The following is a 135,101-nucleotide window of genomic DNA, read 5'->3' as shown; positions in this document are numbered from 1 at the left end:
CCTGACCCTGCAGCACTGCACATCCAGGGTGGAGGAGCCCCCCTACGGCAGCAAGGACAGGAGTCAGAGACACAGTCTGGGAAAAAACCTATGAATCCACATGGGAGCACGTGGATGTGCCTGGCCATGAACCCATCTCCGTGCCTTGGCCACCGCGTTGGTGGGAGGCTGGGACCTGAGCACAGGGCGCTCCACAGAGGTTGGTTCCTTGCAAAGCAGGGACTTCTGATTTGTTTTTAATGACACTGTTTACTGCTAGCAAAATCTCCCGGAGCCAAAACTTGTCTTTCCTAATAATAAACAAGCAAATAACAATGAGAGGGAGAAGGAAACACATTTTTAAGGCATCAGGGTTTGATTTGATCGATCCTGGTAATAAACCCCAGGAAAAAGGCACTGTTAAGCTGGAACAGTGGTTGTAGATCTCCATCAATAATTTAAGTAGGGAAACAGGAATGACAACACTGCATTTGGGCACGTAAAAGCCCCACCAGACTCAATGCTGAGACAAGGCTAAAAAACACAGAAAGGCCGAAGTGAAGGTTTCTTTGGTGCTGGGGAGCCTACAAGCTGGGAAGATACTTGGGAGGTCACAGCACTAGATGCCACCATGTCCCAGTCCCAATTAAGAGGATGGGGCATGACCAGAGGCCAAAAGCTTTTTCTGCACAAGATACTGGCAGTGTCTGGTCATCCTGCTCTGCCAACATTTCCTATTTTCATTTCCCCATTTCCTTCCAGAGTCAGGGATGAGAGATCTTCCTCCCACCAGCCCCACCCCGCCTGTGCATCCCCCAGCCCACACACAACCAAGACGGCAGAGGAGGGACTGCAGAACAAACCCTGGTGCAAGATCTCCAGGCATGGCACCAAGGATGCACCATCCTCAGAGCCTTCTTTGCATGTGCAGGAGGGAGAAGGGACACGGGGAGGGAGAAGCCTGCCCTTGCTCTCGCCTGTTCATCTTTCCACAAGGGATCTTTCATGCAAACAGCACTTTATAAACAGGGGATGCAAGAGGCAGAGCTGCTCTTTACAAACCGCAGGGAAAGAGGCAAGATGAAAGCTTAATCCTTTAAATGCTGCCTGGGTAACAGGGAAGCCGATAGACTGTGCTGGGAACACTCTATCAGGCTGATTCTTATTTAAAATAGCAAATGGAAGGCACTTCTGCTACTGTAGGATTTAAAGGCAATAAGGCGTGACTAATACCCCCTTGCTGAGTTCAAGCAACAGCACTTCACCAGCCATGCAGATTGGAGATGCTGTAAGTGGCTCTTTAATATTTTTCCCCCCAAAGAAATGACGTTTCATGGACTTGGAGAAGACACAGTCCTAGCCTCACGTTGCTGGTGAGGGGGACTCACAACCTGAGCCATGGACCAAGACAGACCCCTACCTTCCTGCTCTCCCACCTCCATGCAAGCAGCTCACGACACCCAGAGCTTGTTGGCCCACCTCCGTTTCCCCCTGAAAGCACAAGACTGCTCGAGGGCTGGTTGCTGCAGAGCACATGTGAACTTGCTGTGGGACATCCTCCACAGAGCCCTTAGGAGGAGCCCCTGGGGCTGGTGCACTCCATCTACATGTGGCCACCTTAGAGCACATCGTAGCATCTTTGAGGCAGGTTTCAGTATGACAGGACCATGGGATGATGGCGAACAGGGGCTACCAGCCTGTCCTCTGCTCAGGTGAGCTGTTTGTAAAAGCAGGAAGTCACACATGGCCTGCCCATCCGTCAGGGCACGGTCCAGGCTGTGCACACACGCACAGGTCCCTGCATGGCCAAGGAGATGTTGGGTGCAAAGGGCAGACCATGGGCTACCCAAGCTTTTCCTCTTGTCCCGCCCCTCTGTAGGACTGCAGCCATGATACCTGGCTCCTACAAGCTGCTGCAAGGCTAACCCCTCTGGGAAAAAGTTGGTTTATAAACTTTTTTAAAACATCCAACACCCTCCAAGATCCAGCAAGAGTCCTTCCTCGTTGAGAGAGCTGACAGCAAGCCATGCTTGCACCAGTGAGAAAGGGAGATGAGAGGAGAAGGAGAAACGTCCTGCATTGACTGCTGCTTCCATTAAAGCACCACAGGCCCTGAGCAAGCATCCTTGGCCACAGGAGCATGCAATTCGTATGCCTCCCTGGAGCAGTGGGGAAATACATGCCGTGAGGCACGCTCGGCACGCTCAGGCAGCCCTGTGCCTGCCTTCCCATCTCCCACAGCTGCCGAGCCAGAGGGATGGTTTGAAAATCAGTGTCACTGTAAAACATGCTGATGTCTTCAAGCCATGGAGCAAATCAAATGTACAATGTGGCAGCCATCACTTGATGGATTTCCACTGTCTTCACTTCTTGCAAATTGCCTGGAAAAAAAAAAAAGCAGTATTTCCCCAACAGTTTCTTTATTTGGAATCAGCCGGCGCTGAGGCTCAGGTGTTCACAAGCACTTCGCTGCAGATGTCCAACATGCCAAGATCCCCGGGAGAGTTTTCCAAAAGCCAGGCTGACACCCAGGCCTGAGCTCCCAGGCGCAGGGAGCAGAGGATATTTTTACTGAAAGGCACCTTAAACCTTTGGGAATTTGCTGGCTATTCAGAGGGTGCATCGTCACTTCGTGGGGTACACACATTCACACATAGTCTCTCCTGCTCTCCGCCCTTGCACACCTCCATCACCCGTTTGTCTTGCTGCACCAGACCGGTGAGGGGTGAGCTCCCACGTGGGGATACATTGCTCTCTAGGGCCCAGACTGGAGCTCAAATTTTTGCAAACAGCTTGGAAGAGTGGTTGAATGAGTGTGGGAAATAACTCCCCACATCCTCCCTGGTGTGCACCTACCTTGAGTGGCCCCTCCTTAAGTCTCACCTGGGAGACAAGGACCAAGAATCTCCTCTCCTTCGGCCAGAGGCAGGAAGGAAGCTGGGAGCTCCCTGTCTGACAGGGAAATGAGATCAGCGTGGACCCATCTGCCAGACAGCAGTGAACACCAGGTCCCCAGACCCCATCTTATATGCCTGTCCCATCGATGACACAGCCACCCTGCATGATTTCCCACCCCTAGTGATGAAACTTCACCTACTAGTTGTAAGACCCCCAGACCCCATGAACTGTCTCCAGCGTGGGAGGCTTCAGTCTCTCTTCTTCTTCCACAAGTGCTATGAAAACTTCTGGCAAGTGGCCCAGGGCTTTCTCCATGCCTACAAACGACTGGCTGCTCTTCATCTGCAAGCAATGTAGATTGTGGGAACATGCCCTCCCCACTCCTATCACATTAGGAACCAGGGTGAACATGGGAGAGAAATTAAAGGAGAAAAAGTTTGTACTGGCTGCGACCGCCCTGCCAGGATTTGGGCACTGCCAGCAGGAGCAGCCTGGGCTGCAGCTGGGCAATGCAGGGAGAAGAAGAGACCTCGTCCTCGACCAGGGCTTTTTGGCCCCATGTGGCTGCAAGCTGGATGCCTCCAGGGACACTCCATTCCCCGCCAGCTCTGCAAGAACTACGCATTTAGTTGCATTACCAATCCCTGGCCTTGGAGAGGGGCATACAGTGTCCAGCCTCCCCTTCCTCCCAGCACAGACAAGAGCTTGAACATTGTGCAAAGCCCTGGGATGGCAATCACCAGGGCAAGGGACAGTGTGCGGTGATGTGTGTCCCTGCTCCGGAGCTGCAGCGGGAGCCCAGCCCATGGAAATCGAAATTCAGAGCCACTCTGCTTTCCAGGAACAGCTGTATCTCTGTCACCAGTATGAATTATGGCTAATGATAAGTTATGCTTATTAAGTATGTCAATAATTTACCCACTTACAGACAGGAAGGACGTGTTTTATCTCTGGCTTGGAGGCTGCTTCAAGTCCAATAAAACGGAGCGTAAGTCAGCCAAAAGCAGTGCGGTCCCTGAGGCAGGCTGTGGAGCAAAACGCCTCCATGGTGCAAAGCAAGCTCCCCCAGAGAGATGCAGCATATTCCCTCTGTTCCTGCCCCAGCCCAGCCCCCAGCCCCCCCTCTCCCTGGGGACCCACCAGCCCCTGTGCGAAGCCATTCCCCGACAGCGAGCAAGGCGAGAGGGGCATGCAGAGACTGTCCTCAGCAGCAGAAAGATGAATCATGGAGCTTTAAAAATACATTTTCTGGGTGGTTATGGGTCACACACTGGCTCCCTGCATCCTAAGGACGTGTTGCACGAGCTTTGCCATGGGCAGCGTGGCCTTGCATAGCTGCTGAAGGGGCAGCTTCACCGAGGTCTTGAGGGACCGTGACCACAAATACAAGGTGCTCAGAGGAGGGGACATGCCCAGTGTGCAAATGCACCCCAAAGCCCAGCTTAGGAAGGCTTACGTTAATGACCCTGATGCAAGTCAGTGTGGGGAGACATGTCCAGGTCTCTCCCAGCCTCTCTTTTATCCGCTTTCCTCATTGACAAGCTTTTTTCTTCTTTGATTGCAGGGTGGTGACTGGAAATTTGCCACTGCCAATTTTTTCAATCAAAAACCAGAGGGTTTGATTACATGCAAATATCTGCCCAAAACATCTGCTTTTCTCTGACACGTTTGATCACTCACTCTGAGAAAAATATTCCCATTTCCCCTTCTGCTGCTCTGGGTAGAAAATGTCCTTCCCTTCCATTTTGTTGAAGGATTCAGTCTAAAATGGCAGCTCTGTCCTCACCCCCACCTCCCTCTGTCTCTTCAAGGTCCAGTTTCATACCAGTTTCCTTTTCCTCACCACTGGAGGGGATGAAGGCTTTTTCTTCCGACACACACGTCCACAAACATTTCTTACATCTTGCTGGCCACACAAATGTGTTTTCTACTAACTCAAGACCAAAGGGATGGACTTGGAGGGAAATAAAAGGAACTGTTTCTTCTCCACTTTCTTGTCTTTTAAAACACGTTTCTCCAAGAAAGATGTCGTGGCTGTTTGTGGAGATGTTTGGTGACAGCAGCTATCTCCTTCTCCGGCCCTTCTCCATCCTGTAGCTGCAAGTTTTTGAATGATTTCACTTTGTTTTCCTTGCATCAAACTTCTGATTTAAAAATCAACTTTCCTGTCTTAAAACTTTTGTTTTATGCTTTCCTGCGCTCAGATGATTTTTTTTCCAAAGCAAGAGGAGCCCTTTCTCACTCGCCACCCCCAGTTTTCCAAGTTCTCCACCCAGAGACGCCACTATGGCTCCGTTGCTGGGGGGAAGCCAGCTGGCCACTTGCTGACAGCCCCACACCCCTTGTGGCCTCCAGAACCAGACCTTTTCAAGTGCTACCTGAATTTTAATCAGGAACCGTCTGGATGCAATTAAAAGCAGGCAGCTCCCGTTTCTCCTGCGGGCTGGGATAGCACCAGTGAGGCTGATTTAGAGACCTCAGGTTACACAGTTGTTCCTTCCTGCCTTGCGGGTCAATAAGAACAAACTACACACAGCACCATTGCAGGTCATTAACACTAGATTGATCCTCCCAGGCTTTGTGCTTTTTTAATTAAACACTTTTAAAGGTTTATTGAAGTCTCATAGGATCTGACTTCATTTCAGAAAGAATCATGTTCCGCTCTAGTGAAAAATCTGTGGCTACTCCAGTTTATGTGCAAACAGGGTTTGCCAGTCCTCTGGGTCAGAGGGGTGTGCAGAAGTCAGAGCTGTGGACCATCCCTTACCCCAGGGATTGCTCCAGCCAAGCAACACAGGGTAGGGAATGAGCTTTACGAGACCCTGGAGCTCCAACCCCAAGCCTGGCCCCAGACCCCATCTCCTGGCTGGGCTGCCTTCAGCATCCCTACCGCAGTTCACACCCGAGCTGTTGTGGAGGTTTTCTTGGCAAGCAGGGACAGCATGAGACCTGGCAGATAATAAAGGGTGGAACGTAATTGATTTTACAAGGAAAACAGAGTTTCCAGAACATCCACTCTACAACAAAGAGATGCAAGGGTAGTAATTGGGAGGAAGGTACAGTCACGACTCACAGTATTATTAAATCACAAGCAAACACATTCCCAGCACTCAAACACAGCCCATATGCTCAGCTCCAGAACCAGCTAGATCTGCATTCATTTCCAAACACCAAAACCACAGTGTTTTATTTACTAGGGACAGTTGGGTGAAACTACTCAGGAAAGCTCCGTAACGGGGAAATTTCAGTGCTCTGAATGCACAGACCTGCTGGAGATGGTGTAAATACTCGTCCTGGCCTCCAAGGGGAAATACGGGCTGGAAACGACTATGTTACTATCCGTATTTTTATTGGAGTGGCTGGATGCCCCAGGTGCTGGCAAACACATCAGGAATGAAAGCCAGTGCACCAGATAGTCTTTCTTTTAGCTGATAGGAGAAACAGGAGAGAGGGAGACATCATGGTTTGCAGGGAGGGAGAGCATCCTCTAGGATACCTACTGATGGAGCTCGAGAAAAAGAGCAGCTCTTGGGCACAGAGACAACTCATGATGCCCTTCCTGGCCACAGTGGGCTTGCACTGAGAAATGAGGGGAGAGACTTACCTCCATGGGAATAAAGTCTGTCTCCGAAACGGTTCCAATCACTCTATAAATCCATGTACTTATTTGGAATGCTGAGAGTGGCTTGGGTCTCCCATCTCAGAGTACAGCAGGACTGGAAAAGGTTCGGTGCATGATAATGGGGGCGAGCAAAGGCTTGGCACAGATTCCGGATGAGAAGTGGTCAAGTAGACAAAGCCAGTCCAAAATGAAAAGATTACCAAAAAGAAGATATGGTACATCAAACCCCTAATGGCATAGAAAAAGGGAACAGAAAGTAATTGTTCTGTCTGTTCTGAGGCAAAAATATGGGAAAAAAGCGAACTAGCAAAAACTGGCTTGCTGTAGACAAGGTAGTTTTCATACCAAGCCTGCGGTGCACCTTGCTGCAAGATGTGCGACTTCAAAAAGTGATGAAAATTTTCAAGAGAAAAAGCCATTAAAAAAAAACCCAAACCCCAAAAAAACCAAATGCAAAGCGAACAGGTCTGTCCTGGAAAGCATCTGAGCTACAAACAGGTGGGGCTGGGAAAGCATTTTGGGAGAGCATCACGGCTCGCTCTCCAATTCTTACATACTTCCTAACATGTTAAGATTCCCCGGCTGGTCCAGGCGTCCGTTTGGACTGAGCAGGTCAGGCTGTCCCTAGGTCACGTCCCAGCCCCTCGCCCCATCCACCTCCTCACGTACCTTCATGTAGCACCCCTCAGTTAACAACACATCCTACCTGCCAAGGAACCGAGGAACCGCTCCAGGTAACTCACTGCCTTTAGTTTCCTTAAGCAGCAGAGATTAAAGAGGGCAGCTCTTTAAATGTGACGTTCAGGTGAAAGCAAGCGGTGGAGCATGATGGAGCAGATGGTCCCCGGTGCTGGGGAAAGGGAGAGGGTTTTGAGGTCCCAGAGGTCTGCGCAGCACCCAACCACATCCACAAAGGCCGGAGTCTCCAGGGTGCAGGTATCTGGGGATCCTGGTCTCGGGTAAGTCATTGAGGGGGATGCTGAGTGGATCCAAGGTCCTGGATCTCAGCCCCAAATTTGTTTCAGCTTCTCTCCAACCTGAATTAGAGCAGTGCTGGTGTCCCACCACCACCCAAGGGTGCAAGATGAAGTACACAGAGGGCAGGGGAGCAGGGGCCGTGGAATTATCATGGGTACGCTGGCACGTGAATGTGCAAAACAATGATTTAGCTCTAAACTCATTAAGCTTTCTCACTGAACAGAGGCGACGACGGTTATTACCTGCAAAAGATCGTAGCAGAAGAGCAATCATGAAGCTTGAAATAGATAAAATCCCAAGTCATTATATTAGCAAATTATCTGTTTGGGTCTGTTTCCTATTGACAGTATTAAGCCTATTCTCATTAATATTTCACTCTTCAGGGAAATTAAACTTTAATGAAAGTATGGCACTTACAATGCCAGCCTGATGATTCAGAAGGGAAAAAACCAGCAAGGCCACGGCTGTCTGAATTATCCCTTGCAAATAAGTCATCTAGGAAGCGGAGTCCTTATTTATCTGAAAATTACTCACAAGCCCAGACCCAGCTTCTCGGAAGAGGCAGGATATCTACCAGTATTTGCTGAGTATTTACTGCATCAGGCTCTGCGTGTCATGATGTGATGGCCTCAGATAGGACAATATGGGGCAATACACAGTGGCTGTGGTCCCTCTCGGGGTTATCCCCCACTAAGCCATGCTGTTCTGGGTCCATTTGGGCAGAATTTGCTTCAGGTGTGCACTTTGCTCCCTGTGTCCTTCATCTCTTAAGCTTCCTACCCAAAATACAGCAAGGGTGGGCAGCAGACATCCGTGACACCCCACCCCTGCATCTGGAGCAAACAAGTGAGCTCTGAGCCGAACCTACTGCTGTCTGCGTTACAGTGATGTATAGTGCAACACATCACATATGAAGCCTCATTTGGAGTCCAAATTAATCTTGTGTGGTCCCAGCTGCCTCGGTCCCAGCTTTCCCCATTACCTCCAGAGCCCAGCACTTCAGAAACCCAGTTACTGCTCAGCATTAAGAGAGTATTTTTCTCTGTCTCCACTTGACATTTCATTTTTGCTAAGACAAAGTAACTACCACTGTAACTTAGGGGGGAGCTGCCGCTGCAAAATGGCAATGCTCCCCTCCAGACTGTGTTTGCTGGCACTGTGGATGCTGATGAGAGAAAATTAATTAACTTCTTGGAATGTTTCCTGGGCACCCAACAGCACCAGCGAAAGAAACCTTCTTTACATGCTTTACAAAGAGAGCATGTGGCAATCTCAGCTCTGCCCTTTACCTCTCCCCCCAGCACCCCTCTCCCAGCAGCAATGACTTCCAAGCAAGCTGTTCCACCACCCAGCTCTTCATGGTAGCTAGAGGAGGATTTTTTCATCACACTTTGCAGCTCCAGGTCCCTGGGTGACTGGCTTTGCCAGAGTGAGCCCAGCAGTAAGCCTTTGCCCTGCTAAAATGAAGGGAGCATCATGACTGCTTGAACACAGCTTTGCGCTGGGTCATGCAAAGCACTGGTAACACTGAGAGGTCTCCGCTTCCAGCACCACTGAAAGCTGCAGCTGTCCCAAAGCCTGAAAATACTTGCAGCCATCAGCAGACAACCCACATGCTCCTTCACTTCTCAACCAGGATTTGCTCCAGCCACCAGCAAGTAGAACGCAGCCCCTGCAAGCACCCATCTTGCCCTTGGGAAGGGCCTGCATCCATCCATCATCCAAGGGGACCTGTAGCAGCTGAGCTCCTCAGTTAAATACCATCACTATGTGCCTCCATTTAATCCAGGATTTAATCTAATTGTTTCTCTGCTCCCCTGGAGTTGAAGACAGACAAGTATATTAATCCACCTCCACCATGCCAAGTCCAGCTATAGACTCCCTGGCCCAGGAACCCTCTCCCAGCCCCAAGAACAGACCGCTCTCTGTCTGGGGCCACAGAGGTGCCAGCAGCCCAGAGTTACTCACCCACGCCCTGGGCTGATCCCCTTCTTGTGGACCTTGGGGCCGCACTGAGGCACCCAGAGCCCCTGCGCCGTGTAGGGCTCCCATGGAGCTGGATGGAGGGGATGGAGACAGCATGGTGGGAAGAGCGTGGGCTGACGGTCCCCTGTCTTCAGGTGCCCATCAGTTCCTCCAGTGATGTCTGCTGAAGTCCAGGGACTTCAAGGGAAAGGGTATTTTGTCTGAAAAAAATATAGAAAAGCTCACTTCCTTGAAATCAAGCTTTTTGCAAGGGCACAGAAATCTCAGTTCAGGAAAAAAGCTGGGAGCTGATGTTGAGCTGAAAGTCAGAGCCGGAGAGGAAGCTTCCCAAAAGCTACCAGCCCTGTGGTTACAGCCCATGGCTGGGAAGGAAGGGTCCAAAACTGTCTTCCAGTGATTTTCTATTTTTATAAGGATCAAGCATGAAGAGACACTGCCAACTGAGTAAGCATGGACTGGTCACCAGTGCCCACAGGTGACATTTCACCCCAAGGATGCCAACAAGCTCCACATCCCCATGTTACTTCTCTCCTTCATGAAAAAAGTCTAAAATAAATAAAACCTTGAAAAAAAAAATTAATTCCCCTTTTTCTCCATTGTGGAGAACGCGTTTTACAAATAGCCAGAAATATGGCTTTTCCAACCCTCCGTGTTCATCATCAATTAGCAATTACACCATTAAAGCTTTATTTAGAGTTTGGCTTGCTTTTAAAACCAGCCAGAGTGCATTTTCTCTTCTCTTATTTTGATTAGTAAATAAATACCCCAGGCCCAGGAGCTGTTAGCGATGACATTTGATGTAACCCTGAGCGATTTACCTGTCAAGAGCCACACGGCTTGTTTGGACATGCTTGGGCTCGGCCATCACCATCGCGGCGTGGACAGGGCTGTTTGCTTTCTGAAGGCATTTTTAGCTGAGTAAATGGATGGCGGCTGCCTCACACCATGCAATTTGAAATCATTAACTGCAGATGTACACACTGCTATCACGCTGAGAGGGGATTACAAGGAACATCCCAGGTCAATGGAAAATTGGGGAAAAGTTGACCAAATTGCACAAATTGTGCTCCATTTCTAGAGGAAAACTGGGGGAAAATTCTCCCCATTTTTCTGTAATAACAAATATCGTGCACGATAATGGCTATTTTGCAGCTCCCAGGACTTACCTTGGAGGAAACTTGAAGCACCCTCCTGCTTCTCATCTTCACTTATTCTTTTCTGCCTCCACTCTATATCCTTTCCTGCTGATACAGCCAAACCTTGGAGAAGTAAAGTCCTCCAAGCAGCAAAGCTACTTTCCCCTTCATCTTGCTGTTTTCCAATAGCATGGGAATAAAAGAATGATTTGGAAGAATTTATGTTTTTGATATTTTCAGATTTTTCTTGTGCTTGAGAACTAGTTATTTTTCACCTCAGGCTTCCAGTGCTGTCCCTTTCCTCGCTGGACGGTGTCAGCAGGACTTGCAGATGCTGGGATGGGACCAGGTCGCTCATTAATTCAACGGCAGCAGAGGAGGATCAAGAACCTGCTGCAAAGTTCTCCAATTCAATAAAACTTGTTGCGAACAGGAATTGGCTGTTTCTGTGCAATCCTGTTCTTGCAGGTCACAGTGCCTGCGTAAGGCACCAAACACAGCTTTCTGCCCTGTCTGACAGGTTAAACTGGGCAGAGATGGAGGATAAAATCTGTAACTGGCCTGGGCTCAAATCCTTAAAAGACATTAGATACCATCACTATTATTCAGGTACCCAGCACAACCAATTCAACTGTTTAACCCCTAAATATTACCAAGACCTGCTCCCCCACAAACCAGTATTTACATCTGGTTTGGGGTTGGAGATGGTTTCTCGCGAGTTTTGGCATGGGCAGGACCACTGGTCCTTTGTTTTTCAACAAGGGAAGAAACGCTGGCAGCCTTTGCCTTCTCACTCAGCCATACCTTGTCGAGCCCCAGATTAAGAAGGTATTTGTGCATTTTCAGCTTTGCCGCTGTTCTCCCAGAGACCAGCTGTCACACATACAACCTGTCACTTCGGGGGAAAAATAAAGTTTTAAGCTTTGTTACAAAAAGGGTGTGAGGCACATTTTTGGTGAATAAAACAATGTACCCCCAAAACGCTGCCAGGTCTGCCTGGAAATCCACCAGTGCGTGCAGGCACCCCTCCCTCTAGTGGCTAAACCCTGGATGTACAATTACTCCTTTGCTTTAGAGACATTCTCCTCCCAAAGCCGAAATTAAAGATGTGACAATCCCCACCGTGCCCAGGGACTCACGGCACAGGGGGCGAATGCAGATGAGGGAGCTGTGGCAGGTTCCCACCGGGGGAGGAGGTGGGGATGCTGCAGAAACACGCCACGAGGACTCCTCCGCTTCCCTGGGCTGATATTGCTCATGTACCACCTTACTTCTACCCCCAGATTATTTTTATTTTATTTTATTTTTTAAGAGGACATAGCCCTGTTGCAGAGCTACTCTAGATATTTGCAGAGCAACCAATAGCCAGGACTGTGGTGGGACAGGAGCGTGTCCTGGCTGGTGGGACCAGTTGAAGGGACATGGTGGATGGGTACTTGGAGCAGAGGGATTGTGAGCTCTTGGTCCCAGTCCTCATGTTGGATCCCCAGACCCAGATTAATGGCTCCTAGTCCCCAGCCCCATCCTCACCTGGGGACCAAAATACATGCTTTCACCATAGATCCTCCATTTGAACAGCTTCAGTCGCACAGCAAAGACATCCAGGACAAGGAACGGCAGCTTTTGCCCAACGCTTCTCTCTCCACATCTCCCTGCCCCTCCTGGAGCCCAAGCAGAGCTGGAGATTGGGTGGAAAATTAAACCCTGCTGCATCCTGCTGCAGACAGCCCCGAGCATCTGCAACCAGGCTGCTCCATCTGAGCTATGAGCCTCCAAGGAAGGGGCCAGGGAGGGAAGCATCGATGCAACCATCATCCGTGGCACAAAACTTGCTGCCATCACACCCTGACCTTTGAGAACTGCCAGCCCAGCCTTGGCCAAACTCTGCCTTCGTTGCCCATCAGACACAGACCCAGGTTTCCTCAGACAGCACTCCCGTGCAATAAAAATGAACAGGTTTAACACATCACGCCCCTTCTCTGCAGGCACCCGTCTCAGAGACTCCCAGTGCAGTGCAGAGCTGCTCAGGCACTGCCATAAGATTCAGGGCAAATGTTGAACTGAATGTTGATACACAGCTTATTATAAAGCAAGTGTTTGGTGCAACCCCTCAAAAGCCGCCCTTGCCAGAGCTCAGGAAAACACCAGGGATGGTATAAAGCAAAACAGCCCTGCATGGGGGGATTTATGCATGGGCAGAGGTTAATCTCTAGAATTAAATCTGATATCTCATCTTAAGCTTTGGACTAATATTCCAGGTCACTGGTGAGTCAGGGAGAAGAGAAAAGGTTACAGCACGGGAAGGGTGAGGGTCGACCACACATCCTCATTGTTTGCTATAGAGAGATTTGGTCATGGAGACAGGTTTTTACTAAATCTTTTTATTAGTTTAGTTCTTCCCCTCCTTTCCATGGGTAAGGGGCTCTAAGCCCTGCAGCAAAGCAAAATTGAGTTGTGAAGCTCTCAGGGCAGCTCAGGAGCTCAGTCCCTGGGGCAGATGCTGATGTCCAAAATACTTTGCTTAACCTCCTTCCAATGGACAGCAACGATGCTGCTCACACCCGCTGCTCTGAGAACTGGCAGGGTTTGGGGGTGACTTGCCCTCAGTCCTGGGTGATGGGGGACACTTGTCATCAGCCAGGACGTGTCCAAGGTTTCTGGAGCTTGTCGCCCAGCTTAAAGCACCCAAGAGCTTGGACCCCCCGTGCAGAAAAGCTGCTCGCTGGGATCAGCTCTGGTCCCTTTGAGAAATCCCCAGTTAAATGCTTTGCAGTCCAAATTTCACAAAAACTCTGAAGTCACATGCCAAAAACTTTCCCCAGGGTAAAAAAACATGTTTTGGTCCAGCGGCGTGTTTCACACAGAGGTTTCTGCTCCCTGGGGGAGGTATTGATTTGGGCTGTAAGAGAGAGAACCACATGGAGAGCCCTCGGCACAAAGCTTTGTGTCGGAAATGTCGGCAGCGGGTCTTGTGTGAGCTGCAGTCCTCCTTTGGGTCAGACAAGGCTGTATCTGTCACAGGGTGGTGGGGTGGCAACGATACCATGGGAGGTGCCGCATGGGCAGAGGAACAGCTCGGCCACAGCAGCAGCTGCCTGGGGAAGCTTCTCCCTGACTCCAGGCACAGCAGAACCCCCCAACTGCTTATTTTTAAAGTTTCAGGTAAAACAACACCAACCCCCCAAAGTTTATTTTTAAAATAATCTATTTTTCCCATTACTGCTCGCTGACCAAGCTAACTTGGAGAACTCCAGACAGGGAAGAAAAATTGACAAGGAAACCTAAGTGCAACTGGGGGCTGTCAGAGGAGCTTTCACGTGGGTGCCTCTACCTGAAATGAATGAAACGGAGCTGTAACTCACACTTGAGCTGCTGTCGGAGGCGTGTGGGTGTTAACTGTGCACACCTTGCTGCAATGTGTGCTGCTTCAGAGAGGCAAACCTCCCTCCGCCTGTGCAAACGGATCGACCCTCTTGGTTGTTTGCCTGGGATGCTGCAGCTGGTGGAGCAGGACTGGGCTCGGGATGGGGCTTTGAATCCTGCTGTGCCTCTCCGGGGAGGGGAAGAGCAGCTGCGAACTCCTCCCACGGGTGATCATCAGGACAGAAAAGGCCAAGGTCCCTCTTGAGCATGGGGCATTAGTTTTATAACTGCTCAGCTTAGGGACAAATAAACAGATTTCTACATGCCTTGAGTCCCAGTTTCATCTACCTTATTTACCACAGCTGAAGCCTTCCTGGAGCTCTCTACACAGAGACGAGCAATTTAGAAAATTGGGGTAAAACCGTATTGAAACAGGGCACTTCAAGTACCAAGTCTCCAAAGATGACAGGCATCATGTTTTTAAGGGCTCAGCTCTGAGGTGAATGAGTTGAGGACCCAACATGGGAACATACAGCCCTGAGCAGCTTTTCTAGCTCCTAAAACCATCTTCCACCTGGGGAACCCAAACAAATTCTCACCAGCAAAGAAAGTGCCTTTCCAGCAGCTAGATGAGACCTTATGGAAACAGCAGCCACCCTCTATCGTTGCACTTGGTGTAGCTAATTAGTCATGTTTTGTGGGGAAGAACAGGTCAATATTTTAGTTTTCTATGACCAGCTTGACACCACCAAGACAACTTTACGGCTCTGACAAGATTTCCATCTGCCTTGGGAGGAATTTGCCGTCGGAGCAGAGCTCTCCATTCGCCATCTGTGGCGGGGAGGACGGAAAGGCTTTCATCCATTAAACATGAGGGCAGATCAGGAGAAGGCTGTGAAGGAAAGCTAATGCTGGGGCCAACCAAGAGCATCAGGGAGGAGAGAGAGGCATCACATAGAAAATCAACCTCCATCACTTGGTGGAGCTGGTTTGTTCGACCATCTGGGACAAAAAAATAAAAACCTCCTGAGCTTTGCTGAGGAGCCCCATGGGCCCCAGAGCAGGTGCATGGTTGGGGTACACTGCGATCGCTTTCACTCTGGGAGGCTGTACCTGTTTGGCATCCCAGCCCTGCTCCTGGGGCCAGGGTGGCCGCTTTGTGCTGGCCGCATGCACCACAGATCTGCAAAGGGGCAAGAAATAGTCCCTCTGCAAACATCTAATAGAAAAGAGCATCTCAGCCCACAGTCTCTGCATCCAGATGTCATCAGTGACACTGATGGCATGGGCACAGCTCTGCCAAGCCAGGTACCAGTGGCCTCAGCTCCCCGCTCCAGTCCCACATCACCTCCTCATCCACCCCAGTGCAGCATCTTGGCTTGGTCACACCCCTACTACATAACCCAGGCACGGGTAATAAACTTCACCCCTCCTAACCCCAAGGTAGCATCACAGCATTTGCCATCACCTATGTTAAACCAGTAACTTGTGTTAACTCTACCACTCCCAGCAGAGGTTTGTTACAGACCATAATCACCTCAAAGCAATGCCACACAGGCTTAAATAATGATATAACATGAATTATTTAAGAATGTGTAATGGGCTGGGAAGTGTAAATATGGAGAAGTTGTTACCCATGACTATTACTGGCCATAAAAATGTTTATGCTGTTTCATATCATATTAGTGGCTATATGGTAATTTGCTAAAAGTAAAAGCCGATCAACATTTGGAAGTACTGTTTAAACAGAAGATCTAACGTCAAGGGGACTGGGGCTGTCACAACAAGCAGCTCAAATGAGGCGGCTCTGCTAAAGGGCATCTCAAATGCCGTTGTCATCCCAAGGAGGGGCAATGTAGGCAACTGCATCCAGGGAGGAAGAGAAAATAAAAGCAGAAAGAATGATAAGACACCCAAGGCTGATTTGTTTTAGCAGTAGGTGATGTTAGCCCACTGTGCTGCTTGGCTCCCCTAACCCAGAAGGGAGCGTGCATGCAGCATGATGCAAAAGCACCTAAAATCCCTGAACTTGACCCACTGAGACCTGAATATGGCCCAAGCATGGCCATGGCAGGGTGCTGAGCCTGCCACATGGCCTGTGCCACATGGACCCACAAGCTCTGGTCCCCAAATGCTGGGGGCACCCGCACCAGCTTGAGAGCACAGGCAGCTGCTCTGCTCCACGCACAGATCCAGCCCAGCTCAGGCCTCCGCTCTCCCAGTGGACCATTTCATTAGGAGCCTGCAAGAGGCTGCCAAGCCCGGGGTGCAACACCACATGCATGTAGCAGACCAGATTTTTGGGCAAAAAAAAGGTATTTCAGGGAGCTTTGAGACAAGATGTGGTCCCAAGAAACTGCTAGGAAATCCGCTTGTTCCAGGCAGCACATGCACACTGACCTTTCCTGCTGCCACAGCAAAGTTACAGACCTCCTCCTCCCCCAGGACTAATGATTGCACACAATTAAAAAAGGATGGATCCATCACTTCTTTCCAAGTGACTGGAGAGCAACGCTTTAAATGATGTTCAGGCTTGGATTTTTTTCTTTCCATAGCATAACTTATTATCTAGAATTTTTAGGGAACTCATTTCAATTTGAGAAGCGTGTTGGATGTTTGTTTATTCCCCTCTACCTCCAAGCAATCAGTCTTTCTAATGGTCATGCATTTATGTGCCGTGTCACACCCAAGTGGGTCCGACAGCACTTTACAAGTCTGCACTCCATCCCATGTACAACCCTCTGCCCAGTGCTGAAACGCAGCCAAAGGAACAAATGAGGGGGGGAACCCATCCACGCACTTCTCAAATGATGGAAAAAGCCGCTACTTGCTCCTATTTTCATCTGATTAAGGACAGAGCGCTTTGTTTCCCACACAAGCAGATATGAATCTCCTGTCTCCAAATTGTCCAACATCACGAGCTGCAAAATGACTCCGTGTTCGAAGAGGCTAATGCTGAACAAGCCAATAATGGACAAACTTTATCACTCAGCGATGCTGGCAGGTTGCATTAGCATGCGGCAGCACTTGCTCGCCGCGACCCGCATGTGATGGAGGAAGCTCAGAGCAGCTCAGGAGCTAATGGATCAGCATAATTCTGCCATCAGCGTTATTGTACATCACACTTCAAATGCAATCTGCCTCCATCACCTGCAATTCAGCAACAGGGAGGCGTGGGCAAGCGGCGTTTGCCCCCTGGCCGCGTCACCTCCCTCCACAGGGTCCCCTCATGACACACCGACTCCGTGGGTTGTGCTGAGTTCAGAAGCTGGCGTTTCTGCGGGGATAGAAATCAATGGCTCTTGTTTATAAATAAGATTAGCCCAGTATGTTAATAAAGTTATCTCTGCTGGCCTGGAAAGTCTTTGCAGCCAGAAGAGGTGATGCTGCAAAGAGCTAGTGAAAACCAAGAGGTTTCCCTGTGCCCCAAAGGAGAGAGGAGCTGCTCTTTCCAGGGATAAAACCCACTAAAAGCCTACCAATTTTCCTGAAGTAATAAAACCCTGCAGGTTTCCCACTTCCGCCTGATACATTGACGGTCAGCACAATTTACAGGGGAAGCAGTAAATGAAATAAGATGATCTGCAGAGTTTATTTGCTATTGCTTTTCCCATAAAACACAGCTTAAATTTCATTTCTCCTGTGTTCTTGCTTAAATGAAGCCACATCTTCAGCTCCAATCTGCCTAACAACCCTTTTCCCACTTATTCTTTTACTACCTTAAACACTTCTCTCACCTTCATTTATGTGATGCCAGTAAAAATGCTGGAGAAGCACCTTCAGGGAAGACTTTTCTCCACTGAAACAGGTTGATAGGAATCAACCAGAAGCTGTGGGCATTTCTGCAGGAGCTCATCTGCACCCCACCTCTGCTGGAGCCCCATCAGGGGAAGATTTAATCCAACACTTACTCAAAAAACACTCCCATTTGATGGATGAGGTCTCAAACTCCTGTGCACAGGTGATCATGAGCAGGGCTGGGTTGCACCCAGCAGAGGATGGGCAGGAAACAAACCCAGTGTCCCAGGAACCACAACTCCAGCATTTTATTGCTGGAAACAACCAGGTGAAATGGGGTTTTATTCCCCAAGGCCATGACCTGGTTCCCAGTTTGCAGCATTGTCATGGTTTTAGCTGGGACAGTTAGTTTTCTTCATCGTAGCTGGCCCAGTGCCATGCTTTGGACTTAGTATGAGAACAACGTTGATACCCCGATGTTTTGGCTGTTGCTGGGCAGTGCTTGTGCTAGGCAAGGGCTTTTCCAGCTTCCCCTGCTCGGCCGGGGGCACAGGCAGCCGGGAGGGGAGGGGGCACAGCCGAGAGGGCGGATTCACACTGGCCAAAGGGATATTCCGTATCATGTAACGTCATGCCCAGTGTGTTACCTGGGGGGAGCTGGCCAGGGGGGGAGGCAGCAATCGCGGCTCAGGGACCGGCAGTATCAGTTGGCGGGTGGTGAGTGGTTGTATCGCTTGTGTTTCTGGGTTTTGGGTTTTTTTTTTCTTTTCCATTTTATTATATCATTATTGTTATTATTATCATAATCATTATTATTATAATCATTATTTTTATTGTAAATATTAAACTGTGCTTATCTCAACCCACAAGTTCTTTTGCTCGTCCGATTCTCTCCCCCATCCCACAGGGGTGGGGGGAGTGAGCAAGCGGCTGCGGGGTGTTCAGTTGCCGACTGAGGCTGAACCATGACAAACATGCACTAAGCAAATCCGCTTCTGACTCGAAAGCCCCAAAACCCTTTACTTGGGCTCCCCCTCTTTGCTTTTATGGCCACTTACACCACTACAGGTTGGCTCAGCCTTATCCTTCCGGTGGGACCATCTTTCGCACACCACCGCTCCACTAATGATCTTACAGGTGTACTGCTGGCTGCAGAGAGCCGTTAGCTAGCTACAGAAAAATCCCAGCAGCAGCCAAAGCAAGGCAGGCAGGGCACGCTCCAAAGGCAGCCAAGCTTTTGCAAGCAAGAGGCTACAACCAGGATTACGTTTATTCCCAAGCACGGGCTGGCAGCATGCAGCACTCTGGGGAAAACTGCTCTTTGCCGGGGAAAGGAGGAAAGAAAATTTGTTGCTGCAGAGGAACAGCTCCCTGGGGCTTTGGAGGGTCAAGCCTGGCACCACCTTCCTCGGCTTGCATGGATGACAGAAGCAGCTGCTCCCATCACCAAAATCCCTTCCCCATTAGAAATCCCACCTTCTCCCCTAGTCACTGCCCCAGCTGCCCCTCAGTTCCCCATGGTCACCCACCTCATCACCCTCTCCCTACATAACCATCCCCCCTTAACACCCCGCTTTCCTCCAAGCCTCACCTGCACCATGCCTGGATTTATAGATTTATTGCATTTTTCACCTCCTGCTTGCAAACTTCAGCCCAAACTTTAAGCTGACCCAAGCAAGACCCTAAGGCAGTGGTGCTGTGCCTATTGTTATTATCATCTGTGGTGTTTCTTTGCTTTATGGCAACACAAATAAAGCCTCTTCTCTCATTCGCAGCTATACTGGTACCCTGATGCAGAGCCAGCCCTGCCTGGAGCATGCATACCTGCCTCGGAATAATCTTCATCTCTTTTTTGACAAATGTACATATTTCATTTGCTCTGTATCACTCTCCCATCTGTTGTTTGATGGGGACTTGTGGGTTAAGAGCTTAGAGCTCTGTGCTTGCAGGTGCAAACAGATGCACCTCCATGCAAGCAAGCACGAGCAGGACAGTGTACAGGCACACCTAGGTCCATGTCCTTCACGCCAGTTCTCACATACCCTCCTCCAGCCCTTGAGGAATTGCTCTAAGAGAGCGTCATCACTGCCATCCCCTGCCCAGGTAGGGCACCATGCCTGAGTCACAAATCAGCATTAAATATTTCCTTGCTAGGAGCTTGGAGTAGCACCAAAACCCCTTGGGAAATGTTTCCTCCCCTGAAAGCCCACCAGCCCCAGATGGTGCCCATTCCTGGGATGTTGTCATGGTTTTGCATTTTTTATTAATTTTAAAGGTAATCACAAAAAGTCAGGTAGAATACACTTTTTATACTCAAAAAGTCACAGTCATCTTCAGAAAGCCAGGTTTTCCAGGAAAAAAAAAGATCTTCAGGAACTCCACACAGCCCTGACCCCAAGCTCTTGTTGGTTTTCTCTACTCCAAGGGCCACATAAACATAGAGTCACAGAATGCCATGAGCTGGGAGGGACCCACAAGGACCATCGAGCCCAGTTCCTGTCCCTGCACAGGACACCCCAAATTCACACCGTGTCTCTGAGGGCCGTGTCCAAGTGCTTCTGGAACATCGCCTGGCTGGTGCCGTGATGCCTCCCTGGGGAGCCTGTGCCAGGGCTCCACCACCCTCTGGGGGAAGAGCCTTTCCCTAATGCCCAGCCTAACCCTGCCCTGGCACATCTCCCTGCCATTCCCTCAGGGCCTGGCGTTGGTCACCAGAGAGCAGAGACCAGCCCTGCCCCTCCTCCTCCCCTTGGGAGGGAGCTGCAGAGCGCCATGGGGCTGCCCTCGGCCTCCTCTGCTCCAGCTGAACAAACCCAGGGACTCCAGCCGCTCCTCGTACGGTTTCCCCTCTAAACCCTTCCCCAACTCCGCGGCCCTCTGGGACGCTCTCCAGTAGCTTTGTACCCTCAATGTCCTGCGGCGCCCAACGCTGCCCACAGCGCTCGGGGTGAGGCCGCCCCAGCGCGGGGCAGAGCGGGACAATCCCCCCCCTCGCCCAGCTGCGATGCAGGGCTCGGTGCCCCCCGGGGCACGGCTGGCCCTCGGGGCTGCCAGGGCACGCTGGGGGCTCGTGTTCAGCCTGCCGTCGGCCAGAGCCCCCAGGTCCCTCCCTGGGGAGCTGCTCCCCAGCCCCTCGCTCCCCAGGCTGTCTGTGCAGGGCTGCCGCGCCCCAGGGGCAAAATCTGGCGCTTGCCCTTGTTCAACTCCATAGGGTTGGAGACTGCCCGGCTCCCCAGCCTGTCCAGAGCCCTCTGCAGGGCCTCTCTGCCCTCGGGAGCGTCAACAGCTCCTCCCAGTTTTGTGTCATCAGCAAACTTAATTAGCAGTCCTTCCAGTATTTACAAAGAGATTAAAGAGTACCGGCCCACGATGGATCCCTGCGGAACCCCACTAGTGACTGGCCACCAGCCCCATGTAACCCCAGGTACTACGACCCCTTGAGCCCGACCCATCGGCCCATTGCTCACCCCCTGCATTAGGTGTTGATCCAGCTGTGTGCTGAGCATTTTGTGCAGGGGGAGACTGAAATCCAAACAGATCACATCAACTGGCTTTCCTTGGTCAGCCAGGTGGGTGACTTGTCTTTCCTTGAGCCAGAACCCAGTCTTTCCTGAGCCAGATGAGATATCACCTTGCTTAACCTGTTGTTGCCATGGCCAATAATCAATAGCTGCATAAAACAACCTTTTTCAGAAAGCTCTTCCCATCTCCTTGTGCTAGAAAAACTTGAATTTTCTGGCCCACGTTTATTCATCTACTGCACAAATAAATCTTGGATTTTCATAAAGTCAGCATCCTGCAACAAATGAATGTCCTAAACTCCAAGGTTTGTTCTCAAAGGCCTAGAAACAAAATGCATCAGTGAGCTGGCCTTGCTGGAAACATCTGCATTATTCGGAAAGCCTTGGAAAAAGTTACTGAGATGCTACAGTAGAATCCACAATACCAGGTGAATTTACTGCCCCTCAGTCTCAATATAAAGAGAAGCACCTGGATTTACACTTCCAGTTATGACAAGTCATCTAAAGAACCAGCTTCTGATGTTTTAGTAGTCTGGAACTTTTCAGTTTTCCAGCAAAACATCAAACAGATATTTTCTAGGGGGGAAAAAATCATATAACAGAAATTGGGGCTTTTCATTAAGAAATGTTCAGTGGAAGTTCTGCCTGCTTTAACTGGCAACCAGGTAACATGAGCTTCAGCTGAAGCCCCATGCCCCAGCAAATTCTTCCTTTTGAAAATATTCACTGTGTGACTTGTATCTAATACCACACCAATGCACATTTCATTACCGCCTTCTCCACAAAGGAGGTTATTTCAACCACTAGGTGGAAGCACTGTAAACACCTGATGAATTTTTACTTACCTCCAGGAACTCAGACAAGGCTCCTTTCATAATATTTCTATCCCTTTATTTTCCTTCTTTTTATTTGCATGGTAGGAAAAAATAGACAGCTGAGCTGTATCATTTCTGGTTACCAAACAAGACATTCAGTCTATGCATTTGTATCACTACTTTTTTAATCAAGTTAACCCCAAGAGGTAGAAAACCTGCTGGCAGCCTGCCTTGGGTTCAGTCAGCATAGATTTGTTCAAGACAAAAGGAAGATTAACATGACAAAAGTAGGGGTGTTTTTTCTAAAAAATCATGGGTTGAGCAAGAAATGCAGGGATTGGAGCGACGCACGCAGTCCCCAAACAGAAAATCTCAGACAGAACAGGGTTGTTTTAAACAATTTGCTTCATTTTGTCTTTTTTTATGAGAAAGAAGAAAAAAAGCATCTGCTTCATTCAAAGACCCTATGACACAGGGCAAGCCATAATTGCACCTCCACTGCTAATCCCATGCCCAGACTGTCAAAATGCTTCAAGATCCAAAGTTATGCCTCCAACATGTACTACAAGGCAAATTATTCCAGGAAATTCAGCCGCTCCCTATTTATTCCTCAGTGCGTGCTCTGCTCGAGGCCGTGGCATGTTTTCAGTGCAGAAGAATAAGGAAAGGACCAAAGGGTAGTCTGCATTCGTGGGATGCAGCTGAACCTTGGGAAATGTTTTACCGTACTTTCACCCACCAATTCAGCTCTTAATAACAGGCTTCTCTTTCAATCAGTCTTGCTTAACAGCGTTGCTGAAGTCAGATGTACAGAGCCCTGGAGAGCTTATAGGGAGCTGTAATATTAAATGACTATGGGAGAAATCAGAGCAGCTGCAGATAAATCTCCCACCAGCCCAAACGAAGGGTTTGCATGGCAGTCTGTGACGGATGAACCCCGGGGCCACAGGAACAAGACAGTGTAATGACTGCTCTGCTCTCTGCAGGGACAGGCACAAGTGCAGTGCGTCCATCCAAAGCTTCTGGGGAGGGGAAGAAAGAGCTGGAGAAAGAATTGAAGTGTTTGAGGATGGTTCCCTAAGTTTTACTTGTAATGGAGGAGAGCGGACTGAGGGAAAAACAGAAAAGGAGTTTGTAAAAGATTTAAGAGAAAGCCAGACCTGTGAATACAGATTTTACAAGGCTCTTTATTAAAGACCAGAATGCCTGGAGATGTAGCAGTAAAAAAACCCACACAACCTTCAAGCAGTTTCTTGGGGAGATGATTATGGTGCCAGGAAAAGTAATGTGTATATGCCAAGGGCTAAAAATCCGAGGGAAAAAAAAAAAAACAAAACAAAACAAATAAAAGCCTCAAAGAAAGCCCCAGGGATATTTTATGAGCTGAAAAGAAGCAGAGCTTTGGTTCATCCACACCCAGCTGTGAATTCAGACACTGGACGCTTGCAGTTGCCCATGCCCTGAAGAGGAAGCCCAGGGCAGAGTTTGGGGCACCCCTGGACACCCCCACACCACAGCCTGCTTCATCATCCAGGCACCTACCCCCAACATTGGCATGGGACCTCTTCCTCCACCCGGCAGGGGTCAAGCCCATGGGGCTCTTCTCTGAAGAGAGTATTTCAGGGGTGGTGGGAGATGTGTCTCTCTGCCGCTGCTCCACTTTGCTGAAAGCCTTTACGCATCCCCTTGAACAGAGAGCAATCCTTGCCCTGCCTCCCCAAGGAGCTTCCTCACCGCCACAAACACGTGCACCATTTCTCACCCCTCTTGTCCACATCGAGCCAAGGAGACCCACTTAGAGAAAACCTCCACCCATCGAAAGCCCAAAGACCAACCCCACCAAGCAGAGACCACCCAGCCCAAAGCTTAGATACCTTTTGGGGAGTGACCAAAAAGGACCGGGCTCACTGGAGCATTGATCAGTGCTGGTCCTTGGGCAGCCTGAGAGCACCTCCCCAGTCGAGGCCACACAGCCCAAAGGCAGAGGGAAAGTTTCATGCGAATCCTTTGCTCTGGCTGTGCCATGACTGTGCTTGAGCTCAGACCTCCTGCAGGACCTTGCATCCCCTGACTCCCAAACGGAAACTGAAAAGTTTCTCTTCTGCCCAAAATAATTAATTCCTTTCAGCCAGGGAAAAAGAAACAAATGCACCCTCATTTGGATTCAACCAGATATTTTTTCTCCCAATATTTTAGTTAGAAAAGCAATTGTTCTTGCAGAACAATGTAATTGTTTATGGCATCCAGCCAAGGCAGCAAGGGGGAACAGCAGAGCTAAAGGACCAAGGGGGGGGGGGGGTGTGACAGAAATAAACGTGTTGCAGGACAGCAGCAGACAGCATCAAGTCAGCAGGTGCCTGGCTTTCAGACAAACATTCAGAAGCTCTCATTAAACCCAACATTGGGAGGAAAATCTGACAGTGTTCATATCAAGAGCAGGAAAGGTTTCTCTGAGTGGCCGGGAAGAGCTGTTTCTCCCTTCAGGAATGGCTTATAGAAGCTGCAGAGATTGTGTAACCACGTGCACCCTGATGGCTTAGATGGAGTCTGTCTGGTACCGCTGAGCCTCAGGTAAAGACACAAACTGCCAGGGAGTGATGAGAAATGATGGAAAAGTGGTAGGAGGATGGGCATGAATACCAAGGATCAAGGGAAGTGGGAACACAAGAGCTGTGGCCACACAAAGAAGTGAAAAATCAGCCTTGTCAACCATACAGCCCCAGCTGGATGGGATGTTGTCTCCGGACAGCAGCAGAGGAGCTGGGCACCTTGGCGTGCTCAAGAAGCTTAAACCCTCTCTGAATTCACAGGAGATGGACACCTTCTGGATGAACATGACATTGCCCCCCAAAAGAGCATAGGAGGGAGACCAGCTCTCCCTTCAAGGGACTAGAAAGTCCAAGATCTTGGTTTCATCGTCAATGACACAAGTCAGTTCCACCAAGAATTGGGATCACAAACATATTTCAGGGCACAGGTCGGGAAAAAAACCTAGTGAACAGAGTGTAAGGCTCCCTTCAAGGTACCTGAGAGCCTGGAGAGATGAGCAAAGGGAGAACAGACAAGCAGGATAAAAACAATTCACAAAATTATCTCATTATTAATATGGAGAGTCACTGGTACTGATGTGGACATGCAGGGATTGCTGTCCGTCTGCAAGAAACAGAGGAGCAATTTAGAGATATCATGCTTTATTAAGGCAATCTCAGAATAAGGGTAAGGACTGGGTTTGTTCTTTTTAATCAGCAGTATTTCATTTGTGCTCTGAAGTCCTTTGGGACATGCAAACCTTGATACCCATCTCCATCACCAGGAAGCCAAGCGCGCAGTAGAAGACAAAGTCTTTGACAGCTAAATAGGCAGAAGCCACCTAATGCACAGTCCAGCAGAGATACTGGGGGCTGCTTCGGACCCAGTCTGTAATATTTATCTTGATTCAGGCATTTTTCATGTCTGTCCAACCCTTCGTTGCTCCATTACAATAGCAAAACTATTGGACCCTTTGCTAGAGTAACAGCTTATACCCTCCTCCTTGTGAGATGGGGAGGATCCTGCTACTCTGCTGTGCATCAGGCATCCATCGGACCAGCCCAGCAGCCACCTCCCACCCTCCCAGGCCGCTCTGAGCACTGCCAGCCAGCAGTTTTGCTCCCAAAGCATGCTCCCAGGTGGAAAGCAGCACGTATATCCGCACAGACACCACTCACCCACATCCTGAGATGGAGCACAAGGCCCTCGCCCCGTGGGGGATGCTCAGCCTCCCAAACTCCTTTGTTTCCTGCTTTTGGCGATTTCAGAAGTGAACAGAATTGGAGGCAGCTCCGTTCACCTCAGCTGGTAACCCCAGGGAAGAGAAGTGCTGCTGACTGGATGCATTGATGCTGGATATCAATTGATGGCCTGCCAGGTTCATTTACTCCTCTATCAAGTGATTTATCAAGTGACTAAGGGACAGTTCAGACAAAGTGAATGGATTTCATTAGCATGGTGTTAACGATTTGGCACTTTAATAGAAAGAAAGGAGTATAGGAAAATACAAGCCGTGAGTTCCCCATGAAGCTTTCATCCCACCTGCCCACAGGGCTGACACAGCGCAGAGAATAATCAGACTTTGCTATGAAAGGCTGTGTCTTAAGGCTTTCATTTTTAAGAGAGCTGTTAACACGTGAAAAGACTTGAAATTTTGGTTAATTCCCTTGTTTGCAAGAGCTTATGGTTCTCAGAGGACCCTAAAGGACATAATAAAGAGAAGATGTCTTTACTTCTAGAGTTGTCCAGAAAGTTTGGGAAGGGCCCAGCAGAGATACCGGGACTTATATAAGAACAGATGCTCCTGATGGGCCCTGGGATAATCCCACCTACAGCTTCATACTCACAAAGTGCAGAGCCAGAAGGGGACAACAGATACAGCCTGAAACCAAGAAAAACACTGTAAGCCAGCCGGGGTTACCACCACCTTCCTTCCCTGAAAGAGGTGGCAATTACTGGAGCCGGGCTGCATGGGACCGTGGTCCACAGGGAGGTGGACCAACCTTTCCTGGAGATCTCCTTGGCCATATTTTGCTGTTGTGATGGTAAGCTGAAAGCCTCAGTAACCTTCTTCACTGGTAGATGAACCTTGATAAAGCTCGTCTGAAAGGGCTGGGTCATGGCCAAGCTGGGACTTGGTGGTGCAGAGGTGTCCAATGGACTGGCAAAGCCTACCCTCCTAAATCCACTGTAATAAAATCTTTTACTTGGATGCATCGTGCAAGTGTAGGTGGATCTGTCCCATCTGGAGTCCCAAGGAGAAGGGAAATGGGAACTTGGAAGGGAAGTTTCTGCTTCCTCAGGCCCTCCTGTAGAAAGTGCCACACTCGTGGCTCTGGGCTGATGAACTGCACGGGGGCATTTGAACAAGTCTCTTAGTTATTTAAGAAAAGTCTTTAAAAAGGAGCTAATTGGGCTAAGTGAGCAGTGGGGTATTGCAGTGGGAAAGGGCAGCTTGGATCTGGAGGGCTCTGTGGGGTCCTTCTGCTCCTGCAGTGTCTGGGTAGAGTGAGCTCTGTCCTTCTCCCACCGCACTTAGCCCCACAAGGCATTGCCTCTCCTAAGCCTGCCTCTCTCAAACCTCTGAGAACATCCACCCAGTCTGGAACTATTTTTAATTGCAAAAACTCAAGAAAAGGGTGACTAAAAAACTTGCATTATGTTTAATAAGGATTGTCTGCAAGATTTACATAGCTAAGGGAAATATAAAGGACTATTCCTAGTGCAATTTAAGTGATGCCTCAGCAGCAGAGGCAATGGCACTTTTGTGGCCAGGAACAAGGAAAAAATCGTTGGAAAGTTCATAATGCCAGTGGTAAAGTGAGAGCAGCCAGGATCCAAGACTTCCCAAGCAATGAGGACATGGGTGAGACCCAGAGATGCCTTGGCAGCTCAGTGCAAAGGGATTTAGAAAGGCAGAATGAGGAAAATTGCCCTAGTGAGACCACATTTGGAGTACTTTGTCCAGTTCTCAGCCCCCCAGTTTAAGAAGGGCAGGGAACTGCTTGAGCAAGTCCAGCGCAGAGCTGCCAAGGGGATCAGGGGCTGGAGCATCTCCCTTGTGAGGAAAGGCTGAGAGACCTGGGTTTGTTCAGCCTGGAGAAGAGAAGCCTGAGGGGGGATCTCATCAGTGCCTATAAATATCTGAAGGGCGGGTGTCAGGGGGATGGGGCCAGACTCTTTTCAGCGGTGCCCAACGCCAGGCCAAGGGGCAACGGGCACAAGCTGGAACACGGGAAGCTCCACCTGAACATGAGGACAAACCCCTTCCCTGTGCGGGTGCCAGAGCAGGGGCACAGGCTGCCCAGAGAGGCTGTGGGGTCCCTTCCCTGGAGACATTCACCCCCCGCCTGGACGCGGCCCTGTGCCCCTGCTCTGGGGGTGCCTGCTCCAGCAGGGGTGGGACGGGGTGAGCTCCAGAGGGCCCTTCCAACCCCTGCTGTTCTGTGAGTCTGGGATTCTGTGAAAAGAGAGGATGGGCTATGCCTTGTTCCCCATCTCTGCACACTCCTGCACTTGCTCTGTCCTCATGGCCATGGATGCATCTCCAAGAGGCTGCCAGGGTTGTTAAATTTTGCTCAGCCAACTTAGCTTGGCATGAGCTCAGCCCCCAAATCAGCATCATAGGGACCAAAAGGTAGGTTAGATGACCCTCACCTACAGCGTGCAGGGCTGGCCAAAGTAGGGGAAGTAGAAAGAAATGTGTGCACATGTGTGCCTGCATGTGATAAAGGAGAAATGTTTCTCTGGAGTACTTTAGTCAGTGCAAACATCTTTAAATTGCAGCCCAGCTGACCACGGCTGTGCAGCCTCTCAGCAGCCTGACGCCCTCGCACCATTAACACAGCCTTCCCTCCCCTGCTGTAAGGATGCTTGCGGCAGCTCTCCGCTGTCCTTTTATCTCCAGCAGCAGAGACAGGAGAGGGCACGGTCCTGCCCTGCTCCCAGCAGGCTGTGACTGATGTTTCGGCTTTCCTTTGCTGCAGGGTGTTGGTCCCCGCCGGAGAGGTTAGGACACTCATAAGCAAGAGGAGGAGAGCTGCTTGTTCCCGTGTACTGCCAAACCCTCCGCCGGTTTCCCCATCACTCCATGGCAGGGATGGAAGAATAATATTGATGTGTTCAACCTCCCCCTCTCCCTGCTGTTTTCACCTTGCTGCTGTGGTGGGGAGCTTGTTAGTTTAAAGGGACTTGGCTGAGGAAGTGTGAAGGACAGGAGAGATCCTGTGAAATGTATTCCCAACAGATTATAATAAATGTAGAGAAATAAATGCTTAAACCTCCCCCCACCCAGTCTCCCGAGCTTGCAGACTGGATCCATTCTGGCTTTGAAGGCTGAGCTGGTCCATGCCTTGTTCAGCATAGGAGTGTGAAGGGCTCTTGCATAGGTCTTCTCCCTTTAGCCCCCACCAATTAACAAATAATCACCAGAGCTAACAATGATTACCTCAGGAGTGAAGCCTGCCAAGTCCTGGTACTCTCCACAGGATTCTCCAAGCCCTTCTCTCATTTATCCCTGCAGTGATAAATTCACCACACTGGCACATCTGATCCTCTGCAAAGCCTGTTCAATAGCGCTATCGGGAGATCCAGAGCAATAGCAAAGTCTTGGCTGTGATTGCTTGCTGTGTTCCATCTGGAAGAGCCAGCTAATGGCCTCCTCCAGGGACCGGTCACTATAAGAGACTGTCCTCATTCACGGACAGGTTTCAGCCATGAATTGCACCTCAGCACAGAGACAAGAAGAAACAGAAGAGAAAACCAAGGCCAGGCTCTTAACCTGCTGCAACAGGGAGCAGGTAAACCCAGGTTTCCCCAGAGAAACCTTGGAAGGGCAGCAATGGCCCTGAAGATGTGCAGTTTGAGGACAAAGCCTGCTCCTGCAGTGATTTAGTGCTGGCTCAATAGGAGTAGCTTTGTGTTCCAGTAAATCCAAAGTTTAATTGTTTTCTGTTGTCTCCCAAAAGAAATCGTTGCTTTTCTGTTATGACCTACCTACCAGCCCTCTGCGCTAAAGGTCAGTCATTTCTGTTGTTTTCTCATCCCAGTGAGTATCTTCACATCCTCATGTGAGGTACGAATTCCTCAGAAGAGCTGACTCGGGTCACAGATTAGTTTCATTATTATGCATTTTATCAAATAAGGTTTATTGTGGATGGAAACTCAGTCACTGGGGAGTTTTCATGCAATTAACTGGTTTTGCTGAGAAATTAGTTTTGCTGCATAAACAGACTCCTGAGGTTAAACTTGTCCAGCTGGATCTGCCAGCACTTAGGAGAGCTCTTTGGAGGCCTTCAGGGGATTAGCGATTCATTTTCATTTATATACCACCTTTCAAGCCCAAATGGTCCTAAAACACTTTGCAAACTCCTTTCCTTAGTTGGTGGCCCAAAGCAATCAAACTTCTGTTTGGCTGAGCTCCTCTGAAGGCGCTGTAGTCCAGGGGATGCTCCTCCAGTCACAGAGGCATCTCTGATGGTGCCTTCAGGCTTCCTTCCTGCCCCCGCCGTGGTTCTCTGTGTGGATGGTGTCTCCTCAGTGGGAATACCTGCACCGTGATGTTCTGGCTCCAGCTGCAGCCAGATGTGATGTTCTGGCTGATGCTACTCAAGACACAGAGGTGATGGTCTTCACCTGCCCCCTGATCAGCTGGTAGATCCAAAAGCTGTTAGATAATGTAACAAAATTTCCTCCTTATATCCCTGGGGACAGACATGCCCATCCCTGAAGGATGTGCATGAAACCACCAGAAGACAGAGCTGTGATCCCACCTCTGCAAAGCCACGCTGTGACTGACCCATGATATCTCGGTCTGCGAAAAAGCCATGTCCAGTTATATGTCTCATTTGTTGGATTAACTTCATGCAGATTTCCAGCAAAGATGCAGTAATCATGATGAATATCAGGGAAATTCAGTAAAGAAACACTTCATAAATCAAGACAATTTAAAAAACATTAGCATTCGAAGCAGATATAACCCTGATTTTACACCACGCTACATTTTTTTGGTTGTTAGTTTGCATGCACCCTGAAGGCAACAGCTATGCACCAAAGACATTAATTTTCATTATAAAGCTCCAGGCAGTGAATCAATTTTACCTGGGTTACATTCAGCTACAAAAAAAAAAACGAGCAGTGGAGTGAAATCTAACTGCTGCACGGGCAGGTGGCACAGATCTACCCAGCTCTCTGCCATCATGTTACGAAGCCCCTCACCGTAAATGCTTTTCTCCCCTCAAAGGACACCCATTTACTCTGCAAGAAGCTGCTCTCAGCTGTTTAGAGGCTTAAACCCCTGTTTTACAAAGACCTTTTCCCTCTTTGGCACTGGTTGCTAGTGTAAATCCAGCCGTGCGAGGTGAGATTGCGTCGTGCAGGACAGCTCGAGAGGCGTTGGTGGCTTTGGCCGGAGCACGCTGAGCTGGGAAGAGCCTGTGCCTTTTGCATCTGTTTGACCTGTCCCTTTACCCAGAGTTCAACCCTGTGAACAGCAGAGGACTGATAACACCCAAAGGTAAATCAGAAATAAACCAACTCATGTATCCTAAGATATGAAAGGCAAGAGCAGAGGTGGGCTGGGGATGTCTAGGCATGACCGTGTTTGAGGATGGACAAAATCATCACAACAATGGATAAAACGATGGTATTCTGGAGAAGAAAGGGAGGGAAAAACCTGTATGAGGTTGCACCAAAAGCTTGTGGTTTTGCCCCATTTCCAGGGCACCCATTACTTTCTTGGGATTCTGGTGAGCAGTGACCTGTTTTGGAAAATCCCATGGTAGTAATTCTATTTAATTGTGCCACTAAGGAGAGGAAACCCCACCGAATGTCTGGCCTGGCACTGGAGCTGAACCCATCCCTCCCACGGGGCTGCTGGTTCACAGCTTTGACACCAGTCTCAGGAAACAAGGCTGTTTCTTGCAACCCCAATTCCCACGATTGCATCATTTCATGGGAATGTCAGCACTCATTTTTACTTTAAGTAGATTCCCAGCTTTCCTGGAGTCACACAAAAAGTCCACCTTGAAACAGCACTCAAAGCCTTAGATCTAATGAAGGAATAAAAGACCTGACATCCCTTTTTGAAAAATCCCATGCTTTGCAAGTACGTGTCCTGATCCAGGGGTCTGAGCTCCCGATCCCTGTGTGGCCATGAGCTCAGGGGTTGTGGCAGTGGAGCAACCCCGAGAGAACCACGATGGAGCTACTCCTGCCGCCCATGGTGGATGGAGGCTATGCTTATTCCCAAGCACCAACACTATTCCCCTCTCTTGGCACAGAAGGAAAAAAAAATTCAATGACTGCATTTCCCTTCCTGGGAATTAAACCTCTTTTCAAAGGCGCCCAGCTCATGGCCTCAGTAATACAGCATAAACATGCAAATCCCAGGAAAAGCCTCCCCATGTGGCATGCAAAGCTTTCGTTCCCTCTCAAACCCGTCTGCCTTTTTAAGGAAAGCTCTGCTAAAGCACCCGCATCTATTGAACCCAGGGAACCACCACTCCAGGTGATCAAATGCGTCTCCTGGCTGGGACCAAAGCAAGTCACACTGAACAAGTGCAGATGGCAGCTTTCTAATGAAGCTGATGTGCCTACGATAAAACAGCGGGGGCACATCGAGGGGCATTCAACAAGCCCCAGGGACGGTTCCCAAGCTTGCAGCCTCTTGGGGTAGCTGCTGAACTATGGAAGGGATGTTGCTGTCACCATGCTCTTGGTGAAGCTGGTGGCAATATTCTTCATCCCAAAGCATGGTCTGACTGCAGGGAAATGGCTTTTTCCATTTTTGTCTGATCCAGGCCAGGCAAAGTGATGATATCTTTCACAAGATTTTTGCTGGCACAGAAGTATCCCAAAAGCATGGTGCTACGGGAAGATGCTGCTCTTGCCCCCACAGTGCAGATTTGGTGGCTTGACCCCATCTGCTGCTCCGCTGGCAGACCCGCCTGGGTGTACAACACCGAAGCAAGGGCAGGGGTGCTTTGTTGTAGGTAGGAAGAGATGAGGGAGGTGGGCAGGAGATGGCAAAGCCCGAATTATACCATCTAATTGAGAAGGATGTCCTCTGATATCATCCCAGCTTGCCTATGCAACCCCGCTGCCATGAGCCCTGTTTTCTGCTTCGCTCCAACATAAGTGACCTGAGATGAGCTTGAAGCAGTGGAAAATCAACATATAAAGCTGATGACTTATTCCATCGACGTTTGAACGGATTACTAGGGACAAAGGGGAAGAAAAACCAGAGCTGGGATTATGGTCTTAATAAGGGTGAGCGCTTACTGCGGTATATCTTATTCTCTTTGTAACAGTCATGCAGGTGGAGCTCTTACAGAATTATACCGATATTAGCATTACAGCATTTTCCCCCATAGCAGCATTAGCAGTCCCAGTGGCTGTATTAAGTGAAAATCTCTCCTGCTGATGGCAGAGCTTGACCACGTGCTGATCTCTGACTGCAGCAAGCTGCTCAGGCATGGGGTGAGGAGAAAAACCAAGTCTGCTGCCAGCAAGGCACTGCATCCTTATTAATATCCACCCAGATCTTCCTCTGCTTGCAGCCGATGGTGCTGGAGGAAGAGAAACTCCAGAGAGCTGCAGCAGGTCCTGGAGCTGCCAAGCATTGCAGCCATCAATCCACCAAGCCGCAATGCAGCCCTTGCATTTTTAGCCAGCTCGTGGCCCTCTTAGGGACAGGATACATGTTCAGGCTCTGCAGATTTAGGGCAAATTAGGGTGGCAGAAGATGGAGCTGCTGGGATGGCTTTGCCTTCCTCCGGCTCTGCCGCCCCACTCCAGCATCACCATGCCCAGCATCCCCTCCTCCATGCAAGCAGACCCACACCCGCTGGCACACCACATCTGGGGGCTTGTGACCCACCTGTGGGTCAAAGGAGAAGCCTCAGGACAGCCCAGCTCACCCAGGCATCTCAGCACCAGGACAAAGGCGCAGCTGCCAGTGGGCTGCAATGCACCCATCCCCTTTCACCCGCGTGGTCCTGCAGTGATCCCACTCTTCCCATGACAATAGCCAACTCCCTGCCAGTTTATATGACGTGTTGTAGCGATACACACTTGGCCGAGTTGAACGCTTTAGTAAAAATCAAGATATATGAATGTCTATTGCCTTCGCTTCACCCCCTAATTTAGCAATTCTATCAAAAATGTAATTAAGTTTGTCTAGCATGATTTGTTCTTAATAAACCTGAGCTGCTCACAGTTCTGCTATCCTCTTGGCGTTTGTAGCTATTAATATTTGCCCAGCAAATTTGCTGGGATTTGAAATGAGATTCATATAAACTTGTATATATTGTCTAATTAATAAACAATACTAATACACAAGTAGCAGCAAATGAGCAGTGCCCAGCGCTCAGACTTTGCTAGCTAATTAATTCTGCCACCGCTCCCCTCGGCAGGAGCAGGCATCAGCTCCTCGGCACAGCCATGCGGATGCCACAGGGAGGCTCCGACATGGTCCTCAGGCCAAGAAGGGATGAAGAGTCAGAGGACATCAGAGCCGCTTTCATGCCTCGGACCAAAGCCCTCATGTCCCCTTCGATCGTGGCAGCAGACGATGTCCCCAGCAATCTTCCTCCTGACTCCGTCTGTCACCCTGAGGCTGTCAGTGGTTCGGGGACTTCCCGAGCCACAGGCTACCTCCACACCATCACATCTGGTAGCCTCGTCCTCCCCACCTCCTGCTCTGAGATAGCACCTCTTGTTGAGACTATGAGCATTGCCGGCCCTGCTCTTCTCACCCCTTAATGCTCGTGTTTCCCCTGTGAAGATAAACAAGCACCACAAGGAAATTATTTCAGATCCTCTTTTTGTTTGAGACACCAAGCAGCCTTTGCCCCAGGCACCGTTAGGAAGCTGGTTTCCTATGGATGTGCATGTTTTCTGTCCCATACCCCACACAGGGACATGACCCCATATCCATGGCTCCTGGGTCTTCTCCTGCACCACTGGATGCCTGCAACATAGGGTCCCTCCATCTGCTGCTATGCAAAAAAGGTCTACTTGAGCATCTTTGGAGCTGCAGCAGCCAGCAGAAGGTCACTGGCTCCTTTAGAGATGTATTTCTGAAGAAATCAAACACATTGACGGCTAAAAGGTTTCTGCCTATACAAATCAGTAGCTCAATAATACTTTGAAATAAATGTCAGTCTTAGGTCACTGCATATCGTGAGGGGAGATGAAACAAGCCGTTTGCCCCCATCACCCCTGCATGACTCTTATCACAACCTTTAAATACCACCAGGGAAGAGTTTAAAAGAAAGGCAGGAACAGCTGGAAAATTTAAATCAAACAGTGCTTTTTTTTTGACGGGAAGTTGGCATTGCAGTAGGATGAAAACACACACAGAAAACAAAGAAAAAAAAATATCTGACAACAAATTACAGAAGGTCTTGGTTTCTCAGAAGTTCTTTTTTTTTTCTTTTCCTGTTAAAAGTCCACATTTTCTGCAGACTCCCGCCACATCCAGCCTGGTGCTTGCTGGAGGCTTCAGACGTGCCCAGCCTGGGATGGAGAAGGGGATGCTGAGACCAAGCCTAGAGGCAGTGGGTGACTCCAGTTGCAGCTGAGCAAGGGACGAAGCCCAGAGTCAAGCTTCAAGGACAAGATGCAGGAGCAGGATTACTTCTCTGCACCGAAAAACCAAGAGCATCCATGTCTGTGAGCTTCTCCATCAACAGAGCAAAATGCGCACATTTTGGTGACCCCCACAAAGCTGGTCCGCAGCCCCCTTCCCCATCACCTGGAGCTGGTGACAGAGGACCCTCATCCCTGCTCTCCTCCTGGCAGCCACTTTGTGCCATTCCCCACCCTGATGCATTTAAAGGTGCATTTATAGCACAAAGTAGATGTTTACAATTTATAATGGTGTTCCAATTATGGGCTGGAAAAGCGCCTGGAATTGAGCCTGTCTCTGTTATTTATGGGCAGTGTAATCCTAACCCAATAGATACCTCTCACAAAGAAAGCTAACATTTTTCACTGAAGCACTGAAAGCAATACTTCATGCTAACAGAGTCTGTTATCAGAGGGAAATAAGCCTGCGCAACCAGCTCGCCAGCTCCCCAGAGAAGAGTATCTTAGAGCACAGGGATCCAGACGTCTTGGTCAAAAAGCAACAGGCTGCTAAAAATGGAGAACCTGCTTTTGGGACACACCCAAAAAGCAAAGATGACAGGACTGGGAGGAGGAGCAGGGACGTCCACCTCCCATCAGGTGCAGGGGTGGAGATGGAGGAAAATAGGGCAAGATCCCCATCCTTCCCATGCTAACAGCACCGTGCCTCTCCCCTTGTGCCCCACGGGGCGCAGTCGGCAGTATCTGCATTCGGAGATTGTTTCACACCTCCATGACACCCCAGTTTTATCCAGAGCTTGCAACCTGTTTCTCCAAGAGGAGCTAGCCCTCATGCAGGAGGGACAAGGGATGTTCAGTCCAGGAGAACCAGGACGCGGTGCCAGGTGGTTCCGGGGACACTTAGGACATCTGAAATGTGAGACACTGCCTGGTAGCCTGTTCCCGGCAGAAGGTCACTGCTCCTCACCTATACGGGAGGACTTTCCTGCTGGATGGTGACACCAGGTCTCACAACACTTCTTGCAGACTGGCAGGAGAGGAGCTCAGGTCTCAGCCACGTGTCGGGTGTAGCAAACCATGCCTTGGCCTGTGTCTGCACAGGCCGGTCCGTGACAGATTGCTCTAAGCATCCTTATCCAGGGTGCACAGGCTGATGGGCCACCAGCACCGGGAATAATGTATGTACGAAATACAGTTTCAGCTCATTAAGATCCACTAGGAGCTAGACGCTTGAATAAACCCCCTCCACTTTCCTCAAATACTGCCCCGCTTCCCCCAAGGGTACGTGCTCTGCTGTGAAAATAGCAGTGCTAGTGGGGCAGTCGTCTTCATCTCAATCTTGATGACCTTGATTTTGCATGACAAGCTGCATACTTAATTAATTAAAGAAAAACCCCTCCATTCCTTCTAAAAGGCCATTATTTAAATTTTTGACAGGTAATTACAAGAGAAGAAATGATAAATCTTCCTGAACACTGTTTGTCTTAAGCAGAGGCATTAATTATCGACGTTTTAAAGCTGAGGCTGGATGTAGCTGAAGACATGTCAGTGGATGAAGAAGTGCTCGAGACCACCTTGAGCATGACTTCCTGGTGGGCAGCTCCATCACTGCATTTCTTCCCACACCGTAGGAAGGACTGTGCTCTTCTGAAGCTCCATAGCAGGAGCAAGGGATTGAAACAGCTAAATAAAATTCACTAGAGAAACTCATAACAGCATGACACACTTGGCCTCTGAAACTGATTGCCATCATATATCATCTGGCAGCATTTAAAAAGAGATCACAGTTTTATGCAGATAATAAGAAAATCCAGAGTTATATCAAAGAAAAAAAAAAAGAGAACCAAGATATTCTGTGAACAGCGGAAAGAAGAGAGCCTGATTTCTCATGCATTCATGTGCTCAGTCCCTTAAATGTGCCTCCTACAGTAACATCAGCTCCCCGCCCATGACTTCCAGAGGAAAAGGAGACCACCACCTTGCTGGCTGGCCAACCAGCTACTTCCAAACTCACCATCTAATGGCCAAGTGCTGCCCGCCTTCCTCTTGGACAGGCATTTATTTGGGTCCCTTCTCTCTGTTCAGCCAACAATCTCCACAAAAGCTATAAGATCTCCATCAGCCCTCAGACCATGCTGTGGACAGAGACGAGACACTGCTGCCCTTTGCCCCCATGCCCCAAGGGCTGCCAAAATGCTGGCATGCCAGCAGAGATGGTGCTTTTTTAAGCTGCCGTGGCTGAGTTATTATTTGCTTATCACATCATCCGCTGAAGGTCTAGAAGGCGATTCATTTTGGTACGTGATAAACCCAAGTCATCAAACCACCAGAGTCAGCCAGAAAAGCACTTTCACTCAGACCTCGCATGGAAATAGCAGCTCTGATGAGCCCAGGTTGGCCTTGCTTCTGGTCACGAGCCAAACCAGCCGCTAACACGCAGGTAACATGGAGGGGTCCAATTAAACAATCATTAGCCTTTTCTGAGGCGTGAAAGCCATTTACATCCCCCAGCCCAGGAGCTCCACGCACGGCCGCTGCGCTGCTGGCGGACAGGACGTGGCGCGGGGCGCTGGCTGCTGCGATGGGGCTGGGGGAGGATGCAAAGGGGCTCGGCTCCACCAGAAACGCAGGTGGCTCAGAAGGCATCCTCCCCTACCACAGCCCCTTCCTGGCAAAATATTAAATTGGTAGAGACCACATTCCCTCTCCCTGGTTTCTATTTCAGCTTTGCAATTATCACACCACAGAAAATGGGCTCATCCCCTCCGCATGTTGCTCCAAGGAGCATCCCTGTGCCGGGACTTCCCGGGAGGAAAGTCCATGCTTTGCTCCTTCTCCATGGGGAGACCATGTCCTTCATCCGAGCCCAGCAAGGAGGTACGGGACAGAGCAGCAGCTGGTGGGACAGACCCTCAGAGAAGGGGTCCAGCTGAGCAGTTGCCAAGGAGATGATGCTCTCCCATCCCACTCTTGCTCCTGACCTTTCGGCTTTAAACGCTTTCTTGCCTGGCTCTACGAATAAGCAAAGGCATTTAGTACATCTGTAACCATCATTAGCAGGGTAATTTGCACACACTGTAGTAGTAACCGTCATTAAGAGGACGATTTGCAAAGAACAGCAATAAGTCAATTAGAGTTAATGTGATATTGAAACCAGTGCCCATCCACAGAGGGGAGCTGACAGGTGGGTCAGACCCCCACTGGTGGCTACCTCCTGCTTTTTCCTATCTGCCCATAGAGTCCAGATTCAACAGAAGGATTTAGGTTGTGTCCAGCTACCCAAGCTGGCAACTGCTCCAGTAATTAGTCAGTGCTAGACTAAAGCATGCGGTGAGGCCCTGGGTGCTCCCGGGAGCGTTGGCAAGGGGATAAAGGCCCCAGCAGCATCCCATTTCCATTGAAGAACTGAGAGGGGTTTGCCTGGGGGCATCTGGCGGACCACACATGGGCAGGAGCCCTGGGCACACTGCTAGGGCACATCTACACCAGCATTTGCCATAGCTATGCTTCAGGGGAGGATTTATCTCATCCTGGAAAAAGCTGGATTCAGCTGAGAGAGAATCCAGCTTTTGCAGGCTGACAACACATTCGGGTGCAGCTCCGGGCCAATTGGGGCTGATGGAAGGTGCAATGTGGCACCACAACATGGTGCTCACACGTCTTCGAGACCCTTCCCTGAGCTTTACTCTCAGCCCCTCTGTAGTATCATGCAGCTGCCTTCATATCCCATTGCCACAGAGGGGTTTTTCACCTGGTTACAAGTGCTGAAGTCTCATTTTTAGTGGAGCTGAGCTCCCCATCACCTCAGAGGGAAGGCCGCTGCCCTCCAGCCCCACACCAGCCTCCCTGCCCCTCCGCATGCTCTGCTCTGCAGCAGTGCAGGTTTCCACAATTTTCTTTCCATGCTTTCCTTGCCAAAGGGCAGACACAACATTAAGACATCACAGGAAGCCCCAGAAGGCTGGGCTGGAGCCAGGCTCCCACATTAAACACAAACCCTGTCAATGAATAGCCTATGAGGTACGAAAGGCTCCATTGCCCAGCTGCCAGGCACATGCATCTCTTTTGCATTTGACTTAACCCAAAGGAAAATCCAAAATTCACTGCAAACCACCGTGAAGGTTTTACACGTGCCCAAGATGAGCCTCCCCCAAGATGGGGAGGCGTCCTGCCCTCACAGATATTGTCACACCGACGGGCACGCTGCCAAGGGAAGCATCCCTGGACATTTATACTAAGCCTTAATCACACTGGAGTCACTTTATTGTTCTTTGAACAGCCTTGGACAGAATCAAAGAATAAATCCATATTATTAAACCCCTTAATCACTTCTTGTCACCAGGCTCAGAGAGGAGGGACGAGGTGGTAAGCACCATCAGTGGTGGAGCCAGACAAGAAACCCTGCTATGGGGCTGAGGAAGGGTGAAGAGGAGCAACCAGCGATGGTTATTTGTCCAACACCTGGGTGACCACACCAAGCCTTTGAGGCTTTCAGGGGCTTTTTGATCCCCACCTCACTTGAGCTTTTCATCCTAGTGTCTGCCTCCACCACGAGTATCGTGGGGACAATAGTGCTCCTCTCCTGCACAGCGACGTTACAAGGATAAATGTGCTGAAGACTGTGAGATGGTGAGATACATTGCTATGGTAACAGGAGTACCACATACCTGAGACAGACCTGGAGGAGAAGGCCTCGATAAAAAGAGCAGAGAGGTGCAGAAGAATGGGAGACTTACCCTAATCCCTGCCAGCTGGCAGCAGGCACCGTGCCACCACCCAGGCTGATGAGTGACCCAGGCTGATGAGTGATCCAGGCTGACACTCAAGAGGAGATAAAGCAGGTGAGATGGGAGAGGCAGATCAGCTCTGCTGGGAGCCTCCTCCCTGCTCAGGAGGGTCAGACGGACACAGGACCACCTGCAGCACCCCAGTGTGACTTCACTGGGTGGGAAACCAGCAGGAAACCCAACAGTTGGCCAACACTTAAGGGGATGATGTCCCCAAGCTCATCTACCGCAGAGCACATTAAACTAGCCTGGGCATCATGTCTAGGGCAGGAAAGAAGGATAAGGCAACGGTGTGGTGAGGGAAGGATGGTTTGAGACCCATGGGTACCCTGGAGGGTCTGGGGAAGATAAGGCTTGTCCCTCGCTTGGGGACACCTGCAGGCACATCCCATGGCTTTGAAGTCTCCTATTCCCCACCTTACTCCTCATTCCCCCTGCCACAGATTCACAGGCATATACAATGTTCAATCATCAAGACCAACATTCTCAGCACCACAGACCACATCAAAAACCCCAATTCCCCAATAACTCACGTGGCAATGAAGCATCTCTCAGAGCATCCAGTCTCCGCAGGAAAACCCACCTCTTCCCTAAGAGGTTTGCTCACATGCTTAACCACCCCTCCTGCCTGAAGCATGAGCCTCATTTCTCATCCAGTTCCCTCCCAGCCAGCGCTTCGCTCTTGTACCTTTATTCCACTGGATGCTTTGCTCTTCCAGAGAGTCACACACTCAATAAAGACACCTGACAGTCTTCTCTTTGAGGAGCTAAATAGCACAAACTCTTTTTTTGCCCTATCAGACACTTTCTCCTCTTCACCCATCCCTGAAAAAAGCAGTGTAAAGGACCTATTCTGCACCCCGTCCTAAAGTGCAATGCTTAATAAGTTGATTTTGTTCACCTCACCTGCATAAAAATTGCTCACAGAGGTGTTTCAGGGCTTGCAACAGGGGCATTTTTATAATTTAGTCATTGAAGGTCTTCAAATCCCTTAATTATATGCAATTCATAGCAGTTTGAAGAAGACGAACAGCATCAGCAACTTCTGTATCAATCGACACAAAAGCATCTTCCAAGTGTCTCTTTTATGTGGTTTTGCCCATAATCATGACAGAGAGATAAAGTTCTGTAATTTATTTCCACTAATATAGTCAGGCAGCAATTGATGTTTTTTATGAGGGTGAATATGTCTGTGGGATGTACTAATGTTTATAGGCTGGTAAATTTGATTTATATGGAATTGTCAGTGTTGCTATTGGTAAAGGCCCAGTGTTTCTAGGAGAGCTAATATGATTTGCATTGATGAGATTAATATCAATTAAGCGCTCCCAGGTTTGCAGAGCACAGCTGACTGGTCACCTAAAACAGGTGATTTCCACCTGCTTTAACCAGAGCAGGTGAAGGGGCTGGGGTTTTTGCAGACAGTAAGTGGGTGTTTGACCCCAACAAATGCAAAACCCAAGGGATTTTGTTGCTCTTGTTGGTCCCAGCCCCAGAAACAACAGGTTTGCTCATGCAGGAGGAGGTGCTGGCTCCCCTTGGCTCTTGCTCCCCTCATTTAAGATGATGTGGCAATGCGAATGGCACTGCATGGACATGCACGCCACGGTGTAGGGCAGGAGCAGCCTCTGGATGTGTCTGCTCACCCCTCCGTGTACAGTGACCCTGCCAAGCCAGGCGAAAGGTGCAGAAGGGACTTTATGGCTCCAGCAGCTCTGTCTGTGCTCAGAAACTGTCCGATCACAGTGGTGTTTCAGTGCCCTCTTGTGCCCAAGCACAGAGGGTTTATGGAGGGGCTGATCCTGGAGAGGTGCTGGGGCAAAGGTCTCCCCGGTGGTTTTGGGAGGAGGGGAGAAGGTTTTCCACCACGATCAATCCCCTTAGCATGATCCTGACCTAACGCATGACACCTACGAAGGGATAAGGCCAACAAAAATTAGGCTTAATGCTTTTAAATACCAGGTGCCTTGAATTACGAGGCAGGTCACCCATAGCAGGGAAGGCAGGGGGGATTTGGGGTGACTCCCTGTGAAGATGGCATGGTGGGGCAGCCCGTCGCTGCCAGAGAAGCACAGGAGGAAGCAATGGGGCTGGGAACGATGCTGGGGATCTGCCAGGAGACCCAGCTCACCTGCCGGCGTGGGTGCAGCTTCCCGGCACGGTGTATCCCAGATTTTCAGCATAAAGAGGCTGTCTTAAGCTGCTCCCTTCCCCCTCAAAGCATCTTGGCTCAGCTGAAAAGCACAGGCTTCATCTCAGCTCTGTCCTGGTGTACCAAATGCCACAGAAATAACCCGCACTCCAAGCCCAGGCTTTGCCACCTGACCCATGGGAATGGAGGGGACCAAGAAGGGTTGCTGCCAGCCTCCAGGCAACACAACCCATCCCATCCCAAGCCCATCGCACAACCTTTTAGCGGTGGATGGAGTTTGACAGGCTCCAGAGACAGCCTAAAAGCTTACAGCTGCCGGATGAGAACAGTGAGGTGAGATGACAAACTCATTACAGCTTGGAGAAGGTTAAACAGCCCCCATCTTCCCAGTATGGCTTTAAGTCCCCCTGACAGGGAAACCTTCCCTGCAGAGGTAAATAGTTTAAAATCTGAGTTATCTGGCTGATAACTGAAAGCTTAATCATGTGCCTTATGCGAGGTGTCAGGCAGAGCTGTGTCATGGGTTGCACCCAGATGGAGTTGGGAAGGACTGAGGTAGGCATGGGCTTGCAAGGACTTGTGCTTGGATGAAGATTTTGCAATAGCCAGCCTAAAGATTACATAAAAAGCAGCGACTGACCTTCCAAAATGAGCAACACGTCTGCCCAGGTGAAGAGAGTGATGTCCTCTGACCAGCATCCACACTGCTGGGAGACTTCCACCAGCAACGAGCTCAAGCTGTGGAGCCCTGAGATGTTATTGGGCACCACAAAGCCAGTGGTCCTGCAGCTGGGATGTGAAATCACCCCTAGAGATGTTGCTCTGCCAGCAAGGGAAAAACAGGGGCTGTCCATGGATTACTGGGCTGAGGCTGCAGCTCTCCTGGAAGCAACGGCGTGATGGATGGCCAAGAGGCAGAGCGGGCTCACACCCAACACATCTGCAAGATGCAACGTGCTCACAGCCGGAGGCTGTTGGCGGGATGGAGCACTGCAGGGTTGTGTCTGGTGGCGGTACGGTCCCATGCGCGGTGAGAGTAGGCTTGATATATTGAGCTCTTTGCTGTGAAATGTCCTTGCCACCCAGGCTTCTGCACCAGTCATGAACCAAAGCCCTCTCTGACCCAACGTCTCCAACAACTTGGTTTTTTAATGCTTTCCTGGGCTCTTGGTAACCTCTGGTGCCTGGGAAGGGGTTTAACCCACGGAGAGCATGTTCACAGCTCCCACCAGACCAACTACTTCAGTCTCCCAAGAAATAAATCCCGCCAATGATGGAATTTGCAAAATCCAGGTTTTGGTTGGTGGTTCTCTACTGGTTCCCCTCAATCCTTCCTCAGGAGCACAGCTTTTTTTTGGAGATGTCTGCAGCTGTCTTGGCCTGGGGACTCTGTGCCTTTCCTTGACACTATCGAGGCTACTCATCAAGCAATATTGGCCACTGCTGCCTTCCTCTGCCAACTGTGACTGTCCATCTGGGAGATATTTCCATCTCCCAGGAGTGTTACTGTGATAAGCTAAATGTCTGCCTTCCACCCCAAAAGTGTGAATTGGCCGCCGGCATGGATTTGCAATTTATATGTTAATTGTATCTGCCTCCAGGGACCGCGCTGACCTCCAGAAAGGGAGGTTTAATTGAAAAATATGCAAAGGATGCTCCTGACTTTTCATCCAGAGAGGAGGTTCCCCTGGTCTGTGCAGACAGCTGAGAACAGGCAGCCTTTCCAGAGAGGCACCGAGCCTCACCTATGCTGACGAACAGGGTCTCACGAATTTGGCATCAGACTGTGCCACATAATGGGAAAAGAAGCCAGAGTAATCACGTTTGCTCCTAGGTGACAAAGAGAAGGTCCTTTAATCACCATTGTCTGGGCTTTGACCTCCTGTTAATGATCTGGCACCTGGTGGGATGCTGGAAAAGTTCAAAATTTTAAGAGGAACTTCAGCAAAGTAATTGTTGGGGTCTCCACACCACTGAAAAGTGACACAAGAGGAGATTTAAAACAACATCTGAGTAAGTGGAAAACACGGTATGGTGCCTAGCATTCCTGAGAGCTCCAGAATTTCTGCATTAAGGGAAAAAGGAAAGTAGGATTTTTCCCAAGCACTTGCTGATGACCAGAGACAGACTGAAACAGAGAGGTACTGCTAAAGCTGCCAAAGCTCTCAGGCAAAAAAACGATTGCAAAGATGTGCCCACTAGACACTGGAAGCACCCAGGGAGATGGTCCCCCATAGCCTGCTCTGCTTTCCTGCTGGGAAACTGGTGCCGGGATTTACTGGCCACCTCTGCCCCATGCAGGGAAATCTCCTGGCAGCAGCAGTGGGACCAGGCGGGTTGGGATGGAGGATTTACCTCTGCAGCAGGGGAGGGAAAATTGGGGAGAAGGGAAAAGAAGCAACTTGCTGAAGGTCATTCAGCCAACCTGGGACAGGAGGAGGACCTTGCATCCCAGCTGCTGGCCTGTGCTCGTCCCCAAGCCCTGGGGATTTCTGTGCGCTCACGGTAAGACGACAGGAACAAAAACAAGAGCTGAAAAAGCAATAAAGCCCTAATCCTCACAATCCTTGCCTTCTTTCCCTGAAAGCCCATTGCTTCTGCAAGGGCCCTGCGGCATCGCAGCAGGATGCCTTGTACCTACCGACTGCATTGCAGAGCACACATGCAGGCAAATTAAATCGCTGTTGTGCTGGCATTTCTTAATCTTAAGCCTTTTGTTTATCTACCTTATTTCCAGAAGTTTATTTGGGTTTAGGAACATCTCTTACATTTCAGCAAAAGAAAAAAAAAGTAGTGAGGATTCTCTGGTTTCGATCTCATTCCTACCTATGAGTACGAAGAGCACCTCTGCACCCTGGAGAATGGTTTTCCTGTGGGAAAAGAAACTGGTGCCCAGCACAGCCCAGTCTGAAACAAAGCAGGAAAATAATCTCAGTGATTGCACAGATGAACAGCAGAGCCACGTGAGTCCTTCACGGGAATGAACACCCACCGTCGCTGCCATCCCATGGAGCTGAGAAACCAGCAGAAATGAGACTGGGGCAAAGTCCAGCTGGGAAATTAAGCCCTATGAGAGGGAAAGGGCTAAAAGGAGCCTTTTCTGACCCATTTATATGTAGTTAGTCTGCTCAGGGGAAGGTCTTCGGTGACAACCGCCATGCGAAGAGGCTTCACTATCACCTTCAGATGGATTTAGCCCATGCCCAGGGCCTGGGACACTCCAGTGAAGCCGCTGGAGGGGAAAGACATCATCACTTTTACCACCCATCCTGGTGCCTTCACTGGACAGAGAGGGACTACGCAACATCCAGATTTCCCCAAAAATCCTAGCAACCTCCCCAAAACCACTAGCAGGCTTGCTGGGATGGCAGCCAGCAACTAAATATGCAGCAAGGTTAGGATGCCAGCCCAGAGATTGATTCATCAGGCGAGTAACTCCCAGGCACGGCGCGCGGTCCCCAAGGATGGCTCGCTGCCCTGTGCCACCACCGAGCAACTCCCACGCTGGTATTTCAGCCTTTCGTGGGATTTCATTAAGGGTTATTAGCAGCTCTGTAATCGCCACCAGAGCAGGGTTTCATGTTCTGCTTAATGAAGTGTCAGTGCTTCTGAAGAGAAGATACGTGTTTTAATGATGGTTTAAGGCTGCGGTGGAAGCACGCAGGCGGGGGGAGAGAGGTGAACGGTTTGGAAACAGGCAAGAGCACTGCCTGGCACCAACTGCCCCAAAACCTCGTTGCATCCAGGCATAGGGATCCACCACCGGGACTCAGTCAAACAACAGGGATGCAGGAGATGAAATTTAACAGGAAAATTCACTGTTTTGGTGCCTTGCTCCACCTAGTGCCAAGAGCGAGGCTCAAAGGGGACACGGGTGTTGGTGGTCACCTTTTGAGAACCTGCCCCTGGGGAAGCCACCTCATCCCATAGACCTGCTCCTCCAGCACTGTGCCCCCCTGCTCTCCGTGGGGAGCAGCCCTGGCTTGTCCCAGCCTCTGGGGAGGAATGACCCTGCTCCCAGCCCCACAGGATGAATAATAAACCAAAAATAGGCCTAGATGTGCCAGTTCTACATCGCCAGCACAGGGGATCAGCAGCCGTGGAGGACAAGTCAACAAGATACATGGTGGCTTGGGGATGCAGCAGCCTCCTCCAGAGAGCCCTGTGCACCCCAGTTCAGGGCCAGTACCTGCATCCCCATGCCAAGGGATGCCCCAGGTACCTCTGCCCCTACCCCTGCTCATTGGGTTTGATCTCCCACGGATGCAGCCCCCCGTCACTGAGGGGCTGCAGGATTTTTAGGCCACCCTGTAATCAGCCATGGGGTCCCCCACATCCGAGTGGGGCTGGGAGCTGCAGGAAGACCCCATCCCCCTTGGGGTGCCCATTTTCACTTGCGACTTCAGCTGAAGAGCTGCAAAACTTCTACTTTATTACTTCTAATTGAATGCCAGAAGATAAAAAAGTCTCCTTTGCATGCCTATCTGCGGGATGGCGTGGGCATCACCTTCCCCATCACAGCACATCCCCCAAAAAACATGAGCTCAGAAAACATGAGCTCAGACGGCAGGATGCAGGGGTGCTCCACAGTCCGGCCCCTGTCTGGCACCCAGCACGCATGGGTGGGGATGGGAACCCCCCCACAGCACCACATATTTCCTGCAAGCAGCTTGCTGGTAGAAGGCAGAGCTTTGCTCTTGACCTGGTCCCCACACGGGCAGCCAGACTGGTTGAACTGGGCCCAGGCAGGCACCCTGCCGCCCCAGGGCTGGCTGGGGCATGTCACTGGGGGACGGCGCTGAGCGCTGGTGTCCTGCCCAACTAAAAAGCGGTGGTGACAAAGAGAGAAGGGGGGGATGCATCTGCCTAGTCAAGAGCATCAGTGGCCACAAGATGACTATTCTGATGATAGAAATGGAGCAGCAAAGGGAGGGGGAAGGAGAGAAAAAGGATGCAAGGAGCTAGAAAAGAGAGTGGGTCAGCTGCAGCTGAGGGTCTTGTAGCCAGAGGTGGGGGGAAAGGAAAAGAGAGAGGCCAAGCTGAGCCCCAGAGGGGCAGCAAACCTTGTCCCACCTTAGGTGGGCTCTACCTGACCAGGTAGGAGCAGAGAAAGCCCCCGGGGCAGAGTGGTGGCACTCGGCTGCAAGGACTGGGGGACCACCTGAGGCAGGGGGTACGGGGACCACGACAGGTCCAGGGCCGTGCCACCCAGCTCCAGGCCATGCCCCCGGTCAGGGTGGGGGACGGAGGGGTGCCGAGGTCCATGGCTGGTGGCGGGTGAGGTGTGAGCGGTGGCTGAAGCCCTTGGTGCAGAGCGGGCAGTAGAAGGGCCGCTGGCCGGTGTGCAGGTGCTGGTGGATGACTAGCTCGGAGCGCTGGATGAAGGCTTTGCCGCAGCTGGCGCAGGGGAAGGGACGTTGGCCCAGGCAGGCTCAGCGATGCTTGGCCAGGTTGGAGCTGCCGCTGAAGTGGCACCTGCACTTGGGGCCGTCGTAGGGCTGCTCGCCCGTGTGCCGGCGCTGGTGCACGGTGAGGTCGGAGCGTTGCAGGAACCGCCAGCCACAGTCCCCGCGCTGGTGCGGCCGCTCGCTCGAGTGATGCGCCGGTGCCTGCTCAGGGCTGGGCGCTGCGTGAAGCCTTTGCCGCGCTTGGCACACAGGCAGTACCGGCAGCTCCCAGCAGGCAGAGGGGAAACCACAGCCACCGGCTGCTTGCGAGCCTGTGGGCATCTCAGCCAGGCGGCCCCAGCGGCTGCCGTGCCATCCGCAAGCCACGCAGGAGCCCTGGGGCTGGGAACCCTCAGTGGTCCCTGGGTGCTTGGCCAGGCTGGTGCTGAGGCGGACATGGCACTCACAGGGCGTTCTCTGCTGGGGGACAACGGGGGACACCGGCCCCACACACCTCCTGCAAGCTGGGCAGTCACCCAGGCTCCCCATGGGTCGGGGCTGGGGGGCCAGCTCTGCCCATGGCAGGAGAGGTCTGGCAGCCTCCGCACCAAGCAGAGAGGTCTTGGCAAGGCAGAGAGTTCTTCAGCATCCAGGCAGCCGTGGGGTGTCTCCTCCAGGACCCCGACAGCTTTGGGGGGGCCATCACCCTGCCTGCTGCAGCCCTCCTTGCGCCCAGCCCGGAGGCCTCAGCCCAGCTCCTCCACCCAGGGTTTCGTAGGGGCTGGGATGTCTCTGGCTGTCCTGACGGCCTCCCCACAACCCCCACGAACCGGGGGTGGGGGGGGGTGTCCTGCTGAGGGGCTCCCCAGTGCTGGCAAGCCCAGGCTGGGTCCTGCTCCAAGCCCTGGGGGGCATTTCCCCTGGGCAGCCCTGAGAAGATGCCCCATCACCCGCCATCACTGCGCTGCCGACCTGAGGAGGCATCTCTTCTGCCACCGTCCCAGTCCCACTGCCCACTGGAACAGAGAGAGACACACGGCTCGGGGGAAGGAGGGACAAGAGGAAATCCACGGCAGCCTGCTGCCATGTCCAGGGGTCCCTGCTCCGCCAGCCCTTACCTCTGCCTCTGCGGCCCTTTCCAGCCCTCCACCATTGCCAGACTCTTCCTTCCTGCTTCTGCTCCTTCACCAGCTCCTGCAGCATCTTCTTCACCTGGGTCTGGCAGGGTTTGCAGGGTGGCCTTCAGCTGCTCCCAGAGATGGCCCCAGGCATGAGGAGGTTGTTGCCAGACCATGCGGTGGCTCCTGGTGCCCCCGGGGAGGCTCCGTGTCTGCATCTGCAAAGCAACGGAGGGGATGATGATGGGAGAGAGATGCTAACGCAGAGCTTCTGCCGCTCCCCAGATGGGTCACCCCTCCACGGGGCTGTCACCTCCCTGTCCCCAGCCACCGGCACCTCTGAGACCACCGGGCTCAGAGTACACCAGTGACAACGGGACCGTGCACAAGGCAATGACAGCAAACAGAGAAAGGTCTTAATAGAATCACTAAGGTTGGAAAAGACCTCTAAGTTGAAGTCCAACCATCAACCCACCACCACCCATGCCTCCATGTCGTGAAGTGCCATGTCTACATGTTTTTGAACACCAAATTTTGGTCAAAACCAGTTTTGAACAGCAGTTTTGCCTTGCTGATCCTCACTGCGGAAGGGACACACGACACGCGCTGGGACACCTCTGCGGTGGCTGGACGGACCTGGCCCGGCCAGATGGGGGGTCGTGGTGACAAGGAGGGGGTTTTACACCCCAGCCCTGCCCCAAGGCCCAGGAAGGGATGTGACAGTCACCACCATGGTCTGAAAGCACAGAGCCACACCAGCGCCCTTTGCTCGAGGGGCTCCGGCCGGACGGGCAGGGCTGTGGGGCCGAAGCCCGGCTGGTGCCACCCCATGGGGTCCTCACCCAGGGGGGTGACGGGCTCGTGGCTGTCCCGCGGCGCTGCGGGGCTTGCGGGGCCCCGCTCCTCGCCTCCCTGTGCCTGCGAGGGAAGGCATTGCGATTCAAACCAGCACATCCCGCAGCAGGCTGCTGCGCCCTGACCCACGCCAGGCCCTGCGTGTCCAACCGTCACCCAACACCCCCACACCTCCTAAACCATGGCCCCAGGTGCCACGTTTTTGAACCCCCCAAGGGATGGTGACTCCCCCACCACTCCGGGCAGCCTGTTCCAACGCCTGACCGCTCTGTCAGTACAGAAATTGTTCCAAATATCTAACGTAAGCCCTGCCCCAGGCCCGGTCCTGCCTCCCACCCGCCGCCCCACGTATGTGCTCGCTTGCACACGCGTGCGCCAGCACCTGCCACGCCTGCACACCACCCCCCACGAACACGGACCCGCCCAGGCCCTCCCACCTACCCACCCACCCGCACACGCGTGTACATGCAAACGCTTCACGTACGAACGTGCATGCCCAAACACCTGCGTCCCAGAGAACACGTGGGGCTCTGCACCCACGCCTGCACACGCACGTGCTGCTCGTGCGAACGTGCAGGCCTTCGTGCCGGCAGACGCACACATCGACGTGCACGCATGCGGGCACACGCACACGCCTGCAGGCACACATGTGCCTTCACACTCGTGTCTGAAAACACACGTGCCTTCACACACACGCCTGCACACACGAGCACACCTTCACACCTGCGCACCCACGGACACGTGCATTCCCACCCACGTGCACGGACACCTGCACGCCTGCACAGACAGACACACAGACACGCACACACTCGCTCAGATACACAGACAGTCAGACACACACAGAGACAGACACACAGACACACACACGGACAGTCACGCCCACTCCGCCCCGGGGAGGCCGGGCCGGGCTGGGCGGTGGCATCTCCGCCGGGAGGGCGTGGCCTCTAGCGTGGGCGGGGCCACCTCTCGGGGGCGGGGCCACCTCTCGGGGGCGGGGCCACCTCTCGGGGGCGGGGCCCGCGGGCGCCGCGCGCTGACTCGGTGTCCGGGCGCCGCCGCCGCCGCCGTTTCCGAGCGCGCACCGCGGGCGGGGGCCGCCCCCCCCCCCCGTCCCGTCCCGTCCCCCCGCCATGGCCGGTCGCGGCGCCTTCCCGCTCAGCCCGCTGCCCCCCACCGCCGCCCCGCCGCCCCCGGGGCCCGGCCCCGCCATCCTGCGGGGACCCAGCCCGGCTCCCAACGCCGCCGCCGCCGCCCCGGGCTACCGCCCCATGGGCCCGGCCGCCGCGCAGTACCAGGTGAGGCGGCCTCGGGGGTCGGGGGGTGCGGCGTGAGGGGCGCTGTGAGGGGCGGGGGGTGGCGGGGCTCCCCCCCGGGGCCGCCGGCGAGCGGAGGGCGCCGCGCCGGCCGTTGGGGCCTTACCCGGGCCTCGGGCAGGGCCCGCGGCGCGCCGGGGCAGCGGCTCGGGGCCTCCGCCCGCTGCCGGGGTCACCCGGGGGGGGGTCCCTCACCCCGGAGCCCAGCCCGCGCCGGCACCCCCGCCTCAAATCCCGAGTAACGCTATTTTCCTGCCGGTTTTAGTCAGGACACCTCCCCGCGCTCCGGCTTCCCACCCGCTCCACAGGCCAAGGTAACGGCGGCGCCGCCGAGCGCGGCCCCTCCGCAGCGAAGGCCGGCGCCCGCCGGGCCTGACCCCGGTACCCGTGAGGTGCCGCCGGGGCCCCCGGGCGGAGGAGGCGTGAGCCGTGTGCCCGGCTCCGCAGCCATTTCCCACAGCGCGGAGCGGCCCGCAAACCTGTTTATCTGCGTCTCCGGCAGAGGTGGAGGTAACCGTGGGGCGCCGCGGGTGGATGTCTCCTGGGAGGAGCTCGGGAGGTGGTTCAGCGGTGGGTGAGGAGAGCAGGCGCTTGCTAATATTGGGGGAGCAGCCCTCAAAAAGCAACAGAAATCCCTCATTTCTCTTCTAAGAAGTATATTCTGACCTACACCCAAGTTTCCGCCTCCCCGGTGCCCCAGCAGCTAGGCGCACGGTGATTATTTTGCTTATGAGGTTTCTGGTGTGAAGCGCGATCTTCCAGACAGGCTTGAAATGGAGGAGCCCAGTTGTGCAACACGTTCTCATCCGCCGCCGATCGCCTCCTGCAGAGCTGCCGCCTTATTTGCATGAATTAAAACTTGAGAAATAAATCAAGAAGAGGGAATTTCCAGCTCGTAAGCTTCATTAATACAAAATGGGGAAACAACTTCCCCCTTTAGCCCTAAAAATGCTGAAAAGCCCAGCACTGAAAACTGAGATGGCGCAGCCGAGGCCGGTCTGAGCGTGAATCGACGGTAGCTCGACTCAGAGGCGTTTCAGGCTGAGTGGGCGCTCGATCGTTCGCCCTGACCTTCCGTGTGGCAGGTTGCAAAATCCAGCCGGGAAGCTGGAGCCTGACGGGAACAGCCACGAGCCGCTCGCTGCTGTGGGTAAATAGGCTAACATATGCTTGCTTTCCCCCCCCCGTTGCTGGCCGTAATGCCGTGATGGTAGCAGGTGTCGGGAGCGCGCGGCTGGCGCAGGGTGATGTACACCGAGGGTACATCACCGCGGTATCTGGCACCGGCAAGCCAGTGCGGGAGTTGGCTGGGTCGGCGGGGTCGGTCGAGCCCGGGGGCTGGCGGTGAGCGCTGTGCCTTGCGTCTGGCTGCGAGCTGCATCTGGCTGGCGACTCGCTGGCAGGGCTGCCTGCATGTGGGATGGAGAGCGGGTATGATCCAGAGGGTCTGCCCTTTGTTTTGCAATTCCCAGGCTGAGGAAAGCAGCCCGTCCCCTCCCAGTGGCCGCCCCTGCTGTACCTGGAGGACTTGTCTGCTCTGTTAGGCCCCGGCTTAATGAAGAACATTATCTGGGCACTAGGAGACACAACAGCCCTCATCCATGCCAGCAAGTGCTTAGGGGCTCTTTAATCACTGAAATATTAAACATATGCTTGTCCTTTTGACATCCTTCCACGTCTGCTGGTTATTTACTGCTGGCTCAAGCAGGGAATTCAAGATGACAGTTGCCTTTGGGAATCCCTTTTGGGACCGATTTGACACCCTTGTGGGAGCTGGTATTTCCAGAGCAGCCGGGCAGTGGTGCAGTGCTCAGAGCAGGAAGGAGAGGTTTTTTTCAAGGAGGAGGATGATCAGCTGAGCTATCAGACTGCTTGGTGGTGGTGGGGTCTATGGGCAGACCCTGTGCTGGTGGCAGCACAGATCCCGAGGCTGAGTCCCAGCCCCCAGCATCCCGGTTATGCTGGCTGGTGTAAACTCAGTGAGAAGGAGCCTTTTTTCTGTTTATTCAGGTGCTAGTTTTGGCCTTAGGAGAGTTTTTCCTGAGTTATCAGATTGACACTGTGGCAGGGAACGGGCTTGGCTCTGTGTGGTGGAGTTGGGACTGGGCAGAGCAGTGCCCCGGCCTCAGAGTTACCCCATGCTGATGCTTCACTGGTGCACAGAGGTGGCAAAAAGCAGCGTTCCTTAGGTGCCCTGTTAAAAGGGTTTCATTGGCACTTGCTGGCAGGAAGGAGCCTGGATTCCGTGGGACAGGAGGACTGCTGCAGTCCAAGCAACTCCTAACCCTGAAAGCAGCTGCGGCTCAGCGATCCTTTCCCTGGGCAGGCAGCAGTGTGAAGGAAAACAGTCATGCTTCGTGGAGAAACCCAGGCAGGCAGCTGGGATGGAGGAGCTGGAGAAGTGTGGGTTGCTGGTATGGAGCCAGGAGAAAGATGGGGTGGCCTGGACACGTTGGAGAGGGTGTAGTGCTGCATGGGAGAGATCCTTCCAATCTTCTTTGGGAGCCAGGAAAACAGTGTTCCTGCTCCTCAGGCGATAGGGATTGGCTTGAAGGGGGCCTGGGGACAACAGCCAGGGCTCGAGCTGTACCAGACAGCTGCCCAGAAAGCTGTGATGCTGCTTGGGCTGGGTGACTCCACCCTTCCCAAGGGAGGTGGTTTCCAGGGCAGGTTTCATCATAGACTGAGCCTCGAGTTAGTTTAAATGATGATACAAAGCAGATGAACGCTGTCCTCTTGGATCAAGAGGGAGGAAGGCAACAACAGAGACCACAGGACCCTTTGTTTCTCCTGGAGAAACGTGACAGTGAAGTTTTGCTAGGTGGAAAACATCTCCAGACCTTGCTGTTGAAGGCCCTCACTCCACCTTCCTCCGTAGGACCTTCTCAGGAGCTCTCAGCGCCATTCTCTGGGCAGTTTAGCACTGCAGCAGCACCAAAGGCAGTGTTTTATACCAGGCACCTACCTCCGCTCTTCCTATGCGTGCCTCCACCACTGCATTAGAGGCTGCCAGAATTTCTCTTTCAAGTGGGAACCCAACACCTTTGTTCCTTGTTCCTGCTTGCGTTAACACCCGTGTTATTATTTGAATCCCTGTGACCTTTCCTTTCTCTGACCTGTAACATCTGCAGCTTTGGATGTGAGGCCGCAGATGGGCAGGCTTGTCTGGACCCAGACATCTCTGCTGTTGCTTGAAACATTGCCAGCACATGTCCTGAATCTGCTCAGTGTCTTTGCCTGTTGCTTTGCCCTTCTCCCTTTAATTTACTACTTCTTTGTCTATGGTTTTTAGCCGAGAAGCAATCTGACTCCTGGAGCTCCTCCTGTATCAAAATACACCAAGTCTTCCAAGCATGACAAGTTGCGTTGGGGCAGTTTGGGGGCTTGCTGGGAGCAGGGTGCTGGGCAAAAGCTTGCAGTATGCAATGGCATCTTGGTAACACCACCACCTCCCGGATAAAGATCTCTGCCAGCACAAAGCCAGGCTCTTCCTGGCACCCTCCCAAGAGGGATTTGCTCACAGATAAGAGTGAACAAAGAAGGGAAAAGCACCATTTTGGGGTGTGTTGGGGGTGACTTGGTTGGTCCCAATCCATACAAAGCCCCAGGTTGAGCGGTGGCTTTAGGCAGCCAAGCTCTCCTTGAGACCAGCCTGGCGTGGAGCTTAAATCCCATCTGAACAGGGTTTGCTTCTGCATCTGCCCTAATGGGAAGTGCTGCCATCCAGGCTTGCGGACTTGCAGGAAGAGCTGTCGTCGCCTGGCATCTGTCCAGGGCTCTGCTCCCACAGCCCCAGGCGAGGATGCATGTGGGCTCTTGCTCCCTGACTGTTAGTATGTACAAAGTTGGATCACGCCTTTCTGGACAGAGCGAAACGGGACATGCGTTGGGAAGGGCCTTTCCCCCTTCATTGGGAGCTGCAGGAAAAGAGCTGCGGTCTTGGAAGGAGGATGAAGAGGCTCTCAAGCTGTTTTCTGAAATGCTGCTTTTCTTCAAGCTCGGTCTCCAGCCTGGCCACTTGCAGATCCATCCTGCAATTTATTGCTCCCCTTGTTTCTCCCTTCTGCTACCAGCCTCCAATTTCTGGCCTGCCCTTCCTCAAGAAGGGGCCTTTGGCAGGCGGAGAGGCTCCTGTCATGCCAACGAACGTCCATCGGGAAGCCTTCCAGCCTCACGTTGGATTCAAGTGAAGCTGACTCTCAACAGAGCTCCCCAAATGCAAGCGGCCTGTGCATTGACCTGGGATGAACCGCTAAACCGCAGCCAGCCCCGTTCGTTCCTTCAGCTTTGGCAGGGAACAGAAACAAGCTGTTTTCTGTCCTGTTTCCAAACGGCTCCACTCGCTCTCTGCAGGGAAGGCTGGAGGCAGTCCAGCTCGTTCCTCAGAGCTGAGCTTGCAAGATTTGCCCTTTGTCTGCCCCACTGGCAGGGGCGGTGGGGCAGGGAGGGGAGGACGAGGCAGAACCCGGAGGTGATGGGGCAGGAGTGCTGCCCTGGGTGAAGCGTGGATGGAGGGACAAGGGGTTCTGTTAGCCAGAGAGGAGCTAAGGAAGGTCTCCTTGGTTTGAGCCAGTCTAAAACAATTTCCTGAATTTAAGCCCCCTTGCATCGTGCTAATTTTCAGGGCTTCCGAAAGGGGCTGGAGGCTGGCGTCAGCCTGCCAGGGCTGTAATGCTGCTTCGTGGCTTAGCTGGAGATTTAAGGCTGCGCCATGCTTGCGTGAGTCGAGTCTTAGGAGCCTGCAGCCTTCGGGGAGCTGAGGCTCCCCCAGACACGGATGCGGTCACTGATTGAACACAAGGCAGAGGCTGGTCCTGCTTTGCCAAGAGGCTAATCCGTTAGCAATTTGCAAATCTTGATGGTAAACTGAGGGGAAGAAAACATCCATGTGCAGGGTTCTGCCTTCCCTTTTTTTGCTTGTCCAAGTGATCAAATGCGGGTCCCTGGTGGGCTGGAGCTCACTCCCCTGGCAGCTTAACTGTGGCTGATGGTTCTCAGATGTTTGTGGTGCTCATGTTAAAGTCTTAAGTGTGACGGATTTGTTCATCCTTGTGCTGAATCTCTCCCTGCTGACAGAGGTGTCTCCTCTTCGTGTAACTGAACAATCTCTGGCCCTCTGAAGAGCAGATGGATGTGCAAGAGACCTTGCATAAGATGTTATCACTCATGTGGAGCTGTCAAAGACCCTCTCAACCAACTCAGCCAGCCTCCAAATCTCACCTTTCAGGGATAGATCAGAAATGTGACCCATGGAGTGGCAGAGGGAGGTAGGAGAGACCTCGGGACCTGCTGGTGGTGAGAGCTGCCCTGGCCAAAGGATGGGAGCTGGTCGTGGCCATGTCACCTCTTAGTCCAAGCGAGCTGCTGATGGCATTCCCCCATCCGCACGCTTTGGGAAGGGGTTGTGGTGGTGTATGTTGTCACATAGGGAACCTGCCTGACCTCAGACTGGTTTCCCCATGGCACTGACCACGGTCTCCTATGTGGGCTTGAGAAACACCCAGGGGCAAGGCTTTCCTTGAAAGCCATTTGTCTTCTCCATGCTTCTGGTGACTCTAGGGAGCTGCAGGTGACTGCATGCAGCCTTGGCGCTATGCAACTTCTATTGGGGCTCACAAACTTCTGATGAAAAGTTTCACAGCCTCTTCTGATGGCACAGCCCTCCTGTGAACACTGCGCTGGCAAACAGTATTTACCCACTGCCTGTGTTTCTTAATTTTGCAAAGGGTGTAGTTCTCGGTGCTGCCTCTCCTCCCAGACCTGCCACGGAGGATTTCTTGATAAATCTGGAGAAACTGGGTTCTTGCCTCATGACTTTTGGCAAAAGAGGAGGTGCTGCTGGCCACGGTCAGCTCTTGGCGATGCTGGTGCCGTCCCAGTTGTCATGAGGAGTTGTGCAAATGTGGCTGATCAAAAGGAGAGGAACATCTGGGGGCTGTTAGGAGGAAGAAACCGGCTCCTACCTTGTAGTAAGGGCAGTAAGTAAGGTGGGTCTAGGCTCTGGAGGTGCTGCTTCAAAGGAAGGCTGAGCAAAGGTGGAGACAGCATTTGGTTGTGTAACGGGCTCTGCCCATGCTTCATGTGCCTGTTTTTGAACTTCCACGTGTGGTGCTAATCCTGTGGCTTCCTGCTGCTTGACTTCCCGGCTGCAATATGCTTCTCAATGCAGCGGTTGGTATATTTTTGGGATGCCCTGCTTGCAGGGGCTCTGGAGTAAGAGCAAGTCAAGCTCTTGGTTTTGTGTTTACCAGTCCTTCAGGGAGGAGGTGAGTGGGTTTTGGCTCTGCTGCTGTCAAACCAACCTCCCTGCTGCAGCTCTGAGCCTGCCCATAAAAGCTGCAGAAGACAGGCAGGCTGTCGGCAGTGGTCTTGTGGAGCAATCCTGCGCCCGGGGTTTGTGCTGAAATTGATGCCTGAATGCAGATAACCTCGTCAACCCTCGTGGTGTTGCCATGCTAGGCTCACTTGGAATAACGAGGTGGTTTCATTAGCTCTCTTCCATGGCATGGCTGCGTGCCCCAGCAGGGCAGTGGGAGGGGAGTTGTGGGGGATGTCCCGGCATGTTGAGGAGCCTGCAGCAGGGGAGAAATATGGCTCTGCTGGCTTGGTGGCTCTCCCAGCCTCGCATCTTGGCAGTGGGGAGCTTGAGGATCAAAGGATCCTGGGAAGTTGTTGGCTCGGACTGCTGGTGAAGCAGACTGGAGCATGTAGGGACGGCTGACGGGTTGTGGGGTGCTGTGACCATTTGTCAGGGGCCCCAGAGGGATGCATGGGGTGTAGACCTGGTGGCACCTGTAAGGCAGCAGTGCAGGTGCTGGCTTGCCATCTGCTCTGCTCCAGGGGACGGGGAGGGGCTGCAAGTGCTGCCCTGGGTTGGGATCCCTTGCAGGAATGGTTAAGTATCATGTCATGACTCATAAATGCCCTTTCTGGGTCCCTGGAGGACGGACGGTGGCAGGAGCTAGCGGCGGGGGGTGAACTCTTGCCTCCATCCCCTGCGCCCAGGAGCTCGGCTTCCTTCCTGCCAGCCGGCCTCGTGACCAGTGCCGTTAGGAAGTGGGATTGCCCCGCTCCCCTCCTGGGCATTGTCTGCCAGCACTGGCGCTTTCTGGAGAGGAACCCACGGCACAACCCACACTGCAGCCCCTGACGTCCCCTGAAGGCAATGACCCTCATGATGGGGTCTCGCACAGCTCCAGGTCTGATGTCTCCTGCTCTGTGGCGGTGGCTCAGGGCCACATGCGGCTTCGGCTCCGTGCCGGCTGGCAGGCCGGGCTTCCCCTGCGGTCAGTGGCTTCTGCTCGTCCTGTTCTGCTTTCCCATCTCTCTTCCTGCAAGGAAGGCCGCAGCTCCTGATGTCCTTCCCTCCTCCCTGCCCTGTCCCTCGCCTGCACCTCGGAGCAGAGAACGGCCTCCAAAATCTCTCCCAGGGAAGAAGCAAGAGGACGAATGGCATCCGCTGGTCCCCGGCAAAGGTCAGGCTCCCTCACAGGGCAGTGTTTAACACACACTATTCCTCTCTTCTCTTCCCTGCTAGCGCGCCGGGATGCCGCCGGGCAGCCGGATGCCCATGGCAGGGCTGCAAGTGGGACCACCGGGAGCCCCCCCTTATGGAACAGCGTCCCCGATGAGACCCGGCCTGCCGCAGTCGATGATGGACCCCTTCAGGAAGCGCCTGCTGACCCCCCAGGCACAGCCGCCACTGGCCACCCAGAGGAGAGGGTAAGGGGTTGGCGCCCTCCTGCTCCGGGACAGACACCTGCGCCAGGCTGGAGGGGGTTGGTTTGACCCACTGGGTCCCAGTTGCACTTCACTGCAGAAACCCACAGCTCCCTGCCCCAGTGCAGAGGGGAGAGCTGCCCACAGTGGGGCAAGAGCTGGCACGGCTTGCCTGCAGCCTCTCCCCAGCTAGCACCGCCGGCACTGGGAAACCTGCCAGAGCTCGAGGCTGGCATGTTTTGCAATGATGGAGGGGCGGGAGTGGGGGCAGAGATCACTCAGCTTGTAGCTTCCCCATGCTCTGATCTCCACGCCAGTAATTGAAAAGCTTCGCTGCATGTGTTTGTGCTTGCCAGGGGCCCCAGCACCGCCTCCTCGGGGTCTTTCCCCTTCTCACAGGGGTTCGTGCTGGCTCTGGCAGGCACAGACATGGGTGGAAACAGGCGATGGGGGTGGCAGGTTGCAGAGACGCTCCTCGGAGCTGCGGTCTCAGCAGGAGTGTTCATTGGGGCTGGTCTCAGCAGGCTGCAGGCAAGGCTCTGCCAGCCGCTCCTCACTTGTTTACAATGCTGCTAATCCCTTTGATCTGTTTTCCATGAGGGCTTCTTGATTACTGGAGGCTGTTTCTCAGGGCAGGGTCCCTTGGTCCTAATGGATACTCAGGCCCCATTCCCTGCCCTGGCTGTGTGGCAGGGCTGGTGGCTGACAGCTTGGTTGGCTCCATGATCCCTCCGCAGGGAGTCACAGCCTCTGCAGAGCGCCTGCACATCCCTTTGGAGCTCCAGAGCAAGCTGGGGATTAAGGACAAGGGGCAGCTTGCAAGGACGTCAGCGGCCAGATAAGGCTGCGGCTCCATTCCCAGGGGCTGGCTGTGTGGGATCAGCCATGCTCAGCTGGTCGAGCATCCTCGCTGTCAGCCGGCTGTGGATCAGGGGATCAGCACCTGCCAGCTGCTAATGAGGTGGCCAAACCCTGCAGGGCAGGATGCATCTGATGCAGCAAGAAGAGCTCAGGGAAGCACTCTGACCCCGCTCCTAGCTAGGGCTGCCCTCCCGACCCGTCCTCCTGCACGAACAGCCGTGGGGCAGCCGGCCTACCTCGGAAACCTCATGATGGCAGCACGAAAGCCCACGTGTGCTGCCCTGCTGCTTCACATGCTGCCAAGGGAAAGGGACTTCCCTTTGCCTGCTGGACTCTGCCCCATGTCTTGCTCACATGTGCAGAAGAACAGGAGGAGAGCCTGCATATCCAGGCGTTGAGCGTGAATTTAACGGGGTGTCAGGGTGGGCTCAGGCTGATGGGGCTGAGAGCCTGCAGCATGTGGGACGGGAGGAGAGCTCAGGGCCCTGTGGTCTGGCAGGGTAAAGCTTGAACAGGGCTAAAATGGCTCTGAGCAAGGCTGCAGCCGTGCTGTGGCTCTAGAGGCCGCCCTGCCGTGGCAAGGCTGATTTGTTTTAAGCTGTTTTTAAGCTCCTGGAACTGGGCTTCGGTTTGTAGCATTGAGAGAATGTGACGGCCGTTTCCAGAGAGGAAACTGGAACACTGTCCTGCAGACGGGAGCATGCCTGCAGCTGCAGCTTTGCCTTACACCTCCTTCTCCTTGCTCCTGCCCTGCAGTACCTGTAGCAAGCAGCAGCAAAGCAAACTGAAACCAGGGACTGGATCTCCTTCCCTGATGATACGCTGCAGACCTCCAACACTTTCCCCCCTGGAGTCATCTGGGCCCACAGGGTTATAATTTCTCACTCATTTGCTTTCCAGCACTAATCCAAAAGCCTGCACTCCAGGTGATCTTACAGCCTTTCTTTGCTCCCCCCCTGCAAGTCCGAAGTCCCTGACACACACAGCAGCCCCGAAAGGGGACCTGCTCCCCCAGACCTGTTCCTGCAGCAGGAGCCTTGACACCTGGCTCAGACTGAGCCGTGCACGTGGCACGCAGCTGGCACTGCCGCTGTGACTCCCCTCCCTGGAGCCCGGCCCCATTCCTGGCCTGGATGGGGCCGAAAGAGCCACCAGGCTCCTGGCGTTGTCCCCAGAGATCCGCTGCTGCCCGAGCGTGGGACATGCAGTACCTTCCCACCAGGCACGCAACAAGCTGTCCTGCAAGAGCTTGCAGTGTAATTTTTTTTTTGTCTTTGCCTGTGTCTGTGGTTTTTGCAGGGTGAAAAGGAGGAAGATGGCTGACAAGGTCCTGCCACAGAGGGTGAGTGCTGCTTCGGTGCGTGGGGAAGGAGCTGAGCTGCTGGAGGGAGGTGGTGCATCCGTGCTGCCTTCCCAGGGCATCTGGGGTGATGCGGTTATCACGAGGAGGAGGATCTTGCTGAGCGGCCTCCTGCCCGCTGGGCATTTCTGCTCAGAAGATTTCTGTCTCTTCCTCTGGGGTGGCAGGAGGGGTTTGGGGTGTGCACAAATTGGACAAGCAGGACTTTGGGCAAGTGAGGAGCAGCGGTGACTTGGGGTGGAGACCCCAGGAGGACCCTAAGCCTCTCCTGGGGGTCCCTCTTAACAATCCCTTACCTGCCTGTGACACTGGGCAGGTTGCTGGGCACCGTGATGGGCTCAAAACTGGGGTCCATGGTACAACTCTGTGATGTGGGAGGAGCTTTGCAGGGCTTGTAGTCTTTGTTTAAAATGAGGAATTGGTGCTTTTGTGCTGGACTTGGCATTTGGTGACTCCTTGGTGAGTCAGCCCAGCACCGGTAGCATTGCTGGGGCTGGCTTCGGGGTCACAACCCCATCCTGGCATGCAAGGGGCTGATTGTTTCTGTTTGACAGATCCGGGAACTGGTCCCAGAATCGCAGGCCTACATGGACCTCCTCGCCTTTGAGCGCAAGCTGGACCAAACCATTGCTCGGAAGAGGATGGAGATTCAGGAGGCCATTAAGAAACCGCTGACGGTGCGTGGCAGCCCTGGCTACCTGGGAGGGCAAGCTGGGTGGAGCGGGGGCACCCGGGGTGGGTGCTGCTGCGGATGCTGCCAGCCACCCTCTCACTCCAAGCATCCCCCCTCTCTTTTTTCCTATTCCACAGCAAAAGCGGAAGCTGAGGATTTACATCTCCAACACTTTCACCCCGGCCAAAGAAGAAGGGGAGGGTGGTGAGCGCGTGGCCTCCTGGGAGCTACGTGTGGAGGGCAAATTGCTGGAGGACGTAAGGATACAGGCAGGGTTGAACTGGTTGCAGCGGCCACGCTGGTGCTCTGTGCTGACAGCTTGGCTGGGGTGGATACGGCGGCCTCTGCTCGCTGGGTGATGGAGGTGGTGTTTGGGCTTGGGGCCCTCTGTGGCTGGTGGTGTCAGGCCAAGCCTCTCCCGCTCTGTTTTACAGCCGAGCAAGCAGAAGAGGAAGTTCTCCTCCTTTTTCAAGAGTCTTGTCATCGAGCTGGACAAAGAGCTGTACGGGCCAGACAACCATCTGGTGGAGGTGAGATTGGAGGCTCCTGGCCACACTGCAGCGCTGGCTCCGCAGCCCGAGCCGGGTGGGAGAGCTGTTATCCCCAGCGGGCGATGGGAGGTGGTCCCGCTGCTTATCCTGCGGGCACTCGCTCCCCAGCCCAGCACCTGTCCCGCTGCGAGAGGGGGTTGAGCAAGGTGCTTTCGGGTGCCGGGGCTCAGTGCCAAGCCCTCCCCGGGCAACCACGCTGCCGTGCTTTCCAGGCTCAAGTTAGAGCTCCGGTTTCCTCCCTGGTGCTGGCTGGTGGCTGGCATGATGGCTCCCAGCAGCAACTGCTGCCCGCGTGGCCCTTAACCCCCTCATGCCTGCAGGTACGCAGCTAGAGCTGAGAGATGTGGGGCTGCAGCGAGGACTTGGCCTGCGAGGCAGCTTGGGCAGCTCCAGGCCCCACAGATTTGCAAATACGAGGCCCAACACAGGTGGTGATGCCACAAAAAGGCTCATCCGTGTGTCCCAGCACCATGCGGGGAGAAGGGTCTCCCCTGTTGCCTCCCAGCCCATTGCCTAGCTGGAAGGTCCTTGGGGAGATTACACACTGCCTGTGAGTGGGATTACACCTTTTTTGGGGTGCTTCTGCCTGGAGCAGGCTTTCCCTGCGCCCAGCTCACACTTTTGGCCTTGAGAAATGCTTGTTTCTGTGGCGGTGCCTGCTGCGGTGGGGGTGAATCCCCTTCATGCGTGGGGTGGTTTGTGAGAGCAGCTCTGATGCCCAGCCCCTGCACAGGCTGAGGCAGGATTGATCCCGCGTTGACTCCAGGAGCTGTTTGAGCCCTTGACATCAAGTGCTCAGGGCTGTAATTCCCCCAGCCCGTCCAAGCTCCCATCCGCCTCAGGGCTGGAGCACATCAAGCTGTATCTGTTGGACCAGGTGGGCTCTTGCCTGAAGCCCACTGGGGTCAGATTCCCAGATCCGCAGGGGTGGGATCCAGGCTGCCTGCCTCTGCTAGACCCCTGTGCGGAGCCTGAGTGCCGGCTCCCGGCTGCAGACCCCAAAGCCTGTCAGCAGGTGGCTTGTCATGATCCTGGAGTTGACCAGTGTCCCCTTGGTCCCCCACAGTGGCACCGGCTGCCCACAACCCAGGAGACTGATGGCTTCCAAGTGAAGCGACCCGGCGATGTCAATGTGAAATGCACTCTGCTGCTCATGCTGGATCACCAGGTAGGGGCCGTGCGGGTGCTGGCTGTACCCTGCTGCCCTTCCTCCAGCATGGCTTGTCTGTGGAGGGAGGTCTGGCAGGGGCAAATATGCCAGGGCAGAGCCTTAATATGAGGCTGCCGTGGGGATGGAAAGGAGCACAGAGAGCTCTCAGAGCTCCCAGCTTGCAGCCTGCGGCGACACAAGCGTGTGACACGGGCAGCGCAGGGGAGCGTGCCCACAGAAGGGGCCCTTCCAAGTGCCAGACCCGCTTCATCCTGCCTGTCCCTGCAGCCACCACAGTACAAACTGGACCCTCGCCTGGCTCGCCTGCTCGGGGTGCACACCCAGACCCGTGCCAGCATCATGCAGGCACTCTGGCTCTACATCAAGCACAACAAGCTGCAGGACAGTCACGAGAAGGAGTACATAAACTGCAACCGCTACTTCCGCCAGGTCAGCCCTTGCCCCACGGCACCAGCATGCTTTGCTGGGAGGAGAGCACTCTTCCCACCTCCAGTAAGGCCAGAAAAAGCATCTTTTCTGGCTCAGAACAGACACTCCAGACTGCCCAGTCTCAGTCTATGCCCCTTCCTTATGGCTCGCATCCATCAGCTTGCCAGGGCTGGGCAAGTCCCCGCCTCCTGCCCGCCCTTTCCGTGGCCGGTGTGAAGGATCCCTGCCATGGACAGCAAATGCTCTGCTTTGCCCCTCCAGATCTTTAACTGCATCCGCATGCGCTTCTCTGAGATCCCCATGAAGCTGGCGGGGCTCCTGCAGCACCCAGATCCCATCATCATCAACCACACCATCAGGTAGGGGGGGAGGCCGTGCTGGGCCGCGCTCCTGGGGCTGCTGGAGGGGCACTGCCTCCCCCATGGGGTGCGGGAGGGGAGGCCTGTACCTGCAGGGGCTACCTAGGGCTCCAGCCCAAAGCAGGGCGAGCGCAAGCCACCTGGGAGGGGAAGAATCAGCTGGGGGCTGCTCGGGGCAGTCAGTCCCCCAACTGGAGGATTCCCTAGTTGGAGGCTGAAGATGTTCCCCACTAACACCCCGTTTCCTCCCAGCGTGGACCCCAATGACCAGAAGAAGACGGCCTGCTACGACATCGATGTGGAGGTGGATGATCCCCTGAAAGCTCAGATGAGCAACTTCCTGGCTTCCACCACCAACCAGCAGGAGATCGCCTCCCTGGACGCCAAGGTGCGGGGATGCAGGGGGACACTTCCAAGCTCCCCCCCAGCTCTGTGGGGCAGCCTTGTGTCCTGTTCTGGGAGGGGGACACAGCTGCCTCTCACCCTTGTCATCTCCCTAGATTCATGAGACCATTGAATCCATCAACCAGCTGAAGACGCAGCGTGATTTCATGCTGAGCTTCAGCAACAACCCGCAGGACTTCATCCAGGAATGGATCAAATCCCAGAGGAGGGACCTCAAGGTAAAGCCCTGGGGCTGGGCAGAGTGAGGGGCTGCAGGGGGGGCGGCCCTGGTGCTCACCCCACATCCCCCCTGGCCCGTGTTTTGCTCAGATCATAACGGACGTGATCGGGAACCCTGAGGAGGAACGGCGAGCCGAGTTCTACCAGCAGCCCTGGGCGCAGGAGGCTGTGGGCAGACACATCTTCGCCAAGGTGGGCGCTGTGCTGTGCCAGTGGGGCGTGCAGTGGGTTGGGGTGGCAGCGGGGGGTCCCTGGGGTAGCCCCTCTCTCCCTGCCTGACCGCCCTCATCTCCTGCAGGTCCAGCAGCGTCGGCAGGAACTGGAACAAGTGCTTGGGATCCGCCTCACTTAAGGGGCTGGCGGGGGCTCGGGAGCTCCTTCTCCTGTCCCTGCTGCCTGAGCCTGATGGTACTTTTTACTGGAATCAAATACAGCACTTGCACAAACCCTACGTGCCTGGAGGGATTCGGAGCCACCTGCACCCCTGGGCTCCCCTCAGCCAGGAAGCTCTAGCCACAGGCAGAGCACAGCGGAGGGTCCCCCGGTCCCCGCAAAGTCCCGCTGCGGCCCTTCTGCTGCGTTAACGCGTCCTGCTTTTTGAATCGTGCTGTTCGCCTCTTCCCCCTAGCACTGAATGCAGCCCTCGCTCCCCTCCTCTGGCCAAAAGCCCTCCTGGAGTTGCTGCCCAGCAGGGACAAGGTGCCTGTGCCGACTGGGAGGCCCCCGCCGGCCCTCCCCGAGCCCAGCCGTGCGAGGGCAGGCCCGGCCCTGCCCCTCTTCAACCAAAGTTTTGTCATTCCAAACGCCAGCTCCCCTCCCCGCTGGTGCCCGATGTTTTGCACTATTTTTGTGAACAGGTTTTATAAAAAAAAAAGGAAGCATTTTGTACAGTGGGTTTGTATTTGATTAATATATTGAGTTCCTCTTACTGCACTCATTGCCTCAATCTATGCAGTGGTTCGTGGTGTTCTCAGAGCTGGCTCAGCCCAAGCTCTTCTTTTTTATACGTAACCAAGTTTTTTAGTGTTAAGTTTTTGACAATCAGTTAATTATAATTAGCGACTTGTCTTGTGAGCGATGCGAGGTCTCTGGGGGGCAGCTCTGCCCCCAGGAGCCTGCGGGCAGTGGGCTCACCGGGGCTGGGAAGTGTGCCGCACCAGTCAGCGGGGCAACGCGAGAACTGGAGCCGCTGGGGAGCGAAGGGACCACAGCGCTGGGCTGAGGGGACAGTGCCACCACCTGCTGAAGTGCCTTAACCCCGCCGGCCCCCTGCCCGCAGGCTCCTCACGGTGTGGCCGGAGAGCTCTGCCTCTGGGCGGCTGCAGGCAGAGGGGAGGGGGGCGTTTACATATTCCCAGGGTGTGCGGCTCAGGGGTGCCTGCTCTGCCTCTTGTGTAACCATTTTTTGTCTATTTTGGATATTTTCTAATAAAACCAGTTAGCAGCAGCTCTGTGTGTGTGCGTGCTGGCGTCCTGCAGCCCCCCCTTCCCCAAGTCAGCACACAGGTGTGGCCATAGCAGCACTTTATTAGAGGCAGTGCAGCCCCAGCCTCACCGTTACTTCCACAGCTTCTTGATGGACATGTTCTTCTCGCTGTCCTTCTGCATCACCTGGGCAGGGAGGAGACAGTTGGTTCCAGACATGCAGACCCCCTCCTACTCCCCCCATCTGGGTGCTAATAATCCCCCAAAAACCACCCCCCATGACCAAGCTTCAGCCCTGCACAGGGAAGGCAGTGCGGCCTCCATCTCACAGCCCTGGGAGAGGTGTCCATGACCTCCCCGGCCTCTTCCATGTCACACACAGCCAAGAAGGCCAACAGTATCCTGGGCTGCATTCAAAGGAGTGTAGCCAGCAGGTCAAGGGAGGTTGTCCTCCTCTACTCCACCCTAGTGAGGCCACATCTGCAGGTCTGGGTCCAGTTCCCAGCCACCCAGTTCAATAAAGCCAGGGAACTACTGGAGAGAGGCCTGGGCTTGTTCAGCCTGGAGAAGAGAAGCCTGAGGGGGGGATCTCATCAGTGCCTATAAATATCTGAAGGGCGGGTGTCAGGGGGATGGGGCCGGGCTCTTTTCAGTGGTGCCCAACGCCAGGCCAAGGGGCCACGGGCACAAGCTGGAACACGGGAAGCTCCACCTGAACATGAGGACAAACCCCTTCCCTGTGCGGGTGCCAGAGCAGGGGCACAGGCTGCCCAGAGAGGCTGTGGGGTCCCTTCCCTGGAGACATTCACCCCCCGCCTGGACGCGGCCCTGTGCCCCTGCTCTGGGGGTGCCTGCTCACGCAGGGGGTGGGACGGGATGAGCTCCAGAGGGCCCTGCCAGCCCCCACCATCCTGCAAGTCTGTGACAACCCCCATCAAGCTTCACAGCTCCCAGCAGATGCTGCCCAGGACAGTTTGTGCCCCACCAACAGCTCTCTGTTACGCTTCACCTCCCCCACAGTACTTACCTTGGCAACAGCCATTTCAAAGTCCTCTTGCGTGACGTGCACCCGCCTCTCCCTCAGCGCGTACATGCCAGCTTCTGTGCACACCCCCTGTGAGGGACAGAGACGTCACCCACCGCTCCCCCTCTGCCAGCCCCGGTACCACGCAGTGCCCCCGGCTCACCTTCACTTCTGCACCCGATGCCCCCGGCATCAGCTCCGCGATCTTCCGCAGGTTGATGCCTCGCGTCAGGTTCATTTTCCGGGAGTGGATCTTGAGGATGTCCAGGCGGGCCTGGAGGAGAACAGCAGCAAAGCAAGGGTTGGAGCCACAGGAATCACTCCCAGAGATGTCTGGGGACAACGCGCTCCTCCCAGGGACAAGGAGAGCAGGGGAGCAAGGGAGCACCAGGGCCCCCCACCTACCTCCTCATTGGGAGGGGGGAACTCGATCTTCCTGTCGATGCGGCCAGGGCGCAGCAGAGCCGAGTCCAGGATGTCGATGCGGTTCGTGGCCATGATCACCTGCACGGGGAGAATTGTCACCACCCTGGGCACCCCACTGCCACCACAGGGCCAGCAGGACACTGCCCCATCCCCTGGCAGGGGTGGCACCTTCCTACCTTGATGTTCTTGGTGGCCTCAAAGCCATCGAGCTGGTTAAGGAGCTCCAGCATCGTGCGCTGCACCTCGCTGTCCCCACCAGAGCCCCCCTCCAGGCGGGAGGAGCCGATGGAGTCGATCTCGTCCATGAAGATGATGGAGGGAGCGTGTTCCCGGGCCATCACAAACAGCTCCCGCACCATGCGGGCGCCTGTGGGGAGCAGAGAGGGCTGAGTCCTGGCCCTGCGCACAGCTCAGCACGGCCACAGCGCCTCCGTCTGCCCCGGGCACCATGCGAGGGGCCTGTCCCGAGGCCACCCAGCACCACGAGAGCCCTCACTGGGGCTCCAACGTACGCAGCTGCCCCCCCTCAGGCCCTTTTACCTTCACCGATAAACTTCTGCACCAGCTCAGAGCCCGAGACGCGGATGAAGGTGCAATCGGTGTGGTGGGCCACAGCCCTGGCCAGCAAGGTCTTGCCTGTACCGGGGGGTCCATAGAGCAGCACACCCTGCAACGGCCATGCAGAGACCTCAGCACCGCTGCTGGGCCGGGCTCAGCACCCCTGTCCACAGCCGCACAGGCAGCCAGACCCTGACAGGTGACACGGGATGCCCCAGGGGTGACACAGGCAACATCACAGTGGCACCGCAGCACCCCCAAACGCTGAGCTCCACCCCAGGCCCACAGCAGCAGCACTTGCCTTGGGCTGGGCAATCCCCAGCGCCTCAAAAAGCTCCGGGTGCTTGACCGGCAGCTCAATCACTTCCTTGATCTCCTTTATCTGCTTGTCCAAGCCCCCGATCATCTCGTAAGTGGAATCCGGAACTTTCTCCACCATCATCAGGGACACAAGAGGGTCCACTTTGTTGGGCAGGATCTTGTGCAGTGTGTAGCTGTCGTTGCGCAGGGCCACGCGGCAGTTTGGGGTCACCTGCAGTGAGAGCAGAGGGGAGCTCAGCATGTATGCAGCAAGGAAGGGGGCAGGCAGCCCCAGGCTGCCTGGAGGGAGCAGCTGTGTCCCCCCCCACAGCCCCAGGACACTCACGTCATTAATGTCGATGTTCTTGTCCACATCCACCACAAACTTCCCCTCTGGGTGCACCTGAAAGGTAGCAGCTGCCACTGTGAGAGTTATTTCTCTAAGAGGTCCTGTCACGTGCCCGATACCTGCACTGGCTGCTTAGAGCAGGGTGAAGGAGCCAGAGAGCTCAGCCACTGCCAAACACCCTGCAACCCCTCCTGCCCCCAGGGAGGCCTAAGCCAGCTGCCTCCCACCAGTCTGGGGAAGGTTTGGGCCCAGGACAGGCACCACAACACGCTCTTCTGGAAAAAGAACTCTTATTTCACATCTTTTAGTTGTTACATCCCCTCAGAACTCAGGCTCACACTTGCTCCAACCCCTTTGGGCCAAAGGGAGGGTCTGTCGGACCCCAGCCCGCCCACCCTGACCCTGCCCCAGCCCCAGTCGCCCTTGGGACTGCTCAGCCTCATACCTTGACAAGCACTTTCTTCTTGTCCATGGCTCTCACCACTTCTCCCACGTAGGAGCCCTGCTCCTGCAGCAGCTGCAGCTCCTCCCGCAGCAGACGCACTGCAGAGGGAGGCATCAGCACCAACCACTAGCACCCACACCCAGACTCCCTGCCCACAACAGAGGGGCTGCACTCGCCATAGCGGCCAGCAGCCCTACAGGTAGGACCAAAGAGCCCCGGGCGAGGAAGATAAGAGGAGCTGAGCTGTACCTTTAGCGTTCAACTCATTTCTCTGTGCTTGCAGGCGCCGCAGATTCTGGCTCTTCTCATTCACAATGAGCTGTTAGGAGAAAAGCTTTGCTGAGTCCTCCATGTCCCAGGCAGCACTCACATCAACCAAGCATGGGCAGCAGCACAACGGCCTCTGCATTGGGACAGGCACCTGGAGGGGTCCAGCCCTCCCCAGCAGGATACGGCCAGCCAAATCCCACTGCCAAGGGCTGGGCAGTGCCTCGCACACACACAGCGGTGCGGTCAGCTCTCAGGACTAGGACGCCATCTCATAACTACACCGCTCAGAGGTTGGGTCCTGCTTGTAGATACCGCCCTGGGGCACTGCTCCCTCCTCACACCCCAAAACAGGACACCCACAGCACAGAAAAGGCTGCAGGTGATCTCGGGGCTGAGACCACAGCAACACCGCTCTGGGGCGGGCTGGCTGAGCACCTCCTGTGCAGCCAGGGCTGGCTCACCTGCAGCTCCTCGATCTTGGACAGGTAGTACTGTCGCAGCCCTGTGCCGCCTTTCCCATCATCCATCTCCATCTGCGAGAGAGAGCAGCACTGGCCATAGCCCGGAGGGCCTCCCATTCCACGCAGAGCCTCGGAAACCACCTCTACTCCCGCTCCATCTCCGCGCTGACCCTCAGGTCTCCGTTTCCCCCCTCCCCGGGTCGGGGCCTGGGTCCCCGCTTTCCCTGCCACCCGCCTTCTCTTGCCCCCGGCCGGTGGCCAAGAACAGCCCCAGAGCCCCCCCGAGCCTCACCGTCCCCATCGGCACGCCCCCTCCCCCTGCCCCGAGCCTGGCCCCGCACCCCAAGGCCTGCCCCGGGCCCCCCGCCCCCTCGGGGGCGCCGAAGCGGGACCCGCCGAGTCACGGCGCCCATCGGGCCCCGACCAGACGCGGTCCCAACAGAGCCCCACGGCAGCATGGCGGGACCCGAGCACCCCCCGCTCCGGCCTTGTCCGGCCCTGCTCGCCCCGGCCCGCCGCACCTGCTCGGGCCCGTCCACCGCCATCTTCTCCGCCGGCATCGGACCACCAGCCCCGCTCCTGCCGGCACTAAAGATGGCCGCCACCCTCCTTCCGCGGCCCGCCCCCCACGCGCCGGGCGTAGTTGCGTCACTTCCTCTCCCTGGGCGCTGAACACCTCCGAGCGGCGCAGAGCGCATGCGCAGCAGTGGCTCACTCACGTCAGTGCATTGCCGCCATCTCGGTAGGGTCGAAGGTGATTTCTCCGCACTACCAGGTGCCAGAGGCCCAAGGACAGGACACCGAAGCTCCTCCTAGGGGACCCGTTATCATTTCTCCTTCCTGCTCCCGCGGCAGCCCGTCTGAACACGGCGGACCGGGATGCGCCACTCTCAAGATGGCGACGATGAGCGAACGGAAGCGGAAGTTTATAGTCTTGCGCGAAGCACGCTGGGAAGACGGTGTCGGCACGCGGCCGCGGGGGGATCGGGACCGGGACTGGGACCGGGATCGGGATCGCGATCGTGTGTGTGCGCTGAGGGCGGCGGTGGCGGGCTGCGGCCCGGGCGGGGGAAGTGGGGGCCCCGGGGCCGTGCGACACCCTGAGCCGGGGTAGGCCGGGAGGCTTCGGCGGGCCGCGGTTCCGGGGGCAGCGGGAGAGCGCCGAGGGGACGCCGGGGTTCGCCGGGGGAGGCCGCGGGGAACCACCGGGCCGTCCCTCGCCCCCAGCTCACCCCCTCTGCGTCCCGCAGGCCGGTGCCGGCGGCTGACAGCAGGTCCCGACCCCGCCGAGGGCCCCGCCGCGCGCCGCCATGGGCAAGAAAAGCAAGTTGGGAAAGAGCCGGAGGGACAAGTTCTACCACCTGGCGAAGGAGACGGGTGAGGGGCCTCCCCGCTCGCTGCGGGGCCGGGGTGCCGCGGCCCCCGTAACCCCGGTGATCCGTAACCCGCGGCTCTCCCGCCCGCAGGATTTCGCTCCCGCTCCTCCTTCAAGCTTCTCCAGCTCAATAGGAAGTTCCAGTTCCTGCAGAAGGCGCGGGCGCTGCTGGACCTGTGTGCGGCCCCCGGCGGGTGGTGAGTGGCGTCAGGGCCCCAGTCGCAGCCCGGTGCCACCAGCTGCCCTGGGACCTCGCTGTGAAGTGGCTTTTGTGTTTTCGGTTGTGGTGGCTCATCCCAGTCACTGTCCTCGATGCCACAGCTGATCCCAAACAGCTGAGCAGCACAGTTCAATGCTGGGGGCTCTCCTGGGATTCTGCTGTAGCTTTGATCCTTTCTGTTGTTCCAGGCTGCAGGTGGCTTCCAAATTCATGCCAGTTTCCAGCTTGATCATTGGTGAGTGATGGGTGTGGGGTGAGCTGGGGGATCTGGACTTGCCCATTGCCTGGGGCAAAGGAAGGGAATCCTGGATTTGGGAGTCCTGGCAGGAGGAGAGGGCAGGTGGGGAAGCCACGTGGGATGGGCTGGAGCCTTGTTTTGAGAGGTTGCATTGCTCACATCTCTTCTTTACACCAGGAGTGGACTTGGTCCCCATCAAGCCCATTCCCAACGTAGTGACGCTGCAGGAGGATATCACCACTGAGAAGTGCCGCCAGGTACGAACCTGCCTCCCCTGCCCCAAGCATTGTGTGCGGGTCTGGTAGAACCGTGGCAGGGGGCTGAGCTGAGCTGACACAGATGGGATCCTGTGTGTTGGCTCTTGCAGAGGGGTTAGTGGGACAAAGCGCATGTCCCCATCCCTCAGGCCCTGCGCAAGGAGCTGCAGACGTGGAAGGTGGACGTGGTGCTGAACGATGGAGCACCCAACGTGGGAGCCAGCTGGGTGCATGATGCCTACTCCCAAGGTAGGGCAACCCGGGGCTGGCGTGTGGTCTGCGGGCCTACGAGGGCAGGCTCATCTCATACCCTGGCAGGGCAGGGTGGCAGCGGTGTGTGCGGTGGGACAGGGAGCTGGGCGGTGAGGATGGTGACAACTGCTGACTGCTCTTCTTTCTTCCTCCAGCCAACCTGACCCTCATGGCCCTGAAACTGGCCTGCGAATTCCTCTGCAAAGGCGGCTGGTTCATCACTAAGGTTTTTCGTTCCCGGGACTACCAGCCACTTCTCTGGATCTTCCAGCAGTTCTTCCACAAGGTCCAGGCCACCAAGCCCCAAGCCTCCCGCAACGAGTCTGCTGAGATCTTTGTGGTGTGCCAGGGTGAGTGGTTGGGGGCACCTGCAGCTGCTGGGATGGATCTGGGAATAACCTGCTGATATCTCTGATTCCTCCATCGCAGGTTATCAAGCTCCAGACAAAATCGACAGCAAGTTCTTTGATCCAAAATACGCCTTCAAGGAGGTGGAGGTTCAGGCTAAGTCAGTTAGTGAGCTGGTTAACAAAAAGAAACCAAAGGTATGAGCTTGCTTTGCTGGGCAGCAAGGCCAAACACACGCTAAAGGGGCTGGGGGTTAGGGCCAAAGAGATTGTAATAAGCAAAGTTGCTCAGGGAAGTGAAAGGTCTGGAGATGCAAAGTGGTGGAAGAGACAGTTTTGGGAAGGTTAGAAGGTGGTATACTGATGGGCAAGTGGTGAGCAAGTTGTGAGGCTGGGGATGGATCGGTAAAACTCTCCCTACAGCGGTTGGCTGCTGGTTTTGTGTTTCTGTGCAGTGTCTTTAGGACACAGGGCAGTAAAGGCCATGTCAGGTGGCCTCATCTGGACACAGAGCTGACACAAACCTCCATCACTGTCACCTCTCTGAGTCTGAGGTGTGCGCTGGGAGATGCTGTGGAGCTGGCAGGTTGGGGCTGGTAATTTGCCCTTGTCCCTACGTCGTGTGGGCACGTTTAGGTGGACACTGCAGCAAGACATGAGTTACATGACATTGTTCATCCTTTAGGGGTGGTTGCATTTGCTTGTGTGTGACCTGCTACGGCTCATACAGCTCCTTCTTCCTGTAGGCAGAAGGCTATGCAGATGGTGACACGACCCTTTACCACCGCTTCACCCTGATGGACTTCCTCAAGGCTCCCAACCCTGTGGACTTCCTCTCTAAGGCCAATGAGGTGAGTGCCTGAAGCGAAGGGTGGTGGCCCCTGAGGCGTCCCGAGGAGCACAGAGCAATGAAAAGAAGGAGCCAGGTGCCCCAGCAGCAACCCTCGTTCCTGTTCTTGCGGAGGGGAGGCAGGGCTGGAGCTGGGGCTCAGGCGTAACAGCCCTTTCCCTCTGCTTTGTGCAGATCACACTGGGGGACGGTGAGCTGGAGAATCACAGTTCCACCACGGAGGAGCTGCGTCAGTGCTGCAAGGACATCCGCGTGCTAGGACGCAAAGAGCTCAGGTACTGGGGGGGTCTGGGACAGGGCATTATGCTGGGCTTGGTGGGCGTCTCTAACGGTCTGCCTCCCCACGCAGAGCCCTGCTGAACTGGAGGACGAAGTTGCGGCGTTTTTTGGCCAAAAAGCTGAAAGAGCAAGCAAAGGAATTGGATATCAAGTAGGAGCAACAGGGCTGCCCCAGAGCACCAGTGCAATGGGATGGGCCTGCCACCAGGACAGATGCTCTGAGCTCCTTCCTTTTGGCAGCCTGAGCTCCGGTGAAGAGGAGGAAGGCAATGAGGAGGAGAAGAGGGAAAAGAAGACATTGCCAAGAGCCGCAGCTGATGAGGTGGTAAAAGAGGAAGAGGAGGAGGTAGAGCTGGCATTGGCAGAGATGAAGGCTAAGGAGCTGGCAGAGTTAAAAAGGTAAAAAGAGCTCAGATGAGTGATGGGGGAGTACTGGGCCAGCAGGGCACAGGGGGGCTCTAGCCCTAGGGACAGAGGGTGGCTGTGTCAGAGCCTGGCGCTCAGTTGACAGTGCATGGGGTTTGTGGGTCTGGGGTCCTCAGGGTTGTCTGCTCCTCCAGGCAGGTGAAGCAGCTGTTCCCAGCTGGCGTGGGCCCCCTTTGCCCCAGGCCTGGGGACCCCTCACAGAGACATGATGGTGCTGCTGGGTCCCCTCCCGGGGGAGATCTGACACCAGTGCGGCAGCGGATGTGTGTGTGTGGCGAGGGGGGCAATGTAGCCTCATTCCTTTGTGTCCTCCAGAAAGAAGAAGAAGATCCTGAAGGAACAGCGGAAGCAGCGCGAGCGAGTGGAGCTGAAGATGGACCTCCCTGGCGTCTCCATTGCCGATGATGGTGACACCAGCATGTTCTCCCTCCGGACTCTCCACAGGACCCCGGTGTGTGGGGCAGGGGGAGGCCAGGCTCCCAGAGCCATCAGGGCCGGGACAGGCGGGCACGTGGCTGACGGACTGTAGTTTGTGACTCGTCTCACTTGCGTTGCAGCTGCTGAACGAGATGACCCGGGGGGACATGGCATCGGCAGATGCCCTGCTGGAGACAGGACCTGGGGACGATGACATTTATATCTCAGATAACGAGGAAGGGGACGATGTGTCCCTGGCCAGCGATCTAGACCCGGAGGAGCTGCTTGAGATAGAGGCCCGTCAGCGCCGGCTGGAGCGGGAAAGGCGAGAGCAGGGTGCAAAGAGGTGAGAGTCAGGAGAGGCCCCCCTGGGGCAGGGGCTTCCTATGGAGCAGCTCTGGAGTCTGGCAGTGGGTGCACCCCATCCTGGCTGGAGAGCGCTGATCCTGCTGCTGTCTGTTACAGAGTGAAGTTTAAGCAAAAGGAAGAGGAGGAAGAAGGGGAGGAAGAGGAGAATCCCCTGCTGGTGCCCCTGGAGGAGAAGTCGGAGCTGGAGGAACGGCAAACCAGCCTGTGGTTCGGGAAGGTGAGTCCTAATGGGCCAGAAATGACAGGTCAGCCTCAGCCTCAGCAGCTCCCTGGGTCTGCCCTGCCTCCCCTGACCTGCTGCTCCCCATCCCCAGGATGCCTTTGCCGGCATTGAGGACGATGCGGATGAGGACCTGGAGCTGGGGCAGTCGCAGGTGTTGGCTGAGAGACAGCGTGAGTCTCAGAGAGGTTAGTGGGGGGCTACGTCGCTGATGGGGGGCACAGAGGGAGGCCACACGGCCCGTTCTGGGACACTGGATCAAACTGTGATGCGGATGCTGCTCTGAGCAGGACCGGAGATCTCCAGAGGTTGATTCCAGTCTGGATCATTACACAGTTAATGAGCTAGCATTAGTGTAGCATTAACGAGCTGGCTCTCTAGAGGAATAATCTGCAGTGAGGTCTGCCTCAACCCTTTCTCACCCAGTGGCTCCTGTTCCCCAGACAAAGCCACAAGGAAAGGGCAGAAGAAGAAGGTTCCCCAGGAGGAAGCTCCAGCTGAGCCCCCGCCTGCCGCAGACACAGGGCCCGACGCTGGTAAAGTGCAGGACGAGCAGAGCAGTGATGATGGCAGCAGCAGCGACGAGGAGAGGTGAGGGCTGAGAAGGGAGGAGGTCTGGATGTTTTCCACCCAGCTCCACCGTCCCGGAGAGCAGGGAGGTGAGGACGCCAGCTGTAACCACTCACCTCTCCGCAGGCCGCTGACACGGGTGGGGAGGAAGCAGGGCCGTGTCGAGCCGTGTGGCTTTGAGGTGGTGCCCATTGAGAACCCAGGTGAGTGGGGGGTGCTCTTTGGACCCCTGTGCACCCGGTGATACCATGTGAGTGCCTCCTTAGGGATGGGAGGCAGGGTCAGACCATGGTTTTCTGGGCTGACAGGGCTGCTGGCTGCTCCCTGAGTCTCAGGCTGCTTGCAGATAGGCCAAGCTTTAATCTGTTCATACGCTGCAGTGAAAAGAGCCCGCATCCTGGACGCAGAGGGCCTGGCACTCGGCTCTGTCATCGCCACCTCCAAAAAGGCCAGGCGGGACCTGATTGATGACTCCTTCAACAGGTACTTGCTGCTGTGGGTGCTGGAGGGGGAGCAGCATTTGGTCTCCCAACAGGAGACAGGCCATGGATATATTGGTGTGAGAACCCCGTGTCCTGCTCACAACTCACCCAAGCTGCTCCCCCAGGTATTCCTTCAACGAGGACGAGGGAGAGCTGCCGGAGTGGTTCACAGAGGAGGAGAAGCAGCACCGGCGCAAGCAGATACCCGTGGACCGGCAGACGGTCGAGGCCTATCGGCAGCGCTGGCGTGAAATCAATGCTCGCCCCATCAAGAAGGTGGCAGAGGCCAAGGCCCGCAAGAAGCGGCGGGTGAGTGGGGCTGTGGTCCTGGATGGGTGCTCCGTCCCCCCTCCTGGGTGCTCTGTCCCTCCTCCAATCCCCCTTGTCCATCACCCTCTCTGTCCCCACAGATGCTGAAGAAGATGGAGCAGATGAAGAAGAAAGCAGAGGCCGTGGTGAGCACGGTGGATATCTCAGAGAGGGAGAAGGTGGCCCAGCTGCGGCGGTGAGTGGTGAAGCTGGGGTCCAGATCCTGCGTGTTGTGCTAGGCTTGATTGCGGGAACAGCTCCTGCACTTAACCCAGCAGGGCTGGAAAGGGCTGGGCTGGATCCGGCTGCAGGCTGAGGGGTGGGAGAGCGAGCACGGGAGCCCTGTCATGGGGCACAAAGGCCTAGCGGAGTGGTGGGACCCCATATTGGTCTTTGGCTACATCCCAAAGCCAAATTGCTGGGGTGCTGAGGTCTCGGTTTCACCTTTTGCTGTTCTCCCGCAGGATCTACAAGAAGGCTGGGCTGGCCAAGGAGAAGCGGCAGGTCACCTACTTGGTGGCTAAGAAAGGCGTAGGACCCCGGGTGCGCCGTCCTCCCGGCGTCAAGGGCCAGTTCAAGGTCGTCGACAGCCGACTGAAGAAGGACGTAAGGGCTCAGAAACGCAAAGAACAGAAGAAGAAACGCCGTAAGTGATGTGGGACTGGCTCCATCCTCCACAAGGGACTCAGCTTGGGCATGACTGGCTCCTGTCCCACCACAGCCTTGGGAGCAGCCGGACTCACCCCGCCACCCTCCCCCATCGTGGGGACAGGGCTGTGACTTAGCCCCCTGTTGCTATTAGTCCGTGCCTTGACGTGACATTGCCTCCTGTCCTCCAGTGAGGCAGGGAGGGGTTATTTGGCCTCAGCGCTGTAGCACTGACCCCTTTCCCGTGCTCGCTGTGGGTGGCCGCATCTCCAGGTCTCTCACCGTTTGCTGGCTCTGCTGGGAGGCTCTTGCCCTGCAGAGATGGCACGAGCACCCACGCCAGCCCTCGCTGTCCCGAGAGGTCATGGCTCGGGTGGACGGCTCCTGGGCCATATTTGTCACTGGGGTCGCAGGGCGGTGGGTGCTGAGCTCTGAGGCAGGTGGGTGTCGGTGGTCTGCACAGAGCGGCTCCTCAGTTGCAGCAGAATTAAAATCTGGTCTGACAAAGCCCCAGGACGTGCCCTGCATCTTGATGAGGTGAGGCGCCTGTGCTGCGAGCTGCCATGCCCCTTCATGCGCTCATTGGTAGAGAGAGGAGTGTAGGATGGGGTCTGCACACCTCTGCTAACACCTTGGGGAGCTCTCCTCCCTCGGGCCATCTCATTTTATCTTTGCCGAAGCGGCTGAACAGCTGACTTGCCTGACATCCACCCTCCTGGCCCTGACTGCAGCAGCCACCCCGTCCCCACCACCCCTCCAGCTGTGGGACCCTTCGAGTTTAAGAAAAGAAGGACCAAGGGAAAATACGCACTTGAGCAAATGTATTTATTTAGACCCGGGGCAGGGGCTGGGGGGACTGCAGCTTCTCTCTGTTGACGAGTGCCTGAATCTGCTTTAATGGGATTGTGGAGGTGTCCCCACATCCCTCTTGGTGACAGCGGCACCGTGTCAGTGCCGGGGAGGGGAGCAGGGCAGCACCACGACTCCCAGGGAGAGCAAGATGGGGTGAGTGGCAGTGGGGACCTGCTGGGGAAGGGACAGTTGGTCTGACAGGAGGGGGCAGGTCCTGATCCTGTTCCAGTGCCGCAGGGAGCAGAGGGGCCAGTCCTAGTGCCCCAAAGCTCCCTCGGGGTGGTGGGGGGGATGCACTGGGGTGTCCCTGTAAAGCCACCGCTGGGCTGCTCAACCAGTCAAATTATCTTTGGCCGGGGCACAGAGCAGCGAGATGTCTCTGCCCGTGGGTCTGGGGCAGTCCCTCGGCTGTGGCTGTTGGGTCCTGGTGGGGTGGGAGCTGCGCAACAGGGAGAATTGGCTGAGTCCAGAGTGAGCCGTGCCGTGCTGGGGGCCGGCGGTGCTGTGAGCGGCTCTGGGCCATGTTCTGCCCTGGTAGAGGGTAGAGGCCGTGGCCGGAGACCATCGGCTGTCCCAGTCCTTGGTGGCTGAAGGAGTTGGGGCAAGTGGAGGGGACCAGCTGCCAGGCTTCAGGCTGTGCTAGAAGTTTTCCTGCTGACTGTCAGCCTCTTCAAAATCAAATAAGGGTGTGCTGTGAGAGGAGAGCCCCCCTGCCCCCCCAGCCACCCTCCAGCTGAGCTCCATCCTTGGGAGCTCAGTGTCTCAGGCCCTGTGTGACCCCAAACCCATGGATGGGGAGCTCCATAAGGTGAACAGGAGGATGGCCAGGGCTGATGGGGGTCCAAGCCCCCTCAAAGAGGCACAACTCCTCTCTGCACCACACAACCTGGATGCCTGGGTCCTCCCTGACGTCTAGCCCCCCAGGCTCTGGCCACCAAGTCCCCAACGATCAACCGTGGGCTGGGCTCCTCCACCCCACATTGCCCTCCTTCCCCTGAGTCCAGCGGCTCAGTGCAGCCCAGGTTGGCCCTTCAGGGTCAGTGGGTCCCCATCAGGGTCCCAATGGTGGGGTGACCCCTCTGCCCCGTCAGGCTCAGCCCCTACCTGAGCTGCAAGGGGCACTGTAGGAAGCCTCCGTGCGGTCACCTGCAATGGGAAGGATGGTGACCGATGGGCTCAGGGTGAGCTGCTCCCGTTAACGAGCCAAAGCTCATCGACGTGAACTGAAAGCTCAGCCAGACCCACTCTGCACCACTGGGATTGCAAGGGGTGGCAGCGGGGCCAGGCACCCTGGGGCCACGTCCCCGGCAGGGCTCACCCGTCTCGTAGTAGTCATACAGCGTCACGGTGGCTGGCTGGAGGTTCCTCACCGGGAAGTCCTGCGTGGCGGTGAAGGTGAAGGTCTCCTCCTCCTTCGTCAGCTGTGGAGACAGCCCAAAGGGGAGGTGCAGCCACCAATGATGGGGCAGCATCCCCACGCCCCAGCACACGGGGTCCTGCTCCTGTCCCCGTGTCCCATCTCACCTGGTCCAGGTAAATCGTCACCTGGTCAGGCTGCACCTCCACCTTCTTCACCAGCTTTTGCCTCTTCAGCTGGAGGGACACGGCTCAGGATGGGCAGCAGCTGCTCGCTGGGTGCCCCAGCCAGGGCCAGCAGCTCAAGTAGGTGCCCCTCCATGTCCCACTGCCCCCAAGGGGTAGGGACTCGGCGGCAGGGTGGGTGCCCCAGTAGGGCAGAGGGGGTCCTGGGGGCAGCAGGGACTTCTCACCTCCACCACGGAGCTCTTGTTGGGGATGTAGCCAGATGGCAGCTTGGCCTCGATGACAACCATGTTGGTGGTGGGACGCTCCCCACTGTACCTGCAAGGGCAGAACCCCAGGGTGGGGGCTAGGGTCTGCCCTGCCTCCTTGGCTGCCTGGTGCCCCCCAAACCCAGGGGACAGCCCCAGCCCCTACCGTGCCCAGAGGAGGAGGTGGAAGCGGGTGCTGGCATCCCCCGTGCACTCCCTGGGCTCTGTCTCCACACGGAGGTTGAACATCCCCTTGCTCGGAGAGGGTAGCACGTTATAGCGCAGGGTCACCTGGGGTGACACAGGAGGGTTAGAGCCACTGAGCGGGCACCGCATGGGGACAGGGACCCCGGGCCGTACCCACCTGCACCAGGGCGCAGCCCTGCCCATGGGCTAGCACCCTGTACGTCCCCGGCAGCTCATGCAGAGCCGCCTGCTGCAGCACCAGCTGGTTGCTCTTGTGCAGCACAAAGTCCTGGGTGGTGCCCGTCGGGGATGTCACCGTCACCGTGAAGTCCCCGTTGCTGCCATGTGTCAGGGCGGCGTACTTGGCCAGGGCTTGCAGGGCCACCACGGTGTCCTGGGCATGGAGAAAGCTCCGAGGGTCACCCCTGACTGCAGGTACAGGGAGCGGATGCTTTGGAGCAGCCGCACGGACCCTGGTGCCAGTACCTGTGTGGAGGCGAAGCCCCCGTAGGGGTTTTGCTGCTTGGTGAGCCAGCGGACGATTTGGGTAGCAGTCATCAAGTGGGTAGAGGACACTTGGGGCTGGGTGAGGTAGGCCAGGAGGACGTAGGCGGTCATCTCCACCTCTGCCGGTGCAGCGGCAGCCCAGGAGGGCTGCGAGGAGGGCAGAGCCTTCCCTTTCCTCTGCCAGAAGAGCTGCCCCTCTGGGAGAAAAGGGCTTGGGAGCTCAGCCCCCTGCTCCAGGGATCCCGGAGGACTGGGGGTGACATGGGGTGACCCAGGCAGAGGGTGGCACTGCCCAGAGAGGCCAGTGCCTGTGCCGGGTGGTACCTGTGCTGACGCTGTGCTGGGCCAGGCTCTGCAGCCGGGCTTGCAGCTGCTCCCCACGCCCCGCCAGCGCAAAGACGTAAGCGAGCAGTGCCAACGTGTAGAGGTCATCTGTGGTCGAAGCCTCCAGGCACTGCAGGGCTGAGCTTACCTTAGGGTCCTGGCATGGGAACAGAGTCAGGAGCCGGCCCATGGGCATGGCCGTCTTTCAGAGACCCCGGTTCTGCCCAGTGAGACCAGTTGTGCCCAGGTCGAGCTAGGAGGTGGCCTGGAACAGCAGGACTCTTTGCCCCAGCACCCGTCCCCATCCCACCAGCCCCTCCAGGGAAGGTGGGGCCATCCTCACCGTTGGGGACAGCCCCAGCTCCAGCATCGCAGCTGTGACATAAGCCGACAGCGAGACCTCGTCCGAGACGCCACCCTGCAAAGGGGACAGCAGGAGACGGGTCCGGCCATGCCATGCCACCAGCACAGGGACTCCCCCACTGCCTGGACCACACACCAGGGAAATGCTGGGACCAACCTGCCTCCAGCCGCATGTCCCCATGTCCCACCCCACCAACCCACCTGCAGCGCATTGTTGAAGAGCTTCCCCACGCTGCGGAAGCAGCCCGTCTCCTGCTGCTGCTTCTGCAGCCAGTGCAGCGCATCCATGATGTGCCGCTCCTCGATGGACACGTAGGCTCTGGCTTGCCCAAAGGACTTGAGGACAAACGCTGTCAGCCTACGAGCCAGAGACATGTTGGAGGGATGGGAGAGTGGGGCTGGAGTACGCTTTGTGGCAGGAGGAGCTCCAGGACGGCCGGTGCCCGGAGGGATGCCACTGCACAGCCTGCCTGAGCCCTGTGCAGTCCCTCACCATGTATTGCCACTGGAATCACTCTTCCCGAAGGCACTGTAAGAGCCGTCATCATGTTTGTAGAGCAGCTCTCGCTGGTACCCTGCAGGGAGGAGATGGAGATGAGTCTTCACGCAGTGGTCTTTAGAACCCAAGGGGATCCCAGAGGCAGCCTGGAGCCCAGACCCACCCCAGGGCACAGGAAGAAAACGGGGAGGGGGGATATGGGATGGTGGTGTCCTTCAGCAGCCAGGCAGAGTAGGACAGGGAGAGGAGGGGACTGGGGATGCTCACCGCTCTGCAGGAAGCTCTGCGCCTTGGCACGGATGTCAGAGTGCAGCTGCCCGGTCTTCTCCAAGTACTGCTGGATGTAGATGTTGGGGGCGAAGCGGACCATGTTCTGCTCCCCACAGCCATAGGGCATGGCCAGGAGGTGGTCCAGGTTCTGCAGAGCATTGCCCATGATGTCGCCTGTCCCGGGGGGGACGTGGGGAGCACCATCACTGGCTGTGGCCTCTGCCACCAGCACCCCATATCCCCTCCCACCCCAGCTTTGGGCAGTTCCACCTCCTGCTAGGCTTGGGCCATGGACACCCTCTCTGCCCTAGGTGGTCCCTTGTCCCCTGCCTGTCCCTTACCCATCACAGTGATGTGGGCTCGCTGGGAGCCCTCCAAGATGTTTGCAGGAACCTCCAGGGAGATTTCTTCAGTGACTGTGGGGATCGAGGGCAATGGCAGTGAGGATGCCCAGCTCCTCCCTGCCTGGCCCCATGGCACCCTTGCCCACCCCCTTCCTGCTCTGACCCTCCATAGGCTCAAGGCTGGGTTGGGGCATCTCAGACAAGAGCATCTATAGACCCCGGTCCTTGGCTCCTCTGGCCTGTTGGCCCTTGGTACCAGCAGCCAAGCATCCCTGCCCCACATCCCCATGGCACTGCTGGACACCACCAGCCAGTCCTACCTTCCTGGCAGAGCAGAGAGTTATGCGCCTTCTCCACCAGGATCCCCCCGGGCTGTGGGGAAGCAGCGTCAGAGTTGGTCAGGAGAAGAGAGCAGCTGCATCCCCCAGGGTCATGCCTGCAGCTCAGGCTTGGGGCCAGATGCCGTCCTGCTCCTGGTCCTGCTGCACCGCGAGGGGTGCTTGGACCCTGTCCCTGAACCCATCCCGCTTTCCTCCTCCATAACCCATCTGACCTGCACCAGCAAGGGCTTTATCACGGTGTCCACGCGCCCCTGGGCTGGCACCACGGGCATCTTGTTACTGCAGAGCTCCTTGGAGCTGAGGGCCTCAGTGCTGACGGTGATGTTCACCTCCCCTGCAGATGCAAGCAGGGCACTCAGTCCCCACAGAGCGCCCCAGCCCACACTGCAGCCCCACAGGTTTGTATCAGCCATGGGGCTCTGCATGGGGCCGGTTGGATTGGGATGGGGGTCATCAGGTGGAGGAGAAGTGCTGGGGGGCAATGGGGAGGATGAGAGTGGAGTAGAATTGCATTTATCCCCCCCATCCTCTGAGAGCATCCCCAGGCAGCAGGGCAGAGGGGTCCTGCCATGGCCCTGGTGTCCCGTACCCAGGCCAGTGGCTCGCACGCCCCAGCGGAAGGTCCTCGCTTCATCTGCGCAGATGCAACCACCGTATACCTCATCTGCACTCGCTGACACCTCCAGCTCTGCCGACTCCGCCAGCGTCACCTGAACCTGCCAGACCACAGCCACGGCCCATCAGCCCCCGCCAGACCCCAGACCCAGGGCCCCCTCCCCAGCCCCGCTCACCTGCAGGCACTGACGCAGGTAGTTGAAGATGGTGGCCACGAGGGTGAAGGTTTCGTGGCGGACCACGGCGTAGGGCAGCGCCAGGTCCACGAAGAAGGGCTTGAAGGCTGTGAGTGTGGTAGCAGGGGCCAGCCCAAAGCCCAGCGGGGCCGTGCAGAACATCCCGGCTTCCCACTCGGTGATGGCATCGGGCACCGTCACCATCACCTCTGCAGAGCCCCCCTCCCTGCAGGATGAAGGACATCATGAGGCCATCCCACCATGTTCACCCACCGCTGGTGTCATCCCCAGCTGGGCTGTCTCCCTCCCTATGGGACAAGGAGCTGTCCTGATGTCCCCAACCTCCCTCCATGTAGGAGGGGAGGTGGGGAGAGGACTAGCCCCATGGGGACCGTCCTCACTCACCCCAAGGGGACCAGATCCCACAGCCATGTCTCTGGGAAATACGTCCGGGGTGCCAGTGGCTCTTCCTGAGCAGCAACAACAGGGATGGCACTAGCTGTTACTTCTGGGACAACACGGTTCATTACATCTGGGAGAGCACGGTTCATTACGTCTGGGACATCAATTCCTCTCAGGAAAGGGGTGTCCAATAAACCCTTGACACCTGGAAAAGGCAGAGCAGAAATTAGGGTCCAGAGGTCTCCGCATCTCAGCTGGACCTCGCCTGCAGGCAGCCTGAAAGTGGCCAAAAGCCTTTCCAATACTCTTCGATTCCTTTGATGCCGAGCGTATTTTCAGGATGGCTCCAAGTTCCCCTGAGGACATGGGAGGCAGGACCAGGCACCAGCTTTTTGCCTTTTTTTTCTCGAGAGGGCTCAGTGGAGCAAGCAAGCCAAGGGCTGTGCTGACCTCTGGCACGATTGTAACCCGGCATCCCAGGAGATCTGAACGTTCTGCAAACGTCGCTGGTCTTGGCATTGGTGAAAAGTTTCAGTGCTGCATTCTGTGAAAAAGAAAAGAGGTTGGCCATCTCCAAAACCCAGCAGGAGGAATATCCCCATCCCAGCAGTAAATAGTCACAGGGCTGCAGAAGAAGACAAGTGGAGAAGGACCAGAGCCTGGTGTCCACAGGAAAGGAAAAAACCTTTGCCACAAGCATGGCTTTCACAGGATGTTGCTGTGGTTTCTCAGCACACTGAGTAAACCACAGCCCGCTCTTGGATGAAGAGGAACCAAGAGGCACAAGCAGGCAGGGCCTTTACCTGAAATAACTTGTAGGTGTCCATCTGGGAATTCCTCCAAGAAAGGGGAGGTAAGCGATGCCTCCTTGAAGGGCGAAATAAGTCTTGCCATCTCGGTACAAATGGGTCGATGGGAATATCAAATTCGGAATAGTCCCAGAAAAAGTCTGAACAGCGTGATGGGTCGTGAATGCTTCTAGGATAGTCGAATTCAGGGAGTATTTTGTAGACCTGGGAATAAACACATGTGCTACGTACAAAACCCACCAGGCACCCACCCCCTGCACAGCAGCCACCATGGCACTGTAGGGGAGGTCCAAGACAATGTCATCTCTCCCACACGCACACTATCCCCAGCCAGCTCCTGGGGCTGCAGAAGGGGCCCTGGGCAATGCCACCACTCACCGCCTCCACGCTGAGCTCAGCTTCGGGCTTCAGGAGCAGCACACTGCGGTCCACGGCACGAACGGCACACAGGGACCCCGGGGCAGCCTCCAGCTCCAGCCGCAGTGCCGAGCTGGGCAGAGCCCTGTCCTCCGAAAAAGCTATCTTCACCTGGGAGGGACAGGGGTGTCAGGGGGCAAGGGCAGGAGGGGGAGTCACCTCCCATGGAGGAGCAGGACCAAGCCACGGAGATGGAGATCTCTTCTAGAGAAGGATAAAATCAAGCTCGAGGGTTTGGGGATCAGGGCATGGGTTAGACTGTGATGCTGTGGTACGCCTGGGGCAGGATGGACCTCGGGCATGCAGCTATGAACAAGCCATGGAGTGATTCCCCCGACTCCAGCAGCCTCTGCTCACCTTGTTGGGGAAGCACTTGGCCACCTTGAGCTCGGTGCTGTCAGCCACCATCTCGCCGTTAGGCAGCACCACGTAGCCCAGCACCTTGGCCGTGGGTGCCAGCTCGGGGCCGATGGGCAGCTCCAGGGAGAAGGAGCCTCTCAGCCCTGGGCCGTGGGAAAGGAGGGGAGATGAGGCCCGGGCATGGAGAGCAGAGCCCTGCGCAACTGGTCCGTGCCTCAGGACCTACCAGCCTCTGCAGGGAGCTGTCTCCTGAGGACGGAGGCAATGGTCCCCTTGGCCAGGACCTGTAGAGGAGGAGATGGGAATTACAAAACTGATGCTGAGGGGGGAACAGAAATGCCCTGATGGAGGGTGGACCAAGGGTGACACTATCGGGATGGCTTTTGACCTTGCCCAGTCTCCAGCCCCTCCAACATCTCCCATTGGCATGCAGGTCCAACAGTGCCAACAGACACCTCTACTAACAGGCATACGACCCTCGATCTAGCCAGGACAGATCGCTCATTGTCTTGTCCTCAGGGACACAACCGCGAACATGTGTGTAGACGTGGACCTTTGCACACAACCACCCTAATGCCTGCTGCCCTCCCTCCCCAGGCTGGGGCTCACCAGGAAGACCACATCCAGGCTCTCCTGCTGAGTCCCCAAGGCCTCCTTGCTGAGGATGTAATCCACCCAGAGCTGCCGGGGCTGGCCGCACGGCAGCTCACTTTCTAGCTGGCGGATCCGCAGGAAGCTCCTGCTTGCCGAAAAGAAGGGGTGGAGGTGCCTGTGGGCATTTTGGTAGATGAGTGTTGAGCTGTCATTCTGGGTGTGAGCTTCCTCATTGACTTGACCCTGAGCAATGGAGGTAGAAATCAAGGCTCTGAAGCTGTCCAGAATCCACAACATAGTGGTCCCGTCACCGGGCACCATTGATGCAGGTTCTTGGCTTGGAGAGGTGCCCAGCCCCGTACTACTGGAGAAAACAGTGCGGGGACCAGCGAGGGGTGGGAGACAGGTCACTTACACGCAGGAAGACCGTGCCACTCCAGCCAGAGGTCTCCAGCTCAAAGGAGGCTCTCCCTGATCTGTCTGTCAGGAAGGTCTGTCTTGTATCTTTTCCTTGCTGCCCAACGATGAGCAAGAGCTGCTTCTGTGGCAGCACAGCACCGTCGGCTCTCTTCAGCAGCATCTGCACCAGGAGGGAAGGAGAGATGCCCCAGGTTGGGCTGCAGGCGTGGGGCACAGGACAGAGGTGGAAGAGTGGGGTTGCACATCGGTAGGACTGCAGTTGGGTGCAGAGGGGTGCAGGGGATCCCTGCGGCATGCGGGGACACCCCCATTACCGTCCCAGTGTAGGGCATGCCAGGCTTGTAGAAATCGTCAGTGTTTTCGAAGGTGACAGTGAGGATTTCAGGTAAAATCTTGCAGCTCTTGGTGTTGTTCAGCTCCAACCCTGTGGAGAGGGAACGGGGAGCTGAGTGTTGTGGGGACACAGGGAACAGGTTAGCTGCTGGCACCTCCCCCGTCACGCTGCAGAAAAGGTCCCTGGACATTTTAGGCTGTCCCTTTGCAGCCAGCAGCCTTGAGCACAGTTCGCACCTCCTGCAAGAAAGAGGTGCAAAACCTCTACAGCATGTTTTAGACCTAAAGCCAAGGCACAGCTGCCTGCAGAGACTTCACAAAAAGTGCCTCACCAAAGCACCATGATGCAGAGCCACCTCGGTGCTGGTGGGCCTGGGACAACCCCTGGTCTGCTCCTTTTTTCCTGAAGCCAAGCCACCTGCAGTCATTTCTAGTGGAACCGAGGTGGTGAGTGAGGTGGATTATCTCAAAGAATGAAGCCACGCCACCAGACTGAGTGAAACCACTGCTCTGTGTCAGAAGGACTCAAGTCGCTGCTAGCCATAGCATTGGGAGAGTTGTTGGATCTTGGAAAGGCATTTTTGCCTCCCATCCATTTCTCTGGTCAGAATTATTATTGTCTGGCTGACCCGGCTCACATCCCCACCTGGACCCGGTCCCTGCACACATGCACCTCTAAATCACAATGTTGCTTTTGGACTTCCCCAGAGGAGACCAATATCTCCACGCCACGTGCGTCTGGGTGCACACAGGGATGAATACAAAACCATACATCAGTAGCAATGCCCTTGGAAATCCAAGAAGCAGGACAACACGGCCATCCTTACCTGTCCCATCCTCCACCAGTGATGCCTGGACTTGGAATTCCTTCTGATACATGGAGCTGGTCAGGTTGAAGGCAGTCAACAAAACCTCAGTTGAAAAGCAGCCATTCTTCTCGGTCTAGAGGGGCAGTCAAGCCCATTCGCAGCAGTCCTGGGAAGGGGCTTTCCCAGTGGCACCCACACTTCCCAGCAGTCCTCACCTGCCCGCCAACCTCGATGCAGTTCATCTCTTTCTGGGGGGCACCGTGACGTCTGTTCAGGATCCCCACGTGCCTGAAGGGCTGGCACAAGCTGGCCTGGACCTTCCCCTGGACGGGCTTTCCGTAGGTGTACCTGTTGGGTGGAAGGTGAGGAGGGTACGCCTGATGGGCCACATCATGTCAGATCTCCCCATCCCCTCCCTCTTCCTGACACAGCCTGTTTGGGCTCACCGTCCACAAATCTCCATATGGAACTTCTTGTCCTTCTCCAACACCACAGCAGGGAGATCAATGGTCACCTCAAACTTGGGCAGCACTGATGGAGAAGCAAAAGGAGAGGGTTGTCACTCCCAGGACAAGGGCAATGGTGCCTGGGTGGCCAGGGGGACAAAGGCATGCTGCTCACAGGGACATGCTGAGGTGGGGTTCCCACCCTCCGTGCACCTCCCGGTCCCCACGTACCATATTCCTTCACACTGAAGGAGTGTCTCTTCCCCTCCACCTCGATGGTGTACGTGCCCAGAGCCGGCTCTGCAGCCAGCGGGAGGGACAGGTCCACGATGCCCTGCTGCGGGCTCACCTCCCGCCACTGCGCAATGCGGTTCCCGCTGGGATCCTGCACACAGGGACACACAGCGTCAGCACCCCGGGGACCCCAGCACCCCGCGATAAAGCAGCCCATGGCTGTGTTATGCTTCTCTCCCAGCCACGCTGCCTTCCCAAGACCATACTGCCCAGGAGCCTCCCTCCAGCTCTCAGACTGACCTTCAGGAACACAAGGGGCAGCTGCAAGGCAAAGAGAAGATAGTTAGAGGAGAAATTCAAAGCGTTCCTTGGGGTCTCACCAGGACGGGGACATCTATGAAGCCATAGATGGAGTAGAATGAGGGTTATTTGTGGGATGCTGTGAATTTCCCACCCTTCAATTTGCTTTGGGATTGATTTTGAGCCTGTGGGCTGTAGCTGGGGTGAGCTGAGGGCACTGCCAGCATGGCATGGAAAGGTGGCATCTCCTAGTGCCTTTGCAAGAATCCAGCAACCATTTCAACTGGGAACCTCCTGCACTTCCAGAGACCCAGATGTTTGCTCAAGGGTGCCAGAGACTGAACTTGCCTGTAATTCTGGAGTCTGATGACTTGATGTATATCAATAGCACATTCCCTACTTCCCACTTGCCATCGCTACATCCCTAACTAAAAGTATAAGTGAGTACATTCCCGTGTCACACTGCAATTCTGCTCTCTCTTTCCTTAGCCTGCTGAAGCCTGCAGGACAACACAGGGCATCCCTGCCCCTGGGAGCACAGCCACCCAGGCAGAGATGGCTGGGGCAAGATTCCCAGGGGGAGAAGCGCTGGCTGACTCCCACACCTCTCTCACGGCTTGCCAAGACTGTAGGAGGGCAGTGCAGAGAAACCCCCTTTCCCAGCCCTGCTCTCACCTTCTTACTACTGGGAGTGAAGTCTTTATCCAAAGAGACAATTCGAAACTTCACTGGAAAGAGCAAACAGGGATGCAGGAGTGAGTGGTGAGTGCATCCACAGGGAGGGGGGGATTCTCCATGGGGAAGGTGGATGGAAATCCACCCTCAGCTCTGTAGTGATGCACTGACCCCCAAGCAGCACAGCCTCCAGCGCTGCCAGCATGTCCTGGCATTGCCCTTGGCCAGTGCTGGGGGTCCCAGCACATCCCAGGATGAGCCCTCCTATGTCCATGCAGTGTAGGAGCAAGGCTGAGCCTCCTGCACACCTCTCCCACCAGGTCCTTCAGCCCATAGCAGGGTGGTCCGTCCTGCCTCCCTCACCTTGCTGTCCAGGCTTGTAGACAACCTTGTCTGTCTGTATGAAGATCCCAGGCTCCAGGGCTCTCAGCATCATCTTCTTCTTCTTGGAGACATCCAGGGAATCTCCCTGGACTGAAATGTGCAGGTCTACGATTTCCTCCTTCTGTTCGGTGGGGGCTGGAGCCTGTCAGGGGAAACACCAGGCACCAGGTGAGGACAAGGGATATGCCACGGCCAGGATGCTGTGCTTGCTCCGAGTGACCCAGAGCACTCCTCACCCACAGGGACACCTTCCCCAAGCCAGGGGCCAGGAAGAAATGTCCCCCCAACACCTTGCCCTAGCTTGCAGGTCTGCTACCAGCGAATTATTTCAGCCACCGAATAACTGGGCTGAGCCTAGAATAATTTAGCCTGCATGGGGGATGAGATTCTTCCAAAAGACGGGGAAGTCAAGCCTGCTCCCAGCCCCACATGGGACCACAGCCCCATGTTCAGGGGAGCTGGTGGAAACTGCTCTGCCTCGAGACAGTGGGCTGTCCAGGGCATCCCGTTCTGTGCTTACAGCTGTGCATGGAGTGAAACTCACAGGGAAGGTGATGTTCAGGTGCAGTTGAGGCTCTTGGACCTTCCTCTCCAGCAGGATAATGTTACGGGTCCTGTCTTTTCTCTGCAGCTGGATGGTCACCTGGACGGGCTCGTGCAGGCCACTGAGATGCACCCAAAGCATCGCTGTGTGGGGGTGGTAGATCACAGCTGGGGACGTGACCACATAGCTCCTGGCAAGGACAAGTGGTATAAGAGACGTGGGGCTGCGGCACATCCCAGTACAGACCCCACAGAGGTCCTCAAGAGCTCCTGGGTGTGCAGAAACCTGTGCTGGGGTGCAGGGCCACCTCCCCCAGCCTCCCCCCTCTGCTTCTGGGCTCTCCTTGACTTAACTCAGCAAAGCAAAGGCTCTGCTCACTCAGCTGCTGCAAGTGAGGCAGAACGCACAATAAACCATCCCAGACCCACCAGCCCTTGGGTGCCAAGTCCTCGATGCTCATGGGCAGGGACAACCCACCGGCCTGACCATTTCCACCCTGGCCAACAATCACATGCACGGGAAGGATTAGCTCCTACTACACACTGCCAAGGAGCCATATCTAAATGCCCTTCCACCAGGCACAGACAGACAGACACAGAGAGGGCTTACGGTGCTGCAGACGCCCCAGCTGTGAGGTGCAGGATGAGGAGCAGCAGGACGGCCAGGGCAGGTGGGGACCTCATGTCTCCAGCTGCAAGCAGGTGTTGGGGAGGGCCACAGCCTCCTTCTCCAGGTGTTGGATTGCTGTAGACCTGTGTCTGCTCTGCTGCAGGCTCTGAAATGAGATCTTTGCTTTCCATCCAGTGAGCAAACAAGGGTTGGCAGAGGGATCCAGCGTGGGGACCTGCAGATATAGCCAAGGCAATGTTTACTATCTGCCCACAGCCTCCGGGGTTCAAGGCTCTGATGGATTTTTGCAATTTGAGAAAAGGTTCCAATAGGCTGTAGAGGTTCAAAACCAGGGGGCAGGACCCACCTACACACCAGTTTGCTGGGAAGTGATGGCAGGAGGGAGGGGGAACGAGTTCCCCAGATGAAAGAAGGCAGCACATCATGAGAACAGACTGTAAGTTGGCGATTTCTCAGAGGGGCTTATTTTCAGGAATTTCAAATTTAGCCAATCAGTAGCCATTTGGGCTCATCACAGGTCTCAGGCTATCTTTTTGCCCAGTTTCCTCCAATTTCATCAGATCAGTTATGGGCACAGGAGCAGACAGTGCTGGGCTGTTGTGCCAGCTCCACCCCCTCTCTTTCCTCTGTGCACCATGCCTGGAAGCCAGACACCAGCCGGGGCATGGGCTGAGCTACCTCTTGCTGTCCTGGTGGGAATATAGGGAAGTTGAGGCAGCTCCAGGACAGCCACAGAGTGTCCTGAGGGCATCCCCTGCCCCAGGGTTTTGCAGTTCCCTTCCCTTTGGAGATGTGGGGAGAGGCAGAGGCAGTGCTGTGGGAAGCCATGGGCTCCCAGATGACCACAGCTGCTGTCCCCATGCCTGCCCTGCTTGGGTATTGCTGGATACAGCCCTGTGCTCAGCCTCCCGCCCTCTGGGAGCAGCCCCACACAGTGTCAGCATCTGGAGGAGGCTGGTCCCCACCACCCCCACGGACACAAGGCGGGAGCATGGCCCCGAGCCCATCCTGCCGCCCCAGGCTGTGGGCATGGGTCAGTGTCCCAACAGGCATCCCAGGGACAGTCCAATGTGACAAGGAGCTCGGGGCCATTGGCACAGCGAGCCCTTGAGGGCATGGGGCAGGATGCAGTGAGGGCCATGAGCAGTGTGGCCAAGGGGAGATTGATTTGGGAGCTGCGTCTCTGGGGCTGCTGAGGGGAAATATTGCATGGAGGATTTGTCATTCGGTGCTGCTGGTGACTTCAGAGCAGGACCCAGACCGTATTGTCCCCCAGCCCCTCCTGACCAGGCATCACTGACCCCACGTTGTGCTGTTTCTTCTGATGCCTTGTTGCCCGTGCAATGAATGCTCTCTCTGGTTTGGCCTCAGCTTTTTATTCAGCAAAGCAAAGTGAAGGTGCAGCCCCTCTTATACATCATCAAGGCGGTCAGGGCCCCTAACCCAAAGTGTGTTGTGGGACACAAGGCTGGCTTTGGTCAGGGATGGGGGGAAAGAGCCTGAAGAAAGCGAGCTTTCTTGCAAGAAACACATTTTGCTGCTTCCACTTCCTTTACCCTACTTGCGTTTTTATTCATTTTTCAGCCTGGCTGGGCAGGGACAGGGACAAGGCTGCACTCAGGGCAGTCCTGAGCATCCTCTCCATGCCCAACCATCAGGCTTGCACTGATTTCCCAAGGCTTTTTGTCAGCTCAGGGTCATCTCACCTGCCCTGGTCCCCGTGCACTGGCACCAGCTCAAGGGAAACAACAACCTCACAGTGGCCAGCAAAGCAGCTGCTCCCCAGGCAGCCCCCGACCCCCAAGGGAGTGCAGGGCTGCTGGGGAGTGGGGCTGGGTTTCCAAGTCCTTGTCTCAACCGCATTCCTGCAGGTTCCTGCCGGGTCAGGTGAACAGGACGAAGGGCCAGGAAAAGGCTGCCAGCCCCAAGACCGTGGCTGTCTGGTGGGGTGCAACAGGGTCAGGAGCAGAGGGACAGGCATGCAGCTGCAATTTTCCTTCACATCGGTCTTGGAGGCTTTAAAACCAGGAATACAGCATGTATGAGGTGGAGATCAGAGTCAGTCTGCCCTCCTCTGTCCCAGAAATGCCTCCCCCTCTCCAACAAACACCCCACCTGGAACCCGTCCCCCACCAGCAGAGCCCACGGGCTCTGATGGGCCGGGAGAGCTCAGGGCCACCCAGGTCAAGCCAGGCTGTTCTTGGAGCAGCCCTGTGCATGGTGTGATGAGGGGAGCAAACTGATCATCACGTACCCAGTGGCCTCAAATCTACCAATCTCACCCCAAAAGAGAAGCGAAGGCACCATCCCACTGATGGTACCTAAGCATGGACACAGACTCTCCCCTCGCTCTGGGTGCTGGTGCTCTCCCCGCGCCTTGCGGCACCCTCAGGCACCGTCTAGCCTGGCCGAGGGATAGGGCGATGCTCTGCTCTGCTCTGGGGTTGAGTGATTTTTGTGCAGCTCTGCTCCCAGAGAGGATGGTGCAAGCCCACTGCCTCACCCTGCTCACCTGCACCATCAGGAGTTTTGTCTCGGTGGCCACACGCCCCTGGGTGGGCACCACGGGCATCTTGGTGCCACAGAGCTTCTCAGAGTGCAGGGCCTTGGCGGTGACGGTGACATTCACCTCCCCTGCAGAGGCAGATGGGGAACGTGGCTGTGACATTGTCTCAGGGGCTGGCTCCAGCTCGGAGCCGTCCCGGGGAGCCAGGGAAGGAAGAGGTTGCAATGGGACCAGGAAATGGAGGGAAGAGGCTGGAGAGTGGAGAAAGGAAAGAGGAGAGAGGGGAGGGGAGAGGGAGCTGGGAGGGGGAGGAAAGGATCAGAAAAGCAGTGGCAAAGGGGAGATTTGCAAGCAGTGTCACTGCTGGGCTCTCTTCCCCCTCTCCAGCCCTTTCTGTCCCCTCTGTACCCAGGCTGGTGGCTCGTACGCTCCAGTGGAAGGTCCTCTCTTCATCTGCACAGACACAGCCTCTGTACACCTCGTCCACACTCGCTGACACCTCCAGCTCTGCCGACTCCGCCAGCGTCACCTGAACCTGCCAGACCACAGCCACGGCCCATCAGCCCCCGCCAGACCCCAGACCCAGGGCCCCCTCCCCAGCCCCGCTCACCTGCAGGCACTGACGCAGGTAGTTGAAGACGGTGGCCACGAGGGTGAAGGTTTCGTGGCGGACCACGGCGTAGGGCAGCGCCAGGTCCACGAAGAAGGGCTTGAAGGCTGTGAGTGTGGTAGCAGGGGCCAGCCCAAAGCCCAGCGGGGCCGTGCAGAACATCCCGGCTTCCCACTCGGTGATGGCATCGGGCACCGTCACCATCACCTCTGCAGAGCCCCCCTCCCTGCAGGGCGATAGAAGATGGACAGACCTTGGAGGCTGGGTCTGATGGGCAGAGCCAACCCCCTTCCTCTCACTCCTGGGGACCATTGGTGACCATCACACGCTTGGAGATGGGCAGAGGTACCTTCAGTTCTCTTATCTCTTATGGCATCCCCTGCCTACAGGACAGACTGCCCTGGCCTCTCCCAGGTCTGTGCTGAGATCCAAGGGAAGAGGCTGGACATGTCTGTGTCACTCCTGGATACATGGACACCAACAGTCTGGGTGCTGTACCCAGAGGTGAAGCTGATGCAATAAGGGTAGTCTTCTGGCTTGAGGTCTGCTGGGGCTTCTTACTCACCCCACAGGGACCAGCTCCCACAGCCACGTCTCCAAGAAATCCATCTGCATCCCTGTGTCCTGCCTGACACCCGCTTGCTTATCGTCCTCCAGTCCTGCTCCTGCAAACAGGGGCATGACTCGACCATACTGCCAGGAAGGGTGGAAGGAGGCAGGCTGTCCCCAGCCGCCCTTCCGCAGCCAGCATGGAGGCTGTTACAGGTTGGCTCCACTCGCCTTGGGGGTATAAAGGCCCTTGGAACTGGACGTTTGGTGCACAGCCCAGCTGGGCGTTGGTGACAGTTTTCAAACCTGCATCCTGAAACACAACACATGAGAGAGAATAGCACCGCACTGAAGCCCAGAGATACCGAAACACCTTTCCATCGCTCTCTGAAGCCAGGAATCGGCATGCCTTTAAAGCCCCATGCCAGAACAGCGCTCCCGCAGATCAGGACCCCCGCCACGCTGCAACAGGAGTGCAGGAGAGGAATATCTGTGCCAGGGGAAGCTGCTGCACCAGCGACAGTTGGGAAAGATCTGGTGGATCTCTCTGCCACTCCTTTCCCAAACAGCCCTGACCCTTGGGTTTGCTGCCAGTGGGAGACACACACAGCCCCCATATAGCAGGGGAATGCCAGGCCAGTTGATCCTTGATTCCAAGCCCAGATTTGAGACAGGAAGAGCAGAGCTTAGCCGCATCCCCATGAAATGCTGCTGTGCCTGGACTGACAGATGCATTTCACATCTGTCCTGGCTGGCAAAGCAAGGGGCAGGGCATTGTGAAAGCATGGTTTGTGAGCACAGACATGGGCTGGGTGAGAGATGGGGTACCCCCAGCACCCTGAGTAATCCTTCCTGGGAGGAAGAGGAGTGCGAGGTAGGGCTGGAGGGCTCGTACCTTAACCAGGCTGTAGGAGCCTGGCTGGATGTCAGACACCAGTACCTCCCTTTTCCACCGTCTGGAATGGCAATCTTGCCAGCTCTTCCTTGGCACATCAAAACAGTTAATGGCTGGAAGAAATGCTATGGGGGGTTCAAACTCATATTTCCAACAGTTAGGTGAATCAGGATCTTCAACTTCAAAAGGATAGCTGTCTTCAGAAAACGTTGGGAGTAAGTTATAGACCTAAACTGAACATGTGAACTTTGGGTGAGAAAGACATGAAATGCTCCTGGCCCAACTCCAACCCCTTTTGCCCTTGGCATCCCTCCATAGCGTCTGCACCTCCCCAGGCGTCACAGTGATGCTGCTCTGCCAGCAGCCCCAGCCCCTCCGCTGGGACCCATCACTGCCCCATATCTCCCCTCCCCAAGAGCAGGGGACGCTTCCACTGGCGGCACCCTGTTTTCAGGATTACCAGCCCAGGAGGCATCGCAGAGCAATTCTGTGTCTCTGCCTCCCAGTCAGCAAAGCACTATCTCCCCTGCAAAGCCCCAAAATCCATGGGTGGTGGCAGGGGCTCGCTGGGGGCTCCTGGACACCCGGCATTCATCCTGCAGGGACAGCTCCCCCAAAGTCCCTACTGCCCTCCCCTAAAATGGGTCACAGTGGAAAGAAACTGCTGTCCCCATGCCCCAGCAGTGAGTCCAGTCCAGCCCAGGAGCAGCCTAGTGCTGAGGATAGTCCAGACTCACCATGCTGGGGTTGAGCTTGCCCTTGGGATCAGAGGACTGCATGTGTTGAGCCACGGTGTAGACGGCGCACAGTGACCCTGGGGCAGCCTGCACCTTCAGGTGGAGCTGAGCGCCCACCTCAGCCCTCTGCTCCGAGAAGGACAGATTCACCTGGAGAGAGAGGAAGCCTTTGGGTTAGGGGAGAGGGGAGCTGGTCCCAGGAAGGACCTCTGTGCCTCAATCGGACCACAAATGCCAGCAGAGGATGGAGAGTGAGGACTGTGATCAAAGGCAGGAGATGGTTTGCAGCAGCAATAGGAATGGGAGAGGAAGGAAAAACCTCCCTGCAAGGAAAGTCTGGGAAGACCCGGTTGCAGGGGATGCAGAAAGGCTCTGCTGAAGAGTGCAGTTCAGTGCCCACATCTCTCCAACGAGCCCAGCAGCAACTCCCGACTCCAGCAGCCTCTGCTCACCTTGTTGGGGAAGCACTTGGCCACCTTGAGCTCGGTGCTGTCAGCCACCATCTCGCCGTTAGGCAGCACCACGTAGCCCAGCACCTTGGCCGTGGGTGCCAGCTCGGGGCCGATGGGCAGCTCCAGGGAGAAGGAGCCTCTCAGCCCTGGGCCGTGGGAAAGGAGGGGAGATGAGGCCCGGGCATGGAGAGCAGAGCCCTGCGCAACTGGTCCGTGCCTCAGGACCTACCAGCCTCTGCAGGGAGCTGTCTCCTGAGGACGGAGGCAATGGTCCCCTTGGCCAGGACCTGTAGAGGAGGAGATGGGAATTACAAAACTGATGCTGAGGGGGAACTGGCACAAGCAGGCGAGGGGAGGCCATGGGAGGACACTCAGGGAGAGACAATTAGAGCCACATCCTGCAGGAAGGATGGAAATCATGGCCCAAGACCTGACAGCTCCAGTGTCCATCCCAGCACCCTGAACCCAAGAGTACCTGCCCAGGGCTGGCTGGAAATGGCATCAGCTGGAGGAGAAGGCTTAACCCTGTACCCCAGACAGCCTCATTCTCCTCCTCTGAGCTCTGCCCTTTGAGCAGTCTCCCATCTCTCCCTGGGTGAAGGCTCACCAGGAATACCACAGCCAGGCTTTGCAGCTTGATCCTCATGGCCTTCTCATCAAAGAAGTAATCCACCCCAAGCTGCTGGGGCTGGCCACAGGGCAGTTTCTTTTGCACCCTGAGGATCTTCAGGAAACTTCTACTGTCCGAAGAGAAGGGATACAGGTAACGAGTGGCACTTTGGTATTGGAGATACTCCTTGTCTTCATGCTCCGAGGCTGAAGGGTCATCCTTGAGCTCAGCCTGAGGGGTGGAGATCAAAGTTCTCAATGGCAAAGACCAGCTCAGAAGCAGAGCATGGTGGGGGTGGAAAGCCATTCTGCAGCTGCGACTGCCATGTGCTTTGCTGTGACATCCCTGCAGGAGTACGCCGAGAAAGGCAATCCAGCTGTGCTCAGCACCCAAAAATCGGAGCTGCATGCCATCACAGGGCTTGTCCATAGGAGTAGCCAGCAACAGGAGGCAGGCATGGCTAAGCAGCACATGTGGGCAGGTGGTAGGAACTGAAAACACATCCCAGAACTAGCTGATCTTGTGGCCAGATGCTGTAGGTAGAAAGGATCCTGAAATTTGGCAGTGAAGTATGAAAACAGTAAGGCAGAAAGAAGGAATTCAAGGAGGAGCTTGCAGAATACATGAAAAGCGAGAGAAGAGGAACAGGAAGAGTGGCAGTGTCTGCTGGGTCTGACAGGCAATTAAGATATTGAACAGGGATAATAAACACATGGAGCTCTTCACCATAGGGTGCTTTGGGTGCGAAAAAACCAAATGGGGTCATGGGGAGGCTGAAAGACTTTATGTAAAAAAACCCTCTGTGATCTTTACTAAATCCAGGGTGCCTGAGGGGTGTGGGACATGGGTCACTTACCTGCAGGGAGACCTTGTTATTCCAACCAGAGGTGTCCAGCTCAAAGGCGGCTCTCCCCAGTTCGTCTGTGAGCAGGGTTTTATTTTGCGTTTCTCCTTTAGCGTTAACCACAAGCAGCAACTCCTTTCCCCTCAGGGCAGAGCCATTGGTTGCCTTCAGCAGCATCTGCACCTGCACCGGGAGGGAAGGGGAAATGCCCTGGGCTGGGCTGCAGCCATGGGGCAGAGGGCAAGGGTGAATATCAGGGTTCGGGGTCAGAGGGAGCGGGATTGGGTGCAGCACTGTTCAGGGAGAGCCCTGGGGGGCACAGGGACCCCTCCCCATTACCATCCCAGTGTAGGGAATCCCAGGCTTGTAGAATTTATCAGCGTTTTCAAAGGTGATCGTGGGCTTTTCATATACAATCCTACAGGTTTTGCTCACTGCACGCCACTTCCCTGTGGAGGGGTGGAGGTGAAAAGGCACTCAGCAATGTGTCCTGGTGATTCCCCTCAGGAAAGATGGGTCAGAGAGTCTCAAACGTGCAGCATGGCACATTTTCTCCCTACTGCTGTCTTTGCAAGTGGCCATATAAAACAAAGCTGCCCTCTTACAGGTAGTGGTTAGGGGCAAGGCTGTGAAGTGAAAAACCACACCTATTGGGCAACAAATGCAAAAAATGGTCCTCAGGTGTGACAGGATCATGCTCAGCCAAGGTCTGCGTGCTACTGAAATACCAAGCTTTACCCCAAAATGCCCCTCTTAATGGCTGCAGACAAATAGAAGAGGCCACTCACAGCTGCACTGTGCTGAAATTGGGCTTTTTACTTGACCCTATGGATGCCCCTAACAAGCCCTCCCAGGCAGATAGCGACTATTTATAACTAGATTCAAAGTCAGAAAGACCCAATTAGAAAAATAATTACCCTGGTAGCTCTCCAGGCACTAATCCAGCACACTAACTAGTCTCAGGGAGGCAGAGGGTGGGGAAGGAGAGGTGGGCGATGAAGGAATATCTGCAGGTGGGATGTTAGAAGGGGAAGAAACTCCTGATCAGCCTTCGGGTCCTGAGGGATTGCTCCAGCACTCAGGAGTAGAGATAAATTGACACCAAAGCAAGTAAGGGCATAGAGCAGCTGGTGCTTGTGGATGGGAAGGACAGAGACCCTGGGGACACCCGAGCAGAGCAGTTGTGCCATGTCCTCTAGGACATCACTGGGTGGCTGTCATCAGGGCTGTGCTCACCGGTCCCCTCCTCCAGCAGCGATGCGTAGGCATGGAGCCATCTTTTATTGTAGAAGCTGGTCAGGTTGAAGGAAGCCACCGGCACCTGGGTGGAGAAGCAGCCGTTCCTCCCTGTCTGAAGGAGAGAGTCACCCGCATGAGCAGCAGTGCTGTGGCCGGGCCCTTGAGTGTCATCTGCTGTCATCCTTGGGCTCCCAGCTGCCACTCGCCCTGCTGCTGCTGCCTCCCTCCATCCTGTCCTGCAACCCTCGGATGCTGCAGACTTGTCCCCCGGGGCTGGTACCACACTCCACCATGCAGCTGGCTGTCCCATTCCTGCCCGTCCTGGCCTGAGGACCACCCCAAGAGTCCCTGCTCAGCTCCTCTCTCCTCTTTGGGATTACTCTGGGTTTGCAGCACTTTCACATGAGAGCTGGATCACCTGTGATGCCTGAATGATGCACCCAGTCATCATCAGCTCAAGCACCCCACGGTGGGGAAACATTTCCAGGACTACCACCCATGTGCCTTCTCCCTCCCCTGCTTCCCTCACCTGGCCGCTAAACTCAGTGCAGATCCCCGTAGAGCCCTTCATCAAAATAATAGCTTCGTAAAGCTGGCACAGCCTGACCTCAGCCCTTCCCCGGAAAGCTTTCCCGGATGGGTACCTGTCAGGAAGGAGCAGGAAGGGGAGCAGATGGGGAGGCTGCTGGGAAAGCATCACCCCAGGAGCAGCCATCCTTGCTGCTGGGGCTGCTCTCCAACTCACCACCCACAAACATCCAGCGGGATCTTCTCGTCCTTCACCGTCACACCGCAGGGCAGCTGGATCAGCACTTCGAAGTGGGGCAGCCCTTGGTAGAGACCAGCGGGCAATGGGATTGTGCCTATTTCTTCCTTTGGGAGTTTCTTGCCATCCCATGCGATGCCTCCCAATCACCCCATGCGGAGCCCAGCCTTTGTCCCCACGCACCATAGTCCTTCACGCTGAAGGAGTGTCTCTTCCCCTCCACCTCGATGGTGTACGTGCCCAGGGCCGCTTCTGCAGCCAGTGGGAAGGACAGGTCCACGATGCCCTGCCGTGGGCTCACCTCCCGCCACTCCGCCACGCAGTTCCTGTGGGGACCCTGCGCACAGGGACACGCAGCATCAGCCCTTGCTTATGGGGTTGAAGGTGGGGTGCGTGGTGGTGGTGGTGGTTTGACAACCTTAAGGACTCAAGCCACCCTGCGTATCCATCACAAGAAGCAGAGGTTTTGCCCTCCCATCACGCTCAGAGCAGCCCTGAGGGCGTCACCTCTCCAGAAGGAAAATTCCTCCCCAGGAGCTCTGTTAGCTGAGCTCCAGCCTGGCTACAGCAGCCAGAGCTGGCAGGGGGATGCTCCAGCCTGGGCTGGGAGATCAGGGGCTTCTCCAGTTTGGGTCAAAGTCTCTGTGGCAACAGCCACTGCCGCCTTCATCTATGTAACCTGTCCCTTAGCAGCATCTCCCTAGAGGACCCCCGTCTTGCAGACAGACAAGCTGACCCTGAGTGGGCTGGAAATGCAGACGAGGAACCCAAGCCCTTCTCCACCCTCCTTGTAACTTCTCTCAGCACCTGCAGTGGGGATGTCTCTGTCCCTGCTCCTTGTCCCCAGCATCACACACGTGCTGGGGCCCTTTGCTCCTTCCGAGGGAGCCGACACGCTGGCACAGGGTGACAACTCACCTGCACGGCCACCAAGGGAAGCTGCAAAGAGAGAGAGGAGCATTTAGCATGATCAAAGAACAGAGGGCTGAGCTTATAGTGGGGCAGGGGCCTGTGGCTTGGTCCCTACAGAGCTGGTTGCAGGGCTGGGGGCTCAGCAGGGCTCAGACCTGCTATCATTGCCTGGTTCCTGCTGCCATGTCCACAGCCATCGCGCTGCCTTTTCCAAGCAGCAGCAAGAAAGCAGCAAGGCTGCGTTGTGCAAACAGCATTAGCTGTGCAGTTGGGCCTGCCAGCACTGCGTAACACTGGGGGGCTAAAACCAGGAGGCGTTATAATGGTGCATAAAAGCTACACGAGAGAAGACAGGCAAAGGGATGCTCTAAAAGGAATAATTAATCTCCTGTGCCAGTGCCAAAAGCAAGTGGCTGTACCCTGGGCACTCAGGCTGGGAGCTCTGGGAAGAGCTGTGCCCCCCTCACATCCCACATCCCTTCAGTGTTTGGGGGAAGGGACCCACACACACACCCATCTCCTCTGTGCTTGTGGGGACACTGAATGCTGTGCCACTGCTGCTGAGACCAATCGTCTTGGGCACGTGGGGACCCTATTGCCTCCATGTCCCCCCTGCCACCCCACCCCCTCTCACCTCCCTGTTGATGGGAATGAAGTTTTGATCCAAACGGAGAATTCGAAACTTCACTGGAGGGAGCAAAGGCAGGAGCAGGAGTGAGCGCTAGGGCCTGGGACCCAAGCCCAGGGATCCCATCCCAAGAGCCTGCGAGCTCTTCCAGCAGCTCCTGCCCCTCACCAGTTTGTCCAGGCTTGTAGACATCCTTGTCTGTCTGCACCAAGGTCCCCAGCTCCAGGGCTTTCACCAGTACTTTCTTCTGCTCAGAGACCTGCAGGGAACCTCCCTGGATGGAGACGTGAAGATGCGCAACCTCGTAGACCCCTGCAGGAGGGGTAGAAATCTGCACCCAGGGAAACAGTAGAAGTGGTTGCAAAGCCTTTGTGTTGGATGCCAGTGAGATATCATACCCATCGCCCATCACCACCACCCCGTTGCCCCATGAAGGCACCAGGGAACTGGTGTGCATGGGAGGATGACACAGATACAGCCCACAAGGTCGCCATACATGCCCCATGTCCCTCCACCCTTCACCTCACTCATTGCCCATCCTGGATGGACCCCATGTCCCCTCCCAGTTCCCCCAGCCCAGCTCTGGCGGTGGGTAGGGGATGGATACCCCTTCCTGAGGTCCTCAACCCTGCCGCGGGGCCATGACTCACGTTGGAGAAGTGGGGCCAGTTCAGCTGGAGGATGTCGCTGCCCTGCTCCTCCAGGGTGACGTTGGGGACACCGTGGCTGCTCGCTAGGTGGAGGGTCACCCGCACGGGCTCGTCCAGGTCCATGAGGTGGACGAGCACTTTGCCCGTGTACGGGTAGTAGAGCACAGAGGGGAAGAGCACCATGTAGTGCCTGGGGAGGGGACACCTTGATAGTGGAGGAGAGCAGGGACCCCCCACCAAATCCCAGGGCTCCCCTCCACTCCAGACCCTCAAGGCAGAGGGCACTTGGGTTTTTTCCAGCCCTGGTTTCTCTCTGCAGGCCTACAACACTCAATCTTCCCCCCATCTACCCAGGCAGGCTGGCCAGTTCACAGACCAGAGCCCCTTTGTCTAAACACCTTGGGAAAGAGCTGAAGGGTCAGTCTGCAGAGGGGAGGAAAGGCTCTGCTCACCCAGTAGCTTTTGTGTGAGGTTGCACCTACAGCGAAGCAGCTTGGAGACACCAAACTCGGGTGCAATGTCCTCTATGGGGCAACTGCCACCCCAAGCATTCCCACCCTGACCAGCATCCACTGTCACAGCAAGGATTGTCACACCACCGAGACCAACCCCCATCCCACCAGGCACGGACAGGCAGACACAGAGAGGGCTTACGGCTTTGCAGATGCTCCAGCTGTGAGGTATAGGATGCAAAGAAGCAGGCAGGGCAGGGCAGCTGCAGAGCCCATGCTTGGAGGACCAGTGGAAGCAAGGTGGTCTCAGAGCCACCGTGCTGAGTTTTCCTCTCCTCAAGCTTTCACCTCCCCGCTGGCAGCGAGCAAAAGCCAGCAAGGTCTCTGGCTGGGACCCAGCCATCCAGCTAGGACAATGTTTAACCACCAGACCCAAGCTTTGCTGGGTTCAAGGCCCTGGGCAGCCAAACCACACCTATGATGGTGGGCACGTGGTGGGACTGCCGAGCCAGCTCAGAGCTGACAGACTATGCTGCACATAGGGAGCCCTGGCAGGAAGGAAGGGAATAAAGGCGCTTTCTGGGAAATCAGCTCTTTCATGTGCACGCTGCCCTTGACCATCTCCACATGACTGTTCCTGATCTGGTGAGTTGTTACTCATGGGAAACCTCTTTTCTGTTGCTAATATTTTTGCCTGGTGGTATCTTTCTGAGCAGACAATTGCCACTGTTTTGCAGAATTTCCTCTATAATGACCTAGCCGCTCCCAGGAGTGGGAACAATGCCAAACTGGAGTGCTGTGCCCTTGTTTGGCCATGGTTTGCACATCTTATTTGAAGATGGGAGGTGAAGCCTGCCCACCCTGCTCCCAGCACTGGGGACAGCCATGCACTGCATTTCTCCCTGCCCCACTGTCACCCTGGTGTGGCTGCAAGAGGAGCTGCTCAACTGGGAAGGAGCCAGCAGTCGCTCAAAGCCCTGTCCTGGATGCAGGGATCAGGCCAGGGGACATGGTAGCTGGTGGATGGGTCTGGTTGTGCCATGGCCTGGAGGCCATGGGGAGGTCCCTCCTGCTCTGGGTGGGCATAATCCAGTCACTTCTGCCCTCTGAGGGTTTGGGGCTTTAATGAATGCCCTTCCTGTGCACCTACTGCTTGACCCTAAGGCAGGGAGAGGTCTACCTCAGGGGCAGACTCAGTCCACCCCAGTGTCACTCAGCCTGCCACATGCTCCTCACACCACCCAGCACCGCACCCCATGGAGAAGCTGTGGTGTCCGTAGGGATGCTCTGCGTGCAGTGACACAGGCACCCTGCAAGGCCAAAAGGAGACAGATCCCCCTCCCCGCGCTCCCCTCAGCACCCGAGGCGCAGGCAGGGCACCATGTACACACTCCACCAGGTATGGACTGTTTAATCTTGTACCCATGTCTCATAGTCCAGCATCAAGGATGCTCTTTCCACATGGCAACATCCCCTGGACCTGCTGCCCCCTGCAAGGCACACACTGTGCTCTGGAACCCTCCCCACAGCTGGCTGCATCTGAACAGCATCGCCAGCTCACAGGAGCCTCTGGAAGAAGCAACTCAGCAAGCCCACAGGTAAACCCCACTAAGTCACACCATCAGGGGTGGAAGATGGTGCGAGGAACGCCCAGCCCTGCCTGGCATGTGTCTCCCCCCTACCCAATGTGCAGGCAGGAGCCATCCAGGGAGATGGGTCTTGCTACCCGGGGCCAGACACAGCGCCAGGTTCGGGCGAGACAGCCGATGCCCTGGGGAGGGGATGCACAGTGGTAGCAAAGGGGTTCTGGGGGCACCTTGCACTGTTTTTGGGGTGCTCCCTGGTCCCTATTCTGCACTGCTTTGCTTCACCTTGTACCAGGGCACCATCCTGCTCTTGCAGGCTGCCGGGGCGGTGGCAAGTCTGGGGGACACATCCGCAGGGTACAAGGGGACGGTGTGGCCCAGCCTCTGGCTGTACACCCTCCCTTATGCCCCCGAGGGGCTCGGTCCCCCTGCCTAATTGCTGATCCTTGTTGCGTCCTCCTCACACTGCAGGCTGCCTGTCCCCCTGCCAGCACCGGCCCCCGCGCAGCGCAGGAGCAGAGGCTGCTCAGCGCCTTGGTCCCCACAGTGATTTGCAGACATCTCAGCGAGGGCATCGGCCATGGCCTGGCGGACAGTCTCCGTCAGTTCAGGGACATCCTTTGGGCTCAGGCCCTCAGTTTTTACCTTGGGGAGGATTCGGATGGTGCACGTCCCTGGAGAGAGACGGGAAAGGCCAGGGATGCTGTTAGATGAACCCACCAGGAACCAGGCCTTCCCACCAGCATCCTCCACCACCAGCTGCCTCCCCATGCCTTAATGTCCCCCAAAGAGACCTCCAAGCCCCACGTGCCTCATCCCCACTGCCAGCCCTGCCTTCCAGCAATGGGGCTTCTTGGCCATCGCTTACCAGAGGTAAATTTCTTATCCTTGGAGCTGAAGAAGTCCTGGTATGGGGAGATGACAATGGGGAAAATGGGAACCTGTAGGAGATGGAGGGTCAGGGGTTGTCTTCCAGACAGACCCCTTCCCCAGGCAGGACTCCAGCTCCTGCCGTGCCCCAGGCTTCAGCAGGTCCCTGTCCCCTCCCTGGGTCCTGCACATCAGGGTGCCAGTCTCTAGGGGCTGCAGACCCCAAAAGACCCTAATGTCCCCCATCCTGCTGCCCCACTGCATGCCCACCCCACTCCGTCCAGGGCAAGCGGAGGGGCAGGATGGCCTTACCTGAGCCTGCACGGCCAAGTGGAAAGCCCCGCGCTTGAAGGGCAGCATGGATTTGGCCTCGTTCCTGGTGCCTTCAGGGAAAACCAACACTCGCAGCTTCACGGGACAGGGAGATGCATGAGCACGGACCCCAACCAGAACACCCTGGGACCCACTATGTCAGTCCTCCCCGCACCCCCCTTGCCCCATCTGTGTTTGCTCCCCGACTCCCCTCTGCTGTGAGCCGCCCCTCACATTTTCACGGCGCATGGTCCTGGCCGTCTGGGAGATGACATCAATTGCATCTTCTCTTTTCTGACGGTTGATGAAGATGATGCCACTGAGCCAGCAGGCCCACCCCACTGTGCCCATGTACATGAGCTCCTTCTTGGCGATGGGCACACAGCGGTCAGGAATGACCTCCACCATGCCTGGAGGATGGATGGGAGAGGAGAAGATCCATCCCTGCTCAATGGCACTCAGAACCAACCAGCCCTGTGGCTACAGTGACCTGGCATCCTCTTCCATTGCCCCAACCCTGTCTCTGCAGCACACCCATAGCCCGGAGATCTTGTCCTGCCAGCTCTTCTGGCTTATGCTTTCCACACTGCCCTGTACAAATCCTGGTGCTGGCCTTGCTGGGACCCATCAGGGTGAGCCTGGTCAATGCCTGCAGCACCCCAAAGGCTGCCCATGCAGAGATGAGCCCCCACTCTCCCTTGCACGTACCCATGATGTCAAGGGAAGCTTGGTGGTTGCAAACTATCACATAGGGCTCCTTGATGTTCAGATGCTCAGAGCCCCACACCTGCATCTTGATGCCATAGAAGTGTTTGAGGGGCAGGATCACAGCACGCAGGAGCCTAGGGCAGAGGAACACACGTGGGGAGCAGATCGACACAGAGGGTGGCTGCTTGACTTTTTCCAGCACTTCACAATCACTCAGGGAGCAAAGTGTAAGATAGGCCAGGCTAGATCTGGTCTTCATGAGCCAATAGTGCGTCCCAAGGTGGATCTGTGTTCAGTCTCAGCGATGTTTTGCTTTTCTAAGCATATTTGTAGCCTGTATGGCTCAGAGCTAACCTTGTAACCATCCCCAAGGTGAGACCAGCTGCCGTCTCAACAGTAGAAAGTTTGCATTGGAGCTGCTGATGGACAACAGCAGCCAGTGGTGGGAGGGAAAAAACCAGGCTTTTTGCTGTCCAGGGATGATGGGAAAGCAAGAGAAAGGATGGGATGTCTGCCTGCAGCCAAGGTGCAAATCATCACATCCCAATGAGGACATCTGCCTCTGGCCAGGTGAGCCTCACCCTGAGGCTCCCCTGTGTGCACAGCTGGGTCTGTGTGTGCGGGCTGGAAACTCAGACACCAGCCTTGCAGCCTGCGCTGCAGATACCTAAAGCCAGAGGAGCTGGGTTGCAGCCGAGAGGTACTGAGCTGTAGACGGATGAGCACTGAGGATGGACAAGCACTGAAGACGGGCATGCAGAGGAAAAGTCTTGAGACAGACAGGTCTACAGGGATGTGGCCATCACCAGGGCCTGTCCCTGCAGAGCAGCCAAAGGGCAGCGCTGCAGGCACCAAGCTTTGTGCTGCACGTGGAGGAGGAAGAGAGCAGGGAAGGGAAAACCAACTCAGCTTCCTTCATTAGAGGAAATCACAAAGAATAACTTCACTGGACCTGCAGTGTCAGGAAGAGATGGAGGTTCCATCTGTGCAGATGGAAGTGGAACAAGGAAGAGTGTTGTCACCATCCAGGGAGGGTTGGACAGGGAGGGTTGTAACATCAGGATGGCAGTGCTGATGAAGGGTGACTCTCAGTATGAGAATAACAAGTGGAATGGAGGGAGGATGGAGCAATGGGGATTGCAGCATCCACAGTGGAGATAAAAAACTGGTACAGTTTTGGTGTTGAAATGGGGCACTCTGCAACCCAGAGCATGAATAGCACCCGTGCCAGGGTCCACACATCCGGCAGCAACTGGTCCCAGGGAGCCCACAGGGTTCAGGGCAGGGGACAGGGCTGTCAGCAAGAGCTCAGCGCCAGGCAGGGGTGAGAAGAAGTTTGGGAGGAGAGACTAGAGGCAGGCACAGAGGGAGCAGGAGACATGATGCTTAGAGGGTCCATTGTATCAGAAGACCACCCATTCCTTGGGGCGTGCAGGCTCAGACATCCCTGTGTCTGCAGAGAAGCAGAACACTTGTGGCAATGCCCCAAAGGCAGGACTAATGACAGGAACGTGCTCCAAGCCGGAGGCTTTGGGATTTGGATGCTGAGGAGGAGAAGGAGCTGGGCATGCTGCTCCAGGGGAGGATGGCTGTGAGGTATCAGCGGGACAAGATAAGGCAACGTGAGTCACTGCTGCATCACGCTGGGTATTTCTGCTAAGCCGGAAGCGTTTGTATCCGGGCTTAGAGCACCTCCAGATGCGGGTGTGTGTGCACAGCATTTCTGCACAGAAAGGAGGGGGGAGAGAGGCTACACAACAGACTGATAACATCAAACCCCTGACCACACTCCTGCCGAGGGCCCGAAATCCATCAGCACAAATACGTGATGGCTCGAGCTCAGCAAATACCACAAGCTCAGACATTTTTCACTCTGACATAATTATATCCCTTCTGGATGCTATCATGCCCAGGAATCCAGTAACAAGATTGCAACACACTTGAAAGCAATCAGACCTTCCTCTCATGTTGCACAGTGATGTTATCTTGGCTGCCACCACCCTTGAGCACAGCTGACAGCACCAGCGCATGACCCGCCAGGACACGACTGTGCCATGCCCGACAGCTGGATGGCACTGAGACATCCCAAAATCCCTTTGCCAAAGCACGGTCCCTCAGGCTCCCACTAAGCAAGACCTGGATGCAGTGCCAGGGAGACAGCGATGGGTGTGCACATACACCCTGCTAATGATTGTACTTCAAAGCTTTGCCAGACCCCAACCCATCACCCACCCAACCAGTGACCACAGCATTGCAATGGCCAAGAACGATCCCATTTTTACACTGCTTCATCCCCCAGGGACCACTAGTCCCGACCCAGCTGGCCACCTCTGTGGTGTAACCCTCCTGGGGCATAGCCAGCACCTCTTCACCACACCACAAGATGCAGATGCACCCTTCATTACCACATGGACATGACCACAGCCCTCACTGTGGCCCCAGGGCTCAACTGCCAGCCGTAACACAGCAGTGGGTATGCCTGGGGCAGGAGAGAGCATGGGTCCACCAGACCACATGAGGTCCTCCATCAGAGCCAAGCTCCAGCCATCTCCACATCAGAAGCACATCCCCAAGCTGTACTCACTTCATGTTCTCCACAGAGCGTCCCCGAAGAGCTGCAAATGGGGACAGGAGGGTGGCCATGGCCACGATCCAGCCGTTGAAGAAAGCCACCTTGCAGAAGTAGTGGAAGGTGGCATTGTACCGGTAAAGCAGCAGGGCTGCCGTGAGGAAGAGGAGCAACAGCCCGTGGAGCAGGACCACCTCCATCATGCTGCTCCAGCAGGAGGATGCTGGGGTGCTCAGCCCACGTCCCTGGGAGCAGGATGAGTGGAGCAGGGGATGTCAAGGAGTGTGGCGGGTAAATCAGGTGTATCAGCAGAGCAGCGTGTGGGCGTTTGGGGCTGGTCCAGGGGAAGGTCCTGTGTGTATCTCACCCTGTACAGAGGCTTGAGGATGCGCTGGCTCAGACAGGAGGCGGGCTACCCCACCAGGGGTGGGGAGTGGTAGTGAGTCAATGCCAGGGACCCTGGGTCACCCAAAGTGTCACTGCTGATAAGTGCCCTCATAGGCTGTTAAAAGCCATTGCTGTGCCTCCAACTTGATGTGATCAGATCTGTTTCCCACAAAAGCATCCATGCTCTGGGCACCTCTCCTGGCTATAGGGAACTCAACCCTGGGAAAGGGAGATCTCAGATGGCAGGGACAGTGGAAGCTGGTTCTGGTGCATGCCCATCACCCCAGCAAGGCTTGTCACAGGTCCCTGTTGGCATCATGGCTCATCCCTAAACCTCACCCTGCAGAGTATCAGATTATTGGAACATATCTCCCTGCTGCTCCCTGCCTGGGTCTGCAGCAGGCACGTGGTGCCAGTGCTCCCCACCAATTTGGGCTGCAGGAGCCCCTCTGCCCTTCCTCTCCCAAGGCCCACCATCTGTTACCAAGGTCCAAGCAATGCCACAGGGGTCTGAGCCCTGCCACCCTCCCGGGCTGAAGGAGATGCCAGCCCTTATCCCAGTTGGCAGCCAGGGGCTGCATTGTGTTAGGTGTTTACATAGGCACAATTAACATGCACAGGCCTGTAATTAGCCTCTCCTCCCGCTCTGGTGCTTTTGAACTGGGCATGCAGGATCCAGGCCAGCTCTAGGTTGCCCTGCAGAAACTCTGGTCTTGCTTTGAAAAAGCAAGTGTTTGTCATTGCAGAGAGAATTCTGGCTTGGTCTCAGCTACCAGCAGCATCTCCCAGCCCAGTTATTCCATTTCCCGAGCCCTGCCAGAGACATCCACATGCTGCTGCCCAGACCCATCGGTTCATCTCTGATCCATACCTTCCCATAACAACCCCACTAGGGCTCTAGGGCAAACAGTACCATTACACCAGGCAGGGGAGAGGTGTCACATCACCTGGGTCAAACCCAGCAGTCCTGCCCTTGTCTGACACAGCCTACCTTCAGCAAAACTGCTCTGCATCTCCCCTGCTCCATTCCCCTCCATGCCCATGGCTGCTCTTTCTACTCACACCTTCTCCCTGTCCCTGCTGCTGTGGATGCAAGCACATGCCTTTGGGCTCCTGGCTGTGCGATGGTCTCCGTGCTGCCAGCTGAAAGGTGCCCCAGTTCAACCAGTGTGACCCAGAGAGGGCTCCAGGGGTTGCTTCCACCATGGGTGTTGCAATCCCCATTGCTTCATCCTCCCATTCCTCTTGTTATTCTCATATTCAAGCTGACTGGGCCATACCATGAGCCCAACCTTCCTGTCCACCCCATCCCCAGGTGACTCCTCTCCACTATCTTCCCTTTCTGTCTATACGGACATGGAAACCTTTGTGCACCAGCCTGGTTTCCCCATCAAATCCAGCTCAGCTTTTGGATGGTCGCCTCTTGCTGCTCTGCCCAGCCAGTCTTGCAGCCTCTCAGGCTGGTCCCAGCTGGAGATATGCCTTCATGCAGGCTTTTTTGCTCTGCATCGAGGAGCTGCTTCTCCAACTTCTTATCCATCTTCAGCAGGAGTCAGGCTGAGCTTTACTGCAGGGGAAGATCTGCCTGTGCCAGAACACAGCTCAGTCCTGGGGAAGATGAGCCCTCCTTTCCATAGGGACCCCAGAAGAGTGACAGTCCTTATGTCCTTGATTTAAGATGCAGCTGCCTGGGCACCATCTCTCTGCACACTCTGAGCTCCAGAGGACCACCAGCCCTGAAGTCTCCTGCCAGGATCGCTGCTCTTCAGGCAAAGCCTCCTGATTACTGGCCTGTAACCTCACTGGGGTCAGAGCAGGGCTGTCACGCCCAAGTGGGTTTGGAGAGGTAGCAGAGGCAGCGGACAGCTTCCAGCATCCAAAGTGCATCTGCCCCTTTTTTCCTGGTGAGCAGAGGAGACACTGAGTCCTAGGGAACCCCATGCTCACCCACGCTGTATCCCCTTTATCAGGCTGCTGTCTTGACTGCATCCCCACAAGGAACATGCTGCAGGACACATCCAGCTCTCCCCATGCTGTGCTCAGCCAGAAGCATCCCACTCTTCTTCCCAGCACCAACCATCAGCAACTCCCTACATTGCTCCAGCACCCACACCAGGCACTGATATACCCCCTCCCCGCTGGGCACGAGAGACTCACACCCCTCCAGCTTGGAGGAAACCCTGCACTCAGGCACGAAGCCAGGAGCCCGGGTAATTACAGATGCTTAATTAGTGACAGCAGGATGCTTTCTTAACAAAGCGAATTAATTACAGGCAATGTGCTGCATTGAGATCTGAAGGGATTAATGAAGACCAGGACCACCTGGGCTGGCATCACCCACACCCCCCCACCCACAGGGACACAGCACAGCTCATGCCGCAGAGTCCTCATGGCTTAGCAGACACATGTTGTCCAGCTGGGACTGGGATGTCACCTCTGCAGAGGGAACAAGCCCTCTGCAGAGCACGGAAACAGAGCATGTCCCTGTTTGGGGTCATGCTGTCACCTGCGTTTGGTGACAGGCTCCATGATACCCATCGTTTTGGGGTGGCTCAAGGGGAGGAAGCTAATGTGCTCAACAAAATGCACTTTGCTGGGCACGTTGGCTTCCTCCCTGCGAGCCACCCCAGAACAATGGGCATCATGGAGCACCCAGGTTCAGCACCTGTAGGATCTTCTGGGTTAAGGGCTGGGATGTGCAGGAGAAACCATCCTAGGAAGCATGGAGCTCACAGCCTCTCCTCCACCATGTCATAGTACTCTGTGGAAAGAAAAGGGGACCTGGAGGATGTGCAAGAGCCACCCCCAGGATCCAATGGATGGAGGGAAGAGGGAGGGCTCAGCCTTTGACCGGGGGCTGCCTGGTTGATGCACGCTTGAGGGCAAGATATCCCTCGTTGCGGGACATGGGGAGAATGTGTCCTTACCTGATGCTGGTGGGACACTGGCTCCCACGGTCCCCGTGGCACTGGGAGGTGGGGGGGGCGGAACCGCACTGCTGGAGAGGAGCAAGGACAGGCGTAAGTGCTGGCATAGTGTTGCCCCTTGTGTCCCAGTTTGGGCTGGAAGTCCTGTTACACCAGGGTCACAGGGACACGTGCGCAGCCCCGCACTGGGTGGCACAAAGCAGCGCCCGCGCTACTCACACCTCCCCATCCTCGGCTAATGAGCCTGTGCCCAGGTACCGCATGGCCGTCAGCCTCCGATCCTGCGCCGGGACCGGCCATGCCAGGATAGGAGCAGGACTGGGGTAGGGGACGTAGTGATGGTGGAAAACCACAGCCTCCTTTTCCTCTCCGGTCTGTAAAGGCACCACCATTGCCTGTGGGGAGGAACAAAAGCCAGGGCTGTGCCGGGCCCTTTCAACAGCCATCTCCCTGGGGCACTGCTCCCCAAAGCACCAGCAAGAGAGTTCCCACAGAGCTGCACTTGGCTGTGATGCCGACGGCATGGAGCAGCTCTCCCAGGGTCTGGCTGGGTGGGCTCAATCCTACACAAAGCCCCGCGGTCAGCCAGCCTGGGAAGCCGGCTGCTGGGGACACGGGGAGGTGGCAGCCCCACAGATGGGACCTCAAAACGCTGCAGGGAAGAGCCCATCTGATCCAGCCACTGAGATGCGACAGGCAGGGTCTGGTCTTGGCCAGCATGGTGAACTGGCGGGTACTGGGTGGGCAGCACGGGGGGGTGCATGCCTAGAGATGCCAGCTGGCAGTGAGCAAGGCAGCTGCCTGCAGCCCAGCTCTCGCCCCCGCTGAGAAAGCAGCATTTGTTTCCCCCCACAGGGATAAAATGTTTAATATGATTTTGGTTCAAGATGGACTTTTAAATGAAAGCCCTTGCAGAGCCATCCTGCCTAATGAACAGTGCTCAGCCTCGCTGCTTGGCCACCACAGCCCAGCGCTGCACTCTGCCCATGCTGCAGCACACAGGGAGGGTTCTGGCTCTTCCCAGTTGGGCTAAACCGCCTCCGAGCAGCCTGGATGTGATCTGTTCCGGCACAGCTGGGGGGTCAAACATGGACAAAGGGCCCCCAAACCCCAAGGAGCTGCAGAGCCCGGACGGAGACCACCCAGCTTCTGCACCCAAAGGGGTCCCACACTGTGCCAAAGCAGGACATGGGCATCCCACTCTCCTGAGAAGCTCTGGAAGGGTCCTTTTGCACGTGTCTTTGGTCCAATTTGGTTCTATGGCCCCTTTGCCCACCCACTGTCCCTGACCCTTACCTGGGCAGCAGCTGGGGATGTCCCAAACCCAAAGGCCATCAGTGCTGACACAGTGAGGCAGTTCATCACCACCTGATGCATTTGGGAGTTTTGAATCATCATCAACTCAATTAAATCTGCTGGAGAGTAAAGGGCTCTGCGTCAGAGTGAGATCAGAGCAAGGGCATGAGAAACATGGCCATGGGATGAGTGCCTGGGGTGAGGCAGCACCAGGGCTTGTCCCTGTGCCCAAGCGGCGGGAGCTAAGCCAAACTCCCCCCACCCCAATTTGAAAGGCACATGTGGCACTTAAAAATTATTTTGCTTGGCTAAAGCTTTAAAATAGCCATATTTCAGCCTTTTCTTATTTGCAAATGTAATTAAACATCTGGTCTGGCTTGCTGAAGGCTGCTCACAAAAGGTGATTAGTGGTGCTGCAGGCATCAGACTTTCCGCCCATTCGGAGGAGAATTGCTCCGGTCCTGGCAGCACTCAGGCTTGGCAAAAGCCTCTGCCTTGGCATGAGGCAGCAGAGCCGGTGTCCTGGGGGTGGCACCGCACGGGGACCGCGGCAGGGTCAGCTGCACTTTGTACCGTGTCAGGCACGGGGAAGCTCAGAAAACCCCCAAGGAGGCTGGGGCTGGACCACGGGTGCTGATCCCATATCCATTCCCAGGAGCAAGCACCTACAGAGCTGGGTCCAGGAGAGGAGCAGCTGAGATGCTCGGTGCCTCCCCAGACCCGCCTGGCTCCACACCCGGAGCTGGGACCAGGAGCGGCCGTGCACGTACAGGTTAGCTTCCCAGTCCCCTTGGCTGGGTGCCTAAGCCGCAGTGTGGCTGCTGAGGGCAATCTGGCTGCAGGGGAAGCACGGCGTCTGGCTCCACGCCCCCATTAAAACATCCCCGTTTGCCACAGGCGTGAAGCTCCCCTGCAAAATGCCTGTAAACCTGCCAGAGGGGCTGCCTCGAAGATCCCACTGGCTTTGTACACGAGACCCATGAGCCCCTGTTAGCCAGAGCCATGGGTAACAAGGGGTCTGGGAATGCCCATGTCCCACATACCAGATCCCAAAATGCTTTCACAGCTGCAGGGATGGGCTCCCCGGGCACCCATGAGACAGCCAACCCTCCAGCAAGGATCATTACAGCACAACCGGGAGGTGGCCAGAGTCGGAGCCACGAAGAGGGAGCGGGCCAGCAGCCAGGCATTGAACCAGGAGGAGGAAGCACACGAAGGGCTGGTGGCTTTTAATGGATCCCACCCATCCCACTGGAAAAGCAGCCAGCCCCCACCGCAAGGCTGCGAGGGGCCAGGCTGGGGTCCCTTTTTTCTTCCCACATCAGTTTTGAGTGTGCCCTTTCTTCTGTGTATTTTTAAAGACAGCTCAACCTTTCCCCCCTCCCCACAAGGCTGCACAGCTTCACCCACAGCATGTTCTGGGGATCACAAGCCCCCACCACCACCTCTGCTGCCTGCTCCCACAGCCCGGATTGCTGGATCCTGGGTTGCACAAGGTTGGGTGAAGCCCCTGTATACAGTTGGTCTTCACACCTGCCTGCTGCATCCCACAGGCTCTGGGGGTGGCACGTGTCTCCCACCAGTCCCACCTAGCATGGCCAAGGAGCCCATGTCACCCTGGCTTTCCCTGGTGATGCTCCCTACACCCATGTGAAATGGGGTTTTGGAAAACAAAGGTAGGTGGATTTCAAAAAGCAGCCCCAAACCATTCCCAGGGAGCAACCTGGTGCGGCCAAAGCCAGCCCAGACTTCAAGGTTGGTAAAACCCCCAAAAATTGCATCTCATGGGGCAAAGCAGCCATCAAAGCATGGTGTGGCCAGCCCGGTGAGGCTGTGGAGGAGAGGTGCAGCCCCCCTGCCTGCCCCTGGTACTAAAAAGGCTGGAAAAAATAGAAGAAGATGAAGTTAAGTTGTTTTTAACGCTGACGTCTACAACATCTATCATCACGCACCTCCCCGGACATGTGGGGGTCCGGTGGGGGGGGCCAGGGCAGTCCTGGGAAGCTGCTGGAGGATCATCACTGGCTGCTGGGGCACCGGCATGGCCTCACCAGATCTCCCAGGTTGGAGCTGAAAGGCAGGAGGGGAAGGAAAACCCCAGGGATCTCCCACTCTTGCTTTAATTTAGTGCCCTGTTAGTCGGGCAGCTGGGGAGGAGAGGGGAGAGGAGCTGGTGGCAGGGAGGAGAGCAATGCTGGCCCCGGGGGCAGAAGGGATGACAGCTTCAGAGGAAGGGGTGGCTTGCACTGATCCCCCTTTCCAGGGGTGCAGCCCTGCAAGCCTGGATGAATTGCACGCCTGGCAAGTCCCTCCCAACCCATGGGGACACTACCTTCTGCAGAAGTGGCCTTTCCCAGGTCCCTGGGGTCTGCAGGGAGCAGGGGGGCATTTTGCAAAGAGCAGCTTCGCTGTCCCAGACCCCAGTGCCCACCCGAAACCCCAATCCCATCCCGTCTCTCCTCCCACCCCATCTCATTTTCCCCACCATACCCTCATGAGCCCCATTCATCCCATAAATCCAGAAGCAGAGCTGCTCTCCAGGGCTTACCCCATGTGGGATGACATATGTTCCTGCTGGCATGTCTCCCCAGACCCCATGGGGGTCCCCCGCTACCCCCACCTGCATGGCTCAGGCAGGCAGGCAGGCGATGGGGCGAGCAGAGCTGCTGCAGGCAGCAGGGCTCGTTGCTATAGCTGCTGGGGCTAAACAAACCCTCCCCAGAGGTTTGGCCGGCAGAGGAGCGTCCTGGGCTGGTTTTCCCTGCAGTGTATCCCCAGGATAACCCCCCCACTGCAAAAGGCTGTGGGGCAGGGATGGCTCGTGCCCCCCCAGTGGCATTTCTGATCCTGCAGGACAGCCTTCCCTGCAAGGAAGCAAGCTGGGAGCAGGGGGCTGCAGGTTTTCCCAAGCCCTGCTACTGGTCCCAGTGGCAGGGGAGACCTGGTCCCAGTGCTGGGGCTGCTCAGCCCCGCTGGCATCTCACAGCTGTGGCTTTGGGAGCTGTCCTAAAATCCCAGGTCCCGGCACCCTGTGGTCTCCACAGGTCTCATCAATCGCAGCCAGCAGGAGACGGGTCTGCTCCTGCCCTGCAGCTTGTGCTCTCGGTGCCTCTGTTGCCCAGTCTCGGGGGCTGCATTTCTGAGCTGCGAGGTGTTTGGGGATACTGAGCCCAAACACAGCCACCCTGGGACAGAGCAAAGGTCACTCAGCCGGGGGATAAGAAGGAAAACCTGGGATGACAGCTCCCTGCTACCTTCTCCCGAGCTTTGGCAATCTGGAGCTCTAGAACATCCCAAGCCAGAGGCATCCCTGGCCTTTTCTTTCCAGTTTAAGGGCCATTGCCCTGTGTTGGCTTCAAGCCCACTGCCAGGTCACCTCCCTGGGGTGGAAGGCAGAGAAATGAGAAAACAAGGATGGGGTGGGGGCTGGTGGGCTATGCTTTCCCATCAGAGTGGGTTGCTCCTCGCCACGCCACCTCTTGGATTGGGACTTACTGAAAGGTCCTTTCGAGTGCTGGTGGAGAGCACGTGGAGGGGCCGGGAGGCAGCTGTGGCACGTCCCTGCAGGGCTGAGCTGTGTCACCTGCACCTGGGGGCAGCTCCAGGGTGTCGGAGCAAACCTGGCAAGGTGCCTTGCAGGGAGCATTGAGAGTTGGGTCTGGGTGAGAGTCTGGGATAGCTTTGGATGTCAGGCTGGGATCATACCTGAAAGGCTCTGCAGTGCCTGCTGTCGGATGGAGGCATCCCTGCCTGCGCACCACAGGTCTGGGCGCGCCGTTGGTGGAGGGAGAAGGTCCTTCCACCCCATGGGATATTCCCTTGCAGGTTCTTAGAGACAACATCCCACACACAGGACCAAGGCATGTTGCCCAGGGAGGTCGCTCAGCCCTGCCAGTGCCACCTGAGGTCTGGTCCCCAGGGCGCCCATGGGTCAGTGCTGGGTCCCCTGGGTCTGGCTCCCAGCCTCGCGGACCACTTCCCCAGGGATGCAATGACCGACCACCATATCCCCTCATGGAAACCCAGGAAAGGCTTAGCATGAGCATGAATCGATTGCACCAGAGCCCGACTCCAGCCTGCTGCTCTCCCCTACCACGAGTCCCTCCCAGGGATTTGTGTCCAGCAGACTAAAAACAGCTCATGTTTTCCATTTATCTCCCCCGGCCAGAGAGCTCTGCATGTCCAAGCTCATCCCAGGGAAACACTGCGGCTGGAAAGGGTATGTCTGCACAAAATATTTAAGCCCCAGCAAACCCATTGCGATGAAAAACCACTTTCTCCCCCAGAACAGCCCAACTTCCTGCTGGCCTCAGGTGTCTTTCCTCCACCTCCATCAGCTGCATTTCCCCAGACCGATCTTCTGGGTGATTATTTTCATCAATATTACATCCAAAATCCACCATCCACTGATAGTGCAGATCTGGGAACTTTTCCCAGGAACCCAGCCTGCAGCCAGCCCTGTTCACCGAGCGGGAACAGATCACTCCAAAAACTCTTGTTCTGCCCCAAAATGGCACTGGAGACACCCCCAGATGCCAGGGGAGGAGCACTCCGAGGCCGGCTGCCTTAGCCCCCAGCCGTTGGCTCCAGTCAGGCTATTTTCTGCTTGATTAGATTTTGTTCTGTGTTCCTAATTTCTCCAAGCCTCTTCGTATTATTTCTCTGCCTTTTGTTATAACTCCCAAATTCCCATTATTTGCACATTTAATTACTGTGCTGATTACCCCCTGCTTCTGGCAGAGGCTGGCTTGCTCTGAACAGAGCCCGGGTAGCCATCTCGCTGGTGCTAATATTGTTCTCATCTGTTAGGATTCAAGCACCAGGGCAAAGGGCTGAGCAGTGTAAGGAAACCACCTGCCAGCCGTGGGACAACAAGGGGAGACAGGGGACCTGCTCTGAACACCCTCAGCCCCCCTCCATGGCAGCCTGAGCCCCTTTGGGGGTGTTATTAGCTGCCCTCCAGTGCAACCCACAGCCCCGATGCATCTCGTGCAGCGTTGCAGGACAGGGCTCAGGCTGGGGGCTCAGCTATGGGCAGGGCTGTGCTTGGCTGCAGCCTGTCACCATGGCATGTCCCTTTTTAGAGTCCCCCAGCACATCTGTCACACAGAGAGAAGGTCCGAGCGTCCGTGGGAGAGAGGGAGCAGGAGAAGCGGGCACCGTGCGCCCACCTGTGCATGTCAGCCCGGCTCTCAATCTTCTTTAAATCACAACGTCATTGAGTTAGGGCTGCAGATATCAGAGAGGGGCAACCCCTGCCCAGGCCCCCTTGGGCAGGAGCGCTCATGGCCATGTGGGTGAACAGGAGGATCGACAGCCAGGTGATGGAGGGGTGCTGAGGGGCATCATAAGCGCTGGCCAAGAAATCATGGTCTGTGCGCAAGGAAATGCAAGTGCTGAGGCATGTGGGATGGGGACAAAGGCAGCCGCAGCTGTGCTGTCTCCAGGACGCTGCCCAGAGACACCTTTCACAGGTAGCAATGAGCCTCTGGCTGGAGATACCACCTCTTCTCACTAAGGAGGTGAGGTGAGGACCCCCATCAGCCAACTCACCTACACTGGGGAGAGGTGAGAGCCCAGGACCAGTTCATACTCCCTGTCTTGGCATGCTTGATGATGGCACCCACATGTGCATCATAGAAAACCAGGGCTCAGGACGGATCAGAGGATTATAAAGTTCTGGTGGGAATGGACTCCACTGTCCCCAGTAAAAGACACTCTGCCAAACCCAACCCCTAGACTGAGATGTGTCCAGAAACCCTGAGGATGCTCAGCAGATAATTTTACTAGCAGCCCTCATTTTTGGAAGCTTTCAAGTCCCTCTCTTACTGTAAGTCTGGGTTTTCTTGTCCTGGAAACCCTCACCTAAATCTCCACCCTAAATCAAACCCAAGGCCAGGAACTCAGCCCCATCCACTGGTTAGGCAGAGGGTGGGCTCCACCAGAAGCTTTGCTTTTAGCCATGGTCAGGACCAAGGCAGTGGACCTGAAACAGGGTCAAGCCCCTGGGGACCAGGAGGGACAGGCACCCTCTGCCACCACCTTGGACATGAACCCAACATCCGCACCATGTAGGTGTAAGCAGACACCCCAGCACAAGCTGGGAGCAGGGGGTGATGCTGCACCAGGCATCTGGAGCAGGAACAACATGATCCAGACCCTCAGAGGCACAAAATGCTCTCTCTGAATGGGTCTCTGCTTGGATTGCAAGCAATGAAAGCTTAGCATCAACAAACTTCATCAAATTACCCGAGCAGCAGAGCAGGGGCACCGGGGCGTGATGGCCGGTCGTCAGAGCAGGAACACCGGGACAGGGATGCATCAAACCCAGATGAGATGTGCTCTGATGTGGCCCGTCAGCAGTGACTCACTGAGCTGCCCTCCGATCACTGGGGAGGGCAGCGAGGTGACGGAGCATCCCTTGTGTCATCCCCCTTCCCGTGAGACAAACTGGAGCTGGAGAGGTTCCCAAAATTAGGATACACAGGCAGGAGGCAGCAACCTTGCCTAAGACTCATGGAAGATGAAGTAAGCATGACTGAGGCAATACATCCCCCCCATAATCACTGCTGGCTCCTAAGGGGTATAAAAAAACCAGTCCAAAAACCAGTTTGTCGTTGCACATGAAGACAAACTCCGGATATGGAGTGGCAGCTTGGCAGCCACAGTCCCCTGTGCTCTGCATCACGCCGTCACACACAGCCACCCAGGCACACACCTCTCAGGGATGCTCTGTGGGCCCAGGAGCACGAGTGGGTGAAAGCATCTCATTTTGAAAGCTAATTACAAAAAAACCACCACTTTTCTCTTCCAGGAGGTCTTACTCCGCTGCTGCTTTGAGCCCCATCTTCCCCATGCCATCATCCAGCCACCGTGATCTCCGCTTGCTCCGAATCGCCCTTCACAGACTGTTTCCTTCCACAGAGCCTAACATTAAGCAGGAGGTTGTTGGCAAGGGCTGGGGACACCCCACTTCTTTGCTGTTAGGTGGGGTGGAGGTAACACAGTGATTTCCAGCCCTTGGTAAATGAGCATTTGCCACACGCAACAAGATTACTGTGAGTGACTTCATTTGCTTTGGAAACGGCTGAGTCATTTGTAATTACCGACACGCACCAGCAGCAATCCCAGCGCTGGCGCTGGATTAATGGGAGCCCCGTGGCTGCAGGGCAGTCTCCAGGAGCTTCCCTGGGGCTTTGGTATGGACACAGAGCCCCACAGTGACTGTTCCCCGCCACCCACAGCTAGGCATGCCTGTGCTGCCACACCAAAGCAATGTGCCTGAGGCAAATCCTCCCATCCTGTCCCCTCCAGCCAGCCATGAGGTCCCCATCAGTGTCACCATTGCATGCCCATGTGCTGGTCCAGGCGGGGAGCCCAAGGGGGGCTGGAGGGTCCCAGGCCAGCCAGGATCTGCAGTGCAGTGGGTTTGACCTCGTTTATTTTCCACTTGCTGCTGCAAAAAAGAGCAATGGCCCTAAGACCAGCAGGGCTGGGCAGGTCACCCAGCGCAGGCAGGAGGTCAAGCCACCATCATCTGTCCCAGCTCACCCTCAGTGGAGGAAGGACAAGACCAGCTCAGGAAGGCGCAGGTTGCTGGGCATCGCCTAAGGGGTCCCTGGTGCTCCCCATCGCACCCCCCATCACATGGGGTGCTTGCTGGGGAAGGGAAGAGCCATGTGCCTCCTCCAGCAAAGCAATGCTTTGCAAACCTCATCTGGCCTTTCCCACCACAGGGACCAGACCCGGCCACCTCTGAAGCTGGGCTGCTCCCCTCCAGCGACCAGCTGGGGACGGGACACTCAATTTGCCACCAGATGGCACCAAATAAACCATTGCGGGGACACATGGGGTGGCCCAGGGCCACTGCCACGCCTGAACCAGACCCTGGCTCCCATCACCCCGTTCCTCTGCTCCCCACCTCAGCCGGCAGCAGCCGGAGCTGCCCGTGCTGCCCATGGGACGATGCAGCCGGCTCGGGCACAGGGTTATTTGCATCGGGTATTGCTTTATGTGGTTTTAGCAGCATTTGATGAGGCACCCTCCTGCTGCGTGTTTATATGCTGTCAGAAAATTAAAGTATTAAGTTTGGGCGTTTGCATTTCAGTGGAAACTATTAAACGGTAATGAGTCTGGCCAGGTCTCGGCAGCCTTTTGTGTCAACATAACTGTGGGCTCAGCCTTAGCTGGTCAGCACCTCCGAGAGCAGCGTTGGTCCCTCCTAATAAAGTCAAACAGGTGCTTTTAAATATTAAGGTCCTAGTTCTTTTCTTTGCATTTTTTAGGGGTATTTAATTTACATACCAGTTCTGATGGAGGTCTTTGAATGGCAGAGCAACAGTAGAGGCTTTGTACCTCATGATGAGAAGTTATGGAAGGACCAGCTAATGTGATCTGCTGCCTCATTAAGAAATCGTGATGACATAGGATTACTAAAATTAGCAAAATAAATGGTTCACCCTCCTCCCACCCCAGTACAAAGCGCCGTGCAGGCCCCCCAGCCCTCCACCATTCAGCAAGGGCCTTCGGGGCCATTTTCAGTCCCTCCTTTCACCATCGCCCACACCTGAGCTGCTGAGGTGAGGAGGATTTTGGGTGGTCCAGGGATGCGAGGCTGGATTTTCAATCCCAAGAGATTATCAGGGCTGCCTTCCCGGCACTCCTGGGTTTCCTCCTCCTTCATTTGCCCCTCTTACCCTCTCTGCTTCATCACTGAAAGCATTAAAATTGTAAAGTTTGGGTCAAAATTCCCTTTGCTAAAGGGGCTGGGTCTCTCTAGCATGGAGATTTATAAATATTTCTCTATTTTAGATACATATACGGATAGATATTTGGACACATATATATATGGAGAAGACCCCAGGGAAGTTCTGGGAGCTTGTAGCTGGCCCCAAGAGCCACCCCATCCCTGGGCATGACGGGGAGAGATGCTGCGCTGGGTGTTTCGTGCTCAGGGAGGTGTGTGTCCATCGTGGGTTGCTCCTGCTCCCAGGGTAAACCAGCACCCCCTCTGCTCCGCTCCGGTTTGGTACCCAGATTACAGCACCCAGCATCCTGGTAGCACCAAACCGCCAAAATCATGAGCTCAGCCGAGACTGAAAACCTCGGTTGGGGCAGAGTTAAGGTTATTTTGCAGAGCTGGGTGCTGCCTGCCAGACACCCAGTGCCCATCCTGGGCCTTTCTGGGGAGGGGCTGCATTTTGGAAAGGGGTTCTGGTGTGTCCCAGACAGGAGGGGCAGGAGGTGAGCGGGCAGGATGCAGCCGGGGGCGGAGATGGGCAGCGCTGCCTGCCATGCTGGCACCGGCAGAGCCTCCTGTGCAGGCAGGGCTTGGAGGAGCATCACTGCCCCCACCCCATGGGCATGCACGGTCCAGGCACACACACACGTGTCAGGGCATGTGTTTGCACACATGTGTGTGCACAATCCCAGCATCACGACATCTCCTTTGAGCTCTCTACCTTCCTCTAGTCCCACGTCGCGCGTACGGCCAGTCGGAGAGTGTGGTGACTCTTGGCATGCCCCCTCCATCCCATCCTGGTGGCACCCCCACTTCCCACAGCCTTTACCAGCAGTTTTACAGCTCAGCGTCATCCAAGGAGCAGGCGGGAGGGCTCCGTGGCCCCTGCACATCCCCCAGGGCCCAGCTGGGGGACTCCAGGTCCCTGACAGGAGCAGGTAATGGGGTGCTGGGATCCTGGCAGTGGCCAGGCTGGGCAGTGCCAGGCTGGGGTGTCCCCCCCGTGCTGCTCCACGCATCCAACCTTCTGTGTGGGGAGGGGGAGCGGAGGGTGGAGCCTGCCATATTACCAGATCCAGGAGCTGTGACATTCAGTCTCGCAGAGAGACAGAGCCCATCGGCACTGGGCAGGGACAGCGAGGCAGGGTGGGACAGCCAGAGCCAGGTGGGCACAGGGAGTGGGTCAGGGCCACCCAAGTGGGACTGAGCACCCACTGTGGTCCCAGGGTGAGCCAGGAGCAGGACAGGGCTGGGAAGCAGCAGCGAAGCAGGGTTAGGGGGAGGAGGGTGCCGGGTCGCCCCTTGGAGCCAGTGTCCTGATGCAGCCCCCCACCCGCCGGGCCATGCAGAAGGAGCTGGGCTGTCCCCAGGCCCTCGGGGACTGAGGCGGGACACCCGTGGATGGGGCAGCACAGGGTTGATTCCAGCTATGGGGGTCCCAGGGCAGCCCCCCGGCACCTGCACACTGTTGGTTCTGCTGCTCGCGCTCCCAGTGCTTCGGGTAAGTGTCCCTGGGGAGAACGGGACCACGGCGGGGAGAGAGTGGGCAGTGAGCGCGGCCGTCCCCTGCCTCTGGCAGCCGCTTCGGGTCTGGCCAGCCCTGGGGAGCAGCATGCCTGCAGTCCTGGTCAGGGGTCACATCTCCCCCAGCACACCCCCATCCCTGTCCCCATCCCTCGTGCCACCCGATCCAGGGGTGATGCCGAGCCGCAGCCCTGCACGCTGCTGACACCACTGCACCCACTCGGGTGCTTTCATCGCAGCTTCTGGGGGAGGATTTGCTGACACGCAGGGCAGGGACGGGCAGGGAGGGAGGTGGGCAACGCTGGGACCCTGCTGCGCTCCCCCTGCCTGGGACAGCACTTGGGGTCTGGCCGGGGCAGCCAGCAAAGCTCCCGAGGGGTTCGGCCACAGGGGCTGCTCCAGGGCATCCCCAGGGAGGGTGACCCCGCTCTGCCCTCCCCTGGGGACAGCCCCCTCCATCCTCACGTGGGTCCTGGTGAGGGCTTTGCTCACATCATCCTACATGCCTCGAAGGAGCCCCAAACCCCAAGGGACTGGTGGAGCATCTGCAGGCGTGAGGGTTGGGATGGCCGGAGGGTGCAGGGAGCAAGGACCACCTATGGGATGCTCCCCAATCCCGGGCAGACCCGTGGGGATGGCAGGCACTGACCCCCCCCTGAAATGGGGGACATGGAGCGGGTGTGCTGCCGGAGCAATGCGCGGCACGTCTGGCAGCCGCACCGGCAAACCCGTCCTGAACTTGTCCAATTGCTTCGGCAGCAAACGCCGGGGGGTGGAGAGGGTTTTGGCTCAGTGTTTCTCTGCAAATCCTTTGGGACTTCTCTCGGTGCTGCTTGCTCCGCAAGCTCTTTAGCTAACATGGAGGTTTTGAGTAATGGAAAGGAAAGAAAACCAAAAGAAAGGAAAAGGGGGGAAAGGAAGGGGGAAAAGGGAAGGGAAAAGAAAGGGAACAGTAAGAAAATGGGAAAAAGGGGAAGGGGAGAAAGAAAGAAAGAAAGAAAGAAAGAAGAAAGAAAGGAAAGAAAGAAAGAAAGAAAGAAAGAAAGAAAGAAAGAAAGAAAGAAAGAAAGAAAGAAAGAAAGAAAGAAAGAAAGAAAGAAAGAAAGAAAGAAAGAAAGAAAGAAAGAAAGAAAGAAAGAAAGAAAGAAAGAAAGAAAGAAAGAAAGAAAGAAAGAAAGAAAGAAAGAAAGAAAGAAAGAAAGAAAGAAAGAAAGAAAGAAAGAAAGAAAGAAAGAAAGAAAGAAAGAAAGAAAGAAAGAAAGAAAGAAAGAAAGAAAGAGGAGGGAGAACAAGCAGGGAAGCAGGGCCAGGGGAGCACCAGAAGCTTTAAGCTCTTCATAGGGAGAGTGATGGCATCAGGCCCCTTCCCAGATGGGGACACTGAGGCATGACACAGTTGCCTGCCCTGAAACAAGCTCTGAAGGGAGCACTGCACATTTTCTGCTCCATTGCTCCAGAAGCCAGGTTGCGTTGCCATAAATAATAAAAACCAGCAGCTTTGCAGCTAAAAGGAGCTGCAGCCCCTCTGCCCAGGCCAGGTCCTTCATCACTGTGATGAATTGGTGCGCTTTCTCAGTGCTGTGCCCAGCAGCCATCACCAAAATGCATTTTGCAGACCAGGAATTTCCTTGTAAATCTTATGTTCAGCAGGAAAAAGAAACAAACTCTCCAGGGCAGGTAAAAGGACCCCAGAGGAGCGGCTGCATGGTGGCCGGGACAGGGCAGGGAAGGACAGGACTCAGCCAAGCGATGCTTTAACGCCCCACACTTCCCTCCAGTCCCTGGGTCCACTTGCCCACCCTCATCCCTCTGTTTCTCCAGCTTTTACATCTCTGCGCACACACCTAAAATCATCAGCAACCCAATCCCATGTCTTGGCCCAAAGACCCTGCCCCAGACGTGTCCTGTATCTGGATGCTGCAGCCCCCGCCACACCCCCCCATGGGCATGGATGCTTGGGAATGGGGATGGATGCTTGGGAATAGGCATGCAAAATTCATGGCCTGCTCTCCTGGCTTTTCAGCTGGAAGCCAAGGGGGCAAACCCCAAAAGCAGGGATTCCCCGGGGCGCCCTATCCCAGGGTGCTGAGCCACAACACCCCTTGCATTTTTGGGAGCTGCGGGGTTGGGGCGCACTCCTCTGTGTTTCAGCGTTCCTGCTAGCAAACCAGAGAGCTTTAGGGAGATCAGTGTGCCCATTTCACAGCATCTCACCAAAGAGGCGGGGAACAGGGTGAACTCCGACGGCCATTGCAATGCCGCCAATTAAAACACACCAGCCTGAACGTGAGCAAAACCCACATGAGCCAAACCCAGCCAGCAAGGGAAGGATTAGACATCCCCAAATAGGTGTTTTTTTAAAATCTCTAATTGCATAGTTGCCTTGCTTAGGCTTTGAACGTGCTTGCCTCTGCCCTGTGGATGGGGTTGGCCCCTCCGTCTTCAAGCCCAGCTCCTCTGCATGGCGCTCGTGCCTTGGTGGAGCACTGCCCTCAAGCATCACACGCTTTCAGAAGGAATTAGAAATAATTGCGGTAGTTCTTTATGGTGTTTACAAGGCAAACAGTAGAAAGCTAAGGAAATGTCAGGGTCCAAAAGCGCGGTTACGTAGATAGGCTCTCCTGGGGCTGGCTGCAGCAGAAATAGTGAATATTGGCCGGTACCCTGCCTGCTCAGGTCTTTTAATGCCCAGCCTCCTACTGTCTGCCCTCTCCCCCCTCCCAAGGTGCAAGCGACACATCCTGACTGCTCCGTCGTCCTCTATTTCCAAGAGCAAGAAGCTGAATGTCTAGAGATTACCAGGAGGGAAAGCCAAAGGGCAGCCTCCCCCGGACGCGCCGGGCAGCAAGGTGAGCGCGAGCTGCCGCTGTGCACAGGGCTCATCTCCCTCGGGAGGAGGGGGAGGATTTGCTAAGGGGGTCTCTGGAAGATGATCCATGGTAGGGGGGTTGCAGAGTGCACGTGGATGCAGAAAAGCAGGTATTTTCAGGAAAATGGAGAGCAGCACTGACGTAAAGGCTAACGAGCATCCCTAGAGAGCACCAAAAAATGCTGCTGCAAGAAGGGAGGGCTGAGATTGCAGCCAGAGGGTACGGGTGGGCTGAGGGACGCAAACAAGCACAACGGCTGAGTCCCTCCAGATTTATGGCATATCGCAATGACAGCGTGGTCCATGGCCCAGGCAGAGCCTCCTGCCCTGCTCCCGTCCTCCCTCCGCCGATGCAGAGCCCTGGCCATCAGCATGAGGGTCGCACAGTGCATGTCACCACTTCATGCCTTCCTGCCTCCCTAATTCAGTCAGTTTTAATGCCAAACATGTTTTGAGCAACTTAATTTTTACATATCCAGGACTTTTAAACTAATTAACTAATTGAAAAACAGTTTTAAAGTGCTGCTTTTGTACTTTTTTTTTTTTAATTTGCATTTCAGTTTCCATCCAAAAGCAGCTTGGCAAAAATTCTGGATAAAAATTATCACCTAGTGAATAAGAAATGCGTCATTCAACGGGTTTCACCTAATACAAATGTAAAAATGAAGCATCTCAATAAATGCATGTTAAGGTGCATAATTGCTTAAGTAACTGTGCAGAGATATAACGTATCATCCAGCTTAGCAGAGAAAAGCCAAGTTGATTGGAAAATGTCCATTTCACAGCCCAGATCGTGCCAGCCAGGGGGAAGGAATCTCACTGTAGGAAAATAACCGAGAAACACGAGTGCGTAATTAAAATCAGTATTTAATCCCAGGTGTCCTGCTTGACTGCTGCCTCCTCTGCCCACCTGAACTGAATTTATCCCTTGACCCTTGCTCACTTGTGCCAGTGTAAAGAGGGTCCTGCGAAGAGTGTGGCACGAAGTGACGATGGGAGGGAAGGCTCAGACGCCCTGGGCATGGTGGTGATATAGCATGAAGGAACAGGACAGGGACGTCAGGCTTCAGCATCCTGCTGGGGAACCCACCATGGGGCACCAAAACTGGTTAGAGAGCGTGTTTGCAGCACTTTCACTTCAAAGTCTGCTCTGGTGCTCACAGCATTTACTGCTCCGAAATAGCTGGGAAGAAATAACCTGCTGGTGAGGCTCAAATGATCTCTTCTGGAGATCTCCGGATGCCAGTTAAAGCAGCAAGAAATCTGGAGGCGGCCCTGAATGTCTGCGTATAATTAACCAGTAGAAATGCTGGGCAGGAACTTCCCATCAAACTGCATTTTGATGGGAAAAATGCTCTTTTCTACCATGTCAAGGAGAACATCATGAGGATAATGTTGATCCTGGGAATGTTTCAGCCCTCCCCGCTGGGAAAATTGGAATAAAGCAGGTTGATTTGGGTCGATCCAAACCAAACGCCTCGGGCTGCCGGGCCACACCGGCTGGGAGCCTGGGGACAGGGACCGCGAGAGGATGTGGTGGCCCCTGGGGACTAAGAGTGCGGGGACACTGAAGGCATAGCTCCTGCCTGCGAGGTGGGCAGTGGGACATGTTGCCAGTTCCTTTGCTCGTGTTTTTTGCCCTGTCCCCCAGGAGCTGCCTCCATCACCTCTTCTCCATGGAGAGTTGTTTTAATTTTGCACAGCTCTAAGAAATGTGGGGTTTTACATGCTGCAGCATCCCAGGAGAGGGAAACAGAGTAGGAAGGGGGACTTAAACCTTTTCTCCCCATCCAAATGGAGGGATGACTTTATTCTCTGGGATTCCACTGCAGAGCTGCATGAATCCCAGCTCAGTCCCTGTGCCATGGGCTGCTCCTCTGGCTCCCAGCCAGAGCTCAGACCCCAAGAAATGAAGCAACCACTCTCAGCACCGGTCCCAATAGCTGTGCTCAGTTCACCTGTCCTCCAGAGCAAAAATTAAGACGTACCTTGGCGTTGTAATGACAGCCCTGCAAATCCCTCCCAGCCTGGCCAGATACCTACAGACTGCTTTGCTGAAATCAGAGAAAACTAATTAGACTTCTCTGAGTCCACATTCCCTGGCTGGGAATAGATGTGGCTCCAGGTTAATAATGTATATCTACAAGGTTAATAATGTACATGTGCAAGGAGGAGAGCTGTCCTAGAAGTATGATGTCTATGTCTCATTCCAGTGTGCCGCAGCACTAATTCCTCAAGGCCCCACATCTGCTCGGCCGTGCTTGTTTCCAAGGCAATTGGGGAGTCATTTAAAGATGAACTTAGTGCTAGAGAGAGAAGCAAAACACATTTAAGCTAATTGCTCTCCAGAAAGTCTTGTGGTGCTTTCTCCTGTCCTCCTCCTTGCAGCTGGAGAGACATCCCGAGCTGAGCCACCACAGCCGCTGGGTGCAGAAATCCAACAAAAACCTGCATTATTTTAGACGCCACAAGGAAAGTCCCAGCCTTTCTGTGCCCTGGGGACTCCCCACAGGAGCTCTAGGTCTGATGTAGCCCCAGGAAATAGCAGGTCCTGTCTCGCTGCAGGGCTAAAAGGAGAGCTCTGCGCCGGGGGAGATCATTCCTAGAACTGAGCCAGGATGCTCCTAATTCCTGAGGGGGTACGGCATCGCCCTGTAGATCGGGTGACGGCCGGCCACTCTCTGCTCTCCCATTACATCTGTGCAGCCGTGCTTGCTGCGGGCTGTGCCTGGGGACCAGGGGTCTCTGTGTCTCCCCGGCACGTCCCCTCCCAGCAGCACTAACCCTCCTGTCCCTCCCCAGGCTGCCTGACCGAGTGGGATGGAGTGAGCTGCTGGTCAGCTGTGCCCGTCGGCCAGTCCCAAGCTGTCACCTGCCCCGACATCCTCCACGTCTTCAAGAAGTCTGAAGGTGCAGTGCTCTGAATCCGGCCCAGACATCTCATCCCCTGGGACTGAGGGCTGAGCTGCACCCACCCCTGCCTGCCTGGGACCCTTGTGCCACCCCAGCCCTTCCCCTCTGCTCCCACAGTTCCTGCCCCATCCAAAATCTTGGCATATATTGCAATCCAAGCAGGGGACGGGCAAAAGCAGAGATGCAGAGTGCTGCCATGCCAGGAAAGTCCCCAAACCCTTTCATCACCAGAACCAAGAATCCCTTGTGGGTAGAGCCCTTGGGGACCTCATCCTCCAACTGGGTGACACCAGGACAGTCCCCTAGCTGCTCCGCGCCCTCCTTTCCCCATCCACACACCAGCCTCATGCTCCTGACCTGTTCTGTACCACTCCAAGCCATGCGGATAAAAAACACAGCATAAGATCATGATTATTTCAAGGCTGGGCGCACTCCCAGGGCAGACGCTGCTGCCGGGAGAGCCACTGCCTCCATCCATCTTGGAGGCAGCAGAGTGTGAAGGAGAGCACCCAAGCAGCCCCTGCAGCATCCGAGCGCTTCCTCGGCTGGGCTAATTGAAAAGATGATGGAGGGTTGGTAAATGCTTTCTTTAGGGTAGAAAAAGCTCAGGAGAGGCTTGATGAAGCCCTCACAGGACCAAAAAAAAGCCCCTTTTTGCCTTAATTCCCTCCCACCGTGGGGATTCACGCTTGCTTTCACATCCTGCCCTAAGATGCCCTGGCATCTCCAGGCACAGCACTAGAGGGCAGAGATCTGACTTGGATGGGAGGGATGGGGCAGCCGGGCCATTCGGGTACCATGCTGCTGTCACAGCCGGGATGCTGGTGCTGAGATTTAGGCTCCATCCCAGTGAGCAGCATGCCATCCCCAGGCTGGACATTTTGGGGGTGCTGATGCAGAGGCTCCCTGGCTCTCATAAGGTCCCTTCCTGTTGCTGCAGCGCTGATCCAGAGGAACTGCACCGAGTCGGGGTGGAGCTCCCCCAGCCCTCCCTACTACATCGCCTGTGAGCTGGAGTCCGTTGGCAGCAGCAACGACACAGAGGCCAAGGCAAGTGGGTCCCCCTCCCCAGCATCACCCTACCCCGCATTGACCCATACCGTTGGCCAATGGAACACGAAGATGCTCTCAGGGGTATCTTGTTGGCCTCATCCTTGTTGCTGGGCTGCCTGGAAGGATCTGAGTTTGGCTGGGCACAAGCCCAGCCTGGGCAATGGCTGGGACATCACGCTGGCACCTCCTGGCCCATCGCAGACCAGCACCTCCCAGCCCATGTTGCCTCATTCCACTGGTGCTTTCCCTTCCAGAAAGGCTATTTTGTTACGATGAAGGTGCTTTACACCTGTGGCTACTCCACGTCCCTGGCAGCCCTGTTCTTGGCCATCGGCATCTTCTCCTGCTTCAGGTAGGGCTCGGCGCCGCCTGCTCGGTGGGCTGCAGCTGGCGAAAAGCAGGGTAAATCATCAGCAGGGGATGGCTGCTCTCAGCCTCTCCTCTCCCAGAGCATCCAGGCTCCACCCCTGCCAACACTGATAACCAGGGAGGCATGAGATGAACTGCAGCGTTGTCCTCTCCTGCTGACACACAGACTTTAAACCCACAGGTTGCCCTTTCAAGTTTGGCTTTTGCAGACCTCACTGTGCTGCAGAACCATAGAATCACAGACTCATTAAGGTTGGAAAGAACCTCTAAGATCATCAGGTCCAACCATGCTCTCCAGAGGTGGCTGGAGGACGTTCCCCAGCAGACCTTGTCCCTGGACAGCTGACTCAAACACATCACAACCCTGTCCATTATTTCAGAGGAGGAAAACCTTCTCCAGGGCTTTGTGCTTGAGCACTGCCAGCCCATGGCCCCCTGGGCTGGGGTCCAGCCATGGAAGTGGCTCCTGAAGGAGAAGTTTCCCTGCCCATGTGATCTCTCTGCTACTCCCTCAGCACAGCACATCTCTTCCTCCCACAGGAAGCTGCATTGCACCAGGAACTCTATCCACATCCACTTCTTCACCTCCTTCATACTGCGTGGGGCTGCTGTCTTCATCAAGGATGCCGTCCTCTTCTCGGATGAGTCTGTCGACCACTGTACGATGTCAACGGTAAGGCCCAGCCCAGGCACGGTGCAGGAGAGGGCACGATGTGCTGATCTGGAGAGGTCTACGGGGATTTGCAGTGGATTTAGCACTGCAAAGAGGAGAGAGAGAGAGGCTGTGACCCTGGGGAGGAAAGGCTGGCTTGGGTGGAGCTCAGGAGGTTCACGACAGCATCTCTGCTTGGGCCCTGTCTGCAGACAATATGTTCTGCCCTCAAAGCTCTCCCTCATTTCAGAGTCTCCTGGCAGGGTTAAAGCTCTGCACAAACCCAGCAGCGCCATGTACGTGCAAACACACAACAGACCTTGCACTGCTGGATGCGCAGATTTGGGGTTGTCAATAGAAAGAGAAACCCCTGTGTGCAGCCCCGAAACAACACTGTGGACACCACTGTGGACATGCCCTGTGTCCCCAGGACAGGCTCTGATGCCAGCCAGCACTCCTGAGCCTTCCCCATCCTCATCCTCACAGGTGAACTGCAAAGCAGCCATCGCCTTCTTCCAGTACTCGGTCCTGGCCAACTTCTACTGGCTGCTGGTGGAGGGCATGTACCTGCAGACCCTGCTGCTGCTCACCTTCACCTCTGAAAAGAGGTACATCTGGTGGTACATCCTCATCGGCTGGGGTGAGTACGGGACCCCCAGCACATCAACCCTCCAGCAAGGTCCCACTGACACAGACCAGGGGTAGGCACCCCTGGGGATTCGGGGATTGCCTGCTCTGAGACCCACCTGGCCAGAGGTCCACAGGCATGGTGTTCCCCATGGCTGCTCTCATGCCGCCCCACCCCAGCATCTCTGCATGGCCTCATGTTTGGTGGGGCACCCACCAGCTCCTCCCAACCCCTGGAGCTAGTCGGGCAGCATGGCCTGATCCTCGCCCTCATGATGTGTACAAAAGCACTCAAAAGGGGAGAATGCTTGCTAACACCAACCAAAGAGTCTTTGCAGCAGCATCTGCTGCCAACCCATCCTGAACATGGTCAGAATGGGACAGAGACAGGGCCTTCCTTCTTCCAACATCCATCTGGGGCTGAAAACGCCCATCCCGGGTGCCCAGGTTAGATGTAAGAACACACAGAGGACCAGGAGTGTGGCCAGAAGGTGACACACAGACAGTCACATCACCATCAGTGGGCACCACCTCCTTTTAAAAGCTGGAGAAGTGGGAAAGGCTGTCACCTTCCTGCCACACCCAGGGCCCCAGACCTGACCTGGACATGTGTTTTTGGGGACAAGGGATGGATGGGAGGTACAGGGACTCCCCAGAGCCCTGGGGTCACGCCACAACCCTGCCTGGGTCCTGTCCTTGCAGGCGTCCCCATGCTGACAGTCTGTGTCTGGGTGGTCACCAGGCTGCAGTACGACAACCATGGGTAAGAGCAGCCACCCCTCTTCTTTCTCCAGGCCAGCTCGGCCACGTGTCCCCCATGCAAGTCAGTGGGGATGAACCTCTTGCATGGGAGGCCCAGGAGGGGAGAAGTAGGGCAGCACTTTATTTTGAAGCTATTTCTCTTTTCTGGTAGGGCCCATACTATGGCAGGGCCCGTTGCAAGAGGTGCTGTTTAAATGGGGCAGGGGGCTGACGAGGGGTGGGACCGTGGGGAAGACTTGGGCTAAAAGGGGGCAAGTGGGTGGCAGAGCCATTTCTCCTCTCCCATAGGTGCTGGGATGACTACACCAGTCTCTACTGGTGGGTGATCAAGGCTCCCATCCTCTTGGCCATATTTGTGAGTATGTCAGTCATGATATGTGAGCCAGTATGTCCCCTGAGCATCCCAGATCCAGAGCCGGGCGTTCCACAAGGGCAGGGGGACCCAACCAGGGGTCCCCGCAGAGCCTGAGACATGGTTTCCTGCGGCAGGTGAACTTCCTCATCTTCCTCAATGTCACCAGGATGTTAGCACAGAAGATCCGGTCCCCGGACATCAGCAAAAACTACAAGCAGCAGTACATGTAAGGGCTAGCTTGGGCCATGGGGAGCAACCCTCACCCTGGTTTCTGGGGGGACCCAGGGCAGCAAGGACCCTTCCCTGGTGCAGCACAGAGGAGGACCATCCATGGAGCCTCCAAGACCTGCCTTTCATGGAAAACCTGTTTTGGGTTAAGACCAAGTCCTTGGGAAGGGATTGTCTTGCAGGGTAACAGGACCATCGCCTGCACCCAGGCCCCTGCTCATGCCCCACTCTCTGCAGGAGGCTGACGAAGTCCACATTGCTCCTCATCCCTCTCTTTGGGGTGCACTATGTGGTGTTTGCGCTATTCCCTGAGCACATCGGTGTGGACGCCCGGCTATACTTTGAGCTAGTCCTCGGCTCCTACCAGGTACGGACGGGGACCTGGGTAGGCAAAATCCCCATGAACCCATCCTGTCCCATCCCAAGATCACACCAGGAGACCCTGGCATGTGCAGTCTTTTGGGAGAGGATGATGTCCCAGACACCCCTCAATCACCAGGGACAAAGCACAAGGGTTGTGGTCTTGTGAACTTGCACGGATCCCATACACCTGCCACCTGTGGGATGGGATAAGAGGTGTGGGAGGATGCTACATGCAGGAAGCAGATGAACACAGAGGGGTTCAGCCCCTTTCCTTGGGCAAAATTTGCTCTTTCTGTCCTTTCCAGGGGTTCCTGGTAGCCCTGCTGTACTGCTTCCTGAATGGGGAGGTGAGTGTCCCCCCAGCGCCGATCCCCTGGGCACCACAGCCACACACGTGGTCATGCGGACAGCCCCAAGGGTGCATGGCACCCCAGTGAGCACTGCATGCACACGACAATGTGTGTGTGCACATGTGGACATGCAGACGTGCATGGGGGTCCCCACCCTCTTACACCCCAAATCCCTTGTCAAGCCCCCGGTGCAGCTTCTGCCCCTCCAGCGGGTGCTGGTGGGCACCCCTGGGTGCCATCACCGGCCTGTGGTGTTGGTTCAGGTCCAGGCTGAAATCAAGAGGAACTGGAGCAAGTGGCAATTGTCCATGGAAAGCAACGTCTTCAACCTGGTGACCCAAGACTTCACAGCATGACAAGAATGGCGTTCGGGGGGAAATACCTCCCTCGAGGATGGTGGTGGTGATGCAGCTCTGTGTCTATGGTCCCAGAAACACAATGAAAAGGATTCTGTAGGTTCTGGGTCTGGCATCCTCGGAGGGTGGTGTGAACAGCCGTTGGGCAAGGCTCTGCCTGCTTGGGTGCTGGTGGCTCTTGTGGATCCCTGTGATGGTGTCTCACCCACCCAAAGCTCTCTTCACAGTTTGGTTGGTATTTTAGGCAAAGGGAAGAGAGCTGCTCCCCCTTTTCTGCCCCGGGACTCGGTAGGAAACACAGATATAATTTCACAAAGTACATCTGGCATTTTTTGTTTGGCACTGGAATGAAAACTGAAGCAGCCTCAATGCTGAAGGGTTTTACTGCTGGTTATTTTCCCCTTCTTCCTTGGTTTACAGAATTGTTTCCCTTACGGGAAGATGCCTAGACAGAGCCCCCAGGAGCCATCCTGGGAGTGGGAGAAGCAAATACAGAGACAGACAAAAACCCACAGCTCTCTACGTGAGACCCAATGGTCTCATGACTTAGATCCCCCCTGATTTCCAAAATGTTTCCCTTTCTCCTGTGCCTGTTGCTTCATCTGCTCTCAGTGATGGGGAAGAGGGTCCATCACTCTTGCCATGCCAGCTCTGAGGGGCTCTGCAGCTCCCCAGGGGCTTTGCACCAGAGGGACAGGATGGTTTTCAAGCAGTGGGGTCACCCATCTTTACTGGGAATTTGTTTGCCTGGGACTAGTGAGGTTTTTGCCAATAAAATCT

General features: G+C 55.6%; 8 protein-coding genes and 2 long non-coding RNA genes across 17 annotated transcripts; 4 read left to right on the top strand and 6 right to left on the bottom strand.

The window, feature by feature from the left end:
- Positions 1–46,341: 46,341 nt before the first annotated feature.
- LOC142067919 (uncharacterized) lies at positions 46,342–52,431 on the bottom strand. The gene is made up of 3 exons (XR_012664186.1): positions 51,247–52,431; positions 49,442–49,517; positions 46,342–48,817 (listed from the first exon to the last, which is right to left on the bottom strand). It is a non-coding gene; the product is annotated as an uncharacterized LOC142067919 (long non-coding RNA).
- On the top strand, positions 50,460–65,961 carry SMARCD2 (SWI/SNF related BAF chromatin remodeling complex subunit D2). 2 transcript variants are annotated; one of them, XM_075116923.1, is made up of 13 exons: positions 50,460–50,749; positions 58,305–58,489; positions 60,647–60,689; positions 61,262–61,384; positions 61,518–61,637; positions 61,815–61,910; positions 62,998–63,099; positions 63,370–63,531; positions 63,793–63,890; positions 64,143–64,278; positions 64,391–64,513; positions 64,605–64,706; positions 64,813–65,961. In XM_075116923.1, exons 1-13 carry the CDS (start codon positions 50,585–50,587, stop codon positions 64,864–64,866), a joined length of 1,509 nt encoding a protein of 502 aa, XP_074973024.1. In that variant the 5' UTR covers positions 50,460–50,584; the 3' UTR covers positions 64,867–65,961. The 2 variants fall into 2 exon arrangements, with proteins under 2 accessions (XP_074973024.1, XP_074973025.1); XM_075116924.1 differs by lacking the exon at positions 50,460–50,749 and adding an exon at positions 51,186–51,277.
- A 62-nt stretch (positions 65,962–66,023) lies between these two features.
- PSMC5 (proteasome 26S subunit, ATPase 5) lies at positions 66,024–70,447 on the bottom strand. 2 transcript variants are annotated; one of them, XM_075116927.1, is made up of 12 exons: positions 70,294–70,447; positions 69,773–69,844; positions 69,291–69,360; positions 69,042–69,139; positions 68,594–68,650; positions 68,249–68,479; positions 67,930–68,056; positions 67,566–67,756; positions 67,369–67,467; positions 67,127–67,237; positions 66,967–67,053; positions 66,024–66,125 (listed from the first exon to the last, which is right to left on the bottom strand). In XM_075116927.1, exons 1-12 carry the CDS (start codon positions 70,330–70,332, stop codon positions 66,072–66,074), a joined length of 1,236 nt encoding a protein of 411 aa, XP_074973028.1. In that variant the 5' UTR covers positions 70,333–70,447; the 3' UTR covers positions 66,024–66,071. The 2 variants fall into 2 exon arrangements, with proteins under 2 accessions (XP_074973028.1, XP_074973027.1); XM_075116926.1 differs by having other exon boundaries at positions 68,249–68,650.
- A 243-nt stretch (positions 70,448–70,690) lies between these two features.
- On the top strand, positions 70,691–77,544 carry FTSJ3 (FtsJ RNA 2'-O-methyltransferase 3). Of its 3 annotated transcripts, none has more exons than XM_075116921.1 (22): positions 70,691–70,796; positions 71,023–71,149; positions 71,239–71,344; positions 71,556–71,602; positions 71,783–71,862; positions 72,012–72,111; positions 72,270–72,464; positions 72,544–72,659; positions 73,208–73,312; positions 73,486–73,586; positions 73,661–73,741; positions 73,831–73,989; positions 74,332–74,467; positions 74,574–74,779; positions 74,899–75,019; positions 75,117–75,195; positions 75,466–75,613; positions 75,719–75,795; positions 75,973–76,075; positions 76,200–76,383; positions 76,485–76,579; positions 76,848–77,544. In XM_075116921.1, exons 2-22 carry the CDS (start codon positions 71,083–71,085, stop codon positions 77,035–77,037), a joined length of 2,496 nt encoding a protein of 831 aa, XP_074973022.1. In that variant the 5' UTR covers positions 70,691–70,796; positions 71,023–71,082; the 3' UTR covers positions 77,038–77,544. The 3 variants fall into 3 exon arrangements, with proteins under 3 accessions (XP_074973022.1, XP_074973020.1, XP_074973021.1); XM_075116919.1 differs by having other exon boundaries at positions 75,117–75,210; XM_075116920.1 differs by having other exon boundaries at positions 70,773–70,882; positions 75,117–75,210.
- Positions 77,545–77,837: 293 nt separating this feature from the next.
- LOC142067912 (alpha-2-macroglobulin-like protein 1) lies at positions 77,838–102,903 on the bottom strand. Of its 3 annotated transcripts, none has more exons than XM_075116918.1 (36): positions 102,708–102,903; positions 102,054–102,243; positions 101,572–101,734; positions 101,410–101,462; positions 100,782–100,802; positions 100,047–100,200; positions 87,889–87,973; positions 87,658–87,790; positions 87,461–87,575; positions 86,615–86,724; positions 86,296–86,460; positions 85,896–86,123; positions 85,513–85,570; positions 85,284–85,429; positions 84,888–85,037; positions 84,504–84,713; positions 84,151–84,244; positions 83,704–83,905; positions 83,299–83,524; positions 83,097–83,223; positions 82,720–82,841; positions 82,487–82,538; positions 82,164–82,238; positions 81,820–81,996; positions 81,547–81,628; positions 81,255–81,411; positions 81,034–81,108; positions 80,691–80,847; positions 80,346–80,563; positions 80,038–80,253; positions 79,840–79,964; positions 79,653–79,743; positions 79,408–79,476; positions 79,202–79,304; positions 78,988–79,029; positions 77,838–78,551 (listed from the first exon to the last, which is right to left on the bottom strand). In XM_075116918.1, the coding sequence occupies exons 1-36, from the start codon at positions 102,779–102,781 to the stop codon at positions 78,523–78,525; spliced, it is 4,494 nt and encodes a 1,497-aa protein (XP_074973019.1). In that variant the 5' UTR covers positions 102,782–102,903; the 3' UTR covers positions 77,838–78,522. The 3 variants fall into 3 exon arrangements, with proteins under 3 accessions (XP_074973019.1, XP_074973018.1, XP_074973017.1); XM_075116917.1 differs by lacking the exon at positions 100,047–100,200 and adding an exon at positions 88,120–88,273 and having other exon boundaries at positions 102,708–102,902; XM_075116916.1 differs by lacking the exons at positions 100,047–100,200; positions 100,782–100,802; positions 101,410–101,462; ... (1 more) ...; positions 102,054–102,243; positions 102,708–102,903 and adding exons at positions 88,120–88,273; positions 88,423–88,443; positions 89,098–89,150; ... (1 more) ...; positions 90,026–90,215; positions 90,635–90,886.
- On the bottom strand, positions 92,025–99,206 carry LOC142067914 (alpha-2-macroglobulin-like protein 1). Its single transcript, XM_075116922.1, has 13 exons — positions 99,095–99,206; positions 97,871–98,041; positions 97,012–97,245; positions 96,634–96,691; positions 96,405–96,550; positions 95,953–96,102; positions 95,216–95,443; positions 94,552–94,633; positions 94,337–94,436; positions 93,772–93,997; positions 93,570–93,696; positions 93,168–93,289; positions 92,025–92,671 (listed from the first exon to the last, which is right to left on the bottom strand). Exons 1-13 carry the CDS (start codon positions 99,125–99,127, stop codon positions 92,654–92,656), a joined length of 1,695 nt encoding a protein of 564 aa, XP_074973023.1. The 5' UTR covers positions 99,128–99,206; the 3' UTR covers positions 92,025–92,653.
- A 90-nt stretch (positions 102,904–102,993) lies between the features above and the next one.
- LOC142067918 (uncharacterized) lies at positions 102,994–121,373 on the top strand. Of its 2 annotated transcripts, none has more exons than XR_012664185.1 (3): positions 102,994–103,150; positions 103,941–104,103; positions 119,975–121,373. It is a non-coding gene; the product is annotated as an uncharacterized LOC142067918 (long non-coding RNA). The 2 variants fall into 2 exon arrangements; XR_012664184.1 differs by lacking the exon at positions 119,975–121,373 and adding an exon at positions 104,563–104,984.
- On the bottom strand, positions 104,524–108,753 carry AGPAT1 (1-acylglycerol-3-phosphate O-acyltransferase 1). The gene is made up of 6 exons (XM_075116928.1): positions 108,566–108,753; positions 105,982–106,115; positions 105,508–105,683; positions 105,274–105,369; positions 104,960–105,032; positions 104,524–104,765 (listed from the first exon to the last, which is right to left on the bottom strand). Exons 1-6 carry the CDS (start codon positions 108,751–108,753, stop codon positions 104,524–104,526), a joined length of 909 nt encoding a protein of 302 aa, XP_074973029.1.
- PRR29 (proline rich 29) lies at positions 112,080–115,813 on the bottom strand. The gene is made up of 4 exons (XM_075117335.1): positions 115,709–115,813; positions 115,113–115,230; positions 113,161–113,279; positions 112,080–112,259 (listed from the first exon to the last, which is right to left on the bottom strand). Exons 1-4 carry the CDS (start codon positions 115,784–115,786, stop codon positions 112,080–112,082), a joined length of 495 nt encoding a protein of 164 aa, XP_074973436.1. The 5' UTR covers positions 115,787–115,813.
- A 1,956-nt stretch (positions 121,374–123,329) lies between the features above and the next one.
- LOC142067866 (vasoactive intestinal polypeptide receptor 1-like) lies at positions 123,330–134,321 on the top strand. The gene is made up of 13 exons (XM_075116862.1): positions 123,330–123,401; positions 126,150–126,273; positions 129,096–129,203; positions 130,147–130,256; positions 130,514–130,611; positions 131,169–131,301; positions 131,767–131,920; positions 132,610–132,670; positions 132,958–133,024; positions 133,159–133,250; positions 133,490–133,619; positions 133,921–133,962; positions 134,229–134,321. Exons 1-13 carry the CDS (start codon positions 123,330–123,332, stop codon positions 134,319–134,321), a joined length of 1,284 nt encoding a protein of 427 aa, XP_074972963.1.
- Positions 134,322–135,101: the final 780 nt, after the last annotated feature.

The sequence above is a fragment of the Phalacrocorax aristotelis genome, chromosome 23 (genome assembly GCF_949628215.1).
Source record: "Phalacrocorax aristotelis chromosome 23, bGulAri2.1, whole genome shotgun sequence".
In the NCBI taxonomy this organism is placed as follows: domain Eukaryota; kingdom Metazoa; phylum Chordata; class Aves; order Suliformes; family Phalacrocoracidae; genus Phalacrocorax; species Phalacrocorax aristotelis.
This window is presented reverse-complemented; position numbering and strand designations above follow the sequence as displayed.

Coding starts and splice junctions, on each gene's coding strand:
- SMARCD2 (XM_075116923.1), top strand. CDS start 50,585: ATGGCCGGTCGCGGCGCCTTCCCGCTCAGCCCGCTGCCCCCCACCGCC. Junction 63,891..64,142: donor ATCATCAACCACACCATCAG/GTAGGGGGGGAG, acceptor GTTTCCTCCCAG/CGTGGACCCCAATGACCAGA. Junction 64,707..64,812: donor GCAGACACATCTTCGCCAAG/GTGGGCGCTGTG, acceptor CATCTCCTGCAG/GTCCAGCAGCGTCGGCAGGA.
- PSMC5 (XM_075116926.1), bottom strand. CDS start 70,332: ATGCCGGCGGAGAAGATGGCGGTGGACGGGCCCGAGCAG. Junction 69,140..69,290: donor AAATGAGTTGAACGCTAAAG/GTACAGCTCAGC, acceptor CTCCCTCTGCAG/TGCGTCTGCTGCGGGAGGAG. Junction 66,126..66,966: donor TTGAAATGGCTGTTGCCAAG/GTAAGTACTGTG, acceptor CTCCCTGCCCAG/GTGATGCAGAAGGACAGCGA.
- FTSJ3 (XM_075116919.1), top strand. CDS start 71,083: ATGGGCAAGAAAAGCAAGTTGGGAAAGAGCCGGAGGGACAAGTTCTAC. Junction 73,990..74,331: donor GAGCTGGCAGAGTTAAAAAG/GTAAAAAGAGCT, acceptor TGTGTCCTCCAG/AAAGAAGAAGAAGATCCTGA. Junction 74,780..74,898: donor CGAGAGCAGGGTGCAAAGAG/GTGAGAGTCAGG, acceptor TGTCTGTTACAG/AGTGAAGTTTAAGCAAAAGG.
- LOC142067912 (XM_075116916.1), bottom strand. CDS start 90,825: ATGGAAAGCAAAGATCTCATTTCAGAGCCTGCAGCAGAGCAGACACAG. Junction 79,965..80,037: donor AGGGCTGCGCCCTGGTGCAG/GTGGGTACGGCC, acceptor GTGTCACCCCAG/GTGACCCTGCGCTATAACGT. Junction 79,744..79,839: donor CACCTCCTCCTCTGGGCACG/GTAGGGGCTGGG, acceptor CTGCCCTTGCAG/GTACAGTGGGGAGCGTCCCA.
- LOC142067914 (XM_075116922.1), bottom strand. CDS start 99,127: ATGCCTACGCATCGCTGCTGGAGGAGGGGACCG. Junction 96,103..96,404: donor CCAAGTGCTTCCCCAACAAG/GTGAGCAGAGGC, acceptor CTCTCTCTCCAG/GTGAATCTGTCCTTCTCGGA. Junction 93,290..93,569: donor CGTACGAGCCACCAGCCTGG/GTACAGAGGGGA, acceptor CTGCCTCTGCAG/GGGAGGTGAATGTCACCGTC.
- AGPAT1 (XM_075116928.1), bottom strand. CDS start 108,753: ATGATGGAGGTGGTCCTGCTCCACGGGCTGTTGCTCCTCTTCCTCACG. Junction 106,116..108,565: donor CGCTCTGTGGAGAACATGAA/GTGAGTACAGCT, acceptor CCTCTGCCCTAG/GCTCCTGCGTGCTGTGATCC. Junction 104,766..104,959: donor GGATAAGAAATTTACCTCTG/GTAAGCGATGGC, acceptor GTCTCTCTCCAG/GGACGTGCACCATCCGAATC.
- PRR29 (XM_075117335.1), bottom strand. CDS start 115,786: ATGCAGGTGGGGGTAGCGGGGGACCCCCATGGGGTCTGGGGAGACATG. Junction 115,231..115,708: donor CATATGTCATCCCACATGGG/GTAAGCCCTGGA, acceptor CCTGCCTTTCAG/CTCCAACCTGGGAGATCTGG. Junction 113,280..115,112: donor ACCCCCACATGTCCGGGGAG/GTGCGTGATGAT, acceptor TTTACTCTCCAG/CAGATTTAATTGAGTTGATG.
- LOC142067866 (XM_075116862.1), top strand. CDS start 123,330: ATGGGGGTCCCAGGGCAGCCCCCCGGCACCTGCACACTGTTGGTTCTG. Junction 130,257..130,513: donor GCAACGACACAGAGGCCAAG/GCAAGTGGGTCC, acceptor TTTCCCTTCCAG/AAAGGCTATTTTGTTACGAT. Junction 133,251..133,489: donor AACTACAAGCAGCAGTACAT/GTAAGGGCTAGC, acceptor CACTCTCTGCAG/GAGGCTGACGAAGTCCACAT.